Source organism: Solanum dulcamara, chromosome 7 (assembly GCF_947179165.1).
Source record: "Solanum dulcamara chromosome 7, daSolDulc1.2, whole genome shotgun sequence".
Taxonomy (NCBI): Eukaryota; Viridiplantae; Streptophyta; class Magnoliopsida; order Solanales; family Solanaceae; genus Solanum; species Solanum dulcamara.
The window spans coordinates 10,846,649-10,990,827 of NC_077243.1; the positions used below are offsets into that span (position 1 = coordinate 10,846,649).

Genomic DNA, 144,179 nt, shown 5'->3' on the forward strand with positions numbered 1-144,179 from the left:
CTTTTCAATTCAAGTTATATGTCTGTTTAACTTTGTTTTCTGAGGTTCAAAGGAAGCATGAATTGCTCGTTAGGTCTATGAGATTTTCTTCTATAACTTACATATGCACCATAACCCTATCTTATAAAGTGAAACACAATATTTAGAGTTGATGCAGCTAATGTTGATCCTGCATCAACCATTGTATATAATGTACCTGTTCTAGCTAGCTAGCACATCTACGACTCTATGTATAATAATGTTAATAAAGCTACAAACACTACCATTGTTAAAATGACTAAAGTTTAGGGCTCCAGCCATGGACTCAATTGGATGAAAATCCATCATTTTTTTAGTGTGCCTCATGGACAACTGTGTTCATACACAACTCTAATTTTCGATTATTAATTTCAACTTGAATACAAATATTTATTTTTTCTTTTTCAAATTTCACAATTTTATATCCAAACGCCACATATAAAATTTGTGCATGTGTATTAAGCATGCCATAGAGAGATAATCATATATAATCCTACAAATATTGACTCAATTTATATTATATTCAGACACAACTATAATTTTTGAATATCATTTTCAATCGAAAAAAAATACAATTTTTTTCTATTTCAAATTTCACAATTTTATGTTCAAACACCACTGATAAAAGTCTTGCAAGTATAATGGACGTGCCACATAGAGATTATCGTAATCCTAAGAATATTGACTCAATTTATATTATATTCATAAAAAAACTCTAATTTTCAAATATCATTTTAAACTTGAAAACAAATACTAATTTTTTTCTTTTACAAATTTCATATTTTTTTATGTTCAAACACCATCGATAGAAGTCGCGCACGTGTAATGGATAATCCTAAGAATATTGACTCAATTTATATTATATCCATTCAAAACTCTAATTTTTGAACATCATTTCCAACTTGAAAACAAATACTAATTTTTTCTTTTTTCAAATTTCAATATTTTTATGTCTAAACGCCACTAACAAAAGTTGTGCACGTATATTGGGGATGCCACATAGAGAGTATTGTAATCCTACGAATATTGTCTCAAATTATATTATGTCCATATAAAACTCTAATTTTCGAATATCATATTCAACTTAAAAATAGATATAATTTTTTTCTCTGTCTAACTTCACAGTTTTATTTCCTAACGCCACTAATAAAAGTTGTGCATGTGTATTAGATTGTCAAATAGAGATTACAATTCTACTGATATTGAGTCAATATATATTATATTCCTACACAATTCTATTTTTCAAGTATAATTTTCAACTTAAATACAAACACTTCTTTTTTCTTTTTAAAATTTCACAATTTTTATTTCCAAAGGTCATTAATAAAAGTTGTGCACGTGTATTGGGTGTACCATATAGAGAAAATCGTGATCATACTAATATTAACTCAATTTATATTATGTTTATACACAACTCTTTTGCTTGTTCTCACTATGTTGTTTCTATGTTTTCACATTTCACCTTTTTTATGCAACACTTGCTAATAAAATTGGTGAAAGTGTATCACATGTAGAATTTCACAATTTTATGTTCAAACGCACTGATAGAAGTTGTGCAAGTATATAGGGTGTGCCATATAGAGATTATCGTAATCCTACTAATATTGACTCTATTAATATTATGTTCATAGAAAATCACTACATCGAAAATGATTTTCAGCGGCAATTAATTAATGGCAATAACTTAATTGCCATTAAAAATGTCTTTTTAGAGGCAATTAATATTCTTTGTAAATGTCGCTAAAGCCTATAGCGACATTGGATCTAATGACAATTAACTAATGCCGGTAAAGGTTTTAACACTCTTTGTTAATGTGTACATTTATTGCCGCTAAAAGTTGTTTTTGTTGTAGTGAACTGTAATTTTCAAATATCATTTTCAACTTGAAAACAAATACTATTTTTTTTCTTTTAAAATTTTCACAATTTTTATGTCCAAACGCCACTAATAAAAGTTGTACAGATATATTGGGTGGGCCACATATAGATTATCAAGTCCTATCAATTTTGACTCAATTTATATTATGTTCACACACAACTCAAATTTTCAATTGTCATTTTTAACTTGAAAACACATACTTTTTTTTTCTTTTTTCAAATTCCGCAATTTTTATGTCCAAACATCACTATAAAAGTGGTGCACGTGTATTAGGTGTGCCATATAGACGGTATCATAATCCTACTAATATTGACTCAATATATATTATATTCATACACAACTTTAATTTTTGAATATCATTTTCAATTTTAAAACAAATACAATTTTTTATCTTTTTCAAATTTCATAATTTTTATGTCCTACCGCCATTAATAAAATTAAAGTTGTGCACTTGTATTGGATATGCGACATAGAGAGAATCACGATCATACTAATATTGACTCAATTTTATATTATGTTCATACCCAACTCTGATTTTTTAATATCATTTTTAACCTAAAAATAATTAATAGTTTTTTAAATTTCTTTTCCAAATTTCACGTGTTTTATGTGCAAACACCACTAGAAAAAGTTGTGCACGTGTATAGAATGTGCCACATAGAGTATCGTAATCCTACTAATATTGACTCAATTTTGTCATGTTCATACACAACTCTTTTGATTTCTCTCACTCTGTTGTTTCCAATGTTTTCAAATTTCACATTTCTTATGCAACACTTGCTAATGAAATTGGTGCACATGTATCTTATGTAGAGATTACTATAATCCTACTGATATTGACTCACCATAAATGCCTATATATAGACAAATAAAAAGAGCAAAAAGTATGTTTTGTTGGATAGTGTAACGGAGAAAGCTTTGCTATTTAACCAAAGTGGAAAACTGAGAGTTTTGCTTGTTCTCACTCTACTCTTTCCTCTATTTTCAGACGGTACTAATTTTTCTTCTCCTTTATTTTTTCAATTTCGATCCTCGTCATGTGTGTATCAGACTAGAAATCTGTGTGTTTTGCTCGTTGTTTAGGCGTTTTCAAATGGTATTAATTTGGACTTCTATCTCTGTATCTTTTCTATGATTTTAAGTTGCTCTAAACTGTTAATAGCCAGGATTTGCAAAAAAAAGAAGAAGGGTTATGTAGAAAACATAATGATTTGAGTGATGAAAAATGGAAGGATCATGGTTGCATCAACACATCGATTCGATCAACAACATTTATTGTATCTGCTTTGATTTTTAATGTAGCTCATGTGTGATAGCATGTGATTTTTAAATAACTAAAGAAAGGAGAACTACACTAATTTTTCTTTTTCAAAATGATGGGAGATTTATTTATTTTTGGCACAAGTCATAGTGATTGCATTAGAAGCAGTTTACAAACGAATAATACAGGAATTATATTGAGAGTTAAACCACATGATATTAGAGTATTTTCTTAAAATGTTATTAATTATAAATAGTTTTATGTGTCCATGAGTGCATACATAACATAAATATACATACATGTGTGTATAAAAAGTTGTGGTGAGTTCCTAAATTTATTTTCTATATATGTTATAGAAAAATCAGATTGCATTTAATAAGTGCATTTGTTGATGTGCCATTATTTTTCTATTAGTCAGTGTTGTTGGTGTGCCTCAATTATTGCAGTGTTTGTTGGAAGTTGGATTACTGCATCTAAATTCAAGGCAGAAAATAAAAGTTGGCTGAATGAATTGCTATATTTTAGTTGTTTTTTTTTTCTAGTTTGTTTAAAAGTCTATTAGCTATTTTTAAGATTAGTTCCTTATTTTCAGCAAATAATAGTTTCAGTTAGCATTTGTTTGGGAGTACTTTGCTCCATCTTTAGTTAACGTGCGATGTATATATTCTGAAGATCAATAAAATCTCTCTCTTTCACTTTTTCTTCTTTAATGAGCCTTTGTTCTCCTCTGTTAACAACAACATTGGTGAGCCCTTTAGTTCTTAAGGGACTTGTGAGATTTTGTGAGTTATATTAATTGAGTGAAACCCAAACACTAAACTAGACCATTCCATAAAATCAGATCGCAGAATTATGGAAGGTGAAAGTAGTTTATCATCAATTTCTCTAACATTTTTTGATGGAAAAAACTATCAGGTTTGGGCTGTTAGGATGGAAGCCTAAATGGATGCATGTGATCTCTAGGAGGCAGTAGAGGAGGACTATGAAGTTCCTCCTTTACCGGACAATCCTATGATGGCTCAGATAAAAACTCACAAAGAGAAGAAGGCCAGGAAGTCAAAGTTGAAGGCTTGTCTCTATGCTGCAGTATCTCCTAATATTTTTCTAGAATCATGACTCTCAGCTCGGCTAAGGCAATATGAGACTTTTTGAAAAAAGAATATCATGGAGACGAAAGAATTAGGGGCATGGAGGTCTTAAACCTGGTGAGAAAATTTGAAATGCAAAAACTGAAGGAATCTGAGACAATTAAAGAATACTCAGATAAACTTATCAGTTTGGCCAATAAGATAAAGTTGCTTGGCGGAGAACTTTCTGATACAAGAATTGTGCAGAAAATCCTTGTTACTTTAGCTGAAAAGTTTGAAGAAACAATTGCTTCACTAGAAAATATGAAAGATCTGTCAAATATTACTTTGGCAGAACTTTTGAACTCCTTGCAAGCATAGGAACAAAGAAGAATGATGAGGCATGAGGTAGCTGTTGAAGGAGCGTCGCAAACAAGGCAACAATTCAATTTTGGAGGCAAAGGAAAGAAGCAAAAGTTCAAGAAGGGTTATGCTACGTCAACAGAAGGTGTTGCAACTAATAGCATTTCCAGTAGCGACAATAAAGGCAAAAAATTTCCACCTTGTCAGCATTTTAGGAAAAGAAATCATCCTCATTTCAAATGTTGGAGAAAACCTGATATAAAATGCAGAAAGTATCATAAACTCGGCCACACTGAGATTATTTGCAAGGAGAAAGGACCATAACAATTAAATGAAGCACAATTTGCAGACCAACAAGAAGAAGAGGAATTGTTTGTGGCTACTTGTTTTGCAAGTAAAAGTTCAAGTGAAAGTTGGTTAACTGACAATGGTTGTACGAATCACATGACTCATGATGAGGACATTTTTAGAGAGTTAGACAGATCTACAGTCTCTAAAGTCAAAATCGGTAATGGTTATTATCTCCCTGCAAAAGGAAAAGGCACAGTTGCTATTGAAAGCTACTCGGGTACAAAGTTAATTTCAGATGTACTTTTTTTCCTAAACTTGGTAGAAATTTGTTGCGCGTGGAGCAGCTTTTGGAGAATGGTTTCAAGTTTAATTTTGGGGACAAGAAGTGTGTCATATTTGATCCAAAGGGAGAAATCTGTCAAGTTAGAATGAGAGGAAAAAGTTTTTCCTTTGATCCAATGGAGGGAAAGTGTGTTGCCTATCTAAGCCAAGAGGTGACAACAAATGTATGGCACAAGAAACTTGGACATTTCCATCACAGGGTACTCTTTTATACGCTGAAGAACAATATGGTTCAAGTACTACCATTTATGGAGGACGAACACGCAAGCTGCAACACATGTCAATTAGGAAAGCAAAGCAGGATGCCTTTTGCCAAGGCAACCTAGAGAGCATCGGAGAAGCTTCAATTGGTTCATACTGATTTATGCAGACCACATAAGACAGCTTCTCTTAGTGGAAGTAAATATTTTATAGCATTCATTGATGATATGACAAGAATGTGTTGGATTTATTTTCTCAGGTTCAAATGTGAAGTACTTGAAGTGTTCTGGAAGTTCAAATCTTTGGTAGAAAATCAAAGTGGTTGCAGGATGAAATGCTTAGATCAGATAATGGTACTAAGTACACATTTGATCGATTTTAAAAGTTTGTGAAAATGTAGGGATTGAGCATCAACTCACTGCCCCATATACTCCGCAACAGAATGGTGTCAGCGAAAGGAAGAATAGGACGATAATGGAGATATCGAGGTGCTTGTTGTATGATAAGGGCCTACCAAAGAAGTTATGGGCAGAAGCAGCTAACACTGTTGTTTGTTTTGCTAAACAGGCTGCCTACCAAAGCAGTGGAAGGAAAGACACCTTTTGAGGCATGGAACGGGTATAAGCCGTCCTTAAAACAATTGAAAATCTTCAGTTTTTTGTGTTTCTCTCATATTCTACAGGTTAAGAGGGACAAGTTAGACAAGAGAGTTGAACCTAGAGTCTATATTGGTTACAGTACAATCTCTAAAGCTTATCGAATTTTTCAGCCTCATGCTGGAAAAAATTATGGTAAGTAGAGATGTATGTTTTAAGGAGAACGAGGAATGGGACTGGAAGGATGTTAACCAGAAATAAACTACAAGCAATCTACCAGATCTTGATGAGAACATTGATGATCAACCTGTGAGAGGAACAAGATTTCTCTCTGACATATATTAGAGATGCAATGTGGCCATTTTAGAACCTTCTGGATTTGAAGAAGCTATTTTAGATCCCAAGTGGCAAGCTGCAATGGAAGAGGAGCTTGAAATGATCGAGAAGAACAAGACGTGGCAGCTTGTGGATTTGCCTCAAGATAGAAAGATCATTGGTGTTAAGTGGATTTACCGCACAAATTTGACATTGATGGTTTTGTTATCAAATTCAAGGCACTACTGGTTGTAAAAGGTTATTCACAAATTTTTGGAGTTGATTATTCAGAAACATTTGCTCCAGTTGCTCGACTTGACACTATAAGACTATTGCTAGGGGCTGCTTCTGAAAAAGGTTGGAAAATCTTTCAGTTAGATGTCAAGTCAGCTTTTTTAAATGGTTATTTGCAGGAGCAAATTTACGTGGAGTAACCTCAAGTCTTTTCTGTAAAGGACAAGAAAATAAAGTCTATCTATTAAAGAAAGCCCTTTATGGTTAAAAACAGGCTCCAAGGTTGTTGAGGCGACTTATAGAAGTATGATTGGGTGTCTCATGTATCTCACTGCTACAAGATCCGACATTTTGCAAGCAGTAAGTGTCTTGTCCAGATTTCTAAATTGTACGAGTGAAATGCACATGAAAGCTGCCAAAAGAGTGATCAGGTATGTCAAAAGAACTTTGGACTATGGTGTTAAGTTCGGTAAAAGTCAGAATTTCAAGTTACAAGGTTATTCTGACAGTAATTGGGAAGGGTCGGGTGATGACATGAAAAACACTTCAAGTTATTGTTTTAGCCTTGGTGCAGGGTGTTGGGAAAAATGCGAACTAACATCAAAATATATATGGTCCAAATAATGAAAGAAAATGGGAAAATAACGACACCAAGAATTTTATGTGAAAACCCTTTTAAATAAGGGATAAAACCACGGGCCAAGAGGAGCAACTGATATCACTATAGTAACGAATTTATACAGGGTAGTACCAAGTACAATACTAAAAAAGAACTATCATACAATCAAAAGGAATAATACTCTTTTGGTGTCCCACTTTACTAAACATATAGCTTACACTCTATTTTTTTCACAGACTATTTTTCTCATATATAGTCTATGAAAACCTCACAGCTCAAATATTTTTCTCTCTGTCTGTGAATTTGATGTAAAATGAGGAACTGAAGAGCTCATTTTATAAGAACTCTTCTCAGCAACCTCACCCACTTTGTTGACAAAACAAAAATGGGCAGCTGCACTTTGTTGACAGAATTGCAATTTGCAATTTGAAAACATTTGTAGCCATTTTTGACTCATAAAAAGGCAACCTTTTATGACTTTTTAATGGGGACTAGACCCCATAAAATTTCCCCCTCCAGTCCCATTCACTAGAATGAGGTATCTTCATATTCTTGGATAGAGCTCATTCCAACAAGTTCTTTGCACAATTCGAACTTGTCCCTTGTAACCACTTTGGTCAACATATCTGCAGGATTCTTATTTGTAGAAATCTTTTTAACCTGCATAAATTCGTTTTTTATCTTTTCTCGAATCCAGTGATATCTCACGTCTATGTGTTTTATCCTTGCATGGTACATAGAGTTCTTGCTTAAGTTTATTGCACTTTGGCTGTCACAATAGACGACATACTCATTCTGATGCAAGCCGAGCTCTTGTAGAAATTGTTTTAGCCATATCATATCCTTGCCAACTTCATTAGCTGCAATATACTCAACTTCAGTTGACAGTGCAACACACTTCTGCAACTTTGACTGCCATATATCCAGTAGTGGATTTTCTGTTATCAAGGTCACCTTTCATATCAGCATCTGTATAGCCCTTCAAGATTGGATTTGATCCTCCAAAACACAAACATTTATTTGAGCTTCCTATTAGATACTTGAGTATCCACTTTACACCTTTCCAATGTTGTTTTCTTGGATTGTCGAGAAACCTACTGACAACACTAACCACGTGAGCAATATCAGGTCTAGTACATACCATTTCATATATTAAACTTCTGATAACGGAGGAATATGGAACTTTGGCCATGCTCTTTTTTTCCTCCTTAGTTGTAGGATGCATTTTTTTACTCAACTTCATATGACTAGAATGAGGTGTGCTAATAGGCTTAGTATTCTTCATGTTGAAGCGTTCCAGTACACGTTCAATGTACTTCTCTTGTGACAGATAAATCTTTCTTTCATCCCTGAGATGAGTAATTCTCATGCTGAAAATTTGCTTGGCATAAACCAAGTCGTTCATAGAAAAAGACTTATACAACTCTTTCTTCAGCTCGTCAATCTTGGAAGTATTCCTGTCCACAATCAACATATCACCCACATATAGAAAGAGGATGATAAAGTCATTGTCAGAATTTTTTTATACAAATACATAATGATCTGAAAAAGTCTTCTTGTAGTCTTGCTCCCCCATAACAGATTCAAACTTCTTATACCACTGTCTAGGAGCTTGCTTTAGCCCGTAGAGACTCTTTTTGAGTTTTCACACAAAATTTTCTTTATCATTTACTTTGAAGCTCTCTGGTTGTTTCATATAAATCTCCTCTTCTAAGTCACCGTAAAGAAAATTCGTCTTCACATTCATCTGCTCAATCTTAGCCAAACCAAGAACTGTACGAATGGAGGACATTTTCACGATAGGAGAAAATGTTTTGTCAAATTCAATACCCTTCATTTGACGAAATCATTTAACAACCAATCTAGCTTTGTACCTGGGTTTCAAGCTGTGTTCTTCAACTTTAACTTTGAATACACACTTGTTCTTCAAAGTTCTCATGCCCTTAGGCAATTTCACCAACTCATAAGTGTAGTTCTCATGCAAAGATTTCATCTCATCTTGCATGGCTTCAATCCATTTATCCTTATGCTCTTCTTTCATGGCCTCTTAATAACACCCAGGTTCAGCCCCATCAGAGTAGCACACAATCATTAGGTGAATAACAAGATGAGGGATTTCGTTGTCTTATGGACCTCCTAAGAGGAATATTTGCTTCTTCCACAACTTCATGAGCAGGAGCATCATCAATAACTATATCATTGTTATTATCAATATCAACATGTTGATCTAGGATATGATTCTAGGCATCACCATGATCATCATGCCTATCAACTCATGCACACTTGTATGAGGAACTTGATCAAGATGGACTACGCCATTAGAACTTGAAGATTTAAGCTTCTCTGCTTTGCCAATATCTTCAATGGTTTGATTTTACAAGAAGACGACATCGCATCTTCTCATAAGCTTCTTCTCAATTGGATCATATAGCCTATAACCAAATTTATCAAGGCCATATCCAACAAAGATGCACTGCCTTGTCTTGGCATCTAACTTTGACCTCTCATCTTTCGGCACATGTACAAAGGCTTTACAACCAAATACTTTCAAATGGTCATAGAAAATATCTTTTCCATACCAAACTCTATTTGGAACATCACTTTGCAAAGAAATAGCAGGAGATAAGTTAATAACATGTGTAGCGGTCAATAAGGCTTCACCCCAAAAAGGAGTTCGTCAACTTTGCTTCAGAAAGCAAACATCTAACTCTATCCATCAAGATCTTGTTCATCCTCTCAGCCAACCCATTAAGCTGAGGAGTCTTAGGAGGAGTCTTCTGGTATCTAATACCTTGATGCTTGCAGTATTCGTCAAATGGACAAAATATTCACTACCATTACCAGTACGAATACATTTCAATTTCCTTCCAGTTTCTCTTTCAACTGAAACCTGAAACTGCTTAAAGACATCTAACACTTGGTCTTTAGTCTTCAAGACATAGACCCAAAGCTTTCTTGAGAAGTCATCAATGAAAGTGAAAAAGTAGAGTGCACCACCCAGAGTCCTTGTCTTCATTGGACCGCATAAATCAGAGTGTACCAACTCAAGCAACTCTATCTTTCTTGAAGAAGGGTTAGACTTAAAGGAAACTCTATTTTATTTTTCAGCCAAGCAGTGCTTATACTTTTCTAATTTAGCACTTTGAAAATCTGAAAATAATTTTTTCTTGGCTAGAACATTAAGCCCTTTCTCATTGATGTGGCTCAGCCTTTCTCAATGGCATTCACCATATTGGAACAAGTCTAAGCCATAGTCCAGTATAGACCACAACGTTTGTTACCATGAGCCATGATCAAAGAACCCTTAATAAGTTTTCATTTTCCTCCACTATTGGTACTAACATATCCTTCATCATCGAGAACACCAAGAGAAATTAGGTGCAAACGAACATCAGGTGCATGTTTTACATTGTTTAGAACTAGTTTAGTTTCAATACTAGTTTCCAAACAGATTGTACTAACACCAACCACCCTGGATACAGTCTCATTACCCATACTCAAGGTTCCAAAGTCACCAAGAGAATAGGAAGAGAAAAATTCCTTCCTTAATGTCACATGAGATGCGGCACCAGTGTCCACAACCCAGCTTGACTCATCACAAGCAATATTTATCAGATCTACATCAAGGACTATAACAAGATCTTTGGTGGAGACTCTGGCTAGGCAATTTTCATTGCCATCTTCTTTATTTTCCTCTTTATTTTTGTTCTCCCTCTTCAATTTTTGGCAGAACTTCTTTGTGTGCCCTTTCGTGCCACAATGATAGCACTCAATATCCCTAAGTATGCCTTTGGATTTGCTGCTGCTATGTTCTCTATTTTGAGAACCACGATTTTTATTTCTCCCCTTGGAGCCAGTTACCAGGACATTCGATGAAGAAGAAGAACCTTGAGATTTTTTTCTCATATTTTTGTTCAAGACACTACTCTTGGCGGAATCCATAGAGATCACACCATCCGGAGCAGAATTTGACAATGACGTTCTAAATATTTCCCAATAGTTTGGTAGGGAACCAAGTAGAAGCAAACCTTCAATTTCTTCGTCAAATTTAATGCCCATAGCAGATAACTGATTCATAATTCCCTAAAAATTATTCAGGTGATATGTCATCGGAGAACCATCATGATATTTTAAGTTTAACATTTACTTTATTAAGAATATTTTGTTGTTCCAGTCATCTGAGCATACAAGCTTTCAAGATGCTCTCATAGGGTACGAGCATGTGTCTCCCTGAAAATATGGTTCAACACATTATCGTCAATCCATTGCCTAATAAATCCACATACCTGTCTATGCAACAAATTCCACTCTTCATCTGTTTTATTATCAGGCTTTACAGTGGTAAAGACTGATTGATAAAAATTTTGACATAAAGCAAGTTTTTTATTTTCCCCTTCCAAATGACATAATTAACACCATTCAAAGTAACAATTCTACTAGTATTGGCTTCCATCATTTTTCCCTAAAAAATATAACTATACAAATCAAAGTAAATATTTTATGATGTGGAAGTTCAGATTGTGCTACAACCACAGAGCATAGTCAGATAAAATATTATTCTGATACAAGTTTGTTGGAAAAAATGCGGACTATCACAAAAATATATATGATCCAAATAATGAAATAAAATAAAAAAATAATGACAACAAGATTTTACGTGGAAACCCTTTTAAATAAGGAAAAAATCACGGGCCAAGAAGAACAACTGGTATCACCATAGTAAGGAATTTTACATAGGGTAGTACCAAGTACAATACTCAAAAATGACCACCACACACTCAAAAGCAATAACACTCTTTTGATCTCCCACCTTACTAAAAATATCGCTCACACTCTATTTTTCTTCACAGACTATTTTTCTCATATATAGTCTATAGAAATCTCACAGCTCAAATATTTTTCTCTTTGTCTTTGAATTTGATGTTAAATGAGGAGCTGAAGAGCTCCTTTTCTAGGAAATCTTCTCAGCAACCTCGCCCACTTTGTTGACAAAACAAAAATGGGCAGCTACACTTTGTTGACAGAATTGCAATTTGCAATTTGAAAATATTTGCAGCCATTTCTGACTCATAAAAGACAAGTTGTTATGACTTTGTAGTAGGGACTGGACCCCACACAAGGTGTTTTTCATGGTACTCAAAGAAGCAAGATGTCTTGGCATAGTCAACGGCAGAAGTTGGATTTATAGCTGCAACAACAGCAGTAAACAAGCTCTTTGGCTAAGGAAGATCCTGATAGATCTTGATTTAGAACAACAAGAAAGCACAGAAGTGTTTGTCGATAATCAAGCAGCCATAGCCATTTCGCATAATCTTGTTTTTCACGCAAGAACCAAGCATTTAAATATCAAATTATACTTTCTTAGGGAAGTGCAAGAAGCAGGAGAGGTGAAACTAGTGTATTGTAGGTCAGAAGATCAAGTTGCTGATCTGTTTATGAAGTCGTTTCATGTTAAAGGATTTGAGTTTCTCAGAAGGAAACTCGGAGTCTGTAATTCTTGAAGCAGGAGGAGTGTTGTTGTGCCTCAATTAGTGCAGTGTTTGTTGGAAGTTGGATTACTGCACCTAAATTCAAGTCAGAAAATAATAGTTGGCTGAATAAATTACTATATTTTAGTTGTTTCCCTTTTCTAGTTTGTTTAAAAGTCTATTAGCTATTTTTAAGATTAGTTCCTTATTTTTAGCAAGCAGTAATTTCAGTTAGCATTTGTTTAGAGTACTTTGGTGCATCTTTAGTTAACATGCGATGTATATATTCAGTCTCTGAAGATCAATAAAATATCTCTCTTTCACTTTTTCTTCTTCAATGAGCCTTTGTTCTCCTCTGTTAACAACAACAAGTGTACTTGCATGATATATAAAATCATTGGTGTTATATGTCTCTATTCTTATTAAAAATTTCTATATTTGTCATTAATTTTTATTGTTAATCTTGAATTTAAGTAATTTTTCTGACAAGGCTTACTTTTGTGCCATAAATAATTAATGTCTACTTCTTAATATTGTCTAGCTAATAAGAAATAGAAAATCATGTGAAATAGTTATTCCATTTAGAATCAATGACACAAGCAAATATAATTCCTTTTAAGACATCTATTGTTATTCCATATGAGTTGTGGAAAAATAAAATCTTATTTGATATTTATTAAACTCTTCGATTTGTGCCGCTTTTGTTCATAATATTTTCCCCCGCATTAAAAATTGGGTCCAAGGGGAAGGACATGTATCTTTCTATGATACTTTGTGCGGTTCAAGGTGTTATGTTCTCAAGATGCTATTTTAGATTGTGACTCTATAATGTAGTTTGTGTTTGATAGAATGTGATTACGTTATCGACTAGTGAAACAAATAGAATGGATCTTGGTAGAATGGTGTGTGCTCGGTTGATTGTTTCCTTCAAGTACTTATTTATTTTTATCTTTTTTGATATTTATATAAGTTTATACTACATATAATGATTCAAGCTATTATTGTGTAGAATTTTGATTGTTTTCCCCTTTGTTAGCTGCTTCTGTATTTAAAGTTCTATTTGTTGTTTAATGTTGTGTGTATAGTATAAGGTTCAGTTTGGGCCTATGACACTAGACGACATGGGTTTATTCTTGAAAATACAAAAGTAGTAGAAATATTTGCAAAAGGGAGATGGACAATCAAGTTGATTTTAATAAGTTGCCTTGATATTGTTACATCGTTTATTTTTGACATCTTAATATGCTTTGGTCCACCATTTCATTAGTTGTTTTTATTAGTATTATTCTTCTTAACTTAAATTTTTGACTGATATTTTCATATACTTTGTAGGATTGCCGGAGGAAGCAAACTCTGTATAGGGAGAAGATGGAAGCATGCTATGATGAGTGCAAGAAGGACTGCTTGTTGATTAATGGAAAGAGGGTTCTTTCTTTTTTTAAAGTAATAATTGAAGAAGGTTTCTTAGAAGTTCTGGTAAAGTGTGATTCTTTTCTTTGTGTGCCTCTTGTTTTCTCTACTTATTTTAAAGTGCTCGTTTTAAGTATATAGTTGGTTTTGATAACCATATGCGTAATTAGTTATTATTGTAGTTAATTGTCAAATTGTTAATGTGAACTTTTGAGCATACCCACTAGGGTCAAGATCCTACTTCTACCATTTTCCACCAGAATCTGAAGACATCTGAGGAACTCAATCCAAAGTTTTAAGTCTTTCCAATGAAGAAACTAGGCTACAACACCTAAGCTTAGAGAAAACAATCCTTTTCTCCCATAGAAAACCTTTCAAACACCGGATTCAAAGCAACGCCATGCATAGAAGACAATTATGGTATTAAAACTCATCCTTGCTTTTTAGCTCCGTAAAACCAGTGAATTCAGAAAATTACAGATTTCTTCTCAGTTGGGATAACCAACTCTGAGGAAATAGAAATACATCAACATACTTGAAAGAAGAAGGATTTTCTTCAATTTAATGAGAAGAGAGTTCCTGGAGTCAATAGCACTTTTAAATGGCCAAGTGTGCAGGAATATATGTTTAATTGAGGTGAACCTACATTGAGGTTAGGGAGTCACCCGTTAACCTTGGAAAAATTCTTAATTACATGTGTATATACCTTAAATAAGGTCTATATGGTATCCTGGGAACCCTGATGTACAAATGTTGTCTGGGGGATCACGAACTACAACTTCTGAAATAAACAAATAAATACACAACTCTTAACGAAGTAAATGTTTGGCAAGTGTCATCTTGTTCTTCATGTCCCAAATAATCACACTATCTTTAATTTCTTTTAAACTTATGATCCCTACAAGCCTCATGATCACTAATCCAATTTTGAAAGGCCACTTTCCAATTTTCAAAGAGGTTCACACAAAGATGAAATGCTTCATGCTCGTGAAATTTAAAAAGAAAAAACTATTTATGGAAATTTATTATAAACACTAGTACCATCCAGAACCCAAAAGTTCCAAGGATATGATCGTAAACTTGTTGCTTTAGCTTAGCATTTGAGTTTTGTATCAATATGTGGTATTTCTTAGTTTTAATGTCATTATTTTTTTTTCAGTGTTTTCCTCCAAAGTTTGCTCGATCAGTTCAACACCTGACTGACCGGGAGACTTATTTGGAGGACTCATGTGGACAGCGATGGAAGGCAACAGTGTGTAACCGTAATGGTTCACTTGCTATCAGACAGGGATGGGCAAAATTTTCATCTGAACATGAAGTGAAAGTGCGCGACTTCTTGGTTTTCCACTACATTCTGGATGATCAGCACTTCATTGTTCAAATATTTAGAACAAGCGGTTGTGAAAAGATCAACTTCTGCACTGACATTGGCAAAGGAAAACAAAAGGCAAGGACTTATCAGGATGCAACCACCCCCCTGCTTCAAATAACATCTGGTGCACATTTAGATGTTGAGATCGACTCAGAAGCACCGTTGCCAAAGTTCATGGCTGGAACTGATATGGTTAGTAAACTAGCAGAGGATCCACTGCTGGGTCCAAAAGATGAGAAATCCAAAGAAGCATCTCAGTTTGGTAAGCTTTCTGTTCACAGCAACTAGTTAGGATTCTTTTGTTTTTGTTGTGTTGTGTTGTCTTGTCTTGAATATAAATATTAAAGCTACGTAGTTGAGGCAATGATGGCTTGACTTTGTGCCTTCGAAGCAGGACATGTCAACTATGGTATCTAGATGTCAACTTAAATTTCTGACTGATATTTTTATATACTTTATAGGATTTCGAAGTTGCCGGGGGAAGAAAACTCTGTATAGGGAGAAGATGAAAGCATGCTATGATGAGTGCAAGAAGAACTGCTTGTTGATTAATGGAAAGAGGGTTCATTCTTTCTTTAAAGTAATGATTGAAGAAGGTTTCTCAGAAGTTCTGGTAAAGTACTGTGATTCTTTGTGTACGCTTGTTTTCTCTACTTAGTTTAAAGTACTTGTTTTACATGTATAGTTGGTTTTTGATAACCATATGCGTAATTAGTTATTATTGTAGTTATTAGGCTACTTGTTAATGTGAACTTTTGAGCATACGCACTAGGTTCAGGATCCTACTTCTACCATTTTCCACCAGAATCTGACGACATCTGATAAACTCAATCCAAAGTCTCAAGTCTTTTCCAATGAAGAAACTTGGCTACAACACCTAAGCTTAGAGAAATCATTCTCTTTTTTTCCCATAGAAAACCTTTCAAACACTGTATTTAAAGCAACCCCATGTACAAAAGACAATTATGATATTAAAACTTATCCTTACTTGCCTTTTTAGCTCCATAAAACCAGTGAACTCAGAAAATTACAGGCTCAGCTAGGATAACCAACTCTGAGGAAATAGAAATACATCGTCATGTTTAAAAGAAGAAGGATTTTCTTCAAGTTAACGAGATGAGAGTTCCTAGAGTCAATAGCACTTTTATATGGCCAAGTGTGCAGGAATATATTTTTTAATAGAGGTGGACCTACATTCGGGTTAGGGGGTCACCCGTTAACCTTGTACATAGCTGACCGCACCATGGGCTAGCCCATACACCCACTGCACGAGTGGAATACTACTTAGTCAAGTAGAAAGGTCAACCTGAGAGCGAGGCAAGCCGGGAAGGGGCTATTACATGTGTATATACCTCAAATAAGGTCTATATGGTATCCTAGGAAACCTGATGTACGAATGTTGTGTGGGGGCACATGAATTACAACTTCTGAAATAAATAAGTACACTACTCTTAACGAAGTAACATTTGGCAAGTGCCATCTTTCTGTTCTTGTCCCAAACAATCATGCTATCTTTAATTTCATTTACTTTTATGATCCCTTTAGGCCTTATGATCACTAATCCTGTTTTAAAAGGCCACTTTCCAGTTTTCAAAGAGGTTCACATAAAGATGAAATTTTTCATGCTCGTAGAATTTAGAAAGAAAAAATTGTTTATGGAATTTGTATTATAAACAATTGTACCATCCAGAACCCAAAAGACTTCCAAGGATATGGTCATAAGCTTGTTGCTTTAGCTTAGTATTTGAGTTATGTATCAATATGTGGTATTTCTTGGTTCTAATTTCATTAATTTCTTTTCAGGTTTTTCCTCCAAAGTTTGATGGATCAGTTCCACACCTGACTGATCTGGAGACGTATTTGGAGGACTCGTGTGGACGGCAATGGAGGGCAACAGTGTGTAGCCATAATGGTTCACTTGCTATCCGGCAGGGATGGTCTAAATTTTCATCTGAACATGATCTGAAAGTGGTCGACTTCTTGGTTTTCCACTATGTTCTTGATGATCAATACTTCATTGTTCAAATATTTGGGACAAGTGGTTGTGAAAAGATCAACTTCTGCAAGACTTATCAGGAAGCAACTACCCCCCTGCTTCAAATAACATCTGGTGCACATTTAGATGTTGAAATTGACTCTGATGCACCGTTGCCAAAGTTCATGACTGGAACTGATATGGTTAGTAATCTAGCAGAGGATCCAATGTTGGCTCCAAAAGATGAGAAATCCAAAGAAGCATCTCAGTTTGGTAAGGTTTCGTTCACGACAAATTGTTAGGATTCTTTTGTTTTTGTTGTGTTGTTTTGGGTTGTCTTGAATATACATATAAGGGCTATGTAGTTGAGGCGGTGATGGCTTGGTTTTGCTGAGTCTATGTTGAGCTTGACATCAGTCTTGAGCTGGTTAAAATGCAGTCTCCGATCAACAACATACCTATTGTAACCCCACAAGTGGGGTGTTGGGTGGGTAGTGTGTACAAATACCTTAACCCTACCTTGAAAGTTAGAGAGATTGTTTCTATAGACCCTCGACTAAAGGAAAAAGCAGGTCGGAAAAAAATAAAAATAACGGGAGTGAAGAAGTGTTTGTTTTCTAAAAGAGGGTGGAGCTAGCAACAAAAAATATTATAAGTCTCCAAATAGCCAACTTAAAACAAAAATCTACATAATTTAAAGTTAAGAAAAATAAAATATCACCGAGGCTTTGCATGAGATTAGAATCAACTCATAGAAATATGCTAGTTGGTACTGTGCTCTGAGCGCCTTTGAGATCTTACTGTTTTTTTTATTTATTATTGTTGTTATTTTTGTGAGCCTGCAGACTCAGGAGATGCACTGTTCCTTAATGCAGTCAACTTTTCTTGTTTGGTGGATGTCAGTGGTCGAGATTGTTTGGTAATTGGCTGAGATTCTCTCTGTTTCCCAGTTTGTGTATTCCTTTTTTCTCTCATTAAATCTAGACCTCCTTTATGCCTATGCAGGAATTACCAGAATCCTGGAGGAAAAATTTACTGAAAAGGAACAAGCTGGGAAAGTGGATTATTTATCTTAGAGGACCAGATAAAAGAATCTGGCCTACCTTTTATCATAGCAGATCAGGTGTTGATGCTTTGACATGTGGATGGAAACAAGTTTCTGCAGCTTGTGGCCTGAATGCTGAAGATGGTTGTCTTTTTCAACTTGTAGATCCGCAGAAACGTCTATTTGATGTACGTAAAATCTGAAAGTCCAGAAGTAATTAAGATGCCAAAAGAACTACTTGGAGTCGATAACCTTAAACAGTTACAAGGGGAATGAAGAAAAAGGAGCTATGCTAGTTTATCATTAATGATTTTTGAAAATCATTTAATTGTTGCCTTGTTGGGTCATATATTTTGTACTATCGTTTTGAAGCTGCACTTTTTGTGCAACTATTATGCTAATACTTTTCACAAATTGTCATTTCATCATAGACAAACTTGAAATTTGCAATCTCAATTAAGTTTGGTTCACGATCATGGAAACCTATTCAAAAGTTTTCACAACTCAATCATAGACGTCTGCAATAGTTTGATACTAAATCTTTTTGTGTCTAGTTACATATTTGTTTAACTTTGTTTTCTGAGGTCCAATTTCAAGGAAGCATGAATTGCAACTATTGTTCATGTCCGGCCACCTCTGTAGGATTCTACAAATGTAGTTATAGGTGAAACTCCAAGAGTTGATGCAACTATTGTTAACCCTGCATCAACCGTATATGAAGTATATTCTCCTTCTTCATTCACAAATATCACTTAACACATCTATGTATAAGAATGTTAATACACACACTTTACCAGTGTTCAAGTGACTAATATTTATGGCGCTAGCCGTGGACTCAATTTTATGAAAATTCATAATTTTTTTGAGTGTGCCGCATAGAGATTATCGTAATCCTACTGATATTGACTCAATTAAATTATGTTCATACATAACTCTAATTTTTGACTGTCATTTTCAACTTAAAAACAAATACAATTTTTTTTCTTTTTAGAATTTCACAATTTGAAAGCTTTCGACAACACATTTTAATTCCAAAATCATTTATAAATCATGCAGGTTATGAAAACACAAATTGCAATAAAATTTCAATAATTAAACTACCTAATTACACAAACATTCCTACCATATTTATTAATTCTCCCAATAGTTTGAAATAATTACATATTGTCTCACTAATTAATAATTTCATACAAGATTTTCAAGTCAGATACATCTCTCTCTCTCTCTCTCTCTCTCTCTCTCTCTCTATATATATATATATATATATATATATATATATATATATATATATATATATATATATATATATATACTTTTGATACCAAATACACTTTATATAGGGAGAGAGGCTAGCAAGATAGGAGGGAGGCGCGAGAGAGGGTCAGTATATTCCTGATATATGTGAATCACATTAGATACATGTATATGGGATACCAGATACATAGCGAGAGAAGAGAGAGGCGAGCGAGAGAGTCATTATATCCTAGATACATATGAATTCACTTGGCTACAGTGTATCTAGAACAAATTACATCTAATTTTGACCCTATGTATCCAAGATATATGTAACTAGACGCTCAAATACATGTTTTTGGGGACCAAAATTGACATGAATAATAATTTTAAAAACTCAAAAAAGACACGTAATTAGATTCTAAACTAATAAAATTTGTGTTGTTTATCCATAAAATTACTACTCACGTTACTCATGTCAAAATACCAAACTCAACAATTGAAGCAGCCTGAACGACTTTTTTTTTGGGAAAAGAACACTTACACCCAAAAAGTAAAATATTTACCAATACCGAAAAATAAAATATTTACCCTTAAATGCCCCAATTACTTTCATACCCCTTTTTATTTTAAATTTATGTGCTGACATCAACAACTTTTTTTTTCCTTTCTGACGTCATCATAATATATTGTTGTATATGAATATACTCTAATGATATCAAAGATAACTGAACAATGTCTTCATTGAAGGACTGCTTCTTCCTCATTGACACCATCAAAGTATAACATACTTTGCTGGTATCAAAGAGTAATTGAGTAATGTTTTCATTGAGGTTTGCTTAAGTCTTTTGATAAGATTACTCAATCATCCATGATACCATTACGGTATATCTACATACTGTCATAGTATTATTGATGTTTGTTTCAATTCTTCAATATTTTAATTTAAACAACTTTAAAAAGAGTCATACTTTAGATACAATATTTTAAAAATTGCAAAAAGAGAAAAAAATTAGAAAAATATATTTTCTATTAATTTAGAGTTTAATAAATAATATTGTGACATTCATAATTTTCTCTTAATTGTTTTTTATTTATTTCTTAAAAAAAAAGTTCAATCCTATATGATATCGATAGGATATTAATATACTGACGAAGTATCACAGAGGAATAAGCTCAGTCCTATATGATATCGATATGGTATCAATATACCGACAGAGTATCGCAAATGATTAATTCATAGTTGTGATGCTGACATCATGCACGAAATAAGAAAGAGAAAGTGGGGTAGGCGCGTAAATAGTTTGGATCATGAATCCATTAAGAATAAATAGTTTGGAAAATTACGCGAATAGGCAAACACATACAAGTTAATTAGCTAACATAACTATAGTTTGAATTAATTACGGCTTGCCACTAACATCTAGCTATAATTACAGTTTGAGTTTTGTATATTTCGCACGATTATACAAATATTGTGTGTGATTATACAAATGATGTGAATTGTATAGAGAAATATACAAACGCTATACAGAAACTGCGAATTGTATAGCGAATTATACAAACACTGCTATAGCTAAGTACGAAATGTAATTACACAAACTATAGCTCTGGAGCATAATTAAGGTATTTTTGAGTGGTTATATGCAAAAATTCCTCTAAATAATTTGGGTTGGATCCAATTTGAATAAATAGTTTCATTAATGGATCGAATTTATGTAATTTTTCATATTTTTTTTCCTTGGCTGATGGGCTTCATCCGACTTTCTTTCTCTTTCCTTTTTTTCTTTCTTTTTGTTAATTACTTAAATACTCTTTATTTAATGTGATAAAATCATGTTATTTAATATTGTCTCTGCTGCATAAAAATAGTCTACAAGTTTGTGAGTTGTTTATAACAATGCCAGTGTTGATGGAATATTTGATGAATACTGTTATTTTTCGCTTTTTTTTTCATGTTCTTTTTAGTCGATCTCTATCTGGGATAATTGTTCGAACGCTTCCATGGAAAAATTTCTACTTCGGTGCAAAAACTGAAGCAGAGCCCATTGAGTTGCCAAAAAAATAATAATAGTAATTGTACGTGAATAGGGAAGAACTGCAGCCCAAGTGTTTGACGATATTCCTAAAACAACTGAGTAATTTTGTCTTCTTTTTCCAGCAATCCCAGAGATAATCTAGATTGAACAATATATTATGCATTGTACATCATTTTGTTAAAGAGCAAGGACTTACCCGGAAGAAACTACCCCCGTTGAGCTGCTCCAAACAACTCATATAAATTCAGTCAACATACAAGCCAAATATTACCAACTTTGCTACATACATTGATGTTGACACTGGGAAGGGACAATAAACTATATATGTGGATGAAGCATTTTGTATGATTGATAGAGATGTTCAATATGATCAGGAAGACGGCAGGTTATGCTTGAATCTTTCAAGTTTTGAAATGCCAGCAAGCAAACTCCTTGCAAAAGGAACTAGCAGTCTTGGCAATGGAAATGATAATCATGCTCAAAACAATTTAGATGTCGAGATCGACAACTTAAATTCAGATATGGTTAGTAGGCCAGCAGAGGATATCCCACTGCTGGGTCCAAAAGATGAGAAATCCAAAGAAGCATCTCAGTTTGGTAAGCTTTCTGTTCACAACAAATTGTTAGGATTCTTTTTTTTTTGTTGTGTTGTCTTGAATATACATATTAGGGCTATGTAGTTGAGGCAGTGATGACTCAGCTGAAGTTTGGTTTTGCTGACGCTATGTTGAGCTTGACCTCAGTCTTGTGCTTGCCCAAATGCAGTCTCAGGTCGCGCTTAAATTCTGTAAAGCTCAACTTTGTAGGTTTGTGAGCACAGTGAAGCCTTTTGTTCTTTTTTGTTGATTAATTGTATACCAAATTGCATTACTGTCTTTAGTGTATGTGTTGGAAGACCCTAAATTTTGTTCTTCAGTCATCAGCTTCAAAAACTAATTTCCTCTCTTTTCCCAGTACTTATCAGTATAACCTCTTCTTTGATTTTCATCTCTTTGTCCTATCCATCTGACGTCTCATGTTTTGTCTCAGTTTCTATGATTCTCTCAAGTTCCCTCTGGTGAAAATGTTGTTTCTACCTTCCATATTTGACTCAAAGATTTGGCTTTAACACTATGTTCAACAGTATCTATTAATTGTTTCCTCCAAAGCAACTGGGGGTGTTCTGTAATTCTAGTTATTGTTGAAGTTGTAAATTTGTTTTTTCTTGATCATAGGGAGAATGATTAAGCATATTGTGTACAAAATCCTTAATGATGTCTCAGCAATCTGGAATTCCTGAAGAAACTTACCTTACATATGGAGCTCTCTTATATATTGACATCCTATTTCATTGAAAGTTTTCTCTTTACTTGGTAACAGAGTCTCCATGATTTTGGTTGAGACTTAAGTTGCTTCCACCTACCTGTGTCTCACACTGTCCGTTCTGCCAATGTTTTCTTCTTTTCAGTTTTACTAGTTTGACCTCTTTTTGGTGACGTTCCTGCTGCAGAACTCTTTCTAATGACTGTTTCAGTAACATCAGCTTTTTTTTGTTATCGTTCAAGAGACACTGTGTTTCTTCTTGGTAATTGTTCTAACATACCCTTTCTTTTTTGCCATTCCGGTTGGCTCCACCTCTATTCGGTCTATTCTTATAGCAACTTTTCCTGTCATTTGTCCAACAATTGTTTTGGTTTCTCTTCAACTGTCAATTAAATCAAAGTCGATGATGTTCCATAGATTTTCATCCCTGTACCTCTTTTGGTGTAAGTAGAACTTGTTGATTTTTGCCTGTGCAATCACGGATGATTTTCATGGGGAAAGACTTGCACCACCCTTTTCTTTTGCTGATTTTGTTCGCTATTCAAATGAATTTTGAGCTATGTTGCTCGGATTCTTCAAAAATATTGTCGGCTACGTGTTGGATCCTTCAAAAATAGTGTATTTTTTAAGGATCTGACACGAGTGCGGTAACACTTTTGGAGAATCCAAGCAACATAGCTTTTGAGGGTATCTTGTTTTCAAAGTAAGCTGTAATCAAACCCACTTTGAGTTTGGGTGGTCCTGTTGAAAGGTAAAAGAATCACAAGAATATTGTGTTGAATATTCTTAATGATTATGTCGTGTCACGACCCAAGTATGCACCCTAGGTCTTACCGGCACTTAAGAGTCACAAGTGACCCCAAGCGAACCCTTGCTACTGGCATGATACTAAATCATAAGCTGCACATTCTATATAAAGCAAGCCGAAGCTGAAAATGACTAACTGAGCAAGTACTTAATGTATATCAGAGTGGAACACTAAAAATTCCATGGAAAACTGGACAACTAATGTTCGGATAAAAGCCTCTACTAACTGGAATGAAAAAAACTAATTTTGGAAGTTAGTTTTTATTTATAATGTAGCTGGCAGTGCGTATCTATTTTATGGATGATGTGAAAGGCTAGTAAAACAACAACAACATACCTAGTGTAAGCCCACAAGTGGGGATGTGAAAGGCTAGTAATAAGTATATTTTTTAATTCAGTACTATGGAGTGAAGGTGATGTATTATCTAAAACCTAGTTTGATTTTAACGAATTTATAACTAGGTGAATAATGTTAATTCTATTCTAGATGTTGTTGTTAGCGTGGATTTACTAAATTCGAGATCCGAGTCCGGTGTCCATGAGACACATGAGACACAATGGGGATGAGTTGGAGTGTTAAGTTGCTAGTTGAAACTAAGTTGAGGTGTCTAAATATGCACTCTCAAAGTTGGAGTGCTTACTTGCCAATTGAGGCCAAGTTTGAATTTTTTTTATATTTTATGTCTTTGATTAATGCATATTATGTTTCTAGGTAAAACAAAGTGATTTTTTAATTACTTTAAAGAATTTATATACAATCTTAAACAAATTTTAAAAAGTTGTGCACGTGTATTAAGTTTGCCACGATTTATAACACAGAGATTGTCAGAATCCTACTAATATTGACTCATGATAGACAATGCGCCTGTGTATGGACAAATAAAAGGAATAAAAGGCTGTATTTTGGACAGTGCAACGGAAAGCTTTGCTACTTGATTGAAAGTGAGAAACGGTGGTTGCGACTCTCCCATTTAAGGGTTTTGCTTGCTCTCGTCCTGGTGTTTCCTCTGTTCCAGAAGGTAGTAATTTTTTCTTCTCCGTTGTTTTCGATTTCTAGTAATGCATTTTTTTTCTTTGATTTTTAGCTACTCTCAATCGTTAATAACCATGAATTGCAAAAATGGGGGTATGTCGAAAAATGGTAATAGCTAATTTGAGTGATGAGCTACCTTAAAATGGAAGGATCATGGCTGCATTAACACCTTGATCGGCAACGTTTATTGTTTCACTTTGATTGTTCGAATTACTAGACCCCATAACATGAATGTAGCCGATTTAAGAGAGGCGCAACCTGAGAATTTGAAGGGTCATGGTTATGTTACCTTTCTCAGCAAAACAGTACTTCATTAATTATTACTCCCTTGTTCAAATCCCAGCGAAGACAAAAACCCTTGCTGATTCTTTTGATTTGTCCTAGCCTTGCTAGACCGAGTTACCTGATACTAGTGGCGGAGCCACCTATTGGTTAGGGGGTTCGGAGGAACCCCCTTCGCCAGAAAATTATACTATTTATACATGGTTTAAATATTTTTTTATGTATATATAGTAGATGTCGAACCTCCTTTGACTAGTTCGTGTGTCTACTTCTTCAGATTTTGAACCTTATTAATCAAAATTCTAGCTCCGCCACTGCCTGGTACATTTACTGGTGTGAGGTGACAGGTATCCCGTGGAATTAGTCGAGCTGCACAAAAGCTGGTGCGGACACCACGGTCATCAAAAAAAATATTACTCCCCTCTTTTCAATTTGTTTGTCCTAATTTCCTTTTTAAACCATTTTAAAAAAGAATGTCTCTTTCCTTTTTTAGTAACTCTTTAATTCAAATTTTCCACATAACATGTTTAAGGTCACAAGATTAAAGGGCATTTTGATATATTTGACATATCCTTAATTTAAGACCACAAGATTCAAAAGTTTTTCTTAATTACTTAAACTCCATGTGGAGTCAAAATAGGACAAACAAATTGAAACAGAGGAAGTAGTACTTATTTTTATCTTTTTTAAGCTTTATACATATCAAGATTCAAGCTATTATCTGTGTGGAATTTTGATACCCCCCCCCCCCCCCCGCGGGTTAGCTGCTTCTGCGTTCACTAATTCAATTTGTTGTTTAATGAGGCATATTTCCATTTGAGCCTACGACACTAGACTAGGTTTGTCTATTCTCGAAAATACAAAGGTAGTCAAAAGAAGCTGCAAAAGGGCTATGGACCATCAAGTTGAACCTTAATAAGTTGCCTAGATAGGAGTTACATCGTTTATTTTTGACATCTTAATATGCCTTGGTCCACCATTTCATCTGTTGTTTTTATTAATATTTTTTTTCTAAATTTAAACTTCTAGTTGATATTTTCATGAGTTTCATATACCATGTAGGATTTAGAAGTTGTTGGGGAAGCATACTCTGCATAGGGAGGAGATGGAATGGGTGAATGAAACATGTGATGAGTGCAAGAAAGACTGTCTGTTGATTCATGGAAAGAGGGTTCCTTCTTTCTCGAAAGCAATGACTGACAAAAGTTGCTTACAAGTTCTGGTAAAGTGTGATTCTTTGTGTACACTTGTTTTCGCGACTTAGTTTAAAGTACTCGTTGTAAATATATATACTTGGTTTTGATCACCATATGTGCAATTAGTTGTTCTTGTTGTTAATTGTCTACTTGTTGATGACATCATTTTCTTAATATTTTGAAGACTAACCTTTAATTTTTACTCTAGTTTTTTTCCTCATCAATGTAGTGAAAATTTGTGGAAAAGATTCAAAGAACCAGTTACATTTCGGGGATGTGAACTATTGAGCATACCCACTAGGTTCAAGATCGTACTTCTAAGATATCTAAGGGACTCAACCCTATGTCTTTACCAAGGAAGATATAACACCTAAGCTAACCAGCAGGCTTAAAGAAAACACTCTTTTTCTCCATAGAAAACCTTTCGAACACTCCTAAAAAATAAATATAGGACCATATCACAGTATTTAAAGCAACCCCACACACAAAAGACTGTTATAGTATTAAAATTCGTCCCGTAAAATTAGATTATTACTTGAGTCTAAAGAGAACTAGCAGATTCCTGTGAACCCAGAAAGTCAAAGCTCAAGAATATCTCTTGGATCTAAACTTGGAATGAGGCGATAATAAGCTCCAAAAAGTTTGAACTTTGACATAGTTACAAAACTTACCGGTCTATTTAGACCATTAAACACCAGAAAAGTAGTTAACTTATGTTAATGAAAACATGGTCTTGCTTATGTACAGAACTTTCTGACAAAATTTCATTTGAGATAAGATTCAATTTGGACCTTTCCCATTTGAAATTAACTGACTAATAAATTACAACTCATCAGTGATAAATTTCAAGCGAACGCTTTGCTGAAAGTGAGACTGGTATTCACTTGATGAAAACTTTAAGACGATAATGAATCAGCAATCCAAACTTTGACTATCAAATTGAAGAAGAAATCGATCAGGAGGCATGACAAGTGTAATGATTTTGAGAGAAGATGCCTCACGAGGTGCAGGATTTGTACCTATTAAGGAGGGACGGTCAAAGTAATAATGATGTGAGCTCTAAGTTTTCCACATTAAAAAGTTTGAGACAAAGCAAAATATATACCAACTCAAGGGTCCATAACATCACAAGTGTTTTGCTAAAATTCCTAAAGAGATCTTACCAACTAAAGGATGGATTGCTGTAGTAATAATAATGTGACCTATAATTCCTCAACATTAATATACCCAAAATATGGTAAATTGACTAGTGGAACTCTTGAAACACAATATTCGGAATTGTAATATAACTAACAAAACTCAGGAAAAAAAAACAGAAACAAGCTCTAACACCCGAGATGTTCAAAGGATGACGTGGCATAAATGAACCATAACTTGCATTAGAGTTTCAAGTTTCTTCTTATCTAGGATAAACAACTTTGAGGAAATAGAGCTATATCATATTTGAAAGGAGGATTTTCTACAAGTAAACGAGATGAGAGTTCCCGGAGTCAATAGCACTTTTAAATGGCAAAGTGTGCAGGAATAAATAGCTTATCAAAATAAATATGTGAATAGAGGTGGACCTACATTGGGGATAGGGGATCACCGCACCCGCACTTGGAACAATTCCTATTTCCATGTGTATATACCTTAAATAAGGTCTATATAGTTTTCTGAACCTTGATGTACAATTTTGTCTGGGGACACTGGTCTAGGCGCCTGCTCTTATGCTTTGTTATACCTGGGTTTGAATCCTCACACCTACACGCTACGTTTTTGAGTTGAACAAATTCTATGGTTAAAATGTCCTAAGCAAACAGAAGTCCTAAAAATTGTGGCAGGCTGGGTCGAATCCAAACCTTTTGGTGAAATACTTAGCCCTTCACCTGTAGCACTTAGGGCCTTTTAATTAAACTGGGTGTCACTTTAGTTTATTTTTACGATTTCTTCTATACATACACACTGTTCTGGTCTAAGTATGTGGGTATCGTTGCACCCCCTCGCTCCTTAATAGATCCGTTGGACTTGCACGCCAAACGTTTTAGCTAGTAATTGACATGACAATGTCAAAATAGTGGCGCCCCGCCTTCTTCAAATTTGGGTCAATCTTAAGAGGTATGGTACAAGACTTCCATGCCAATCAAGAGGACAGAGAGAAGTTCTGATGCAACATATATGACTCTAATTCCTAGTAAGCAGGCGCTTCTGAATTGAAGGACTTTAGACCCATAAGTCTCATCACTGGGTTCGAAAGGGGATGAGGTCATGTGCAAATTAGACATTGAAAAGACATATGACCATGTAAACTGAAAGCTCTTCTTGAATATCCTCAAAACAAATGGGCTTTGGTCAGAGATGGTTGGGTTGGATTGCATTTTGCATCAGTGTGTTAGATTCTTTGTCCTTGTGAATAGGGAACCAACGTTTTTCTTTTCCTTATGAGAGGGCACTTAGGCAGTGATCTCCAGCGCCCCCCCCCCCCCCCCCCCGGTCCGGTCTCTTCATTTTTGCAATGGAAGTTTTTGACAGCCTGATGAGGATAGCAATTAAAAACAGGTGGATCAAAGGTTTCCAAATAGGTGGCAACATGAGACAAGTTAAGGAAATTTGTCATCTGCTTTGTGCAAATGACACTGTTATTTTTTGTTAGCCTCAGGTGGAGCAGATAAGATTCATCAGAATGATATTGCTGATTTTTTGAAGCCACTTCAGGTTTGAAAGTGAATTGGGGAAAAAGCAATTTGTTACCAATTAAGGAGGTGGCCAATATTCTGTTTCTGGCTAATATACTAGGTTGTAAAGTGGAAAACATGCCCACAGTCTATTTGGGCATGTTACTTGGCAACAAACACAAGGATGCAGAAATATGGGATGACATTGTGGAGAATACAAAAAGGAGATTAGCAAGATGGAAGGCTCAATATTTGTCACTAGAAGGCAAACCCACTCTCATCAACTCAATCTTAGATTCTCTTCCTACTTATGTTATGTTGTTATTACCTCTACATTATAAGATTTTGAAGAAACTGGACAAGCTTGGAAAGACTTCATCTGGAATGGTTTCAAAGAGATTAGAGGCTACAACTTGGTTAAATGGGAAACAACACAAATCAACATAAATATGAAGGGGGTTTGGGCATCACAGACCTGAGGAAGCAGAATAATAGTCTATTACTGAAATGGCTATAGAGATACAATGAAGAGGCGCAAGCTCTATGGAAGGATGTTATCAAATGCAAATATGGTGAGTACAACCCTTGATGCAGCAAGGTCAGCTCTGGTATTTATGGGGTTGGTGTGTGGAGAACCACCTGAGATTTATGGCCAACGTTGGAGGTGAATATGTATATAACTGTGAGAGATGGCAGGAGCTTGAATTTGGAAAATGCACAGAAAAGGGACATTTTCTGTGAAGTCTTGTTACTGGAGCTTGAATTCTAATCAGACAAATGGAAACGGAATGGCCTTGGAAACTAATTTGGAAGATCAAGATTGCTCACAAGGTCTCTGGTTTCACTTGGTTGGCTATTAGGAAAGCATGTTTAACCCCTAAAGTGTTACAAATAAAAGGTATATAGATTTGCTCAAGGTATTACATGTGTTGGAAAGAGGCAGAAGTTAACAGTCACTTATTCTTACACTGCAGAACAGCTTTAAATCTGTGGGACATCTTCTTATGTATACTTGGGGTTAACTGGGTAATGCCCAGGACTACTTTAGACATACTGAGACAGTGAGAAAGAGTGGGCAGAAGAGGAAGAATTCAGAGAGGACTGGTGGAAATGTATCCCAGCTTGTGTTGGTTTTTTTAAAAGATGGTTCAGCAAAAAAAAACCATGTCTTTCAATTGCTTTCAATCATTTTATTAAACATAAGGGGCTTTAAATAGCCAACATAAAACACATAATCTACATAATTTGAAATTTAAAACTAACTAAAATATCTCAACAAACTAATCTATCTGATAAAAAATTTAAAATTCAAATTATCCTAAATTTAAGCAACTTATTAGACTAAAAATTACTGCAGTAACTAAAGTAAATTTCAACACTCCTCCTTTGCTTTAGTTACTGCAATTTATAAAATTTCTCCTCCTCAATTTCTGCTTTAATTGTTGATGATTCTTTTGATTGTTTTTGAACTTGCAAAATTTCTTCTTCTTTCTTTTTCTTCTTTTGATTTTGTGCTTAAAAAATACCATCAATGATCTTCTCTTATTTGAAAGTGCTTTCATTTGGAAATTGATCGGAGTTACAGAGAGTTGTTGTGATGATTTTTCTTCCATCACAATATCACATAAAAGATATGTTTCAAAATACGATTTTATTTTTACTGACCAATTCTGATAGTTTTTGTCAGTGAAACCTTTTTGGGCATTCAAAGAGAGACTGTTGCTTGACATCTATATTCGTTGAAAATAGCCCTATGCTTTGAAAATAAGCATGGGTTGAAAATGGTAGCTCTGACGGGTTAAAAAGGTAGCCCTTTCGGGTCAAAAATTGTATGGTAGTTTTTTGAAAGAACTCAAGATCCCATCATATCAATGAAGCTCTGATACCATTGTTGGTTTTTTTAAAAGATGGGGCAGGAAAAAAAAGAGTTAAAATTCTCTTTGGATTGAAATATCTTTCAGTTGCTTTCAATCATTCTATTAAACATTGAGGGGCTTTAAATAGCCAACATAAAGCACATAATCTGCATAATTTGAAATTTAAAACTAACTAAAATATATCAACAAACTAATCTATCTAATAAAAAATTTAAAATTCAAATTATCCTAAACTTAAGCAACTTATTAGACTAAAAATTATTGCAGTAACTAAAGTAAATTTCAACAGCCTGCATCTGGTGGACATTGTGGAAGGAAAGAAATGAAAGATCCCATGATGGGAAATTCAGCAGCATTGAGAAAATCAAGATGAATAGCTTGAGGCTACTGTATTTTTGGTGTAACGGAATTTGGTGGGGGAGGTAGAAAGTTTAGTGGACATTATAGCTCAACTGTAAAGTTTTTGCCCAGATTTTGGCTTTTGAAATTACCCCCTGGGGGCTGTAAATCCCACCACATCAGTCTTTTGCTGATGAGCCTTTTGATGTGAATATAAAGTTACCTTTATCAAAAAAGAAGAAGATTTTGACCTACTTAGTTCTTGAAAATATCAAAACAGATATCGTTCAATTAATGGTCTTAGGTCCTCCATACAGTAGAGTAATTTTTAAAATTTTTTGCATAACATAAGACATTTGTCCCATTTAGATTCTCATGGTTCTTAATCCTTAAGAGATAAACACAGCTATTAAAGAGGATGCTAAATAAATGCCACTAGTAACATAATTCAGACATCTAGCATTTTTCCATTTTGGGCCCCCAATATATTCATCCTATTGCACTTTTTGCACCCAATGTTTTGCCCTTTTACAATTCACTCCCTACTTCTGCCCACTATAGAGGAAATCAGGAAACCTTGCAGAATGCAAATGTAACCTATGAGAAGTGAGCTAGTCCAACCAATCATATATTGATTGGATACATATGTAAGCTTGATTACTTTTTCAGTTATGGTAGAGATGGGTGTTTTATCCACCTATTCAATCGACTAAACTGAGTGCAATACGATCTGTCTGATCTTCCTTTCGACCATCTGCGCGTTTGTGTATAAAATTCAAGAAACTTTCAAGCCACTTGAATTTCCTAATATAAGTTATCTTTCAGGTATGTGTCTATGCACTTGATGACGATCATGATATATGTTGGTCAATTTTTGCAGTAGAGACCAAATGACCTGTTTAAGTTTTAGAACTCATGCCAAACACCTATGAGTTCCGAAACACCTTGTTTTCAAAAGACTACCTGCTCTAAAAAAAAAAGATCTTAAGTATCTCCTAACTCCCCCAAGGAAAAAAATGTGTTATATTACTTTAAAATCACTCTGCTTGAAGGATTTAAAAGGCCACTTTCCAATTTTCAAAGAGCTTAAACACAAAAATGAAATGCTACATGCTCATAAATTTTAAAAAGAAAAAAACTACTTATGAGCAACTTTAGATATTTGGACCTACCATAGGTGTTTCCATGGACTTTCTTCTTCTCAAATGGTCCTTACACTTTGCAGAGCATTAAGTCAAACCGTTTCACTCACTCATCATGTGATTCTGTATCTTCTTTTAGTTACTTGAAATCATGTAAATCTATTTAAGTCAACATTATTTATGGAATGATCATTCAGATCTTACTTGAGTACCTTTCAATTTTTTACTGTGTAGATCATAAATCATTTAATTAACTTTGAAGATTCTTAAAGGAAAATACTTAACAGTTGTATTCAGGCATTTGCATATTTGTGAAGCTTAATTTGTAGTCTCTGGCATTTTTTATGCTTTATTTTCTATAGAAAATATCTTGCATAAATGCATCAGTTACTCTAACCTTCTCTTTGCCATATAATGTATTTTATATCGATCAAATGAAAAGGATGCATTGCTATCAAAATGCTTCGGCATTAGTATTATAAATAATTGTACCATCCAGAACTCAAAAGACTTCCAAGGCTATGGTCATAAACCTGTTTCTTTTGCTTAGCATTTGAGTTATGTATCGATATGTGTTATTTCTTAGTTTTAATTTCTGCAATTTCTTTTCAGATTTTCCCCCCGAAGTTTGCTCAATCAGTTTCCCACCTGACTGATCAGGAAACTTATCTGGAGGATTCAAGTGGGCTGCGATGGAGGGTAACAGTGTGTAACCATAATGGTTCACTTGCTATCCGACAGGGATGGCCTGAATTTTCATCAGAACATGGTCTGGATGTGGATGACCTCTTGGTTTTCCACTATACTCCAGGTCAGCACTTCATTGTTCAAATATTTGGTACAAACGGTTGTGAAAAGATCATGTTCTGCTGTGACATTGACAAGGGGAAAAAAAGAGCAAGGACTTACCTGGAAGAAACCACCCAAGTTGAGCTGCTTCAAACAACTAGTGTAAATCCAGTCAAGAAAAAGAGTAAAACATCTGCTGCATCAGAGTCTGAAAAGGTAATATACAAGCCAAATATTACCAACTTTGCAACAGACGTTGATGCTGACACTGGAAAGAGACAATTAACTATATATGTGGATGAATTATTGGGTATGATTGATAGAGATTCTCAACATGATCACGAAGAGGGCAGGTTGTGCTTGCATCTGTCATGTTTTGAATTGCCAGCAAGCAAACCTCTTCCAGAAGGAACTAGCAGTCGTGACAATGGAAATGATAATCATGTTGAAACCAATTTAACAGAACCACATTTAGATGTTGAGATTGAAAACTTAAATTCAGAAGCACAGTTGCCAAAGTTTGAGGCTGGAATCAGGGCAACTGATATGGTTAGTAAACCAGCAGAAGATATTCCACTGCTGGGTCCAAAAGATGATAAATCTAAAGAAGCATCTCAGTTTGGTAAGCTTTCTCTTCACAACAAATTGTTAGGATTCTTTTGGTGTTTGTTGTGTTGTCTTGAATATACATATTAGGGCTATGTAGTTGAGGTAGTGATGACTCAGCTGAAGCTTGGTTTTGCTGACGCTATGTTGAGCTTGACCTCAGTCTTGAGCTGGCCCAAATGCAGTCTAAGGTTGCACTATGATTCTATAAAGCTCAACTTTGTAGGCTAGTGAGCACAGTGAAGCCTTTTATTCTTTTTGTTGATTAATTGTATACCAAATTGTATTACTTTCCTTAGTGTATGTGTTGGAGGACCCTAAATTTTGTTCTTCAGTCATCAGCTTCAAACACTAATTTCTTCTCTTCTCCCAGTACTCATCAGTATAACCTTCCTTTGATTTTCATCTCTGTCCTATCCATCTAATTTCTCATATTTTTTCTCAGTTTCTATGATTTTCTCAAGTTCCCTCTGGTGAAAATGTCGTTCTACCTTCCATATTAGACTCAAAGATTTGTCTTCAACACTACGTTCAGCAGTGTCTATTTCATAATTAATTGCTTCCCTCAAAGCAACTGAGGGGTATTTTGTAATTCTAATTATTTTTGAAGTTGTCAATTGTGTTTCTTGATCATTGGGCAAATGATTAAGAATATTATGTACAATATCCTTAATGATGATGTCATAGAAATTTGGAATTCCTTAAGAAACCTGCCTTACATATGGAGCTCTCTTATATATTGACATCCCATTTCATTGAAAGTTCTCTTTACTTGGTAACAGAGGCTATGATCTTGGTTGAGACTTAAGTTGCTTCCACCTACCAGCGTCTCACACTGTCGATTCTGCCAAGTTTTCTTTCTTTTCAGTTTTACTATTTTGACCTCTTTTTGGTGATGTTCCTGCTGCACAACTCCTCCTTCCAATGACTCTTTCAGTAGCATCAGGTTTTTTTTGTTATCGTTCAAGAGGCACTGTGTTTCTTCTGGATAATTGTTCTAACAACGCCTAACTTCTTTTTGGTCCATTCCAGTCAGCTCCACCTCTATTCGGTCTATTCTTATATCAACTTTTCCGGTCATTAGTCCAACAATTTTTCGGTTATCCTTCAACTGTCAATTAAATCTAAGTTGATGATATTTCATAGATTTTCATCCCAGTACCTCCTTTTGGTGTAAGAAGCACTTGTTATTTTTTACCTGTGCAATCACGGATGATTTTCATGGGGGAAAGACTTTCACCATCCTTTTTGTTCTGCCGATTTTGTTCACTATTCAAATGACTTTTGAGCTATGTTGCTCGGATTCTTCAAAAAAGTCTTTGGGTGCGTGTTGGAACCTCCAAAAGTAGTGCCTTTTTAAGGATTCGACACGGGTACGGTAACATTTTTGGAGAGTTCGAGCCACATAGCTTTTGAGTATATCTTGTTTTCAGACTAAGCAGTAATCAAACCCACTTTGAGTTTGGGTGGTCGTGTTGAAAGTCAATGGAATCATAAGAATATTGTGTAGAATATTCTTAATGATTATGTCCTAAGATTTGAATCTCAAGAATTAGGAAACTCTCTTATTTTGTGTAATTCAAAACTGTAGAGGTCTTTTGAATGGTGTTAACAACCATCTGTAAATCTTCTCCAATTTGAAATTATCATTGAAATTCATCTGAGGACTGGATTTCTTGTTTATTTTGGAAATATTAAGTGCCCGTTTGGCCATGGATATTCTTTCACCTTTTCGGAATATTATTCGGCAAAAATGTTTGAACTTCAAAAAACTCCAAAAAGCTATTTTCATTACAAATCACACACAAATTCAAAAACAACACCAATTTGTGTTCATGTCCAAACACAACTATAGTTGTCAAAGATCATTTTCAACTTTTTTTCAAATTTCACAATTTTTATGTCCGAACGTCCACTAAGACTAATTATTCTATTTGAAAATTTTGGATTTTACTACTTAAGAGTTCCCAATATATGAACTAACTTGTGATTTGATTCCTACTTTATTGATTGACTAATACTAATCATGTCCTCCGTATAGGACATTGGCCTTTGAATGGCCCCTATTCCTGCCATCCCATTTGCCCTTTACAAGCCCCTGTGGCTTCACCTCTCCCCCTCACCAGCTTACATCCGCCTTCTTTCAGCCCTTCGTGACCATCTTGTTGCGCTTCCAAAATAGAAGTAAAACCTTTTCCCCATATAGAATCCAATCACATATCCAAAGTGCATCTTTTGTGTCACCCTTTTTGTCCTGGTACTAAGGTGGTTTCTAAAAGTTTCACTTTCTCTTGTTGTTAATCTCTTTTGGAGAAGAAAGGGGTGTTTTCTTCAGTAGCACCCCTGAACGTAGTCACTAAGGCTTTGCATGAGCCTAGAATCAACTCAATACTAGCTCCAGTGCAGTAGGGATAAGTTTAAGACCAGTACCAAGAGGAAGCAATTACTACTGGGTATAAAAAGGGAATCACAATTTCAATCATTCAGTTGGGAGATAGATGTGACTTACTCCCCCCTAAACAATCATGCTCTCCTTTCCTTGCTGGGTTGCTTAAATTGCGAAGTAGGAATTAAAGTTTTTGACATGAAATCGCTGGTCTTAATTTAGGCCTGATCAAACTTCTCAAGCTTGAGCTTCGCTTGATCAGCTAGTAGACATCCTTATCTTGTGAACTTATTTAATCTGGCCATTTGCATGTTGGTGTTGTGCTTTGAACTGCCTTTGAGCATCTTCTTGTTGTTATTTTTTTGTTATGTACAAGATTCAGGAAAGGAGTATGCAAATGGTAATGAAAAAATCATCAAAAGTAAGTCTGTTGGTTTAGGAGACACACCATCTTTTCCTGCAATCAACTATGCATGTTTGGTGCCGGTCAATGGTCGAGATTATCTGGTAACACCTTGTTTAAATATCATTCCTTCTGTCATTCTTTTGGATTGCTATATTCTTACTATTTGATGTATTCTTTATAAGAATCGGGATACTTGAAAGAGAAACAAGAAAATAATGTGGAATCGGAAAATACGAAGATTAAAGACTAGAAAAATTAGATAGGAAAAATTCGAGAAATAAATCCCCAAATCTCAAAAGTAATTAAGAACCCTAATTGATTGTGATAGACATAATTAGCTGATTAGGGCTAATCATACTTACTTGCAGATTCAATTAAAGAACTTAGATGAATGTGATGTAGACCCCTGATTGAATAACTACAACGTGTCCAGTGTAATCCCACAAGTGGAGTTTGGGGAGGGTAGGGAGGTTGTTTTTGATAGAGCCTCAGCTGAAAAGAAATGTTATTGACGCCGGATTGCAAGAAGAATAATAACAAGAACATACACAGGGTAAGCTCATAAGTGGGGTGGGGTCTGGGGAGGATAATGTGTGTGCAACATTAATAATATGATAACAAAATAGTAAGATATAAAGCAAATGAGGCAACAATAGTAGTACACATTAAAGAATAAGAGACTACACGACTACTAAATAACCCCTACCTCTTCCACATAAAATGCGACAATACTCGGCTACCTACTAGTCCTCTATCCTAATCCTCGGCCTCCAAATCTTCCTATTTAGGGTCATATTCTCATTAAGTTAAAGTTGTGCTATGTCAAGTCTAATCATGTCCCCACAATTCTTTTTCGGCATACCTCTGACTCTCCTAATCCCTGTTACCACTTCTCGCTAACCTCTCATATTTATTTACTAATGCATCCGCGCACCTCATCTTCACATGTCCGAATCATCTCAGTCTCGCTTATCTCTTCTGAAGCCACTCCCACCTTGCCCTGTAAAATCATAGATATCAAGCGAAAAAATTAATCTTGCCTCTTAAAAGAATTGTTCTTGTAAGGTTATAAAATAAATCTCAAGTAGTGAAAAGAATCTCTTAATAATATTGTGTCCAAAAAACAAAAAGAACTTACAAATAGGGGCAAAACATGCATCCCTCTCCTAGACATTATGGGATTCAAATTCTACTTTTATGAAAATTATAAGTAGTAAAACCTAACTAGGAAAACATGTAAATTAAAGTCACACTTCTTCCAAAACTACTTAACAAAATAAGGAAAGAAGTGGCAATTATTGGACCAAAAAATACACACCAATTCCAGCTCTTTTGGTTGTGAATTTCTAACCCCTTTGGGCATGTAATTCACCCCCACTTGGGCTTGCTTTTCATCTCTTTTCAGGCTCCCTATTGGACCCATTCTTCCTCCTCTCGAGCTTGGACTTGGACCATGAAATACGTGTAGCGCTTAGCCCACTCTTAGTCACAATTCTTAGGCTTTGTTTCCACGATGAGCATCTTCTTGATTTTGTATTGAAGCCCAACAACATTGTCTTGCATCTCTTTAGCTTCCATAATTTCATTTAGTCCTTTAATGGAGGTATGCCACCGTGAATGCTATCAGTTTTCTATGAATATTTATAATACTGGCATGTACACAGCTTGATTTTATGAGTCTTGAGTTCACCTCTGAAGATGCATGCATTTTAACATTCTTTTCGTCAAACTTTTGCGTTTAATAGGATGTTATAGGGAGAATAATGTCTTTGTCAGGACATCTTTGGGCTTAAAATACTATAAAATGTTTTTGAAAATTCATGAAGATCGAAGTGAACTGCTGATTACTTTGTAACTAGGATGTTAAAAAGAAAAGTACATGTTGGATAAAAATGATGATTGCAAGGTCATACACCAGACTTTGGTAAAAACTTGTTGGTTTTGAGGCTCTAATTTGCTTAAAATAAGCATCCCGAAATCACACTGGACGCACAATAACGTGATCAAATGTAACTATGTTTGAGTTTAGCGCCTGTGAGGCAGGACATGCCAATGATGGCACAGTTTCTTTAAAGCTTAAGTTAATGAGTAAGTTTTCTTATGGCGGATGTCCTTGAATAACTGTGAAGTGTGATTTTCTGAGTATGTTTTCTTATTGCGGATGTCCTCGAATAATTGTGTAAGTATGATTTTTTCAACATAGATGAATCAACTGGTTAGTAAGACCTCTCTTTGTTATACTTCTTTTCATCGAAGCAACTGGTTGATTTCCATCAACTCTTGTGTGTGCAGACATTCTGTTAGGTTTCTCTTTGCGAATAAGACATTATTGTTATTGAGTTCCATTTTTTAAATCATCTGACCACCATGGTCGTTTTTTTCTAGTGTAATTTCAGGCATATTGCTTAGTCTTTGGAGAATCTAGTATGCTCTATGTTGCAATTAATTGCTTGTAATAGCTGAGATTCTCTTTGTTTCCCAGTTTGTGTATCCCTTTTTTCTCTCGTTGAATCTAGACCTCCTTTATGCCTGTGCAGGAATTACCAGAATCCTGGGCAGATTTACTGCAAAAGCCAACACGGGGAAGGTGGATTATTTTTCTTCGAGGACTGGACAAAAGAATTTGGCCCGTCTTTTATCATAGCAGATCAGGTGTTAATGTTTTGACATGTGGATGGGAGAAAGTTGCTGCAGCTTATGGCATCAATGCGGAAGATGATTGTCTTTTTCAACTTGCAGATAAGCAGAAACATATATTTGATATATGCAAAATCTGAAAGTCCTGAAGTAAGATGCCAAAAGAACTACTTGGGGTCGATCACCTTATACAACAATAACAAGGGGAATGAAAAGGAAGCTATGTCTGTTTCTCATTAATGGTTTTTTGAACAACATTTAACTGTTGTTTTGTTGGGTCATATATTTTGTACTATCATTTTGAAGTTGCGCGCTATGTTTTGATACTAAATCTTTAACTTTGTTTTCTGTGGTCCAATTTCAAGAAAGTATGAATTGCTCATTAGGGTTTATGTTTTTTTTTCTTCTTTAACTCACATATGCACGGAAACTCTATCCTGTAAAGTGAAATAACATAAACATAGTATTTAGATATTTCTTAATGATAAGAAAAAAAGCAACATTATATTTATATCTAAATACCACAGTCCAAAAATGCACAAGCGCCCTTGAAAGGTCCATTTCTCACACCTTCCCTATCACGGTGGCTTGTGCATCTACTGTCACTACATGAAATTTCAACTAAAAACTACTTCCAACCCAAATGAACTAAGCATTGATGAATGATGAAAACATTAAACAACTTCAACGCTCTGATCTGCAGTAGCTGACACCTGATTTTGCTCTTTCACCACCATTTTTTTCATTCTCATCAACCACTTCACCCAACAAACCATGCTATCATACAAACTTAGTGCAATATACACCCCAATTCCCCCAATAATACCATTGGCAATTGAGTATGTCAAAGGCATTAACACCATGGTCACAAATGCAGGCACTGCATGCTTAATATTATTCCAATCAATATCCTTGACAACTTTCATCATCAACACTCCAACCATAACCAAAGATGGACCTATAGCCCATGGTGGCACACTAGCAATCAAAGGTGTGAAGAACAAAGACAACAGAAAATAAAACCCGACGACAATCGCCGTTATTCCCGTCCGTCCACCTTCTCTGATCCCTGCTGATGATTCTACAAATGTAGCTACAGGTGACACTCCTAGAGTTGATGCAACTATTGTTGATCCTGCATCAACCATATATGCTGTATATTCACCTTCAAATTCTCCAACTTCATTCACAAATCCCCCAATTTCAGCCATTGTATATAATGTACCTGTTGTAGCTAACACATCTATGTATAACAATGTTAATAAAGCTACCCACACTTCACCATTGTTGAAATGCCTAAAATCTAGGGCTCCAGCTGTTGACTCAATTTTATGAAAATCCACTACTTTTTTGAAGTACTCATAGCTTGAATTACCAGATGGAGTATTAGGAAAAATCGTAACAGCAGTATTCCTAATCCATGAAATTAACGTCACAAAGAGAATACCGTATATCATACTCCCTTTAATCTTCTTCATTAATCCATAACACATTATTATGAACCCAACTGAACCTAACCAGAAAGTCGGGCTCTGCATCTTCCCGCCGGTGCATTCTCCGGTCACCGGATTTGTATTGGAGCAAGCAGTAAGGGTGACCAAGGTGGATGAATCTGGACCAACTAAGCCCATACCTTGATGGGCTTGTAAGCCAACAAATGCAATGAAAAGCCCAATACCAGCCGCACAAGCTAACCTTACGGGCTGAGGAATAAACCGGGCTATCCTCCCACGAAGCCCAAAAACAGCTATAACGAGAAAGGCACAACCTTCAACTAAGAAAATTGCCATAACAGTCTGATAAGACATATTTCCAGACCCATGAAAGCCCACTAAATTATAAGCTAAATACGCATTTGGGCCCATACCTGGAGCTAAGCCCAAAGGAAGATTCGCCAATAAGCCCATAGCAAATGACCCAATCATAGAAGCTAAAGCAGTGCCCACAATAACATCACTCCTCATTTTCGAAACACACTTTTCGTAACCTTCGTTATTCAGCACGCAATCTGGAGTTGCATGCGTTTGGTTCTCCGGAAAAGTGCAGTCGGAGACGGAGCAAGTTCCACCGGAATCCGATAGAACGCTAGCGTTGACGGTGATTATATAAGCCATAGTAAGAAACGTCGCCGTTCCAGCTCGAAACTCTTTAGTGAAAGTGCTTTTTCTAGATTCCAATTTGAAGTATTTGCCGATTCTGCTCTTTGAAATTGCTTCATTTACTTTCATCTCCATTTTTTTCAAAGATTTTGCCATTTTAGTGAAAGAACCAGTTGTACAGAGCTCTCCCCCCATATTTTTTTTTTTAGCTTTTCTCCTTTTCTCTGTTTTGTTGCTTTGAATGTAAACAGGGGAAAAGGAATATATTTATAAGATAAGGGATGAGAAAAGAGGAAAAGAATTTAATTCGGTGTGAGCTTATAGTAATATGAGGAATGGATTAGTGTGTGTGTTATATAGTAATGTATGATTTCATGCTGGGCTGGCAGACTGATTTTATTACTATATTTTTATTTCGAGAGTGAAACTTCTTTCTTTAAAATAAAAATTGTTTTACAAGTCACCAAAATTAATGATTTAAAAAATATATAAATAAATTGCAATAAAAAAGTTTTATTTAATTTTTAAAATTCAAACTATATAATATAAATTGAGATTAGGGGCGGATCTATGTTCTAATTATGTATATTTATATATATATATATATATATATAAAAGGGCAGTCCGGTGCACTAAAGCTCCCGCTATGCGCGGGGTCCGGGGAAGGGTCTGACCACAAGGGTCTATTGTACGCAGCCTTGCCTTGCATTTCTGCCAGAGGCTGTTTCCAAGGCTTGAACCCGTGACCTCCTGGTCACATGGCAGCAACTTTACCAGTTACTCCAAGGCTCCCCTTCATATATATATATATATATATATATATAAGAAAAATATAAATATTAAATGTGGCAGCCTTAAAAATAATGAGTTTTGTGGTGCCAGTTGTTAAAGCTCAGGTTTACCACCGTAGAGATACAAGTTCAAGCACCGTTGTTTGGTTTATTTTCTTAAAAAAAAATTTAGCATGCAAGACATTGTTAGCTAATTTATTGTAAAAAAAAATTGTGAATAAGTAGGTTAGAATCTTAGACCTCTTATAAGTAAAATCTTAACTAAACCAACAAAACAAATCTAAAATTTAATTTGTATGCATATTTGTCAATAAATATTAAGTATTATCTTATTCTACGTTAAAGTTTTTAATATAATTTATTGTTTAAAATAGTATGACACACGAAAAAAATTTGAAATCTTAAATCCGCCTCAAATGCAAAAGAAGTGTAATTGTTATGTGGTCATTATAGAACAAAAAACTAATAAAACTCATGTCTTTTAAGATAACTGGGTTGTTTTTAGTGGGTTAGTATGATTGTTATGGTACATAACCCACCAACCCACCAGACACACGCACCATTCTTTTAATCCAACGCATATACATCGACAGAGGCGAATGCAGTGTTGGAGACCTATGATATCGAATTTATCTGAGTTCAATATTTTCTATACAAAGTCGTAAAGATTAAATTTATATGTAAAACTCAATTAAAATTTAAATATGTCTATATATATAGCAGGTTTGCATTCATAATTTTCAAAAATACAATGGATTCAATAATAAGCATATTAAATGTTAATTCATAAAAACTAAATACTAGATATGTCTCTTTAATATGAGAAAGTAAGGCATTGTACATTATCGGTATATTTTGAACTATTGTATATCTCGTAATTTACTTGTTTCATTTTCAGTTTATTGCTAATTTCACTTGTTAGGAATAATTACATGTAATTATCGTTTAAATGACTTGTAAAAGTTCTTTTACCCTATGGTTTATAGAAGTTAAACTTTCTCTTTCTTTCCTTTTTAATAAAAAAGGACAGTTAATCTTCCACGATAATACCTTGGAAATGAAGGTATTAGACTATTGGGCATGTATAGTTTTGTTGATTTCTTATTCTGTTACTCTCTCCATTTCATATTACTTGGTTCATGTTAAATTGACATATTTTTAAAAAAAAAATTAATTCAAGATATATTTTACTAAATTAATTTTATATTAATGATGTTTTAGAACTATAAATTGAACTGCTACTAATTTATGTAGTTATTTAACACTAAGGGTAAGAGAAGTAAAAATATAATAAAATTTTATAATTTCATAAATTGGACTAATATATATGAGGGTCATATCAGATCGGAGTAGATTATGCACAAATACAATATCAATTTGTAGTGTTGTTGACTGACTGTTGTCTTGGTAGTTTACAGGATTCTTATAGAGAAATTGCTAGTAATTATGGAATCTGACACACTGAATTCAAACCCAAGAAAGATCTTTGACTAGCTAGTTTGTGAATATCACAATTAATGCTGTATAATGAGAAAGGTATAATGATTTTCCATATATGTCTTAAAAAAACATTAATCTTTCAATTACTAAATTGATCTGAGGATCTTTCTATTTGCCTCAATGAGGTTGGAATAAAATTTGCATATATTTTATTATTTTCAGATCCTACTTATAAAATTACACTAAATATACTGTGTCATTGTTATTGTTGCTATTATGTATTGAGAATAGGCTAGTATGATGAAACCAAGAATATTGATGAGATCATATAGTTAGGCAAATGAGTTTGGTATCACATCATGGACTAATGGACTTTTATTGAGGCCAAAAAGGACAGACAAAATAGTCAAAATATATATATATATAATGGACCAACTCATTATATGAATTCTCAGGTTCATATTTCTCCACCAAAAATGGTGTATGACCTTTTGTTTCTAAGCCAAACATACAATATGTGTACTACTTCATACTATGTCCCAGAAGATTTTTAATTGATGACTACATTACATAAATCTTCATTCAAAGATTTCATTCCATTCAAAATAATTATGGAAAATCTCTATCCAATCTTTGAACAATCTAAAATTCATATTTTTGTCCTCTCAATATCCGCAGAATACTCAAGAATCATGAGGGTAGGTAATTTTTTTTTTTTTGAATTTATACCACTATACACAATGTATCTAGCGGCTTTTTATTTATATGATAAAGAAAATCCTCAACAAAAATAAGTACAAAGGCTAAACTTATTTTAAATTCTAATGTGATCGAAAGCATAAACTTATTTTAATTTCTCTCTATTGGTTAAAATGATACTCTCAACCGGACCTTTTGTTAAAAAGGGGAAAAAAAAGGTTTTAGCTCTATGCCCAAAAAATATTTGGACAATCAAATTGCTTATAAGATAATTATAAATATAATTACTTTTATGATAAGGGTAATGCTAAAATGGTAATTAACAGATGTGTTATAAAAGTTCACTTTTATCTTTTTTGGTACACTGAAAATGTTCAAGAAATCAATTAAAGCCTTTCATAAGTTACATGACTTAAATCTCTGAGGAACAAAACTTCATATCCTTAATTGCAATCATCCTAAACCAGTGACTCTTCTTAATATTTATATTATATTACTTCACTGGTAATATATATAATATTTTTATTGTTAGTATATATAATCTTAATCTAAAAAAGAAAAAAGAAAAAAAGGGAAAGACAACGACATAGCATATAATTTGTCTCCATTACTTATTAATTAAGGAGTTTCTTATAAGTGGAAATTGGACTGTCATTTAATAGTCTAAACTCTGCAGGAAGTTAGTAGAAGTAAAAAGATATAAAGGGAAAAAAAAAGTGGCCTTTAAACAGCACTAGGAAAAGTAAATTCCTAAAAAAAATTATTTTATAAATGAATAAACTTTTTAACTTCATTAATTACTTGGTAAGGGCATTTCACTTGTTAATGATAAAGGTAAAAGAAATAAAGGTGTGGAAAGACATCTAAAAGCTTTTCATTACTTGCATTCTTCCAAATTTGTCTTGACATCTAAAAGATTGGCTATGATAAGACATGCACAAATTCTTAACTAGTTCAATGCATCTTTTCTATTTTTTATTTTATTTTTTCGGGTAACTTGAACATAATAGATCGATTTTGTGCTATAAAACTTTTTTCTCGTCTTTTTTTTTTTTTTTGCTGGGGGCAAGGGGATATAAAGGGATTCAAATTTCTATCACTAGGATGAAGCTGTGGGCAGCGACTCTACAACTACGTTACACTCCACATGTTCTTTCTACGCCTAATATATTCAAAATTATCGAATTTATAGGCAAAAAGTTATAGCTCCATCCCTATCTGTATCATCTCAAATATTAAATCTCTTTCATAAAAAAATTATATTGTATTGTACTATTATAAACGGGGCAATAATTTTTCTTGGTTAAAGTTTAATTATTGAAGTGGCAAAGGAGTTCAATAATTGTTTTAGATTATCTGTTTCAAATTTCATTTACGAACTTGTGTTTTATGTCAATAAAAACTACGTATAAGCTAATATTGTTAACAAGATTTATTCCAAATATGAAATCCAGTCTTAATAATACAATAGTTCCACTTATTTTTATTACCCAAGATGGCATTTTATTGTAACATTGAATTTTGGGCGCTTAACTTTAAATCCCACTAATAAAATGTAAAAGGCAATTTAGACAGTGGCAGACAGGTTATGAGGATTAATTTGGACTTGTTTGACGTTTTAAACCTAATACAAGGTCAAAAGTGCCTATCACAAAAGGTAAATAGGTTTGGACTTTAACAACCTTTTTTTTTATTTTGGATTTTATTTCATGAGAAAATGTACAATTACACCATCATATTCTCAAAGATTATTAGGTACAAGTCCACGTTCGAAGCCCTCCCTATTCACCAAGTTGCTACTTAATAATAGAGTGGGTTCTATGATCATGGATCGGATTGGTTTAGATTTTTTATAAATCAAATTAAATTATTTATGTTGAATTATTAAATCTATAAACCAAATCAAACAAAAAAAAATCAGATTTTTCGATATCAATTTTTCTAGGGTTTCTCGGGTTTTTCATAGTATCTAATAAAAAGCATAGAGCAGTGCTTCTTAAAAAGAGTTCTAGTACAAAATATCAACATATAAGATGGAGGCAGAACACTGTTTGAAGTTTTAACTTTATAATATAACATGAGTTTTTTTGGTATATTATTTAGATGAACTTCTAAGTTCAAATCTAAATGTAAGAAAGAAAACAAAAATTATAAAAAAATTTAAAAATATATTTATAAATTACATTTTAATAAATATTTTTATGTATAACATAACTTAAAAGTAGTATATCTATAATCGAGTTGGTATGGGTTTGGTTTGACTTTTTTAGTTAAAATCAAACCAACTCTATAATGGTCGGATTTTTTTTCCAAACACCAAACCAAGTCAAACCAAACCACTAGTCGGATTTTTTTCGGTTTGGTTCGTTTTGTCGATTTGATGCGGTTTATCGATTTGCCCTGTACAACCCTAATTCTACGGGATGAAAATATTTTATTAAAAAATAATTAATTTTTTAGTGTTTAGCAAGTAATTTAAAAATATTACTTCAGCGTCATTTATATGTAATATAGCAAAATATTATGGGGTGGGGAGTGGAGGCTCGGGGTGATAGGAATAGCAGGAGACATTCAACTTGAATTGCCAATTATGAAGCTTATTTTTTCTACTTCCGATTAAAGATGTAATAGTTTTTGTCATTTTTGAGAAATTTATTTTCTTATGAAAAATGTTTTTCAAAAACATTAATTTCAAACATGGGAAAATTGTCATACTAATTAAGCAACACCCATGATGATTGTTAATGAATATTGGATTGAAGAGAAAACTAGTTTACTATTTATGATACTCCAGGCAAAACCAAAACTAAAGCTATTATGATTAAAATTGGATGGTAATCGACTTTTATGCCATCATATCATGTATTTTTAATTATCTTATTTAAGGTCAATGATGAATTATTATGTTAATATCAATATCAAACGAATTATGATGATGTTCATTAAAGTGGTCGGATTTAATTAGTTCCGGTTATGGAATTTTTTTTAATTTCAAAGGAATAGGAAAAAGTGATGATGATCTTTTGAGAAAATGTTTTTGGAAACATTGCATAGTTTGTTTGTTTTTTTTTAATTCAAAATCTAACTTTTGTTGTTCTTTATTTTCGTAAAAACATTTAATTTGATTCTTACAAAACAATTTTTATTTTTATTTTGAATTTCAACATCGTTGCTTTTTTCTGTCTCATTTTAAGTCTCTTTATTCCTAAGACATATTTCGTAATAATTATCACTTTAAAAATTAAGATAGGATTGACTTTTCTTTTTTCAATTTACCATTGATATTAATAAAGGGTTAGAAAGTGATTAGTAGTACTCAATTTCAATAAAAAAACATTTCTCACTAAGAAACAAATAAAGAGAACTTGATAAATTACATTGTGTAAATATTTTTGAATGAATGTGTTAAAATACCAAACGATCCTAAATGGGTATATAATTAGGCGGAATCAGAATTTTTAACTTAAAATTTTTGCGTAACATATTTTTTTATTTATTACATTTTAAATAATTGGTAAAGTTGGAGACTTAGAGTAACTGGTAAAGTTGTTGTACATGACTAGCAGATCACGAGTTCAAGCCTTGAAAACAGCCTCTGGCGGAAATGCAAGATAAGACTGCGTACAATAGACCCTTATGGTCGGGCCCTTCCCCGAACCCTACGCATAACGAAAGTCTATCGAACTGCTCTTTTTTATATTTTAAATAAATTATTTATACATATTAAATAATTTTGTTAATAAAAATTTAACGAACTCGTAACTATTACGGTGGGTCCGTTCCTATATATGAAGAGTACAAACCCCACGATTCATAATAATTGAAGTCAGTCATTCCTCACTATGTCCAAAAAATATTTCTATATTCTCTCGTAATTTGTGAAATTCAGTAGTAGTAATTATGAGGAGGCTTTTTCCACTTTTTAGGCATAAATAAATAAATAGCATAAAATAAAAGTATCGAATATTGGCAAGGCGTGCTTATTCCTGGATTAAAAATCTTTATGGGGGCATATGCAGTTATAATGCTTAGCTTGCTAAAGCTTGGACATTATTAGTAGTACATACATTGCTTCTTGGACAGGAATATTAAGTTTAAAATTATTTACAATAATATTATATAATAGAATACAATAAAGTAATATTAATATATGATTGATGGGTCCCAAATTAGCACAAAGGTTGTAATTTGTAATATAGGTGAGACAAATATAAATAATTTATTGACTAAAGTGGGGGGAAATTTAGTAAAATACAAATATGTGATTATGGCATGCGCAATTCTTAATTAATTAGTTGAAAAGTGATTAAAAATGAAACAATTCAAGAATAATAAAAAAACAAATACAAAGGTGAAGATGGATCCATCTTTTGAGAGACTGCTGGGATTTGCAAGAGTCTATATTAGGTGAGTATAGATTTAATCAATCGAGTTGTGATGGAGTGGTTGAAATCTCTTGATTCTTGATTAAAGATATCGGGTTTGAGCTTTTGAGAATAGAAAAAAAATCTATTAAGGCATCACCTCTAAAAATGATATTTATAATGATATTTGAATTTACTTGAATCTCAATACAAGTACTAAACACTCGATTAAAAATAAATCAAAAAAAAATAGAATAAATTCAACTTGTGATCCTATACCGATTAGATATTCATTTGCATGGGATGTTTATATCAAGCCAATTTAATTTACAATGATTAAATGATTTTATAAAGTAAAAAATATAAATTAATTAACAATAAGTAGTGATGAAAATCGATTTACAGATGTATATCATGTCTTTATTAATTTGATATAAACAATTACACACCAATAAAGTTTTGGTTAATGCAACTGTGGAAAATGTACCAAAATTCAAACAAGATTATAGGGAGCTAGCTAATCAATAATCATTTTAATGTAACCAAATTTTATCCAGTAATGTCAAAAAGTCAAGGATAATTACTTTTATGATTCACCCAATCAACTACGTATAGCTCAATCAAAATTAGTTGAAGTTACATATGAATTTATAGCAATTCCACTATATCCAGGTTCATGTCATTCCTGATCCATCACTTAAAAATAAATAAATTGGAAGGTAACTATTAAAAGTGGATTTAAGATTTGAAGTTTATGATTTTTACCATATCTTCAAGTTAATATACAACAATAACTAAGTTTACCATCAAATATTCACTATCAATACAACAACAACAATCCAGTGAAATCCTACAATGTGGGGTCTGGAGAGGGTAAAGTGTACGCAGACCTTACTCCTGGACGGCTGTTTCCGAAAGACCCTCGGCTCAAATATTCACTATCAATATTTAGTAAATATTTTAAAATGCTTATACATTATGAGCAAAAATTGTTGAATTTTCATAAATCCATAGCTAGCACATTGAAAAATTCATATATGTTACTTGCAATCCACTTGATTATATCAGCATATAACAGAGGTCTAAGTAAAATAGGACCAAATTTAACCTCTTGTTTTACTATTTTGTGTGCTACTTAGCAATCTACTCGATCATTTCTAATCTTGTATGATTTTGCGTCCTTCTTTAACATTCATATTTTTCCAACATCCTCTCCCTCCTATTCTTTTAAATTTGAAGATTTTTCTAATTAATGCTATGAATGAAACGACTTACAAACTAGTTATATCTTATATCTCATAAACCTGTGAATTTAGGAACCAATTGTTACACGTCATAATGTAAAGTGTAAGCATAAGACATAACCCTAATTTCAGATACAATTTTTTAAAAGTTTTTCATAAAATCAAATTCATTAATCATGTATTGCCTTTACAAAAGAAACAGGATAATCAAATCATGCAATATAACGAAAGCAAAATTCAGAGTTAATTGAAGGCAGAGACCGCCCACCATCAAAGGTGTGGAGTACGTAAAGTTGTTAGAGTACGACTAACCTCTAAATTTAAAATCACTACTCATATACTCAATATTCTCCATAATTCACAAGAACATTTTATACCTACGTTCTTTTTCAATATATTTTTTTTAATTATTGTTTTAAGTTTCATTCATGTTTGTCAAATAGGCCACTCCAAAACCTTTGTTGAATATCCTTACAATTACATCTTATCATATTCGTATCCAAGCAACTTGCTAGCCATATCAAAACTGCCAAAGGCGAAAATATATATAATAGCAATCACTAGACAAGCCGAAGTTGGTCTATAGTTTATATTCTGGCAGGAAAATCGGCTGCTTGACTTAATACATATTGGCTTTCACATCTGTTGGCTAACAGAACAAGAAGACATTTCCTGCAGCCCTGTTTCGGAGAAAAAATCTACACTGTCATTTCAACGCCTTTACCAGATTAGGAGAAGGTCCCGACTACTTGGATGCTACATTCTTGTTTTTCTTGTTTCCTCTCTTCTTTGCACTACTCTTTTCAGGTCCCTCTGCCTCTTCTGCCTTCTGCTCCGCCTCTAGAATGGCCAACTGCAGTTTGTCCCCATAGGAGGTCATGTCAAACATTGATCATTTATGGTATATATCAGCATATAACAGAATAAATGTTTAGTTTTCAAGCGTACCTCATCAAGGATAGGTTTGAGCTCCTTGAACCGACATTCAGCAAGATCAAAACCATCCTTACGCAGCTCCTACAGTGACAAGACAACAAAGACTAGAGCTCACACAGATAAATAAATCAATTTACACAAAGGTGAAAATATTAATTGCATAAAAATTACATGGATATAAACATAAACATAAAGAGAACATAAGCAATCTGGAAAGCCTATCAATTCAACATATTCTCAAGGTCAGCCACCATACTGCCTTCTCATTCTGGGCAGCATATTTGGTCCCTTTCATGTATAATCTCCTCCAGTTGACCTCCTACGCTCTCTAAATTCTTATTCAGTTATCAACATCTCTCCTATCTCTTTCCACGTTATCACCAATTCACCATCACAATCTCCAGCAACCCAACTCATGTAGGGTCATCTAGTATCTACCTGTGTCATTCCACTCGATCATATATAAAAATAAAGCAATGCCACCTATCTGACCCTTCCTTCTCCATTTCAGGAATGTTGACTATGTTGAATTCCCTCCCGATTTAATATATTTCAAATGAATCTCTATGCAATTTAAAATGAACGTAACCATCTCATATAAAGTAATTTTTCCTGTAAATAGATTTGGACAACTACTCCTTTTCTCTATTACGAGGGAAAAGGATCAAATGTGTTCAGCATTTTCCCCAAATAATTAAGATTAAGTAAAACTGACCTTTCCCGTATGTTGTGTGTGTTCATATGCTGCCATTTGCCAGTACATATTTGTTCTTTTGTAGAAATCCTTCAGAGACTCCCCCGGCTTCACACATAAAAAAAAAGGGCAGTAAATTTGGAGTAGGAAAAATATCCGATCTAAATGTAGTGTATAAATCAATAACTAGCCATTCAAATTAAGCTTATCTAAAAATGACCAAATTTGTTGCTCAACCAGAACCAGATTTAGATGAATTGAGTACCACTGGTGTTCTTTGAGCATCAGAGAGACCAAGACTGGCTCTGATTTGCTCAATTCTGGCTCGCTTCTCTTTCCTTCTCAGTGTTTTCCCTTCACCTCTGATTATGGCAACAGCATCTCCAGTTTCAAGTGATGTTGATGCACCATTTCTAGCCTTTAAATAGATGATATTACAAGTTTACAACACATTATATTCCAATCAATTATTTGGGAAAATGACATAGGATATTTGATGAAAATCTAGCCTGCTTAATGCACTAAGTTAAGAAAGAGACCTCAGCATCATCTTCTTCATCAGTGTCGTCGTCGCTATTATCACCACTCTCACATTCTTCATTTTCACTGTCATCTTCATCTTCATCCTCATCATCTTCATTATCTGACACTTCAACCCACTCAGACTCGGATGCCTGGCAGAAAATCTAAAGATAAGACCATGGTACACAGAAAAAGGAAGACAAGTCTGCAATATGATAGCATTTTCAATATCTTTTACAAGTCCAAGTGACGATTTTACTTCCAATCTATGTTGCTCGGACTCTTCAAAAGTGTCGACGGGTGCGTGTCAGATTCTCCAAAAGTAGTGTATTTTCGGAGAATCCGACATGGGTGCAGCAACATTTTTGGGGAGTTAGAGCAAAATAGATTCCAATTAAAACAATTTGGAAAAGATCACATCAAATGGTCGGCAATAGAATTAGCTGCACAAGGGCTTTTGGCATCAACCAAATAGTTCATTGGTTTTGGCAGTGAAAACTAGGAGCAGGGAGATGGAGGCAAGATAGATTTATGAATTACATAAGCTAAACAGAAAGACGGTAGACAACAACAAAATACTAACTAACCGGGATAATGCATTTCCATTCATCAAGTTTACTGAGATTAAGAACATATAAGTCATCCAGAGTAAGTTCTTGATCTCTAATTTCCATCATGCCACCATAGATATACAAAGTATCTTTTGCCACAGTCATGCATGAATTGATACGTCCACAGGGCTTTACTACCTGAAAGATGAACAGCATCATAGGGTGACAAGCAAATGAAAATATACGATTGAGATATTGTGTTATTCAGTACAACTGACATCTGCTGAAGCTGAATGTTGCACGGCTGAAGATTTAGAGCTAGTCTCAGAGATAGAAGCTTCATATCCATCATCAATAGTCACATTCCTTTTCATGTTCAAAGACATTTTTTTTATATTGCTTTTTGTGCTGGCATCTTCTTCATAATCAAGGTCCTCATCTTCATCGTTTGCATCAACTTCCATTGGACTTGTCTTACTATCAAGATCCATGCTGTCAGTTTGCTCATCTAAAACTTGCTTTTGCTGCGAGCAGATCCAACAAAACACTCTATTTATCAATCAAATTCCATTTCTAGAGATACAATAACATATATGCTTTAGAATACACAAAGAGAAAGAGAAACACAGTTTGTCCAGAAAGGCAAAAGATGAGAATGACTCTAAAGGTGAGAATTTTCATATTTGCATTTTTAGATGGCAGCTCGAGGCCTGCTTGAGCTCAACTGAGCCTCAAATTCCGGAGCTCAAGCTTAGCTGGAACCTCATCCCATAGGACTCAGGTTTGCTACAATGTCAAGCACAACGGTATGCTCCAAAAAGTCAAATACAGTCTGAATCACGGCTTCGGCTCAGAATGAAAAACGGATGCCAAAAACAATGTCAATGAACTAAAAATGGAGAGCCTATATTTAGGGTGTAGAATCTGAGAAGAAATTAAGGTGGACAAAATGAAAACCAAACCATACCCAAATGGCCAAACCCCAATGAAACAGAACAGCTAGAACACAAAAAACATTATAGAAAATCACGAAATTGCTCCTTCTGCCCAAAAACAACTGTTCCTTTAATTGATACTTGAAAAATCACCATGAAAAACTTGATCACTCTACAACAACAACATACCTAGTGTAATCCTACAAGTGAGGTATGCAAACCTATGTTGCTCGGACTCTTCAAAAATGTCGATGGATGCGTGTCGGATACTCCAAAAGTAGTGCATTTTTGGAGAATCTAACACGGATGCGGCAACATTTATGGAGAGTCCGAGCAGCATAGACACAGACTTTACCCCTACCTTGGGAGATAGAGAGGTGGTTCCCGATAGACCTTTGGCTCAAGTAAAAGCATTACAAAGTAACGGGAATGGAAATCCATGACTAACAACCAGTTTGGATAAGCTTTTTTTAAGCTACTTATAAGCTGAAAACCTGTTTATTTTAAGCTAAAAAAAAACTGGGGTAACCCAACTTATTTTTTGGCTTAAAAGTTGTTTTTAGCTTATAAGTTGTTTTATATAAGCTAAGTCAAACAAACCCAATTATTTATTGGGGGCTTATTTTAAGCACAAAATGACTTTAAGTTGGTCAGCCAAACACTCAAAAAAACTGAAAACAGCTTATAAGCTAATCCAAACGGGCTCTAAAACGCTAAAGAAAGCATGTCAAACCATTCTTATAGAGGAACAATAACTATGACAAAATAATGTGATAATCAAGTACAAGAAACATAAAATAGTAACAGAGATCAAATAACAAGAAACTACCTGAGTAATACTACGACTATTAGTAATTTAGTAGGAAGGATAAGCGAGACAACACTGAACTACCTAAATAACCTTCTACCTTAATAAATTTAAAATAAATTAACCTTGCAAAATACTCTTCTTTATCTTCAAATAAAAGATATTTGATCCAGCACTTGCAAACATAAAGCTTGGCATGTGTGCTTTGCATGGAAAAACTGAGAAGTAGCTTTGAAACATTGAAACAGATGCTGCTGCATAGAGTTGTAAAAGGAAGAGATTTCAATATCAGTGACATAAATGAAAAAGGATGAATGCTTGGATGGCAGAGGCTGCCAGAGAAGCACCTCAAGAAAAAAGGCATGAGTTTACAGCTTTGGCTAATGAGAGAGAAAAAAAGGTGAAAGTAGAGAGGTGGCTATGCTTAGGATTTAGTGGTACTTAAGATTGAATTACGGAAATTTTGGGCAGGTTCGGTTTGGCTAGCAAGCCTAACAAGTCAGGCATCTAAAAGTTCAGACTTGAGCCAATTGCTAGTTGGCTCAGTCAAACTTGAAAGTGAAGAATAAGGCACGAGAGGCTTGCAAGCTAGCCCAGCTAAGCTACACCCCAGTTCTCACAAAGGCCGTCTCTGAGCAGGTAGAGCACATTCGACATGGGAAGATATTACTCAAGAGATCTGCAGATTGAGCAACAGCAGCAAAGATGGGCCTCGTAGAACTAGAGTAAGCTGGCCTGTCCCAAAGCCCAACCTACCCAAATATCGTATGGCCTGCTTTCTTTACTTGGTTCAAATCTAGGTTGGACACAAAATAAGATGAGGAATTATGCAATATGATTTTTCAAATATTACTCATGCAATATGATATGATCTAGTGCTTTTTAAAGACTCATTCCAACTTCACTTAAACCCTAAAGCTAGGTGCAGCACTGCTGGACACTTCCATGGTTTCAGTGCAAGCACTAAGACGCCAAGGCATGCTCCTCAATTATCTGTCAATGAAATTGTGGTAAGTATCTGGTTACTAAAAAATGTTCACATACAACAGGCCCAAGGCAAATTTATGTCCCATACAAGAACAGGCCGATTATGCATCATCTGCCATGCATATACCTTTGGACTTTGGGTTTCTTTTTGGCTCAGTATTCTTCATTTAGATCAGTTCCACAGTACAAGGCACTACTTTGTTTTCTACAATTTTCTCCGAGATAGAGGAGCTTCACAACCCTCTTAGGATTGTAAGAATGTAAAAGTTTCTAAGCTAGGCTCTGTCCAAAAGTTGTTTGAATTGCAGTTTTTATTAGCACTTCCAACTGTCCTCCCTAATTTCTTTGATGATCACGAAATTATTGGACCCAAAGAACAAAAGGAAATGAAATTTGTGGGAGGTGAACATTAATTTTATATTGTAATGGAAAAAAAGGTTGCTCAGCATATGTATAACAACGCTTTGATAGGCAACGCATGAGGAGTATGGTGACCCTGAACAGTAGATTAAGCAGGCAGCGGCTACAAATTTAAAAGCTAATAATGCTAGTACCTTAGGTTTTGTAGATTTCTCCTTCCGCAGCTCCAATGGATACCTGTATGCAGCATAAATATTAACCTCCAGAAGAAAATAGCATTGCACTTTACTGTCCAAGGCAGAAAGATTGTGCAGAAAGAATGTGAAATATAGGCATGTCATGTGTGCAACCTATATAAGTAAAGCATTTCTCAAGAAAAATACGAAGTAGTTGAATAGGCATTTACCAGCGATGAGTGTCTAATTGGAAGCCATAAAGTTCATTCAGAAACAAGCTCATCATAACATCACCTGGATAAGACATGGAGTCAGACATTTGTTTGCATTTCTTTGATATCTATATTGCATTATTCTATTTCAAAAAAAAAAGAAGATATCTATATTGCATTATTTAATTTTATTTCTAAAAGTTGTCCTTTTAAAAGTTAAAAGAGCAAATGAATGTGAAAAGAAGCAGAAAAGGCTGCAAGATATGCTTATACAAAGATAATCTACCTTCCATTTCCATATCCACGACACCTCCAAATAGTATAGCCCGCTTTTTATGGATGCACATAGAGAAGCCAGCACGAGGACCGGGAGGCATGCCACTTTTTTTTACCTTACATGCAGCAAAAGAAATTTAATAAAAGGCCAAGTTCTGAAGATGGAAAAATTGCTTACAATAATAGAACTCTTTCAACTCATCAGTAAAATAAATAAAGCAACAGTAACAAACATAAACTAAACTCAAATTTTCAGAGAATCTTTCAGATGTTGCTCTAGTTTGTAAAAGAAGCAAGGCATTATCCCACTCCCATCAATATTTAGGTGGAGACATGAATACAACAGCCATTTCATAGTGTTCCTAGTGTGCAGCAACAATGCTCGTCTTTTTTCTTTTTCCTTTTTTTGTCTTTCTTTTTTATGGGGGGTGGGGAAGAGGGAAATGTTATTCTGCAGGAGAATTCTGGTAAAAAGTTTGTACTCAAATTAGTATCTTGCTCAGAAAATAAGTAAAGGAATCATTGGTATCTTTCAAAAAATAAACGTATTTAATTTCTGGTGACAAAGGCAGCAATTAGGGTAGAAGGTAGTTGAGTGTTATCTCACTCTCTTGAGGGGTAGGCTTGGTGGGTAGATAGTATTGCATTATTCTCATAGTTTATTGTTCTTCAATTATTGCTACTTCTTGTTCATTGTGCTTCATTTATCACATTATTTTGCTCTGAATGGTATGGTATGCTCTCTCTGTTATTTGCTATGCTTTGTTTGAACTCTGTATTGCCTTTTTCAAACTGTCGTGTTATGTGTTACTTTAGCCGAGGGTCTTTCGGAAACAACCTCTCTATCTCCACGAGGTAGGGGTAAGGTACCCTCCCCAGATCCCACCTGTGGAAATACACTGGGTATGTTATTGTTGTTGATGTTGTTAAAGGCAGCAAACTATGAAGTCTGGACATCTGCAATCATTGTTGTCATTGGCTAGGGGAAGTAGATTTTGACGCAATACATGTCAATCTAAGCTCGATACTGTGATAATCTTATATGTGCTTTAATTCCATTTTCTGCCAATGATTGGAACTGAAGTGTGCTCTTAGTATTTAGTTTTGCATATACTAGTCTAGAGAGGTGAGGGCATCTTTAGCACACTTACGTTTATTATTGTCAAATATAATTATGCAGTCAGATGGTTCAATCCCATCTACTACATAGAGAGCTACAGTAACAAATTTGAAGGGGAAGCTAAAGGGGGAAAGAGGTGAAAGTACATTACTCTTTTTTCCACTATAAGAGATGGTGAATACAAGGGAGAGGAGGAGAAAACAGTAAGATATAAACCTTGTTCCATTCCCACGTCTTAGGATCAAGGGACCACATGTCTGAGTGAACAATTCCCTTCTCTGAGCCACTTTTATCAGATGAAACTTCTTTGGAATAACCACCATATAGATATATCTGAAATTTGTAAAAGATGAACTTAGGAACCAATTAATGTGATAACCACCAAAGAAGTATATAATATGAGAGACTAACTTTAGTACTGAAAAGCTTTCTATACAACGCTAAGGAAAACAGATCATATAATGCAAAAGATAAGTCATGCAACTAAAAGAACATAATCCCAAAACTGAATGAACATGTAACAAATTAACAAATTAAAGAAAATAGAGAAGTCAATGGTTATTCCTAAGAAGAAGTTCAAAGATACATGAGGTTTACCCGGTTTATTTAATTACCTATTCTGGGCCAAGGATGTAAGCAGCTCCACCTCAGTGGTATAGGGAAAGAAAGAAAGGAACAAATCTGCTGAACATGGAGGATGGCAAACTAAAAGAATGGAAATTGTGACTTCATTTCCCACCTGAAGCGCTCTCCTTGTTTAATAGAAGGAACCAAAAAGGAACAGAAGAGATAAAAATATCTTAACAGACTATAGATGTATACAGATATTTTGATCAAATAAACCAAATGTTGGCAATAATAGAGCACCTTCTTTTTATTTATTTTTGTAGCGTTTGTGCCACATGCAAAAACTAGTAATTCTGCCAACCTTCCTTTTATCCTTACTTCTTCAAATAACATAAAGGTCAAAGAAAATATTTCAGCATATTAATTACTCACTCTTGAGGATCTTATCTGATTCAATTCCGATGAGTTGTGGCAAGTAGACCGAAAATATCCTTAGGCTTCCTTTTTTTCATTTTCTACAGTTTGGGTTGTATAGAAGTACAGGTTAACCACCAACACAGAAGAAAATACTACAAACAACAAGAAATTTGAGGACTTAAATTTGAGTTAACAGATAGCCAACGAACCTAATGGTATGTTCTATAATACCTACAACCTTGAATAACAGTAAGCAGTACTCGTTCAAAGCCAATATCTAAGTCTTAAAGCAGGGGATGGGGGGGAGGTGGAAGCCTGGAAGGTAGGAGCTCAACAGATTGCAGCAGAATTTGAACAGTATTAAAACCCACTAGCTAGTAATCATAGTGGCAGCATATTGAACATTCATCCCAGACACCTCAAATAGTCAAACAAAGATGATAGAGGTAGGGCAATTTGTACTGAAGCAGGAATTACTCCAGCTGATCATTCACCTCATCTTGATAGACAAAAAACTGGAAACCACTTCGAGCACTTGGCCACATGCATCCAGGTGTAGGTTTTATCTCTTGCCACTGCAGCGCGAATATCAACGTGATTAGCAATTAGAACTTGTTAAACAAAAAAACCAGAAAAAAAATGCAGAAATGTCGGTCCATTATATCATGTACTCACCTTATACTGATCAAGATCAAATACATGCAGATCATTGTAATACCTGTCATAAGTAGAGGTTTTTTGCAAATTTTAGAAATCAGGCCAAAAGATCACTTTATGTCCAGACAACTAGGTTAGAGCCTCATTGGGATGCATTTATTCTTATATTTATTATAATCAAAAGAGAATATTGGTTTATTGATCATTGAAAGCTTCTCATATTAATTTCAGTAACATGCAACTCTTTAACAAAGGCAAAAATAACCACCTGACTTCCCTAAGAGTGTCATAGAAGCCTCCAAATACTATTATCTTGTGCTTGTACAAAATCTGCAAAAAGCCAAGAAAGAAACCAAAATCAGGTATTGCATCCAATCAATCTTTGAACAATATCATGAGTCACTAATACATGTGTTGGAGTCCCACATCAGTGGGACAAGGGATATTTGGTCACTTTATATGATATTGGGCAATCCTCTGCTAATGAGCTAGCTTTTGGAGTTAAGTTAGGTCCAAGATCCATTTTTTATTATGGTATCAGAGTCAGGTTCATCTCAACTCATTGTTTTCGATGTTGGGCCCCCCGTTTTACAAATGCTTTATGCTGTTTGCTTGTGTAACACCTTCATCGTGACAGGTTGAAGTGCACGAAGTAAATTGGGTAAACTGTTTGTTTGTGCATCAACTCCCTTGAGTAGAATATTTCATAAGTTCAAACAGAATAAACAACTGTGACATCCTCTTATTGTCTGTTTGACGAAAGACATCCTCATTTTTTCTTTTCACGTTATATGAAAAATACAGCATTGTAAGCAAGAAAGAGATGTTTTTCACCACCGAAGCTTGTGGTGCAGTGCTAGTACTCCTTCATCCTTAACTAGAGGTCTCAATTTTGTGACTTGGGAATGGAGTCACCTTTCGTGAGGAGTGTTTTACCCCCCTAAAGTGGGACTTTCCGAAATGAATCTGGTTTAGCCAGGCCCCAAAGCGGATAGAGAACACCAAATGGGAACCAAAACAACAACAACAACAACATACCCAGTGAAATCCCACAAGTGGGGTCTAGGGAAGGTAGAGTATACGCAGACCTTACCACTATCTCATGGAGATAGAGAGGATGTTTTCGAAAGACCCTCGGCTCAAAGTAACAGTCCCAAAAAAGGGAGAATCACAGTATAATATATATATATATATATATATATATATATATATATATATATATATATATATATCATAACAACTGAAACAAAAGGCGATGCAAATTCTATAAGACAAGCACAATACCAATATCAAGATAATGGGATAATCAAGGGCAATAACAACATAACTATAATGGCACGCCTAGACCTAAGACCAATCCTAAACCATCACAGGGCAAGACAAACATTCTACCCCTACTAGCCTTCTACCCTTACTAGCCTTCTACCCTAATACGAAGTTTCGCCATATCCTGTCTAATCACCTCTGCCCAATACTTTTTCGATCTACCCCTACCCCTCCGCATAGCCCCCAAATCCAACCGCTTGCACCTCCTAACTAGGGCGTCGACACACCTCCTATACACATGCCCAAATCATCTCAATCTCGCTTCTCTCATCCTGTCTGCCACAGAGGTCACTCTCGCCTTCTCCTGAATAACCTCATTCGTAATTTTATCACTCCTAGTATGTCTATACATCCATCTCAATATCCTCATCTCCGCAACATGCATCTTCTGAACATGAGAGCTTTTGATTGGCCAACACTCCACACCATATAGTAACGATCGCCTAACCACCATTTTGTAGAACTTAACTTTAAGTTTGGGCGGTATCTTCTTATCACACAGGGCTCCAGAGGCAAGCCTCCATTTCATCCATGCTACCCCAATACGATGCGTGACATTATCATCAATGTCCCTACTACTCTGGATGACGAATCCAAGATACTTAGAGCTTTCTCTCTTCGGGATAGGTTGAATGGCAAGCCTCACTTCCATGCCCTCTTCATCCATCGCAATACTGAATTTGCACTCCAAGTATTCTGTCTTGGTCCTGCTTAATTTGAACCCTTTAGACTCCAGAATTTGTCTCCAAACCTCCAACCTATCATTAACTCTGTTCCGAGTCTCATTAATGAAAACTATGACATCTGCAAATAGCATATACCATGGAACCTCCTCTTGAATAGACCGTGTCAGCTCATCCATCACCAAGGCAAAAAGAAAAGGACTCAGCACAGATCCTTGATGTAGTCCCATCTCAATAGGAAAGTGCTCTGAGTCACCTCACACCGTCCTAACCTGAGTATTGGCTCCGGCATACATATCCTTTATCGCCCTAATATACACCATTGGAACACCTTTGGCCTCCAGAAACCTCCAAAGAACATCCCTCGGGACTTTGTCATAAGCCTTTTCAAGATCGATGAATACCATATGAAGATCCCTCTTTCTTTCCCTAAATTTCTTCACCAGTCTCCGCATAAGATGGATTGCTTTAGCAGTCGACCGCCCCAGCATGAATCCAAACTGATTCTCTGAAATTGACACTCCTCTCCACCACCCTCTCCCATATCTTCATAGTGTGGCTTAACAATTTAATACCCTTGTAATTATTACAGTTTTGAATATCGCCCTTGTTCTTGTACAATGGGACCATAGTACTCCACCTCTATTCATTGGGCATTTTAGCTGTCTTCAAAATAACATTAAACAACCTAGTCAACCATTCCAAACCTACCTTATCAATGCTCTCCCAAAAGTTCACCGAAATCTCATCAGGTCCGATCGCTCTCCCCTTCCTCATCCTACTAATAGCACGTCTAACCTCCTCAACCTTAAAACACCTGCAGTACCCAAAATCCCGAAGGCTATGAGAGTGTTCCAAATCACCCAAAACAATATTTCAGTCCCCTTTTTCATTTAAGAGTTTGTGGAAATAAGCTTGCCACCTTTGCTTAATAAAGGTCTTATCCACTAACAGTTCACCTTCCTCATTCTTGATGCACTTTACTTGATCCAAATTGCGAGCTTTTCTCTCTCGCGCTTTGACGAGCCTATACAATCTCTTATCCCCACCTTTTTCCCCTAACTCGACATACAAGCGTTCAAAAATTGTCGTCTTAACACTCATGACCGCCGACTTTGCTTTCGTCTTCACCATCTTATAGATAACTTTAAGCCTACACTTCTCAACCTCATTCACGCACTCCAACCACTCCGTATAGGCAACCTTCTTAGCTTTCCCTTTGCCTTGAACTTCTCCATTCCACCACCAATCTCCTTGACGACCACCAAAGATTCCTCTCGATACCCCTAATACCTCGATAGTTGCTTTCCTAATGCAACCAGCAGTCGCGTCCCACATGTTGTTCATATCCCCGCTGCTACTCCAGGCCCTCATACCATTCAACTTCTCCCCCATCTCCCGAGAAATGGCAGGGGTCAGGCAGTGCACCAGGCTGCCTCCCGAATGGGAACCAAAAACAACTGTTTATCAAGAATTCAATTAGTTCAACGAAAGATAAACGTACCATGCGATGACCTGAACGTGGACTGGGACACCCTTTATAATTTAGTTGCTCCCATTGGTTTGTTTTCAAGTCCAACACCCAAAAGTCCTGCAATAAAAATTACAAAAGGATGTACAATACATTATAAATATTGGGATCAAAGACAGAAACCGTAACATTCCAGGAATAAATAATTAATTCTACCTTGTAATGATGGAATCGCTCCTGATTAGGAGATGTAAATTCACCACCTAATTACATAACAACAATTATCACAATAACCACTGTGGAAGAGTAATAGGATATGAACTCAAATGCATATATTAAGATGCACAAAGTTGTGTATGCTAAAAAGCATACTCATTATACAAACTTTGGATTTTTTACCAAAAATATAAAGATAATTTTTCCAAGCAACTGCTTGGTGTGCACTGCGAGGAGGCGGACTGTTAGGGCTTGAAATCAACTTCCACTCTTGCTTTTCCACATCATACCGGTAGAGATCACCATATACAAACGTCTGCATTTAGCCAGTTCCATAAAATTCCAACTCATTCAGTTCAAAAATATAGCACAGCACTAGTCCATCAAAACAATCATGGAATAAAGGGAACTTAATGCTAAGCATTAATAAATTACTCCCTTCTCCCTAAACTAGTTGTCCCTTTTGGCTTTGCCAGAGTCAAACAAAATGATATTTCAAAAAGACTGTTTTCTTTTATCACTCTAATATGAACAACCTGCAGTCTATAGTACTTCTCATTTAATTTTGTAAAGGACTGAACTTTTTTTTCCTTAAGGAATTCGTATACTCAATACAGCTCTGAAAATCAGTTAAACTGACCCTTGAGATGCAAATGGGCAAACAAACTGACACATAGAGAGTATTATTTAGTGCACCACATTTTTTATGAATAAGTAGTTCAAAATCAATATTATTGATCACTGCAAAGCTAGCTGAAGAAAGTTCCTTGAACTTGCAGCATTAAGTAGACAAACACAGACGAAGATAAAAAACTGGAAAATGTATTCCAAAAACTCACGAAGGAAACATAACAAATCATGCAACTACATATCATAGAATTACTCTCACATTACTAATTTCCACTAGACAGAAAATTACCAACACCTTACCTTGCTGCCATTGTAAAATTCACCACCGTAGAGAACTAATTCAGTCTCCTTCAATGGATTAATGTTCAACTGCAAACACCATTACGAAATGTAGCCACATAAAAAAGATCATAGTACACTAAATTCAGTAAAAAAAATCCGGTGTACTAAAGCTCCCGCTATGATCCGGGAAGGGCCCGACCACAAGGGTCTATTGTACGCAGCCTTACCTTGCATTTCTAGCGCTGTTTCCAGGCTTGAACCGTGACCTCCTAGTCACAGTCACATGGAGGCAACTTTACCAGCTGCCCTTAAGTACACTAAATTCAGTATATAATTAAAATCAAAGTTTCAATGGTTTATTTTACCGAACAGTTGGATCGAGGAGAAGGAGCAGGGACATTCTCCTCAATGTGAATTTCCTTCTTCTTAGCTTCCTCTTTTTGTATGCTCAGCTGTTAATGTAATACAATTTTCTTTCAAAATACACAGTGCAATTTTCATAACTCAAACTCTATATTTGTGTTAAAACAATTCATTTAATATGTACGAATAAATTGTGATTCAAAATTCATAAACTAAAAATTCTGACTCGGCCTGGCAAGAAATGGATACCATACCAGTATAGCATCGATGTCGTCTTCAGGAGAGAGTTTTTTGGATTCTCTACGGGCTCTTTTTTCTTCTGCTTTAGCTGTTTTCTTCTCTGTTTTCTCTTTACCTTTCCCTGGTTTCTTTGTTTTCTTTCCCATTTTCTCACTATCTCCCACTGCTGCTGCTGCTCTCTTCCGGCGGCTCACTCTTCGCACCCTTTGTCGAAATTATTGAGCGTTTTATTTATAGCCTAGCCTGCCCGGGTCTTTTTAAGAAGAAAAAAATATGGGTTATTTAACAAATTAATAATAAATCATTTGTTATGTGTGATAAAAAAATATATATATGAAGGAATGATTATAAATGAATTACAATTAGGTATTTCTTCCTTAAAATAGTTTTAATTGTTGCTTTGCTAAATATGACGTATCATTATTTTATATTTTATCAAATATATAATAATACTTATATATTTTATCATGTATTATTTAATATTATCAATTAAATGTGGTATTAGTTATGTAGCAATATTTTTCTTATGTGGCAAACCAAATAGTTGGGGGGAAATTAGAAATGAAGGAAACAAGGTGGTGTTGTAAGATCAACAAGGTAATATGGCAAAACCTTATGATGTCAATTTTTGCAACAATTTTTCTCTATGTATGAAAATTTAATACGAATCATGAAATAAATAAGTGATTTTGTTTATCAATATTATGAATATAATTTTGTGTATTTTCTTGATTTTTCTTTTTTATATTTTCTCCACGATTTGAAGATAGTTAGTAGCATAACTCCTTGTGATATATTGATCGCGTGGATAAATTTTTTAAAAATTAATATTTAATAGTCAGTTGCTTAATAGAGACAAAAATAAAAAAAATATGATACTAATGAACAATAAATATTTTGATAGAATACATGGAATGTTGGTGTTGAATATGAGTAATTTCATGAATAAGAAGAGTTAAGAGCTTATGCAAGAAGTGTGATCATCAAATTCAATTAAGAAAAAAATATTCGGTAATGAATAAATATGACCGAAAATTTTGAACAAAATAAGAAGATAATGAGATGTTGGTGATGAATCATATATAATATAATACAATGTTTAGCATCACTATTGTTTACCGTTGTTCCATTCATTTTTTCAATTTTGAAAAAGTGCAACTCAATTCAAACAAAAATAATTTAATTCGATTCGATTTTTTTCTTTCCAGTTCGAATATTATGTTATGTCTAATAAGATAATCAACACAATCAGATAATTATATTTGCATGACAAAATAGAGTGAAAGTTTACACAAGAAGTACTAATGTTCAATCGATTAAATATATTTCAGACAAAATAGATCAGACCCCCCTAAACTTGTCGACTTTTATTTGGTGTACACTTAAATTTTATGTTGACTTAATTACCCCCTCAACTTGGTAATTTGATAGTCGCGGTCCCTTTAAATGCTGATGTGACAGAGAACGTAAATGCACAATCAATGTTAAAGTATGTTTTGATATGTGTCAAAATATAAAATTGAATCACAATCACTGTTTATATATTTAATATGATTTCTTGATTTTTTATTTTTATTTCTAAATTCTAAATCAAACCAAAAAATTAATAAAAAATTAATCCATATTAAAATGTAATTTGACTTGATTCGTTTTTATCAAATAATGCACACCCTTGCTATTGTCACATTTCATGTGTTGACTTAGGAAATAAGTGTAACATAGGTGATACAATCGGGAAATGTTGGTGGAGTGGAATTTTATAACAAAAGTATAAAGTATAAAAAAATAAATATGTAAAGAAGTAAAATTAATTCAGCATTTAATTTAATATTTATTTCAAAATTATTATATCTTACGGCTCCCCTCCTAATTTCATAATTAAGCCGGCAGATTAGCCCCACCGCTGCAACACTCTCAAGAGAGTGACATAATTTCGGAAGCCTCACTTTTTTTCCCTCTTTTCTTTTTCGAAACCCCCGTACTGGCTACGACGCCCCACAAAAAGCGGCCAAAAAACCAAAGTAGAAGGTAATTCCGATTGCTCTTTCGCTCCCTCTCGCAGATCCATAACTTCTGCAGTTTACTTTTGATACTGCCTAGTGTGAAAGAAACTAGGGAAAAAGTTGGAAGGAAAATGCCGAGAGAAATTATCACACTGCAAGTGGGACAATGCGGGAACCAGATTGGGATGGAGTTCTGGAAACAGCTGTGCCTCGAACACGGTATCAGTAAAGAAGGCATTCTTGAAGATTTTGCTACTCAGGTTTATAACTTATTGGCTTTGTTATGTTCAATGTGCGTGTATGCATCAGCTAAAGCAGTATACCAAGTATTAGGTTTTGACTTACGTGTTATGCTTTACTTTAGATTGTCCTTTTTCAGTGTTTGGTTTGGTATACAAATCGGTACAAACATATTTGCAGGAGGAGAAATAGATATATAGGATAGTGTTCTTGGAGAAATTTTTAAAAATTGAATGTTGATAATAGTGTAGAACTGTTGGTTGAATGAAGTGATATGAATTAAGAGTTTTTTTGTAACACCTTGTTTGGATGGTTGTTACTTATTGTATTGTATTGTTAGTTTAAATACAATTTTTGTTTTGATTGTTACTTAAATTCTATTGTATTGTATCGGTTAAATCCATCGATAGGTAACGACAAAAAGATCCATTTTATGTAACGAACGATTTGGTGTGTTCGCGTCGTTACCTTAATATTTTCTTCTCATTTTGTCTTTATTTATTATTTAATAATTATATTTCATCTTTTACCCTACCTTTTCATAGTAACTCTACCCCGTACCATACTTTTCTGGTAAGTTTTATCATTCAAATCATAGATGTGTGACATTATGTAACGGCGGAGAATGATACAATCTATACAAACACTGTATTCATTAAAATAATACAATACAATACAATACGATACATTATGAAACAATACATAACAACCATCCAAACAAAGTGTAAAAGAAAATGACTTCCGCACATAAGTCAGTGATCAAAGCCATTTTCACTATTTCGTGAAAAGTAATTCTTGAACAAAACGGTTTCTATAATTCAACTAACCGGACACATAATTTTAAAACATTTTCCTGGAATTAAACACGCACTTATAGTGTTCTTCTGTTCAAGTTCCGTTTTCTTCTGATTTTACCTGTTAAGGAATACGCTCATGTGAACCGTACCTTTTTTCATCACATTTTGGAAGGAAAAAACATAGGTAGCATTTAAGTAGGGGTTTTGTAGGTTCAGCGACTCTTTTTTAATTTTTGTTTATTTTGAAATTAAAGCTTTTTATGACAGTTGATTTATTGGTTTAAATTGGGACAGTCTTTTGTAGTTTATTTATTTCGGAAGGATATTGATTTCTTAATTTTTTTCGCTGTGGTGGAAATTGAAATGCAAATCTAAGAGAAAAAGGGCTAACATTAATGTACCATTTTAAATGCAGAGGTACTTAGGTTTGTCTCTTTTGTGTTCAGCATAAAATGCAAGTGGTGATAGATACAAGTGACAACTCAGAAAAGGATTATTGGTTAGATAATGTAGTAATTAGTGAGGCAGTTTAGTCAAGTTATTATATGACAGTTAACTTTAGTGACTTTGAAATCTACATGTGAAGCTAAACATCTCTCCGAATTTCATACCAATGAAGCATCTTATTGTTTAAGTTAAACATCTAACTGTTACCCCGATGAGCCTTTTTTATCCAAATTATGGGCCTTGTTATTTACACCACAGCACTACATGGCTTACTTTTGAAAAATTATGTGGTTTTGCTTGGGATTTGTTGTGCTGGACTTATCAACAGTTGATAGATATGTTTTCTAAGAAATTAATTTGAGGGAGCTTGAAACTGGATTTGTCTGCAAATTATAGATTTGATTCTTTCATTTTCTGATCTGATTTATGCTGCCTAGTGGCCATGGATGCTTATACATGTACGTACATACAACACTGTCATTGAGCCACATGCATGTGAATGGTGGATCTACAGGTCCTCATTCACTTAGGCAAAAGGTTCTTATTTGTTTTACACACTTGCTTGTGTGTGTTTAAAGTGCTTGTATTTTTATCTTAAGACCACTCTTTTATACAACATGAATAACCTACATTACTTTATAGTGATGAGTATGCAATGCTGCAGGGAGGTGATAGAAAAGATGTATTTTTCTATCAGGCAGATGACCAACACTACATACCTCGAGCATTATTGATGGATCTGGAGCCCAGAGTGATTAATGGTATACAAAATGGTGAATATAGGAATCTCTACAATCATGAGAATGTGTTCATTGCAGATCATGGAGGAGGTGCTGGAAATAATTGGGCAAGCGGATATCATCAGGTCTATTTGTGTTCTTTTAAATCTTTGTATCAGTTTGGTACTTCTGTAAAGCTGAGTACTTTTCTAATCAATACATGTAGGTATTAATAAAAAAAGATCAATCATGTGTAGGAACAAACCAATACCATTGCATAAATATAAACATCCTCAACTAGTTTCTGGACTATCATTTATTAAGATTTCCATATTCCAAAAGATGCTCCATCAATGTTACAAGCTATACTTGCATTCTCAGTGTCAATTTAGTGGGCTGGATGTCAAGTTGGACGAATGAGCCAAGCTCATAATAACTACGACTTATCCTGGCTTCTGAAAGAATATATCCACTCTTTGACCGCCGTTACAGTTTTGATTGGAGAGATATTGATTGAGTTGAGAAAACCAGTAGATGTCATCAACCTCATCTATTCACTTCCAATATTGTTCTGTATGCTATTTCTGTGGACTGTGATGTTAACTGTACTTGCACCTTTGTAGAGTCTTTATTCAGCAAATAATCTTGAAGGGCTTCATGACCCTTTCATTATGTTGTCCCGAGAGCTTGGATTGGTAGTTTCTGAATAATTTGGTAAAACCATTGTTTTAATCAGGGTAAGCAATATGAGGAGGATCTAATGGACATGATTGACAGGGAAGCAGATGGAAGTGATAGTCTTGAGGGTTTTGTTCTATGCCATTCGATTGCCGGTGGAACTGGCTCAGGTTGACTCCTTTTATTAAGTTAGTTCAGATTGTGATAACTTGAGTAGATTGAGTGTCTCAGAATTCAGTGTGGACATTTATTATGTTGCTAATCACTGTCTTTAGTGCAGGTATGGGTTCATATCTGTTGGAGACTCTGAATGATCGCTACAGCAAAAAACTTGTCCAAACCTACAGTGTCTTTCCTAACCAAAATGAGACAAGTGATGTGGTTGTACAACCTTACAATTCCCTATTAACACTCAAGCGCCTGACATTGAATGCGGATTGTGTAGTTGTACTTGATAATACTGCACTCAATAGAATTGCTGTAGAACGCCTGCATATTACGACTCCCACCTTTACTCAAACAAATTCATTAGTGTCTACTGTAATGTCAGCCAGTACAACTACATTACGCTACCCAGGATACATGAACAATGACTTGGTTGGCCTCCTTGCTTCTTTGATACCTACACCAAGATGCCATTTCCTTATGACTGGATATACACCACTCACTGTGGAACGTCAAGTAAGATATCCATTCTTATCTGTCAGTGTTTTTTTAAAATGTTCTACATATAACTGCATTGGCGATTGCTGATTATTATCCTTTTAATTCTGCATTCTCATAGTAGCTCAATTGTCTATTTTTTTCCTTAGAATGAAGTAGAATTCAAATGTGGTCTTAAGTAGCCCTTGTTCATGTCTTCCACTGATAAATTGTACAGACCAGTTTCATTCCAGTGGTTTTACGAAAAACGTCACTTAAATTTATTTATTTATTTATTTAAATTTTTTGTGATTCTGATAGTTGGGTACTCAGGGTTTCAATTGTCAATTCTATCTGCTTCCCTGTTGAAAAGTATGGGTTGCCCACAGGCTTTTGTTAAAACGTGTCTCATAGACATTATTTAACTTGCCTGAGATGTTTGGTCATGCACTGTGTAAACCTCCAAATGCCTCGATCCATGGGTGTGAAACTATAGATGATTGAAGGTGCATCAAGGGTGTGGCCTAATGGTCAATGAAGTAGGTGAAAACCTTGAAGACCAGAGTGCAAATTTCATCATAGATGAACAATACTAGGTTATTCTTCCCATCTGTCTAAGCCTCGATGGGAAGAGTTGCCAGGTAGTTGTACTTGTGGGAGGTAGCAGATATTTGGTGATATATTTGAAGTGCGTTTAAGCTGGATGAGATACCACAGTTATCCAAAAAAAAATGAAAAATTAAAAGGAGCATGAGGTAGAACTAAAACCATGCAGATTTTGGGTCTAATGTGGCCTATGCCAAGATCAACTGCAAATCTGCTCCTCTGCTGGTTCAATGGTCTACCTAAAGGAAGGAAATAGATCTGGAACACCATTCTGGCTTTTGTTTGGTGGTGCATATGGAAAGAGAGAAACAAAAGATGTTCTGAAGGATACAACAACTCCATACTGAAGATACAGTCGGACTGCATACTTTTGTTTTCTTTTTGGGTGTAAATTGGAGTGGGTGGATGAGGTTGTGAGCCCCTATTACACTTCTTAGAAACTTTTGTATATCCTAGATTGGGAGTTCCTCCGCCTCTTTTTATTTTTCTTTCCTCTCTCTCTTCTCTTCTTTGGATGTAGTCATCACCTTTTTTATTGTTGTTCTGTCTTCAATTATACTTACCACTTTAAGAAAAGAACTAAAATCATGTTGGACAAAATTCTCTCAAAAACTGTCGATAGTAGTTATCCATGAAACTTAGCAAATAGAAAAGATTCATATTAGACGATACATCCGGTGTTTGCTTGGTGTATTTTTAGTTTGTCGAGAGATTTGTATTTTTACTTGAAAATGTAGAGATTTTCAATTTTAGTTCTTTTTATCTCCCCAAGTAGTTTTAAAAGATAAAATATTGAATATGAAAATGAAACGGATCTAAATGAAACAAAATAGATGTTGAGGATTCATATACTCGAGCCTAACTTTGTTTGAGATTTAGATGTAGTTGTTTGATAACGTGAAAACTAAATCTTCTTATTTAACATCCGGGGAATCCCCGTATACAAGTAGTATACCAAAAAGGAGAGAAACCTAGACCAAAACATGGTTCTATACAACAGAAACCCAATTATTTATACGAACAAAGTGCACTAAAAAGAAACTAGAGATACGAGGTTGCTCCTAACACGTACAAAATCATTATCGACCCCTTCAAAGTCTCTCCTATTCCTCTCTGTCCACACCACCCACATAAGAGCCCATGGGGCTGTATCCTATCCTTTGATATTCTCTTTCTTCTTTTGAAAGGACAACTATGAATGCATCCTTTACTATTCTCGGCATAGTCCACTGTATCCTAAACCAATTCTGAACGTTCCCATATAGTACTAGCTGACATGTGCAATTCTTCTCTTTCTCAAATCCTCAGCTGTCAATATTGCTCCCTGAGATTGTGGCGTAGTTGTTGTTATTTGCTTCAGTGGGACCCGATATTAAGAGTAATATCACTCTCTTTTATTGTTTTTTCTGATTTAAATTCCTTGTTATGGTCCTTGAAATCTTGTATTTTGAACCATCTAAATTGTGATATCAAGATACTGAAGCACTAAGCGTTTGACTTACTGGGGAATGGGAAAAGAAAACATTGCCTGATTCATGTGTTTCCCATGATAAAAACAGATAAAATATGTAATTTAAATTAATGGAGAGCAATTTATGTTGGTGTGACTGATCTTGTGAAGTCACTTTCTTTTCCACTATCATGCCCTTCTAACTTACCTGCTATCAAGAAAAAGAGAAGATGATAAATTGGTGATATATTGGCCATCTCACAAATAGGTAGTTCTTTCTTTTTAATTCCACTGCCTCACTCTCTATTTGTCTATCCTTTTCTCTTTTCTGTTTATTAATAAAATTGTATCATGCAGCTTGTGTGTGGGGAATTCAGTAGTGACAACTGAAGCATATTGCTAATAATCCTGTTTTTGCAGGCTAATGTGATTCGGAAAACAACTGTACTTGATGTGATGAGAAGGCTCCTTCAGGTCTGAAAACCTGTCCTCTATATTGTACTGTTGAATGTTTTTGCAGATATACTCAAGGACTTTCACTATGCAGACCAAGAATATCATGGTTTCCTCCTATGCTCGAACAAAGGAAGCCAGTCAGGCTAAGTACATATCCATTTTAAACATCATCCAAGGAGAAGTTGATCCCACTCAGGTATTCATGATTATTTTTAAAAACTTTTATTGTGTAATTCCTTCTCTTTCTTCTCTCATCCTATATAAGGTTTAATTGTTTGAAGTGCTCCCCACCCCCACCCACCGAAACCAAAAAAAAAAACCAAGGCATTTAGGTTTATAATAATTGAGTGGTCCATTTGAGTGAAATTTCTTTCAAGCTGGAATGCTTCTAAGCAGATTCTGATTCTGGCTGTTTGAAAAAGGCACACCACATGAGTCATGTTTTTGAAATTTAAACACAAACTTGGTTTTGTGTTGTTATTATCTGATCTTTAACTTGCACTATTGCCCTTAAGGAGTTTCAAGATTATTTCAGTTGCAACTAAGACATAGCTTTATCACCCAACCACCCATAGTGACATTGTTTTTTCCATTTTATACATCAAAACTTCTTTTGTATTCATGAATCTTGTGGATCTAGAATTATATTATATTGCTCATCTGTTAGCCATTTCCCAGCTTTGTAAGCTTGGAGCATATATCAACACAACATATGCACACACATAACTTTACTGCTCTTACTCATATGATGTTTGGGGAATCAGGTCCATGAAAGTCTGCAGAGGATAAGGGAGAGAAAGCTTGTTAATTTTATTGAGTGGGGCCCTGCAAGCATTCAGGCAGGTCTTTTGGCCATAATAAATCTGGAAATTTAGCTTTTTTAATCCTACTTCTTGACTTTGCATTGCCTTCCTTTGCAGGTTGCTTTATCTAGAAAGTCTCCTTATGTCCAAACTGCTCATAGGGTACGATAAACTTCTCTGTCTACTTGTTCAATCTTTTGTGCTGAAGGCTGTTAATCTGAGTTGTACAGCTTATGAACTGCTTAAATGACTTTCTTAGAAACGAAGGATGTTCAGTAATGTAAAAGTCAGAGCTTATTGTTCAGTAATTCAGCTTACCATCAAATCAACATAGTAAAATATTGTTCAGTAAATTGTTCAGTAATTGTTCATTTTGTGTTTTGAAACTGATGCTTGATCCACTAGACATTGTTGCTGAATCCGAAGGTCCCACATAGTTTATAGTTTGAACTTTAAATAACAGACCTACAGCGTAAGTTCTTAAAGTTGAAAACATAACAAATATTGGTAACTTATGTTTGATAAACACATTTCTTGTAATGGGCAAATGAAGTCTCTATTTCAGTTGCTGACATGATAATCAGCTGAGGCAAGCCAGATTAGTTTGACTATCTGGTCTTCACATTCTGTTGTAAATCCGCTTTCCTGAATTTTGTATGGACCTTGTAAAACTGTTTGTTTCCTTAAAGATGTGTAATATTGCTGTATGTTTTTCAATGTATCAGGTTAGTGGTCTCATGCTAGCCAGCCATACAGGTATCCGCCACTTATTCAGCAAGTGTTTGACCCAGTATGATAAATTGAGAAAGAGACAAGCCTTCCTTGACAATTATAGGAATCATCCAACGTTTGCCGTAAGTTCTGTTTCAACTCTGTCTTTCTGATATAATCTACTAAGAATAAGAGGCGGCACAGTGTATAGTTTAGTTATTGGTAAGCCAGTCCTTATTCCGGTCTGGGATTTGGTTTTGTGTCTAGCTTTTCTGCTTGCATGGCTGAGAAACTGATTAGTAAAACAGAGCAGACATTTGTTGTGCTCTGTGGTTTCTGCAAAACTGAACCTGAATCTGAAATCTTTTCAAGTGAAAGCTGTCAATTTCTGTAGGAAACTATGACATGTTTTCTTCTTCACTATTGTATTTCATTTCCAAACCTGCTTCAAATTGTTTTACATGACCTGAGGGTCTTCCAGCAACAACCTCTTTTCCTTCACAAGGTAGGGGTAAGGTCTGCATACACACCACCCTCCCAAGACCCCACTTTTGGGATTACACTGTGTATGTTGTTGTTGTATTGCTGTTACTATACACCAACATCTATGTCTATAACTGACGTCCACATATTAAGTAAGATTAATTGATGAATATCTGCAGCTGATATCCTATATCTAACCAATTACATAATAAAATAATATTGTTTTTCATTGTAAGAATATACTGTCTTTAGAAAAGAAAAGAGTTGGAGTTGTGAAATGCATTTGATGACGCTTACTAACAGACAGGTCATTGAAAAAGTTGGATTGACACATTTTTGCTAATTATCTTAGATTCACTTTGTCATTAGGTAATTTTCCTCCAGTAATAAGTAGAGTTGTATATGTTACAGAGAAACAATTAGCTAAATTCGAAAAGTAATACTCCCTCCGCGCCAATTTTATGACACTTTTTTCTTTTTAGTAAAAAGTGACATCTTTATATATTTAGTAACAATTCCAACTTCAAACGTCCCATTTTACTTTTAATGAAATGATTTATAGCCATGGTTTATTCTAGACCACAAGTTTCAAAAGTCTTTATTTTTTTCTGAACTCTGTCAAATTGGGATGAAGTATGAAGGTTTTCTGAAGTACAATTCTCAAAATCAGATCTTGAGAATAGAACAGTGTCCTTTGTGATATTTTGACTTGTGGGCATGAGAAGTATGAAGGTTTTCTGAAGTACAAGTCTCAAAATCAAATCTTGAGAATAGAACAGTGTCCTTTGTGATGTTTTGACTTGTGGGCATGAGAAATAAAATTGAACTTCGAAAACTATGCTTCTGTGAGGAGTTAAAACCCTTCTCTCTCCCTATATATGCTCAACAATTTGAAGAAAAGCTTTCATCAGTATGTCAATATCACATGTGGATGTTTGTCCTATGTCCCGTTTGGGCGTTTTAGCTCCCAGCTGAGCTCCTTGCTTTTTTCTTGTTCAATAAGGAATGATTTGTCAAAGGGGGAGTCGAAGAACCTTAGTGTTAATCTGCATGCAGGGGCGGAACCAGCTTATGCTTCAACGAAAAATGATACTATGTATACATGGTTGAAATTATATTTTTATGTATATATTAGACGTTGAACCCCTTCGGTTGGTTCATGTGTTTATTTTTTTTTGAATCCCCTTAGTAAAAATCTTGGCTCTGCCCCAACATTGCATGTACTTTCTTGTAAAAGCATTTTTTGGTTTAATTTATTAGTGGGGTTTGCTATAAGCTTTTTCCTCTTTAATTTTTACGCATAATGGGCAGGACAATGATCTATCTGAGTTTGACGAATCTAGAGATGTGATAGAAAGTCTTGTTGACGAGTACAAGGCTTGCGAGTCCCCAGATTACATCAAATGGGGAATGGAGGTAAGTGCTACTGTGTCATTACTAGTATACTAGCTAGTCTCGTTGCCTGTTATTTCATGTGTTGCATCACAAACGAGCTAATATATTTGTGCAGGATCCCGACCATGTTCTAACAGGTGAAGGAAACGCTAGTGGAACGGTTGATCCAAAATTAGCTTAATGAGCAAGCCAACCATTCCCTGTTTCAACTCTGCAGGGAAAAAAATCAAGGAGACTTTGTTCTATGTAATTATCTCTATAATTTAACCCTTATTAGTCTTCTGTACTTCGTGAGAAGGAGGAAAATTAAATTTGGGAGTCATTTGGTCTTGTTAACATTAGCAAATTTATGGTAAGATGTGAAATTGTTCTAGAGAATCTCCGGCAATGAAGTACTGTTTCATATAAATTTTGAGCATAACAATCTTATGAACCCTTGTAACTAAATTCCCTCCTTCACAAGAAATCTTTTACATATCCAAATCTTTTTCAAAGTATATCTAATACACACCATTTTATCCATCTGGCCAGCGCATATTCTACCAATGAATTGAGCACTTGATTAGGTAAAATACTTGTTTTGGGAGTCTTATTTAAGTTCCACATGTTAAAATTCTATCTCAATTTTTAATTTAATTTAGTGTTTGAAAAAATATATTATCTTCTTTCTTTTTTATGAATCTGCAGTAACATCTCAACGGAATCTTACTAATGTAACATGTAGGAATAATAGGTCCTATCTTCTCTTCTTTGTTCATATTCCAAAAAGATATCGAAACTGTCAAATCCAACGTTGGATTTATTGGCGGTTAACTATTGAGGTAGAGAGCTCAAGGAAGAGAGATAAATTTGTCATTATTGCAATTACCTACAGTGAAACTTATTTCTATCTCTAAACTTTTGATGTATTGAATGGGATTATTTTCCATTATCCAATGTTATTTAGTATTTGTATTCAGTTGGTGTGTATTTATTTTCACTCGTATAAATCATATGGTTTTGGCCATTTTTTCTTTTCCAAATTTCTGCTTTATCGAATAGGGATTAGGGAGCGTAAGAATAATGTGCTAAAATATTAGATCACTAGTGACAAGAATCCCGTGCATTAGCCCAATATGGTATTAATACAGAGAATTTGTTAGATAATGAAATCTTAGATAGAGCTTATGGTAATTTGAAGGTAGAATTAGAAGATGATAGAATTAGAATACTTATTTAAATGATGCACCAACTAGTCTAGTTACGGAAGCTCCAATTCAGACTTGATTTTAGTTTGGAGCTAACCATCCACCTATACTAGACCAAGGTACAACGTCCTAGAATATCAACGGTATGGAATTGTTTTTTATATCAATAATGCTAAAACTGTTGCTATTTGTAAGAAATGTTAAAAAGGATTTGCACATATATCTGGTAAAAAATCATTGCTTGAAGAGAAGCCGGTCTTGGCCCCAATACCAACCTAAAAATTAAAAACCCTTTCAAATACAAAACCCTCATTCAATCTTAAATTATAAGAGAACTTTTACAATTTTTTATATTTGAATATTGTATTCTGAAAAATGACTAATGTATATTATAAAAAGAAAAAAGGCTCAAATATGCTATTGAACTTTCAGAAAAGGCTCATTTATGCCATTCGTTAAAAAATTGGCTCATTTATATCATTGCCGATTGAAAAAAGGTTCTTTTATGTCATTATTTTTTAACTCCGATTTTTCAAAACTACCAAACAATTTTTAACACTTTTCAATTGAAGTTTTGGATCAAATGTACTATTTTTGCTCGTTCTTCTTCAAAACCACCAATAACTCATGAAGAACACCAAAAACTACAAATTTTCAACTTTTTCAATTTTTCATGAAATCACCTCAAATTTCAAGAGTATTGTCCTTCCGAGCTAAATACCAAAATCCAATATCTTTTGAACTTGAATTCAACCTAATTCATTGAGACACACTTAAAAAAAATTCAAAGTTTCAAAACTTTAACCTTTTTTAATGATAGAATTTTTTCCACAACTCTAAATCACTTGAAATTTTGAATATAGACTCAAAAAATCTAGGGAACAAGGATCGAATGTCAAAAACAACAACAAAAATATGAATCAAAATAGATTTTTGAAATTTTGAGTCTATCATTAAAAGATGTTGAAGTTTTGAAAATTTGAAAAAAATTAAGCGTGTCTTGTTGTGTTAGGTTGGATTCAAGTTCAAAAGATATTGGATTTTGGTATTTAGCTCGGAAGGACGATACTCTTGAAATTTGAGGTGATTTCATGAAAAATTTAAAAAGTTGAGAATTTGTAGTTCTTGGTGTTCTTCATGTGTTTTTGGTGGTCTTGAAGAAGAATGAGCAAAAATAGTACATTTGATCCAAAATTTCAAGTGAAAAGTGTTAAAAATTATTTTTGATGGTTTTGCAAAATCGGAGTTAAAAAATAATGACATAAATGAATTTTTTCTTAAACGGGCAATAGTATAATGAGCCAAACTTTTAACAGATACATAAATGAGTATTTTTAAAAAATTCAATGACATATTTAAACCTTTTCGCTTCTAAAAATAATCACGGTCAATCCTTTCCTTAAAAAATTTAAAAAATAAAGGTAAAAGTAGAAGGAGAAGACAAAATTAGGCTGGTAACAATTTCACATTTCAAGAAAAGGCAACAGAAAAGAATAAAATGAAGTACTCCGTAAAGAACTCGTTTGGATTGACTTATAAGTTGCTTATAAATTGTTTTCAGTTTTTTTTGAGTGTTTGATTGGCCAATTTAAAGTCATTTTATGCTTAAAATAAGTCTCAATAAATAATTGAGTTTATTTGAATAAACTTATTTTAAGCAGTTTATAAATTAAAAACATCTTATAAGTCAAAAAATAAAATTGCTTATGCCTAATTTTTTTTTTACTTATAAACAATTTTCAAGTCATAAGCTAATTTAGAGCCCGTTTGGATTGGCTTTAAGTTGGTCAAAACCAACTTAAAGCCCCTTTTCAGTTTTTGGACGTGTTTGCCTAATGCTAACTTTAAGCCAGAAAGTTCTTAAATTCAGTCAAAAATGAAAAGTTAGGATTCCTAACTTTTTTTTTCTAAGTGCTTAAAGTCATTTTCTTTGACCATGGAAATTACTTTTATATTCCTTATATTTTAACTAAATTCCCAAACTACCCTTTTCATTCTTTTAACACTAAAATTCACATAATTTTTCTCATTTAAGCACTTTTATCCAAACATTTAACTGCTTATTTATAAAAATAACTTTCAGCACTTTAAAGTTCTAAAAGTACTTCATACATAAAAGTGTAGTCAAGTCTCGTCTCGTCTCACCAAAAGGAAGAAAGGGAGGAAGAAGAACATATGTAGGAAGAAATGGAGGCTCTGCGTCAAATACGAGCAAAGAATTCATATATTTTTCTTATTTCTCTTCTATTGATCACTCTCCTCTCTTCATCCATATCTGCAACTTCACCTCTTTCTCAATCAGATCAGGTTTTTTTCACCTTTTCAGCTATAGATATCTTTGTGTTCAACGAACAATTTGTTTCTCTACATGATTAGTGTTCTGCCCTAGATCGAAAGGGACTAATTTCTCTTCCTGATTTTTTTGGTACTCCCATTTATGTTAGTTTAAAATGCATAATTTACCGAATTGGGGTTTATGTATGTTTTTGTTACCGTTTATCTTGTAATTCTTGAACTGAATTAACCTTGCGATAGCCGTGATTTTGGTTTCGTATTTAGCAGAGTATAAGTAATGCTTGATTTGAATTACTTGTAATCATCAGTGATGACCCATTTTATTTGTTTTGTTTTGAATCTGTTTGCGTTTGGAAATCACTTCTTGGAGCTGGTGTTTTTCCTGGCTGACCACATTCAATTTTTTTGTGCATAGGGTACAGAGAAGCATGCAACAAGGTAAGGTTTTGTTTTGGTTTATAGTTGTAGATGTTATTGATTCCTATTCCAAAATTATACCTTGAAAGTAAAAGAAAAAAGCCTATTAACAATACATTTAAAGATATTTTCCTGAGGCAATAAGTTGTATCATAGTTCTCTATCAGAAAATAAAGAAGAAAAGTTGTATCATGGTTAAATATTCTTGTTTTTCAGGCCTACTATTCCTTTTTAGCAAGATACTGCATGAGATAAATTCTAGATTTCAACTGTATTACTAAAACATGTTTGAAAGCAATCCATTTTAGATGTGCCATTTCCTTGAAGTTATCACTTATCTAAATTATTTTTTTTGATGATCTGAAGTCCTGAACAAGACAAATCCCATGTTCACGAAGTTCATTGCTCCAGAGAGAGAAGCCGGGCTGCCTGGAACGTTATTGAGGAGGTATCTGCAAAAGTACTTCGTTTGGCTCAACTTAAGCTCTGCTGCAAATACGGGACTGAAAATTGCTTTTTTACTCTTTCTGTGTTGTGCAGTACTTAATGCCCTTTGTAGAAAGAGAGAAGTATGAGCTTCCTAGGCAGTGTAGACTTCATCCAAGTAATGATATTTTCAGAGATCAGGAGGAACATAAAATTCATCTTGATGTGAATGAATGGCGTTGTGGATACTGCAGAAAAAGCTTTCGGGCTGAAAAATTTCTTGATCAGCATTTTGACAACAGGCATTCCAATCTTCTAGACGTTGTAAGCATCGGATGTTTTTGTTCATGCCAAATTTTAATTCATATTTCATATAATTTCTGAATAAAGAAATAAATATTCTTGACATTGGAGTGAGAAAACCAGCCTTGATGCACTCTTCTGTAGTATAGCTATTCGTGTAGAATAGTTCATAATGTGTTAGTATTGTCTATATATTCATCTCTCCCACTTTCTTTTCTATCTATTTCAAATGATTTTTTTTTAATTCAATAAATACAAATATCATTAATTATATATAATTTCTTTTAAGAATCCTTAGTCATCTGAAATGGCCACTAAGTTTATGTATTCATTCAGTAAGGAGAGTGCTTATTTTGGCAATTGGAGAAACATAGCATAGTAAATTTCTAGGTATCTAAGTTGACCAGTGATATTTCTAGTGAGAAATGCACTTACATCTGTTTCGGTCCAAATATATGTTACAGTTTGATCATAAGTTAAAAGTAGATGTTTCTCACTCTGAATTCTTAAAGGATATGTTTTTTCAATTGTTCACGAAGATGAGCTCCTACTTTGTAGTTAACCTTGCTTTTCCAGAGGCATCCAACTACCGATGGACATTAGTAGTAGTTAAATATGTAGATTGTAGATTATCGTATTAAGCGATGGAGCTCACACTATTTTTCATGGTATCAGTTATGTGTGAGTGCTGAATTTCTAGGTTCATTCTAATTGAGTTATATGAATACAACAACAAAATACCCAATGTAATCCACAAGTGGGGTCTGGGGAAGGTGGAGTGTACACAACCTTACCCCTACCTTGTGGAGGTTGAGAGACTGTTTTCGATAGGCCCTCGACTCAAGTAAGCATATCAAATCTTACCCCTACCTTGTGGAGGTTGAGAGACTGTTTTCGCTAGGCCCTCGACTCAAGTAAGCATATCAAATCAGGTATGGAAAGGGAATACAGTAGAGAAAAGTCATGAGTTATACGAATAAGATTATCAAATTTCAAGGATAGGGGATCTCTGGCTTCCTGCTCTTTATATTGCACACGATGTTGGGAGTCTGTGAGCTGCTGATTGGTTGCCTCATCTTGTCTGTATTATAAACTGTGTAGGGCTAAGGGGATGGAGATGAATTTCAAGAATAAGGTGACAAACTACAGTCCGCAGACGATTGTTTTTATTAAGCGCTATATGGGGCTTTCTCAAAAGAGCTCTTTGGGGATTTAGGGAATCTATTTTGCGATCCTTCCTTTTCTCAGAAAAGCACTGACAACCCAAACCTGGTTTTCCTAAAAAACTTGTCCAAACAAGTAGAAATAGAACTTAAGTTCTACTGAGCTTATCCCCCCCCCCCCCTTTTATTTTCCCGCACCTTCGATTTGAGGGTCAATTCTAATTTCAGGGAGAATCCAGAGTTGAATCCTTCTCTTCTTTCACCATCCTTTCTCATACCTGTTCTCTCTGGACTCAGTAGCATATCATAATTTTTGAGTAAATTTCTATTATTTTTTTTGAGTAAAATTAGCTTATCATAATTTACCACCATCTAAGTCTTGTTCAATGGAAATGATTGCAAAGTATAAATTAATGAGGTTTATAAATACCTCAAAAAATGAAGGGGGAAAAAGTAAAGTACCATACGATGTCACAGACATTTGGTAGCGTGTGATCTATCGTAGAACTAAAATTATTTTGATTTTTTGAAATTGAAAAAGTTAAAATTTTATGCTGAATGTTGCATTCTATATTCAGAGATGAGCAAAATTATCTATTGTTCCTGGAGGGTTCAATGGACCATTCCAATATATTTTGTCCCTATTTCATATAGGGAAAAGGTTCAAAAATGCCCTTAACGTATTAAAAATGGTTCAGAAATGCCCTCCTCCCACCTATTGGATCAAATTTGCCCTTTCTTCCACCTATTTGGTCAAAAATGCCTTTAACATATTTGAAATGGTTCAAAAATGTCCTTCCACTTATTGGATCAAAAATGCCCCTAACCTATTAGAAATGGTTCAAATTTGCCTTTCCCTCTAACTATTAGATAAAGAATTCCCTAAACATATTAGAAATGACTCAAAAATTTACTAATTCTAATTATATCTGTCAATAATTTTTCCAACATTACTTTGACAATTATTTGTTTTTTTTTGAATTTTTTTTGCTTGTTTGTCTTACCTAATAGAAGTATTTGCTTTAAATAAAATATATGAACTAACATGTGAATTAACCCGAATGTATGTTGTATAAAAACATTATCTTTGTCACGAAGAAGAGGAATTTCATTATGTATGCCCATAAAAAGATAATTTTTGTTGATTTTTTTTCTTAGTGTAAATACAGTATCAGTTAACATAATTTATACAAAAATTTTAGTAGTTTTAAAAGACTAAAATTGTTGGAAAATGGAAAAAATATATAACTAAGATGCTAATAGAGTAAAATGAATTAAAAAGTTGAGTTTTAATTTATTCAAATTTGAAGGCTAAAAAGAATTTTAAATAATATTTTGATGTTATAAAAATATTATATTTATTGATAAAATATATTAAGATCGCACGAAAGATGGGCATATTAAATAGTTGATAAACATACTTTTAGGTAGAAGGAGGGCAAATTTGAACCATTTCTAATTGGTTAATGGCATTTTTGATCCAATAGGTGGGAGGAGGACATTTTTGAACCATTTCTATACCTTAAGGGCATTTTTTATTCAATATGTAGAAGGAGGGCATTTTGAACCATTTCTAATACATTAAGGGCATTTTTGAACCTTTTCCGTTTCATATACCCCAAACAGTGGTTCAAAGGTTGGATGAAATCAGGAGAATTTTTTTTCAGAAATTATCCTGGAGGGTTCAGTGGACCACTCCAATATACTTTGAACTTATCTATTACAGAAATTGATTTCATCATAGTATTCAAAAACCAAATGTAAGTAGGCTGATCACGTTATTCTTTTTGGTAATTTAATTTCACAAGATTCATAATCTTGGTCCAGGTCGTTCCACTGACGAGTGTGTCAGGTAGTTAAGAGTATTCTATTACTTACCATGCTTTGATTTTTGAATTGGAATAATGTTTTATAAGGGATGAAGTAATCTTAGCATATGATCTCAATGTCTCAGGGTCACAGCAAATGCCTGGCAGATGTATGTGGAGCTTTGCATTGTGACCTTGTGATGGAAATCAAATCCAAGAAGACCAAGTGTAATCCTGCGGCAGCAGCACGAAATCGTCATTTATGTGAGGTTACCTTCTGAACATAAGCCTATATGTTGGATTAACTTGCCAATTCTACTGATTTCTCTTTGATATCATGTCCATTGTCCCCCCCCCCCCCTGTAGGGTCTTGCAGACAATTGTTTTCCTGCTAATCAGAGTCCATCATCAACTCGTCTTCATGGTATGATTTCTCCATAGTGTTAGAATCTGAAGTAATTAAATAGTTGCTTCCACTTGTGATGATCCTTGGTTGGTTTGATGTCAGAACTATTCTTACGCCAATTCTGTGATGCTCACACTTGCTCGGGGGGGAGAAAACCATTTTCTAGAGGAGGAAAGGTATGTTTGATTACTGACATACCTTAATTATGTGCCTTCTGTTAAATCAAAATAAAAGTTGTTCGGACGGATTAGGGACTTTTGACCTATCTTGAGTATAACTTCATACGATACTCTACTGAGATGTAAATTTTGTCCGGTAATTTTGGCTATAGTTGTTCAAGTGGAGATTTTATCTAACGTTTTGTAATCTTTTCTACTTTTATGCATGTGACATTATATTTGCAGAAGCATACAAATCGGTTCTACTTGGCAGCTTCAGTATTGACGTTGATGCTGCTCCCTCTATTTTACCTTATTGTCTATTTGTACCAAAGGTACTTCCTCCAAAGTTTGCATCAGCTAGTCTCCCTCAAAATTTGCGTTAAAATAATTACTTCTTCATCTGCAGAGAAATAAAAAGGGGAACTCAAGAACTTAAGCGCATAGCAAAAGTTGGAAAAAAAGCAAAACCTTCTTAGCTGTATACTGTGGTGATACACTTTTTGGGTGAGGATATTTATCTATCTTATTACCTCATGTTAGAAAGAAATGGTTCCTTTGTCGTAACGCATGCTACACAAGTTTATGTATGTATTTCATAGTTAGCTGAAACATTTGCATCATGAAGGGATGGTAACTGATTAGCGTTGTTCATCTTGTTGTCTGCTGTAGGAATCTCTTGGTGATGAATCATTTACCATTGCTGGATGATCAGAGATCTGATGCAGAAGTCAATACATTTCCTCCGTCAGCATGGTACAATGCATCTGGGCATTAAACTCTTGTCAGCCTGGATCAACCGATGTCATTGAAGCAGCAGCTAAATTCTTACTCTCTGTTGTATCAATTCTCTGAGACCCAGAGAACAGTTTTTTTTAGAAGACAATCACTATCTCTTTTCTCTTTATGAATTGTACATTTGGGAGAACATGAAATCTTCGTGTTGTATGTTTCTTTGGGTAATCTGAAGTTCAATTTTTGGGGTGTGTTGACCTTGCATTGTTATGACTGGTAAGTGGTAAGCTCGAAAAAGTGTTAGCAAATGGAAAGGCATGGTGCGGTCAATGGCCGCATTCCTTTTAATACTTTTCTTGTATTCTCGTTGTCCAACCTATAATTGGTGTTACCTGGAGGAAATAGGAGATGAATTCTAAATAATGATATAGAAAACATTATAAGCATTTGCTATGTCATTTGTTTTTGGTGCAAGGAGAGAATTTCATGTGTATTAATAGTAGGACAAGCTTAATAGACAACTGTGGATGACCGATTTGAGTCGTACATATTTTTGGACACCAAGTCCGTATTTATGAAGAAATCTTGACTCGTAAAAAAGGATTTTGAATAAACAGTTGGGGTCAAACAACCAAGTTACATTTGCCAGCCTTGACTAAATATGCTTTGCTAGAGAAACCTTCCGTGCGCTCCCCATAAGGCCATAATTATATGTTCTACTCAGCAGTATGTTTCATACACATTCGCCTTTGCTCTATCGAGGTTCCACCAGTTCACATGTCGATAAATCTTACATCAACCAACTGATGACATCCAAGTATTGGGAGTCTCTCCTGCATTTCACTGCCAGCATTGCTAACAGAGCAGCTCAGAGAAGTCTCTTCTTAACCATCGAGGCTGAAACTTATGGAGCTAACACATTGAACGCGAGGCATATTAACTCATTAGACAATAAGAAACCATCAGGGTCACTAAGCCTGATATATGACAACACCTCATTGATCTTGTACCCTTCAGATAACAAAGAGCTGAATTCTTCTGAGGTGATTTCCCTCCTCTGCTCATCCAAGCAGACAACATGCCCACTCTCAATATGAGGCTTATAGACTTCACAAAGGGAGAGAATAGTCGAACTGCCAAAAGCATTGGCAAATGACTTCAAATCCAACCCTCTAGCAGTTCTCAACGACAGCATAACAACATCCATTGCTACGTCTTGGGCGTCTACTTTACTGTCCTGGAAACAATTCACTAGTCCATTCTCCAAATTTTGCACATAACCCATGTAATCTTTCAGCTTCCTTGGCCTTGAAAACCTTAGTCCATTAAGATAACTGGCTGACCCCAGTCCAAAAGCATAAAAAGGTTTGTTTATCCAGTATGTGTAATTGTGCTTACATTGATAACCACTTTTGCAGTAGCTACTTATCTCATAGTGCTCATAACCAGCATCTCTTAGCATTTTAGAGCCCATTCTGTAAAAATCAGCAGATTGATTTTCAGAAGGCAGAGGGAATTCCCCTGCTGTATACCTGTGGATACAACAATATCAGTTCAACAGTTGAATGTGTAAGTGTACTCAGTACGAATGTGCTCTTTTTGATACTAGTGAAAAATGTAGGATATTCTTCTCTATACTTGTACAATATCGAAGTTTCATGTTTACAGCTGAAATACCTATTGCAGTAGAAGTTATGGAGAAACTCTCAACAAAAACGCATATGATATCGCACCATTGAAAATTAGCGGATAAAAGATGCCTCAATAACAACAACAACAAATCCATGTAATCCCACAAGTGGAGTCGTGGGAGCTAGAGTGTAAGGAGACCTTACCCCCTACCTTGAGACGGTAGAGAGTGTTTCCAATAGACCTTCGGCTCAAAGAAAGATGTGAAAGAAAGCAGTAGCAACAAGCAGAAACAACAACAAGATAGTAGGATAATCCAGCGGACTCTCTTTTGTCTTGCAAACCCCTTATTCTGTACTCCCCTATTCTTGAAAAGACGAGGTTAAAGAAACAACAAACAATAATAAAAATCTAAGAATACGAAAATACAAGAATAAAACAAACACTCTGGGATAAAAGATGCCTCAATCCCAAATCAATTTGAAAAGTAGCTTAAAAGAGACTTGGAAAAAAAATGATAGCAAAGGAAAATCCCAATTTTCGCAAGTGAAGGTTCAAGGTTGTGTTACTCACAAAGATGCAAACTTTGTATCTTGCTCAACTTGTAAATCGTAAACTGACACATGCGTCGGATTTGCTTGAATAGTGAGGCTCAAACTTTGTTCCCACATATGTGGTTTCTGATGAGGAAGCGAAGATATAAGGTCCACACTCCAATTCTCAACACCACATGATCCAACAATGTCAATAGCCTCATGAATTTCCTGTACACCGTGCGCTCTTCCACAACTCTTAAGCAACTCCTCCTGGAATGCCTGAACCCCCAGAGACACTCTATTAATACCCAACTTCATCAAATCTTTCAATTTTTTAGCATCAAATGTACCAGGATCCATCTCTATTGAAATTTCAGCATTAGAACACACCCCAAATTTAGCGTCCAACGTCTCCAGGACTAGAGATACTAATCTTGGTGGCACAAGTGAAGGTGTCCCTCCGCCAAAAAATACGGTTTCAAGAGGTGACTTGAGGTCTGAAGGTATTGAAGTAGCTTTAATTTCTCTGCATAGGAAATCAACGTAGTTAATTATTCGCGGGTCGTCATCACCATGAGGTGAAGATAACCCCAATGCGACGATGGGGAAGTCGCAGTAGTGGCAGCGCTTTCGACAGAACGGGAGGTGAACGTAAGCTGAGGTTGGGGTATGCTGTTGTAGCAACATATTTTCCATTGAAGCATTTTGTCGAACAGGTTGTGGGGGATTTGTTATTGCAGTGATAATTTTGTTTGAGTAGTTGTGGGGATTTTTGGCCTTAGAGGGAAAAGCCGTTAATATGGGAGTGAACGTTGATCTCAGCATTTTTTTTTTGGGAAGTATACTGAGTAATTCGAACTAGGGGAAAACTTTATGTGCATAATTTTCCTATTTAATATTTGATGAGTGGGTTATTAAGGGCGACTGTGTTGGTGGAGCAGGAGGTATTTAATAAGGGATGCTAGTGAATAATTTCCTTAGCCAACATTTTCTCAATCGAGCATGTCACACAAGACTAGCGTAATGTGGTCACATCTCCTGTTGGTCTGTGAGATATTATATAAAAGTAGATTTATATAGTGTTTACACAAATGGCAACACTGGATTATTTTGAAAAAAAATTAAAATTGATGAGAAAAATAAGAAAATTGCATGATTCTTTTTGGGTGGCCCCTAAATATTATAAATATTCTGTGGATCGTGTCGAGCCTAGACGTATTTCTCTTTCAGGTATTTACGGAGGGTCTCGTAAAGGTTTTAGAAAAAAATTGACCGAAAATCATATCACAAAAATATTCATAAGCTAACACATAAAAAAATTTAAAAAAATCATGTATTTTCACTTAAATAGCCCCTAAATGCTATAAATATGTCATTGATCGTGCCAAGATTACATGTATTGCTCCCACGGGTACTTAAGGAGGATCCCATACGGGTTTTGCAAAGAAATCAACATATCACCAAAATATTCATATGCTAAGACAAACGAAAAACGAGAAAATCGCATAATTCCACTTTAATGGCCCCTAAATGCTATAAATATGTCGCGGATTGTGCCAAGGTTACACATACTACTCCCACGGATACTTACAGAGGGTCCCGTAAAGATTTCGAAAAAAATTAACCGAAAATTATTTCACCAAATTATTCGTGGGACAACACAAACGAAAAATAAGAAAATCACTTAATTCCGCTTGAGTGACCCCTAAATGCTATAAATACGACGTGGATCGTGTCGATGCTACACGAATTGCTTCCACGGATAATTACGGAGGGTCCCGTAAAGATTTGGCAAAAAAATTGATCGAAATTCATATCACCAAAATATCGATGGACTAAGACACAAGAAAAATGAGAAAATCGTCTAATTCTACTTGAGTGACCCCTAAATGTTATAAATATCCCGCGGCTCATGTCGAGGCTATATGTACTGCTCTCACGGGTACTTACGGAGAGTCCCGTAAAGGTTTTAGAAAAAAATTTGACATATCACCAAAATATTCATGGGCTAATACATACGAAAAATGAAAAAAATCACCTAATTCCGCTTGAGGGCCCCTAAATGCTATAAATATGCGGCGGATCGTGCCGAGACTACACGTACTGCTCCCTCGGACACTTAAGAATAATCTCGTAAAAAATTTGAAAAAAATTAATCGAAATCATATTATCAAAATATTCATGAGCTAAATTATAACAACTTATTTTTTAAAATATTTTTAAACTGCGATTAATAAATAATGTTGTAAAAAACATATAATATTATTATAAATAGGTGGATGTCCATGAGGTCTACCTTTACTGTAGGAGTCTATCTTCTCCAAGTAATATTGGTACTCTTTAATACCTATAAAAGGCTCTGAAAATGATAATGGAAACACACCCACATATAATAGAAATACTGCTGTACTTTTTTCTTTTTTTGTCATATTATTTCTCTATCTTTCTTTTTCTTTATTATACTTTCTTTTCCTTTGTTATTTATATATTATTATTATTATTATTATTTTATAATAAATATCACATTATAAAAAGATAATAAGAGAGTGTAGTGGCATTGGATAGCAATTCACATTATTCTACTTGAAGAGAACATTTTATAAAGGAAATAAAAATCGCAAAAAAGAAAAATGAATAAAATTAAGAATTTTTTTTTCTAGAAGAACTTTTATACACTTATAAAAAAGAAATATATAGAATATTGGTCACTTGAAAAACAAATTATAGATAGGGAAATTAACATGTTTAGTCCCTCAAATATCAATGGATGTTTATTTTGATCAAGTCAGTCCAATTTTGGCGCGAAACCGTTCCTGCTACAATTTCGCTCAATCTCTGTTTTTGACGGCGAAAAAAATCCCTTCGTTTTCGCGTCTACTGTAAGATTCCTCTCAAAATCCATGAATTCGAGAGAGCTGACTCTGGTATCAGCTGCAGCAGTGATTGGTGCCTTTGCTTCTGCTGTGACCATTCGCTTATTCTTAAATCCCAAAAGACGTTCTGTTACTGATCCAGATTCGGCACTCAACGGTTTCCACCAAAGGAAGTCGTCGTCTCCTCAGAATCCATTTGATCCTTCAAAACGAAAAGGGTTTGTGGATATTAACTTTTATCATCGATTTTTCAGTTCCATAGTTATGTATTTTACTATGGTTTTTGTGATTGTAGGTATTTGTCGTGGGATGATTACTTTATGGCGATTGCATTTCTATCTGCTGAACGATCCAAGGATCCAAACAGGCAGGTACTACTCTAATTTGTGAACCTATTTTAAGCGTTTTTATGAATATGATGTTATTCGGATCTAGTGGATGATTGAACTTATACGCCAACTTTTTGTTGAATTGTTGCATCTTTCGTGCTGAGGTGTTGTAATTACAATTGTCGGCAGCCTTTCACTGTTGAAACCTTTGATTTAGATTGGTAGGATTCTGTCTAATTTCTTAAAGCTAATATATACCTCATTGTGTATGAAAATATCGAATATGAAAGTATTTACACCAAATAGAAAGTACCAAGTAGTCTTCAGATGATACACAAACTAAAGTTTCCCATACGTGAAGAAAAGCTACTGATTACTATTTCTTGTTTATTCTGCCTTTAAGCTGAAATCAAAGTAGTTATCTGTGGCTGTTGCCCTTTTAACCTCACGATAAAAAGGGTTTTCTAATAATGAGTGATGATTGGATTGTTTCTAACTGAATGAATGAAGCTGTTTGTTTATAGACAGTTGCATGATAAACTGTACTTGTCGAAATGACTCTTGTTTGTGGTGCTCTAGTTAAATGCTCTGATCTCTCTTGTATGTTATTTCCTCTTTTTATTGCTCTAATGCTACTTTGAGGTTGAGTTTCTTGATTCAGGTTTCAGAAGCTCCCTTGGGACTAACCCTTTTCTGGCTGTTTGGCAGGTTGGAGCATGTTTGGTGAGTCAAAATTACGTAATACTAGGTAAGATGTATTTGATGGAATCAGCTCTCATAGCTGAAAAATGTTTTATATCATTAAGTTTTATTGTGCAAATTGTATATGATTAGGAAGAACTGCATAAAATCATCTGATTATCTTTGCTGGAGTGGCTCAAAGATAGATGAGCTAGTTGATTCACTTAGGTGGATCAAGGGTATGTGTTCACATTCACTCAGGACCTCAATACTTGGTTATATTGACTTAAGATAGTGTTCTTAATCATTTCTTGATTTGAGAACTCAGATGGTCCTATGACTTGGCCTTTCTATTGACTGAGTCATCTAATTTTCGTATTGGTTTAAATGAACAGAAAAGATTAAACAGAGATGGTTACTTCTGAAATAGTAGGGAGGTTCAAAAAGCTACATTCACCACTTATGAAATGCTTTCCTAGAAACTGCAAACATTTACAAGGCGCAAGCCTTCAGTTGCCCATCTTAAGTTGCTTTAGTCTTTGCACAGTAGTTAGTATTATTTAATGTATCCTCTATCTCAATTGTATCATTTGACATAGAATAGATATGGCCACATTGTAATACTTGGGAGTATTTTGATGTTGGAAGTCTATCTTTGACTCTCTGATTTGTTGTCTTTTTCGTATGGGTATTTATTATTTGATTTGTTTTTCCGTACTACATGAATGTTTGATTAGGCTAATCGCATGATTTCTAGAGTACACATATTTGGGCAACATATTTACTGCCAATAGGTTATTGGATTCCATCTAATTGATGCTCTAATTTTAGCCAGGCATTGGATACAATGGGTTCCCGCGTGGCTGTTCTGATGACAAGCTTCCTTGGGCAAAGGTTGTTAGTGTTCAAAGAGCATATATCTTTATTATTGTCACTGTTATTCTAACTAATTCCCAAAATTTCAGAAATCTAAAAATGGGAATCCATTGGAAACAAAGTATCCGTAAGTAATAAGCTTCTCTGAGACATTTTTATATGCAATTTATGTTCGTAGACTACATAATGTTGTTTTATAAGTTTGTTATTACCATACCAGTCGTACTATCCATAGACTACAATCTACATTTGATGACTCTTGCCTCATCTTAAGCTTACCAATTCTCTTGCAGTTATGTTTGTCATGCTGAAGTTAATGCCATCTTGAACACAAATCATGCATCTGCTGCCGGACAGGTTAGCTTGGGTCTTGATCCGTGCAATATCGACCCAATGTCCTGTCACTCCTACTGCCAATCCCCCTTCTTTCTCTCTAGAAAGCCTCTTTTCTTATCAAGTCTATTGGAAATTATTTTATCCGCCCTGCGTTTTGCACAGTATCTCACAGAATACGTCCTACCCCTATTATGCAGAGGCTCTACGTGACAATGTTTCCTTGCAATGAATGCGCAAAGATTATCATTCAAGTAAGTCTGATCCTGTATGACCTAAACATATCGATAGCGTTCTCAACAACATTTTCTACTATGTTGTTAATATGGAAGATCGCTCTGTTTGGGAGCTTAAGCTTTTATTGGATGTTTCATTTTCCATTTTCCAGTGAGACATGCTCTGGCAGAAATTATGTGAAGATAACAAATTGTTCGATTTCCATTAATGAAAAGCTATTGAACAGTTTGCAAAAGAATTTACTAGTCACTTTATAGCGGAAAAACTTGGATCAGGATTTTGTGCTCATAATCCCTAACAAATTGAGATAAATACAGATATAAGTAGGCACGTTTGTTGCTTTTTTAAGATATAAAGTTTAATGCGACTAGAACTAGGTTTGTAATTAACTTTGCATCTCTGCATCTTCCACCATCTCCCTTTGGTTTCCATTAATTTATATTTCACAAATATCTGTATTTGCAGTCTGGTGTTTCAGAGGTCATTTATTTTGTGGAGAAGAGATTGGATGGTTCTGACATAGCATATGTTGCTTCCCACAAACTTCTGTCGTTGGCTGGCATAAAAGTAAGTATTTTTAGTGTCAACTCCTCCAAGAAATGGTACCTTCCTTGTCAGAGACACATCTTACCGATGGAAAAAAAAAAGATTTCTTCCCCGTACCTATAATCCTTGGTGAAAAAGTGAGCAACTCAGTTATTTTGATTTGTGAACTTATTTAAATCCTGGTTGTAGGTAAGGAGGCATCAACCGCAGATGAAAGAGATTTCAATTAAGTTTGAAGAACTATAGACACTCCTAGATGATGTGCTCTTCTCTAGGCCTTAATGTGTCTTGTGCATCTCTCTTGAGAAAAGGATCGAATTGATGCATCTTAGTAATGCTGCTAAGAGGGTTGAGGGGGCTCAGTTTTACCATGTAGGGTGTTCAACTCTTTGACATGTGTACTAATGTTTGTAATTTTTCACTTTAAGACATGAAACTGAAATTTCTCGTTATTCCCTAAAGCGCCTTCCTATTAAGCAACGTTAACAGGTGTTTTAGTTCCAGAGTGAATTGATTTTTTGTAGACAAAAGTTGGTAATACGTTGATATGTATCCATTTCATTAGAAGTTTGAAACAGAAACATGCTTATGTGGGATTTAATTTGTAATCAGATTCTCTGATGGCTATGAATTGAGACAATTCATCCCTTAAGCCCGCCTGTAGCAATAGAGAATTAGCCTGCATTAACTTGGAATCCGTTGGCACGTTATAGTTTAATTCAATTAACAAAAGATGGATCATAGAAAGAATACTGAAATGTTGGTTAGGATGTATTCATTAATTTAACACCTTCACAGATCCAAATTGCTAGAAACAAGATGGGGACAATATTTGATTAACCTTTTAGTTATACAACATGAACCCAATCTCTGTAAGTTGTTGCAATATAGTCTAGGCCATTGTCTTTTACATGCCTTCAATCCCGCATGCTGGAATAGGAACACCATCTCACTGTCTATTCATTCAGACAAAATAAGTACTTAAAAGCATTAAAAATGCCTCCAAAATCCCAAATGTATCAAGCTCACTCCAGCAAGCTTAATTTTTCTCCGAAGCAAGGAAATTTTACACAAACATCATGCAACTTCGAGCAAGTTTTACTTTTCTCTACAGCAAGAGTTTCTCCTTCTGTATTTCAGTAATCTAATCAGCATTAAGGGCCTCAAGTTGCCTTCTTAGCTCTTCAAGGTCATCTGCAGGACCAACTGTCTCTGTGACAGTTGGTTTTGGGTATTCATCAGCTACTGGCAGCTCATGAACAATACCTTCAGGAAGGACATCTACAAGAAAAAGAAACAATACATTCAGGTTAAAGTGTAGATATTATAAGTATGATATTTTCAAATGATTTCAACCATTAGTTCTTTTTCTTTCTCCTTTAAATTGTAACCTAAAATATGATCCATCACATAAAGTATAGTTGTAGGAAGTAACTGTCACAATGATATCTGGAATATTTTCTTTTTCTAGTAGTCTTAACACAATTCTATGCAACTAGTGATCTATTGTCTAATTATTTGTTACAATGCCACAAGTGACCACCTAGAAGTCATTCTATATTGTGTAGAGAATTGTTCTAAGTTTTAATTGCTCAGTAAAAGCCAGAGAAATAGACACATACAAACAGTGACTGTTTCACTTCCACCTGTATAAACTAGAAATCAATCCAAAAAGCTAAACACAAGAAAGAGAGAAACTGTCCTAGTATGACTTAGTGAACTCACATAAAAAGTTTGAAGGGCAATCTTTTCCTTCCAACTTCCATTCTCATGACTTCGTCCTTTTACCTTTTAACTCTCCAAACTTCGTGTAATTTCATTCTTTAGCTCACTGCTTCTCAGTTTTAGCATTTCAGATGTTTACATGGAAAACTATGGATATCACAAAGTAAGGGTTAGTCACAACATCCTGGACAAAAGAAACTTTTATATTGAGCAATATTCTCTTCATTTTAGAGTTATGAACTATGATCCATCCAAGAATTTTAAGTTAGCAGATCAACTGTTTTTTTTTTTTGAGAAATAGCTAGCGGATAACTTGAGGCTACAAAAGCAAAATGTCTATCAGAGTTGACAAATACCTGAATTTTTCACGACAGAACCATCCACCTCTTCGTCATCAACAACGCTGAAAGATCACAAGGCAACAATGAAATCAATTAGTTGAACAACAACAAGATGAATAACAGTTATTAAGACAATAACTTAAACTAGAAACTCAAGAAAGCTGAAAAGTGTTCTTTTTTTTTTACCAATATGACTATATGAGGCATGCGAGAAAGTAGTTGTCTCTAGGCTTACCTCGTGTTTTTTGTTTTTAATTTGGGTAAGTTATGAAGCTTACCTTATGTTCCATTCATTATCTGCATGAACAGGGTTTTCTGCAGGTGATAATGCTTCTGTGTCTGCCTTTGCTTTAGCAGCAGCATCCCTGGTAGGCTTTGCAAGAATGTATTCCTTCTGCAAAGTAGAGGTCACCATAAAATGTCAGAACTTCAATTGAATATCAAATAAAGATGACCTCACTTGTAGGACCACGGCCACTATACCTGTCGTTCCAAACAAGCAGTGTTTGAACATTGTGAGTTTGGCTTCATCTCCATTGTTGGAAAATAATCTTTGAGGGCATTGTACCCCTACAACAAGTAACAAGAAAGAAACTATAAACATCAAAATTCAAACTGTTGAGCTACACTTAATTTCTCTATTCACCTTGTCCTCCTTTTATAGGAGGCAAGTTCACTTCTCTACTTGATCATTTATTTGTTAAGGATGAATAGACAGTAAGAGGGAGTGATTAAGAAAGTCTTCCATACTTCAAAGGCTTGAAGGAAAAAAAGTCCAAGAAAGAACTTAAGTGCGATAAACATTCTCTCACACTCTCACATTTATCCTGCAGCCTTAGTGGGGGAGAAAAAGAGGGGGGGGGGGGGGGAGGGGAGAGAAAGAAAAAGAGATTGCAAGCTTTACCAGATATCGTGACACCTGTCCGAACTTCAACAAGTATTTCAATGTGTTTTGAACTAAAAGTCCAGCAACAACTCCCTATTAAAGACAGTTCGAATGTTAATTTACCAAATCAAATAACGAATTTGTAATACAGCCTCAATCAAATCATAAACAAGATTCTAGCAGTTTTGCTGGAAAAAATTTCATATTATTCTTCAAAATCAAGTGGGAGCATAAACATGAGAAAATCCACCAAATTAGCAGCAAATGAGGCTATAAAGAGAGAATAATTTTAAAGATGAGAAGAACCAAATTTCAACCACAACTTCCAGTGTTTCTTTATATAATTGCCTATCGTTTTAAAGTCTTTCACATGGTGATCTTCAGGCAGAGAACTTAGAACTTGGCGTGCATAAAATTAATAAACAGAAAGGGAACAGATAAATAATCGAAGACTTAAGGTTTTCATACCATTGTAGTAGGTAGAGATGCAGCACAAACCCCTTCACGCTTTAGGGTCCGTTCATCAATTCCAGATGCTACAACCTAAAAACACAAGTATTCCATTACAGTGAATTATTTAGTTTACTTGAAAGCAAGCTTAGTTGGAGTTTATAGAGAAAACTGAAATTTGGCATACGATCGTTACAGAAATCAAGAACCCACTTCAAGTAAAGATTGGTGATACTTGGTTGAAGCCATTAAGGAAAATTTCAATAACAAAACATACCAGGGGAGGCACACATGCAAAGCAGGCAGTTTCACCAGGAATTAGCAATTGTATGTGACCTGACACAGCATCTTCAGATACACCTACCAGATTCCATCAATGTCTGGTTTAATTCAGAGGTTCCTGACGCACATGAAAGACAAAAAAATAACATGAAATTCAGCCATTTACCAGATTCCATCCATGTCTGGTTTAATTCGTTGCAGGCCTGCATTGCGATGAATTACTTAGTGGGTTAATTTACCAAACAAACGAATAACCTAAAACCTAATATCAAGTAAACTTGTTTTTATACCAATTAAAGAAGTACTAGCGAAAAGAACAAGTTTGGAGATACTTTTACACAGAGGAATTAGGGGACACGAAAACACACTGGCCATTAACTGAAATTTTAGGTAGCAGATATTTGCTCACCTGATTTACCACCATCCTTGCTTCATAATTATCTACACAGCTCAATACGAGGTCTACCCCACTACCACTCTTAGTTGGCTGGAATGATTTATTTGTAAGACTTGACATAAATGTGCCAAAACCTTCCACGGTTGTTATATTCAACGTGTAGCTCTACAAAGACAACCCAGTTAAATGAGAATAAGAGGAAGATGGAGAAAACCCTCAGAAATTAAAGGATGCAGGAAAACAGTCATATTATTGAAAAAGTGTAAAACATTATTAGCAAAGAAATGTCACAAGTAACCCACACTACCATAGTAATGTTAAGTTCAAATCGGACAAAATTCCAATGAATCTTTTGGCATGGGCATACACATTCATGCAGTATGTAAAAGCAGAAACAATGCCCAAGTCTTCAATTGCAACACATGCACTGAACATGGTCCAGAGAAAGAGATGGCACTTTAAAGAACAAATTATTAGCTTCTTTCATGCTTCAAGTTCTAGATGCAGGAAGGGGTTATATTTTAATCCATAAATGGTCTGAATCAAGTTTTCTAGGACAATCCATGCAAGAAAAGACTATATACATCCAGACTCCAGGGACCAGTTAAGAAACTAGAAGATGTCAATGCCACACTCACGACCTAGTGAAGTCATCATACTCGTACCCTATCTATACAGTGAGGATACCAACAAGAGGCATTATTGTCAACTGACATAAACCAGAATTGATGCTCAAGCTAATAGATAAATAGGATGAAGGATATTGAAAGAGAAAAGTTCTCTTTGTTAATACGAAACAAAATTCTAAGTGTTATAGTTTCATAGGACCTCACCTCCAATTAAAGAAAAACTAGTTCAAAATAAGGCAAAACATTTAAGAAAAATTAACAGTTGATTTTACAAGGACATGATATTTTTGTCATCCAACTGTATCTTCAGGAATGGAATGGAAAGAAGAAACAATTACTTTAATTTTGTTTATACCCTTAGCTTGGTGAAGAAGGGCCCCAAACAACTTTCCTTTAAAACAAAGCCCTAAGTGGCAAACTGCAAACAATCCTACCTCAAGCACAACATCAGGATTTATCTCTGAAAGAGTTTGTACCGCAGCATCTGTCTTTGTCATACCGACCTGGAAGTGACATTAGAATTGTATGGTAAAATGCCGAAGTGATAGTTCTTTATAGCTGAAACAAAGGATACTAATTTATCATGTTAGGAAAATATAAAAAATTATTGGCTCAACAAAACAAACTATCAATATTGAAACGTAATCACTCACTAGCTACTAAATATGTGCACAAGGAGATATGGAGATAAGAATATTTTCTAGAAAAACCTGCTCTGGGCGAAAAAATAGCCTATTCATATTAGCTAACTCCACTTTGTCATAATCATACAACAAAAGACGACCAATGCCACACCTTGTCAGCATCTCAGCAGCAACACTGCCAACACCACCTATGCCCTGTCATGAAGAAATTACAAAATCATGAGCATTTAAATATAGAAGACAAGCAGAGGCATTCTACACGAGTCTAAAGTAAAATATAGAGGACTCACATACATGTTTAAAAGAGTGTGAAGTCTAAATAATTATTCTGACAGCTTGATGGACGTACTAAAGATTTTGCTTTACCTAGGCCTTAATCAAGGCTCTAAGCCCTTTTAGGCACCAATATACGGCCTGGTAAAATAAATCCCACAGATACCTTTAGAAAGTCCAGGAGCTTAACACTCAGATTGGCAGTCAGTATAGCAGATGTATGATGGAAATAAAGGACGGTTTCCTTTTTGTTGATAAGTCAAAATAAAAGACAATATCTCAAGTGTAAAGCACAAAAATCATGACATTAATTTACACGCATCTAAGACCTTGACAGAAAATACTAAATTATATGAATCTCAAGTTCATAGCATTATTGGAAGTCATGACACATGTAAAACAATATTGGAGAGTAAAAATCTTGTACTATAACACTACAAATACAGAATTTAACACAAGGAGGGAGATAAAATACATACAACTATGGCAACTGAGAACTCTCTTATTCTTTCATAATTATTCACAATACCCATCCTCTGGAGTGCCATAAGCCTGCTATATGGATTGCTATCAACAACTTCAGCACTCATGTCCTGACACCATCACAATCAAGTAATTATTTGCTAAAGTTCTTAGTTAATTCCAATGACAATATGGCATTACGGACTATATACACTAACCTTGACTTTTGAACGGCGAGTAGTTCCTGACTTCTCAAGTGTAGCGATGTTTTCAGCATGCAAATGCATCTAGAAATACGACCAAAGAGAAGAATATATCAAAATCTCATGACCAGACATGCAAAAAAAAAAGATTGAAGGTTAATGGCATTTGAAAGATATGGTGATATTTTTAACAAACACAGTAGTGATTTTTTTTTAAAAAAAAATTCATTGAAGATGTTTCTCCTCCTTTTAAATATAATTACATGCAGGTTTAGACGTATAGTAAAGACAAAGTGGATGTGAAAGATCAAAATCCTGCCCAATTATGTTTCTACTTTGAAGTAAGCATGTTAAATTTTAAGGGATATCAAAAGGCAAATATATCCATTTCACATTAAACATACGAAGTAAACCTGAAGAACTTCTACATAGTAAAAGACATAAACCAAAGCCTATTTAGCCTAAGACATTATGCAGAATATGAATTTGAATATATTTAATAAATGCTTTTGAAACAAGGTGTGGTTCTGGATTACCGCCGGGAGGATGAACCTAATATGCTCTCAAACAACAACTATGCCGAAAAATCTTGGGTCATCTAGATGAATCTTCACCGACCATAATTCTCCATTTAAATTCATCTTAGGCCACAAAAAAAGTACTCTATTAGAAATCCTATTTTTTTTCCCTATGAAACTGCAATGCTTAAATTTATGACAAATCTAAAACACTCCAATTGCAGGTGAGTCTGATAAACTGCACATTCATTGCATCAAAAGTATGACTGATTGAATCGTCGTTGACCTAGGCAAACATGGTACCTAAATTGTGAGCATAATCAGCGTTCAATCAATTGACGCCATAATGAATTCACTATAACAGATCCAGTAGAATTAGACCTAACATTGGCGTTTAAGGATTAGGAGATGGAAGAATTCGCAACACCATTTTACTTACCTTTTCGATTAGAGCAAGATGGGAAGGATCTGAGATTGATTTCTTGAGAGAATGAAGATCATTCAGCATTTCTTTGAGCTCCACCTCCATGTTTTTAACGATTTGACGACTTCTCTGCTATGAATTTTGCTTTTGTATGCTGGGTTTAAACGCAAATTTATCAAATTTCATTAGTAACTGGTGCAATAGCTTTTGTCAGTCCTTAAAGTTTTGGAATCCTCATGTCATCGTCCCAATTCAAAATATGGAATTTCCTTTTTATTTTTGGGAAAGGAATTCCTTTCTTTTCTTCTTTCCTCTTCTTGACTTTTTTCTTAAAGAAAAGAAGAAATTACACATTCCTCCCTATAAGTTCTGACTTATTAGACAAATTTCAGTCCTAGTTCGTAATAGTAGTTTTTCTTATACAAATGAATGATATTTTTTTTTTTTCAAATTCATATCAATTGTGTTTGTTATCATGATTTTTCATGAAACATGTTCATTATCTTAATATATTTTCAATAATTTTTAAAACTTATAATTTCTTCCAAAATCTATGACCAAATGCACGGTGAAACTTCACGTAATACTTATCAAAAGAATTTGAAAAACTATGGCCAAACGATAGCTAAGGAGTTTGATAGATGTATATTATTGGCCTAAACTCTTTTTTCCCCATGTTTTACGTGCAATAAACATGGAGCTTGAAACTACTGGCGGTGATAGAAGCGAAACAGCACAATCTTATCGCTTAGCCTCGTACAAATAAAAGGATGAATATTAACATGTGGATAAAACAACGAAAAGTTGAAACATTGCAGTTGCAGGTAATAAGCAGGAAGCAAGAACTTCCAATACGGTCAGAACAGCAGATGCATAAACAACTGAATTCAATTTTGTGAAACTGAAAATCCAATATTACAAACATGGAAATAATGAAAAGGAGGAAAAGCTACAACATCAGGGAGCCAAGTCAAGGTTGGGCAGCCTCCAAGAGTTTCTCGTATACTTGTCTAGCTGTCAAATCCTCCACCTGATGCAGTCAAAGAAAAATAGTCAGTGAAAGAGTCGAACCTAGAAATAACTAATATGCAGTGTTTAACAAGGATACTTCTCTAAAACCAAAATGTATGTTGTGTAGTAATGGGAGGATTTAATAATATTTGTAAGCGTTTTCAAAGTGCACCTATTGTGAATGAAAAGCTTTTCACTGATGACATTGGTAGAAATCCTTGACAGGACTACACCACTAAGCAACTGAATTTATTAATGCCTATCGGCTTTAATGTTTCAATTTGTCCCCTCAAAATTGAAATTTACTAGATGTAAGGCCAAGTTGATGCAACTGGTAGCTGCAGGTATACTCCTCTGCACGTGCCTACAGCTTCTTGTCATGCAGCTTATTATTCAAAGACAATATAATCAGACAAAGTGGTTTCTTGGCAAAGCTTAGAATAGAGAGCACTTTCTTAGATTTGGAAACAGGTCATCTCCCCACGCATTGATACACAATCACTAAAGTTTATTTAGGACAATTAGCCTAGGTCATATTTCCAACTGTGGAGTTTCCTCTTGGCTCTTCCTGCTTTTAGACCAAAATGTAGACGAATACCTTCTCGGGTATCCAGCATCACTGAACTTTGATCCTACAAATATTCTTCTGTGGAGCTTCTATTGAATTTGATATTCATGTCACACCAAGCCCCAGAACTTGACACTACAGCCATAATATATATGCAGAAGATAACAGGGAAGACTTATGCTCAGTGTCTCACAAGATATATAAAGGTTAGAATTATGGTTTTATTTCTCAAGGAACTAGAGAATATTTACAGTTTATTTTTTAAAAATGGTAAGTACTATTGATGTTGAAACTGGCACTAGAGAATATCTACAGTTTGATCCAGCCAAAGAGGAAATTGACAAAAAAATATTAATAGACAAAATAGAAGTGTGTATGGGGCAACCACACTGCTAGATAAGAATTGTACAATTTGGACTTACTACAAGAAGCTTTGATTTGCTATTCCATCCTCTTTGGAGAGTCATCTGAGATAGTTTCAGACCCAGTACCTGCAACAACAGAAAATACTAGTAGTTCAGCGAATCAACCAACAAAGTATCTGAATTATGTGCTCAAACTTGATAGTTTTGCCAAGACGCAAAGCAAAATGTTCAGCATACTCGGCCCATGAATTCCAGAAGTTCATTGTTAGCTTCCCCACGAGCTGCAGGTGCGGTTACAGTGACCCGAACATCATCTGCATTCACTCCTACAACAGTATAAATGTCAAATAAGGTTCTCCTGAAGATTTTAGAAGGGTCACTTCTTCTGTTCTTCTACGTAAGTTGATTAATGTTAGCGCATTTTTAAGACATGAAGTGCAAATCTCTGGTCGTTTGGTGTAAGGGATAAACATAAATAGTTATGGGATAAAAAAATAGTCCAGGGATAAAATTTTGGTTGGCAAGTTTGGTTGGCAAGTTTGGGATAACTTATCCCACCATTTATGCCATAGTGATGGGATAAGTTATCCCATATACATGGTGCGATAAGTTATCCCACCTTATCCCAGGATAATTAATCCTGGGATAACTTGTTCCCAACCAAACGACCTCAAGTCACATCTAAAGAGAGTCTTTCCTCCATGTTCAAGAGCATATCATTGTAACAGAAAGCTAAGGTATGTTTTTATTATATAACCATTTTTCTTTTTCACCAAAAGACTATTTTAAAATAAAGTTGTCCCAAAACAAAAACGTTCTAGCCTTCCACCACCGAGGCAGGTCCATATGCAAGTTCTGAGTTTGGTCACCCGCAACATCAACATCGAGGCCAAAAAAGATAATTTAACAGTACAACCACTAAATTCAACTTTTAAAACTAGCAGAAGAGTAGGAATCACTATTAAGTGTACTTAATCAACTGCAGAATTGTTCAGTTGACAAATTATTTCCCAGCTCTAAAGAAATTGAAGCAAATAAGAGTGTCTAACTACCAAAAATCATTGAAAGATTATTTACTTGTAATTGCTGACCGTTGGGCACGGTCCTCAACTTCTATCGCCACTTGCACAAGGCCACCTTCTAACTGTGAGATGCAGGGTGGTACAGGAGCATCCTACATCAACAAGAAAATAATAATTCCTAAAGGTATATCTGTATCTGGAAGAACATGTGTATAAGTTGACACATAAGACACCCTTCCACAAAGGAAAACAAGGAGCATTCTGTGATAGAATAAAGCTTGAGAATTTTACATGATCTTACAAACAAGCAAGGGACATAGAATACAGAAAGATTACACAAGCTAATGCAGAAAAGATGTTTCAGAAACCAGACAACAATCAGTTTTATGGCTTGCTGCAAATCCAGAGAATATGTAGGCATAACTATGCAATGCGACCAGGAAGTGAATAACAGCAAAAACAATAAAGATATAATACCTGTGGATTTGTCTCAGCCGCAATAGTACTAAGTGCCCCATCAACTACATATATAAAGGAGGCAGTCTCCAGATCTTCTTCTGCCCGATAGCAGACAAACAGGCCACAACCCTTACAGGACATCCGAAACTGCTTCTCCATTTTCCCTTCACCACTTTAAAGCAAAAACAGAAGGTTTCAAAAGAATTTTCCATATTAAACTGTTACTCATATCAGTCATCAATAACAAAATTCTTTTCCAGTGAAGCAAGAGGCATAAGCTAAAGATCTCTAAGTTAATAATGGATAGACACCACATAAACGAGCAGCAGTGAAAGGCCAACCGACAAAGTACATCGGAAAGAAAGAAAGTAATTTACTCCAGGTCAAGTTCAGTTTTTCTTACTGACATTTGACTGTATTTTACTCACCATCTTTGTGGTTCCCCAAAGGTAATAATATTTTGGTCTGCATGTTCTCCATGTTCATTCTATTTATGTATTCCAGTAATAACTCTGAAAGACCTATTTACAACACTTCTGATGATGTCATTCCACTAAGGTCAAGTTCATTACTGCTGGATTATATCAGCTTCTTTTTAACTCTCCGCATCTAGCAGCACTTCCCTTTCAAACAGAGCAAGGTATTCCATTTTAAACTGAAAACATCTTGTAATTTTGACACGTAATTTTCCTACATTTCTTCTATACAGCTGATTGCATATACTGGTAAAGTAAGTAACAACAATAGACTAAAGTTAACAGGAACAGAAAGATTACCGTTTTAGAAGAACTTTCCCTGCATCATCTACACTCAGTCTTGCGAGATACTTTTTTTTATCCAATACATATGCTTTGTCGGTTTTCCTTTTTGGCATTTTCTGCAATTGATTGTCTACAACCATACTTTAGCAAGGAGAATGCCCTGTAATTGGCAGTAACGCCATAATATAGTAACGACAACAACACTGGAGTCTAAGGAGGGTAAGATTTACATAGTACTGTAAATTAAAAATTCAACGAATTTAAAAATAATTATCCGAATTAACGCTGATTCTTTTAGGGGCAGTGCGAGTAAATTGGTTTACAGAATAGAGAAAAAGAGGGGAGAGTACGAACCGGAGATGAGGACGTGCGAACTGCAGTGCTTACAGTAATAGACGAAGAGATCGGAGTTGGGACCGTCGGGAACTGCGTCCTCGCTAGAATATGTGTGCGTCGTCCTCTTCGGCATTTTCCCCCAAAACCTCTCGCTAGTGCACAGCCGGAGAAGATGAAGATTTTCTTCTATTTTCTTCTTCTCTGTTTTTCGTTTTTCTTTCAGCTCCTTGGATATTCCAAATACATTGTACTTTTGCCCTTGTCTTTTTCCTATTTGGACAGTTTGCCTCTCCAAGTTCATGGTAAAAACAATGAAGCCGAAGCCGAAAGGGTATAATTTTTTTGTAAAAATTTCAAAACGGTAAGTAATTTTATTTTGATACCGAAAGAAAAAAATTTCCAGCCCTCTTGCAAATTACCTTTTTCCATCTAACGGCTTTAAGGCAGTGCAAATTGTAAGTCGCATGCAGCCCTGCGAATTGTAATTCGCATGCGGCCTTGTGAATTCTAGGTTCACAACAACAACAACAATATACATTCTAGGTTCTTTGCTGTCATGACCCCGACCCAAATGGAATCATGCTTTCCCAAAGTCTTGGGAAGTTTCACCACAAAATTCATGACTATTCTCTCCCACTTTCATGCAGGAATGGACATCCTTTGAAGCAAATCTGCAGGTCTTTGGTGCTCATATTTACTTGTTGGCATTTCTGACATTTGGCTACATATTCAACTATGTCTTTCCTCATACCAGGCCACCAATATAACCGCTTCAAGTCTTGATACATCTTAGTCACTCCCGGGTGAATAGAGTATCGTGAATCATAAGATTCAGACAGAATCTTCTGAATTAGTCCATTTACCCGGAGAACACAAATCCTTCTCTTAAAGTGAAGCACCCCACCTGCATCATGTGTTGAGTCTTGAGCCTTGCCCATCAACACTTTTTCTCTAATTTCATTTAAGTTCACATCCTCAAACTATTTGGTCTTAATCTTTTCTATAAAAGTGGGCTTTAGATCAACTCCGGCCATTATCCCACCTTTTTCGAGATGCCCAGCCTCATGAACTTGGCCTCCAAGGCCTGAATCTCTCTAGCCAGGGGCCACTTAAGAGTCCCCAAACAAGTTAAACTGGCCATGCTCACCGGTTTTCAGCTCAACGTGTCTGCTACCACATTAGCCTTACCTGGATGGTACTGGATAGTGACATCATAGTCTTTAAGCAACTCCATCTACCTTCGCTTTCTCAAATTCAAGTCCTTCTAGGTGAACACATGTTGTAAGCTTCGGTGATCAGTAAACACGTCACACTTGACACCATACAAATAATGTCTCCAGATTTTCAGTGCAAACACTACTACTACCAACTCCAAGTCATGAGTCGGGTAGTTCCTCTTATGCACCTTCAATTATCGCGAAGCATATGCTATAATATTCTTATCCTACATCAACACAGCACCCAAACCAGAATGTGAAGCATTACAATAAACAATGAAGTCTTTACCTTCGACCGACAGGGTCAGAATTAGTGTTGTGGTCAGAAGAGTCTTGAGCTTTTGGAAGCTCTCTTCACACTTGTCAGTCCACTCGAATGACACTTCCTTTTTAGTCAACCTAGTCCAGTGAGTAGCAATAGAAGCAAAAATTTTCACGAACCTGCGATAGTAACTGGCCAACCCCATAAAACTTCTTACCTCGGTCACGGAACTGGGCCTAAACCAATTCTTAATTTCCTCAATCTTTTGTGGTTCCACCATCACCTCTTATTTTGAAGTAACATGAACTAAAAAGGCAACTGAAGGCAGCCAAAATTTACACTTAGACAATTTTTCATACAACCTTTGTCTTTCCAAAATACCCAATACAATTCGAAGATGGTCTTCATGTTCCTGTTCACTCTTTGAATACACCAATATATCATCTATAAACACTATCACAAATGAATTCGGAATGGTTTGAACACCCATTCATCAAACTCATGGAGGATGCAGGTGTATTAGTCAACCCAAAGGACATCACTAATAATTCATAGTGCCCAAACCTGGTCCTAAAAGTTGTTTTGCGCACATCCTTATACCTAATTTTCAGTTGATGATACCCAGACTTGAAATCAATCTTTGAAAAGACTGAAGCACCTTGCAACTGGTCAAAAAGGTCATCAATATGAGGTAAAGGGTATTTATTTTTGATGGTGACCTTATTCAGTTGTCGGTAGTCAATGCACATTCTCATACTACCATTCTTTTTCTTGACAAACAACACCGGAGCACACCAAGGGAAAATACTAGGACGAATGAACCTTTTGTCAAGAAACTCCTGAATTCAAGCCTTAAGATCTTTCAATTCTGCCGGAGGCATACGTTAGGGAGGGATGGAAATTGGATGAGTACCCGACTCTAAGTTAATGCAGAAATCCATATCTCGGTCAGGATGCAATCCAAGTAAGTCTGACGGGAAAACTTTCGAAAATTCACATACCACTGGATAGACTCAATAGTAGGAGACTCTATATCCACATCTCGAATATGGGCCAAATATGCCAAACAACCTTTTCCTATCATTTTTCTAGCCTGGAGAAAACACATGACCTTAGCTAGCTTAGTCTTGTACACCCCTTTCCACTTTAACCTTTCTCTCTCCGGGATCTCAAGAGACACAGTTTCTGCATTACAATTAAGTACAACAAAGTTGGGGGATAACCAAGTCATGTCTAAGATCATATCAAAATCTGTCATGTCTAAAATCATTAGGTCAACCCAAGTCTGGTATCCCATAAACATAACAAAACAAGCACGATACACATGGGTGACTATGACTGACTCTTTAACAGGGGTAGAAACATAAAAAGGGGATTCCAATATATCACACCGTGCATCAAAACCCAAGGCATATCTCACAAACACATAAGAATAAGTGGAATCCGAATCAAACAAAACAGTAGTCATCCGGTCACAAATAAGAATAGTACTTGTAATAACTGCGTCAGACGTCTCTGCCTCGGTCTTACCTAAAAATACATAGAACTGATCCCGATCATCTCGACGGGCTACCTCCCTGCCTGGCTGGACTACTCCTCGACCTACACTACCATTACCTCGCCCCCCACGGCCTCTCAAATTGCCTCCTCGCCCAACTTGTAGACGTCCTCTACCATTGCTCCCTCCAGCTGATGGGACCACTACTCTAGCCTACTGAGCCCACTCTCCATATAAGTCCTGGCTCTTAATAATTAAAACAATCGCGATCAAAGAACGGGCGGCTACCTAGAATGATACTCTTTGACTCTCCTGGGCTGGATGCTGCTGTAGAGTACCTGAAAAGCTGTCAGTAGAAGCGAGTAGTGCTGACTGAATTGGCCAAGCTACAATCACCGGCCTGCCTGACCCTCTAGAATATGATCCCTAAAAATTACTTGTACTCTTATGTTTCTTAGCCAAAGCTTTGGCTTGCCCATCTTTCCTCAGACCTTCAACCTTCTTAACAAAGTCTGTGACTTCATTGAAATTCCTGCCAGACAAAGTCATATGGATGGAAAGTACCTGCAACTTAGGGTTTAACCCTTTCACGAACAACCTGATCATCTCCTCCTCAGTAGTGACTAGCTGAGTGGTATACCTGGACAGTGCATGAAACTTTACCTCATAAGTAGCCACTGATAACCCTTCCTGCTCAAGGGTCATAAACTCATCCTTCTTTCTGTCCCTCAAAGTACGGGGCACATACTTCTCTAGAAACATAGCATAGAATTGAACCCAAATGAGTGGAGGCAACAAGGATGAACGACACTCCACATGAGCCCTCTACCACTGCTTGGCCTCACCCTGCAGCTGAAAAGTCACAAACTCCACTCCATATTGATGCACTATACTCAGCTTGTGCAACCTATCATAGCAATCAAGAATGAATTCATAGGCATCTTCATTTTCAATACCATAAAAGACTAGAGGATTGAGCTTAAGGAACTTGGTGAGCATGTCATGCTCTGTAGCAGTCATCACAGGACTCATTAGTGGCCTAAAAAATGCATCTGTACCTACCACTTCATCTGTTGGCTGAGCTGCAATAGGAAACGAATAAGTAACAGGAACAGGTGCTGCAGGCATGGTGGGGGATGGCGCCAGTGCCAGCCAGCCCATTCAAAAAGGCCCTAATATGCTGAGCTAGTATGGGATCTAGAGGGGGAATATCAACAACCCCAATTTGGGCGTCCTCCTCTAGTCCAATCTGCTCTTGTTCTTCTCCAGCTTCCACCTCTCCATCGAACTCATTCTGGGGAGCTGGAGGGGCCTCGCCTACTGACACCTCCTCAATGGGAACTTCCATACTGGTAGGTATTGCTCTACCTCTGTCCCTGCCTCGCCTCCCTCTCCTACCTCTTCATCGGCCATGCCTCTTAATGGTTGGCTCTTCTTTTAGTTCTACTAGAGCTACGGTCCTAACACCGTTGTAGCGAGTGTTTACCATCTGCAGACAAGAGAGTGAAAGAGTTTAGATACCAATTTGGATCTCCAGATACCAATTGAAATCAAGTCATAGCACGAAGGAAAGAAACAATGAAACTTTTCCTAAAATTCTATAGCCTCTCAAAAAAAGTATAGACGTCTCCATACTGTTCCACAAGACTCTAGTAGACTCATTTTGGTACTACGAGATCAACAAACCTAGGCTATAATACCAACTTTTTCATGACCCCGTTCCACCGTAACTGGCAGTCACTCTAACTCTCCTATGGGAGAAATATTCTAAACAGCCCGACAACAACAGTTGGAAGTATACACAACTTAAAGATGAAGAAGCAGGTTTAAACTAGTATATACCCTGATTTTTTTCTTATTATATAACCAATTCACCAGTACCATGGAGTTCACTTCAATTTCAATCTGTTAATATCATTTTCCACACACCAAAAGAGGCCTATATGTAAATTTGTTCATGCATAAATACATATAACCTAAATTCACGAATTATATATGTGTAGTTGAGTAAAATGCTGAAAATAATGACTTGTTGTGGATAAAAAGTACGTACGTACATACATACAACTGTCAAATAAACATAGTTAGTTATGTGATAGTGGCATTATTGCAATATTAAAAATAATGAAATAAAGAATGAAAGTTAAAGAGAAAACATTTGTAATATCAAATAAATATTAAGCAAAAACATAACTATACAAATTTACAAAAAAATAAATTAATATAAGGGGTGGGCTAGAGGAGGGTGGGGCAACAGGAGTGCGTGGGGGGTGGGGGTGGGCCCGTTAAAGCAATTGTAATTCGCAAGGTTGCATACGAATTACAATTCGTAAGGCAGCATGCTAATTGTACTAACACTGCCTTAACGCCGTTAGATGGAAAAAAATAATTCGCAAGAAGGCTTGCGAATTTGCCCTTTCAGTATCAAAATAAAACTACTTACCGTTTTGAAATTTTTGTAAAAAATTATGTTCTTTCGATTCCGGACTCAAATAAGAATGCTCTCATTGTCTTTTTTATTTTACTTGGCTCCTATTCTTAAAATTAAGTTTTTTATTTTACTTGTCTATTTTGACAAATTAAAATTATTTATTATTTTTCTCAAATACTACGTAAATAATTATATAAAATAATAATAATAATAAAATTTTAGTTTTCAAATATCATTAATAACGTTTGTTTAATGAAATACATCCTTAATAAAAAATTTATTTAGTATTATGTTAAATCAACATGAGTCTGAGTAATATAAAACAGAGGGAGTAGTAAATTATTTGATTGGCATTTAGTTTCATGTCATAATATGAACACAAATCTTTACGCTCTAGGGATCATTTTCCTTTCTTTGTAAGTATAAGAAAGTAATATAGGTGTGAAATTCTACATTATTAACACACTGTTTCGATTTTTACAAAAAAAGAAAAATCTAGATTACTTGTACAACTTTCTCTTTACAATTTCCTTCTCATATATTTTATGCCGGACAAAATGTGAGAGAAAAGATGATGTTACTAAAATTTGAACGCTTAAAATTATATAAAGAAAAAATCCAGAGTTAACAAGATAGGGGAGGGGGTGTGGAAGCATGTTGATTGTTGAATATTTCACTTTCACACCTTTAGATAGAAATTCCTTGTATGAACCACCGTTCAATTATCTCGTAATTTGTATAATTAGATTCAATATTTTGCTATTATTTTCCCTTTGTTTTCATGCGTTTAGTCCTAGCTACGTCAATTTCGCAAAAGATTTTCATTTGATTTTGAGTATTGAGATTCTGGAACTTGATGCAAATGTGATAACATTATTTATAATATCCATAGTAACATCAAATGATTTTGAGATGTTTTAAAATGATTGACACTATTCAATTAACAACATCAATAGATTCTTTTTATAACTTTCAAATGTAATGATGGTGAACGATACAATCTATTCAAATGTTATACTAATTAAAACGATACAATACGATACAACGAGTAACAACTATCCTTTTAGATCAGGAAAAACAATGAAATCCTCTCTTTTTTGATAACTCAATCAGCTGAAACTAAACAGTGTAAATGACAACTTTTAGAATTAAATCCCGTACTAGTGAATAATGGCAAACATGGCAACAACATATCCAGTGTGTTATAAAACACATGTGAAGACTGAAGAGGGTCAGATATACACAAATCTTACCCTATGTAGAGAGATGGTTTTCAATAGATCTTTGGATCAAAAAGAAGGGTATCTGATGTATGATTGAAGAATGAAATAGCAAGATACAAAATAAATGCAGCAACAGATAGTAATACACATTGAAGAAAAAGAAACTAGGCGTTACTTAATAATACTACTAAAACGAACAATTGCAAACATGGCAAAAACCCCAATTATCCCAAAGGAAGCTCGTGTCTTTGAAGAGAAATGCTATTCCAAATTACTCGTTCAAATAGCAATTAAGGTGAAGCAGGGTCATGTCAGGATCGGATCAGAATGGAACGAGGATCAGCTCCCTAATAGAGAGCTTCAGCTATCAGGTAATCATAAATGAAAAAAAAAAAAAAAGCAAGATGCACTAAACCATTTTTTAAGCAGCAAGATACACTAGAGCTTTCCCAATGATTCTTTATTCCCTACAGCCAATGATTATTGACAACTCAAATAAAAGAGGAAGCTAGAGTCCACACATCAATATTACTAGAAGATGATTGCATGTGGAACCAAACTATTAGTGCCCCACCCACCTCATCTCCTTCCTCAATAATCAGAAAAGAAGCACAAAACACAAAAATCGTGACTCTCGTGAACCTCATTTCTAGATCCCTCCTAGAGTAAGAAAGGGCAAAAAATCGACTCAGAAAAATCCAGTAGACAGCGTGCATAATGCAGAAGATCTCTAACATTCCTATTTCCTCCGGAATAAAGACCTACTCCCGACCTCATACCCTGGACATGGAACATGCAAATAATCTGGGCTTGCCACTGAAGGATTAGGGCTGCCATTACACCCTCCCTTTTTGATTCTGAAGTACTTCCAAGCAGATACAAACCATGAACATAAAATAGAAAGCATAAAAAGACTACCCCTCATAACAAGCACATAATTGCTTCACATGACAATTATTTTTTAGAACTTCAAATATAATTTACTAGCAGCATTGAAATACATCTACAGTTGAAATTCTCAGAGAATGTGATTGCACTAATGTCTATGCAAGCTTAGGTTGGAAAAAAAAGTGGACTGTGTGTCATGATCATGCAAGATACATAATTCTTCTGCTGTAGAATGGTGAATGGTCTATCATGTAAGTTATTACATCATCGGTGAAATTTGATTCTGATCTCAGTTTCAGGGAGAGAAAAAAAGTGGTGATTGCAGTGCAAGCTAAGAAGACTGAATACCAGCTAGAGCTGAGAACTCAAGGTTGACCAAGTCCCAACAGAAGTCACACTAAAGCAAAATCCTAGTTATTACTACCTCCGTCTCATATTAGATGGGCATCTTACTAAAAATGTGTGTCCCATATTACTTGATCACTTACTAAATCAAGAAAGAATTAATTAATTTTTTCCTATTTTACCCCTACAATAATATGACCTTTTGAATATAAACAATTCTCAATACTAGCTACTTCTATACTCTATGTATATTGCATTGATATAAACAAAGGCAAAATGGTAAAGTCTTTCAATATATTAATGATTTCTTAATCACCATGTAAAGTTGAAAGTGCCCATCTAATATGGGACAGAGGTAGTACTCATCAAAGGAAAGGAAAGGAAAAGATATCATTAGATGTCAAAGTGCAAGAAGTCTCAAAGAATACTTAAGTCTTTCTTTGTAACTTCTGAATCTTTTTGATGCCATCAAAGAAATCTACTTGCTTCATCAATAATAACTTCATCCCTTGAAACACACAAAACCTTTCCTTTGGAGGTAGATTGATATTATGAACACGGTCATTAAAGGCATTCCACACTATCCAATGTCATTAATTTCCATTCCATCAGAAGTGAAGGAACAATAAATTCCGGAATGATTTCTTTCCGGGAAGGAAGCAACAAAAAGATAAGATGGACTACAGTGATAAACAATAAAAGAGATGATGACATGGGGAAGGAAACAACGAAAAAGAAGAAAAATTCTTTGATGCTACAGTGATTGGTTACAAAATGGCTGGGTGTATTATCCTTCAGAAGGAATTGTGAAGATTGACAATATGACAGAACTTCAAAAAAAGATCAAATTTCGGTTAAGATTATGCAGAGGGGCCAGATTCAATGAACTCAAGGTATCAGAAAGATGGAGAGCACTCTGTAAAATCTGGCTATAACTTGTTAGCCAAATAACACATCCATTACAGTGGCCTTTGTTGAATTATCTGGAGAAATGCAGGCCTTTCCCCCCTCCCCCGCGCCCCACCCCCTCAAAAAAAAAAAGGAAAGTAAGAGGCTGGTTTTTTATTGGGTTGCTGCAAATGAGGTCTGCTCAACAAACTAATTTCGAAAAAGGTGCATGGTAATTTGCACTGGTATTTCATGCTGTATGCAGGTTGCGAAGAGATGAATTATCTACTTTTACACTGTCAGCTGTAGAAGAAGAATTCTTCTGTTTGAATGTCTTGACTCTTGAGCTAGGTGATACAAGAGAGAGTCAAGGAACTGCTTTGAAGCTGGGCACGAAGAAGAACGGCAAAGAAGACAATAGACTTAAGAGTACACAATTCCAACTTGCCTTTTTAGAATAATCTGATTCGAGAGAAAGCAGAGGTAATTTGAGGCAACAGATCCAAGACAAACTTTTTGATAAGGTATAAATCCTTGTCCACAAGTCAACAACAGCTCTTCCCCCTGGATGTATATTATTTAAACTCATTACTTTATATCCTCAGCTCCCCGGATGTTTAATGGTAATGGGTACACGACTTTTTGCTGTGTGGACTCATAAAACCTTGTTGGCGCTTTCAGTTGGAATGAAGTTCCTTCTGTTTTATCAAAAGGGAGAAAAAAGCTGCTGACATGAGGTGAAGAGGTTTTATTATTCCCTCCATCCCAATTTAATTTATGTGGCACTGTTTGACTTGGCACAAAGTTTAAAAAACAAAGAAAGACTTTTGGAATTTATGGACTCAAAACAAACCTTAGACATTTATGTGGCTTTAAATCATTTCATTAAGGGTAAATGGAGAATTTTAAAGTTAAATTCTTTCTAATTATAGAAAGGTGGCATTTTTTTGGGGGACGGACTAAAAAAGAAAATGTTCCACGTAAATTGGGGCAGAGGAAGTATTATAGAGTGGATGTAGAGCATTTTTTTAGAAACATGGGAGTCCGAGCCAACTTGCAGGCACTTCGACTAGTTCCACAGATACCCGCTACCTCCCACCAACACAGGTATTATGTAACTATATCCACCAAGACTTGGTGGATATCACCTAGTGCTTTTCCTCTATTTGGATTTGAACCCAAAACCTCATGATTGTAAACCCACTTCATTAACCACTAGAGTGTAGAACATAGAGCTTCACAATAGAAGTTGGTAATTTAAAGGGAACCAAGGATATAATTATGATAAAGATGGCTTGTAGAAGAGAGACACACAGTGATTACTCCAATTGGGTGGCACCGGCATGAAAACAAATTAGAAACCTCTGGGAAGAATTTCAAGATGAAATTAGGACTGAAGGGTGGCAACGGGAAGATAAGAATGTGGGCAGATTGAAGTTGGAAATGGGCAGAAGATTAGAATGTAAGCAGATTAAAGATCAGCAAAGGAAAAAAGATTAGTATGTGGGTATCTATATATGGTTAGAAGATGTTGCATTGGAAGAGGATGTCTAGAAAACCTGGTTGTTGATTCAGTATGTACTATTGCAGATTGCATTTCGGAAACTTTTCAAAATATATGGAATCTACAGTTTCAAAGGAACTATAATGATTGAGAAAATAGAAGTGAGAATCTTTTGGTTTAGAAACTGGAGAAAGTAATACCAGAGGAAAAATTGAATGAATCCATACAATAGATTGGCAGAAAAGATGGGAAGATCCTCAGTTAAATTATGCTATCAGACTACACTTATGCAAGAGGGGATGAAGTGGAAAATTGGCCATGAAAAATCATTTGGAAGACAAGGACACCACCAAAAGAAGCTTCTTTTGATGAGTCCACCAAATCAGTCAATCATCTCCTTTTTCATTGCAGACAAGCAAAACAAGTATGGACTATGTTACTGAATTTCAGTGGATGATGCCAGGACATATGAAGCAAGAGACTCCTTCATTGGCAAAGAAGAAGCTAGGAAAGAGACATAAAAAACTGGGAAGTCCTTACTGCGATCTCTCTCTCTCTTAGTTGGATGTGAAACCAGAAGATTATGAAATTTCAAATTACGATTCATATTTAGTGCTGAACATGATGAAGTCAAGTGCACTTGGAGCTTCAGTTAATTTGAGAAGTTCACCGCAACAAGAGAAAACAAATAACCTGGCAAGTTAAAGAGCAATCACTTCGTCAAACAAGGTTTGAATGTTCATGAAATGGAGACCAGGGTTCAAATCAATAAAAAAAATTAGGTCATTCCTTCTCATTTGCGCCTTGGTGCGCAGAGTTTCAAGTACCTGTGCTGGTAGGAGGTACCAGGTACACAGTGGAAGGACACCATTGTTGTCATAAAAATTGGCAACATAGCTGTGTAACAAACATTTGCGTACCCTAAGATATCTTAGTCACCACTAGGAATTCTTGATTTGCTATCTGTCAAAGCCTACTTTGGCAGGCTTGCAGTTACAAATTTACAATTGCCTTCTGTTACTTATCCTAATAAAACAGAAGTAAAGAATAACTCATAGCAGGGAAGATCCAAGATTCTGAATTTTGTAACCTCCTAGGGTATCTGCTTAGTTGACAGCCAGATGATTCATTTGGAAAGAGAAAGGAGAGAAATATTAGGAAAAAATAACAGAGCTGCAAATTCAAGAGCAAATGAAGTAATGTATTATCATGTGCCAAACTGAGTTACAGCGAAAAGCCTTTTGATATCCCCGTGTCCCAGTCACATACTAATACTGGATAATATAGGCACTACCCACAACTAATAACTTCAAACAGGATTATACATCGAAACACCACTTATAATTAGATAAGAAAGAGTGTAAAGATAAGAAAGTATGTGTATAGTACACACACACCATGCAACAAAAAGAACAGATATACACACATCCTAAAACACTGAATCTGCTTCAATTGGGATAAAACGAAAGCAGCAAGGGATGAGTATTGTTTTCTGTATTTTCCTTCTAAACAAAAACACAAAATAACATCTCCTGACACAGAGACATTTTGCATCGTCAGCATACAACAAGTCAGCAGTAAATTGCAAACCATAACCAGGACAAGGAAACTACAGTGATTAACTTACCAAGTATCCTATCCATATGATGAAACTATGATCTGAGGAGCTCAAAGGATAGACCATTGTATCAAGAGATCTCACATATAATACATATACATCTCACAGAGTTATTACAGTATGTGAACAAGAGTATAGCTAGTCTCATCGAAATTGCTTTTAACACATTGAGATCAACAAAGAAACAGAACATGCCCAGCCTATACTCTAGACACGCTAGTCCTTAGAAAGGAGGCATACCTGTCTCCAAAGACCTGCACCTTACGTGCCTTTTCTTCTCACATGGTGCAAAACAAGAGGTGTTCCTTCAAATAGATCCAACAAATAACCCTCTAAGTCTTCTAGAGTATACTTTATGTACTTCCCAGCATTTCTTCCACTCTCTAAATGACCCCCGAATCTTCCCAGAAATGAGCGATATGCAGGAAGCACCTTTTCAGAAATAGAAATCCTCAGTTCTTCGCGCAGTTGAGCATCTGGGACCTTCCAACCAGTCTGGATTCTGTAAATTTCTTCAAAACATGCATTGAAGTTCTTAAACCTCTCCTTGAGGGCTACCTTTGAAGCATTGCTAGAGCTTCCACTAAGTCCTTCGTCCTTCAAACAAGATAAAACCTTGCTCCATGAAGCTCTAAGATAGCTTGTAGCATGTTGTCGAATTTGACCCCTCCGCTTTCTGACCCATTGATCACCTAAAAGTTTTTGAAGCTCGGAATCTTTCACTTTCTGAACGATGTAATGTACATTATTCATCAAAAATATATACTGCATTCCAAAATCTTCATACATTCTCGACTTCCCCTCCAGATTACCTTCCAAAGACTTTATCAGTAACATCAACCGCCTCGCTAGTGGTGCAACATTCTCCAACTCCAAGTTATCACCATTATCAGTTCGGGAAGAGTCAGGTTTCATGCCACTTTCTAACTTCTCTAAAAGTCCATTCAATGTATCACTATAATCAACCAGCAATTTCACATAATTCATAACATAACGAGTCAATGGGTGGATTTCACCGCCTTGAGTTGGTTTCTTAGAAACCTCCCGCTGAACTGCATTTTCAAACTCCACAAATGTCCCAATAGCTGCTTCTCCTAGGCCATCTAACACCCCCTTTGCCTCACCAAACACCATTTCACCAGCTTCATCACTAAAAAGCCGCTGTATGTCAGACAAAACATCTGCCAGGGCATCATACATATCCAGAATCCTAAATAACTTCTCGGACGACCTTCGCCCTATTGCCACAGCTTCTCCAAAATTCAAGAGCTGCATTACACAGCCCTTTGCACTTTCCATAAAACACACTTCTTTAATCAAGTCCGAGCCCACAAAAACACGTTCACATAAGCTCTTTTCAGCAGATAAAAGGATTCTCACCAGAACTTTTACAGCATAAATCCATTTTTTCATTTTCTCATCCAGCGACTGCCAATCAATCCTATGGACCTCCTCAATGCTCAGCTTCTCAATACCAAGAATTGCTAAACACTCGTCAAGCACCTCTCTGCGAACACTAGAGTACACTTGGCAACATTCCTTTTCATATCCAGCATGAATCATACGGTTAGCAATCTCTCTCAGCTCCATCATAGCATCCGGGTATACCAAATCAAGGGAGAAATCATCCCCTCCAAGGCTCTTCCCTTTGACATGATTGTACCTTCCACTGCTAACGTTCTCCTGATCATCGGCTAAAGTAGCTGTTTCAAAATCAGGAATTTCAACAGCAGATGAAGAGATGGAACAGCGGCGAATAAAAGAGGACTCATGGAGGCGGCCAGCATCGAAGGGAACAGTATTGCTAATGAGAATATGACGAAACTCATCCTCCAGATGAGCCATAGCATGTTGAAGAGCAGCCTCAGCTCGGTCCATAACGGAATCATTTTCCGGCTTAAGATTCAGATCCTCGGTCTTCTTAATAATCTCGTCAACAGCGGAGAGATAATCTAAGGTGGAATCAGGATCGACGTTGGGAGAAGAGCTCCAATTAAGCACCATCCGCTCAGCCGATTCAAAACTAGGAGAACCATCAGCTCCGTCGCCGTCTACGGCAGCTTTAGCGGATGTAGGAGTAGAGGAAGATGAAGAAGTCATCAAATTAGAGAGCTTAGACAAACGATTATCGAAACTAGATAAGATCATAAGCATATCATCAGTATCGACATTCGTTGAAGTGTTTAGACTCTTGACGATCTGTTGAGCTGCAGCTAGAACCCTATCTTGTCCTTCAATAGTCGCCGCCATGAAACCTTCTCTCCTTTCTCTCTCTATATCTATATCTATATCATCATAAGCATATCATATGTGTGTGTATATATATATATGTGTATGTTTATAGAGATTGGAGTGGGGGTTTAAAATTAGGGTTTGGAGAGAAGGGGAGAAGGGAAACAAGGAAGAAAGAGTAATTTGGGAAAATTCAATTCAAACGCTGAATGCTGCGTTCCATTTCTGCTGCGTGCGGGGCGGGGCGGGGCGATGGGGTGTTTCGTTAGACGAGTTGGGCTATTGCCTTCGTCCTTCCAAGTTCCATGATGATAAGAAAAAAAAAGAGAATACGGTATACGTTACGTCAGGATGGGTTGTACATTATGTGTCATGCTATATACATGCCAGCTTGAGTACTAGTACCAAAGATTTTATGGTGTGTTTGACATAGATTCAATTTTTTGTTGTTTATGATAACAATAATATATTTAATGAAATTTTATAAATGAGATCTGAATAAAATAAAATATATGCAGACTTTATTTCTATCTCGTAAAAACAAAGAGATTGTTTTCAAAAAACCTCAGTTCGAGAAACACATCAACTCAGTTGACAAGAAAAATACAAAAGTAAAGAGATTATATCAAATAATAAGGGAAGCATAGGATGATACTTGAAAACAAGGACGATAACAACATATCCAGTGGAATTCCATAAGTGGAGTCCGGAGAGGGTAGGATGTACGCAGACCTTACTACTACCTCATGGAGATAGTGAGGTTGTTTTCGAAAGAACCTCGACTCGAAAGTCACAGTTCCAAGCACAAGAGAAAAAACAATATATATAACATAAAGAAAAAAAAATTAAAAAATTATTAAAAATAAAATAAAATAAAAAAATAAAAAATAAAAATAAAAATAAAAATAAAAATAAAATGCAATGCAAAATTTACAAGACAAGAACAATAATTATAACAAAGTACTGCAGTAGTCAAAGGCAATAGCTATACAACTATAAAGGCACGCTTAGACCTACGACCACCCTAAACCGACTCACGGTAAGACACCAGTCTATCCCTACTAGCCTTCTACCCTAATTCGCGACCTTCACTCTTTTCTATCTAAAGTCATATCCTCGGTGATATTGAAAATAAGGAACAATGACAATAACCAAATAATGCAATCGAAGCACAGAGAATAACGAGTGGTAACATAAATCGTAAGATAGGCAACTACGAGAAAAATGTCCTACTATTACTGGTATGAACGGAAAAATGAGTACAGTGCACCAAATCAACATCAAGCCTATTTTGTCAGGAAGCGAGACAATGTTTAACTACCTACTAAATATTGATTAAAATATTTTTATATCTTTTAAGGAAAAATATTTTTATTTTTTTAAAAAAAAAATAAATTTAATTGTTGAAATAAGAAAAACAAGTTTTATAAATTGAATTATAAGTTTGATTGCCTCTTCCATATGTCCACCGCTCCCCCACTGTTGACCCTCCAACCCCACTCATCCCAAATCTCATAGTTTTTGTTATATTATTGTATATGAATGCTTTTAAAATTATATTATTTTACTTGTTCGAATATCACAACAACAAAAAAATACTTATGTTGCAAAAAATATTTTTTTTCATACCAAACACGCTCTTATTTTAAGGAGATACATATTTTTTTCACTCATTAAAGATATTCTTAAGTTGTAAAAGTTTGATAATAAAAATGTAACAGATATTTAAAGAGTAATATTCAATTATTTCGTCTTTATTATTCTATCCAATCAAGTGGAAATTATAGTTGAGGAGTCAATTAGGAAGCCTCTTATGAGATTTTCTAATCGAGGAAATGTAGTTTAAGCAGTCCAATAATATATTAAGTATACTTATGTCCCTTCAATGATCAATCAAAAGTAGATATGATTAACCTGCTAAACAATTTAGATATATTTCTTGTATTATCTTAAACTTTGGCATAATTATGCCAAAGTATTAGTGGTCTAAAATAATTCTGCATAATTTGGTTAATTTATAATGAGATTAGTTTAGTGGATCCCAATTAGTGGTCGATTGACATATGCGGAATTTTATTCTCTAATTAAGATTCCCATTTGTCCAATACCAATAAAGGTAATTAAAATATAAATTAATTATCTCATAATCTAGTTGTATTTATTTAATGATCCTAATCAGTTTCGTCCACCAAACCGTGTACATATCCATTTTGAGGTCAAATGATTTTTGGCTGTCCTATACTTTTCTTGGCTTATTTTATTTTCAGGATTGATATGAGAAAGTATACTATTTGTGTGAATAGTATTAAAGTTATTAATTAATTGTGTCTTCATTTCAAATTAAATGGATTTACTAATTAATTGTGTGAACTGTGAAGATATACTAATATCACATTTGTTTGCACTTAATAATTACTTAGTACATTTTAGTAATTAAAACTTCAAATATTATATGTTTTTTTTTAATTTCGTGATACTAATAAATTTGAACGATTGACTTATAATAAAATATATCTCATCACTACTCTATCCACTATTATCACTACTCATTAAGTCATTATCACGAATACCATTATAAACCACCATTATCAACTATTACCACGTATTACACACAACTACCATCCTCAACAACAAAAACCATTATTGCGGTGGTCGATTATCATCATCACTAGCCACCATTGACATTTATCACCCTCAGCTATAAGCCTATAACCATCACCGCCGCCAATTAACATAATCAATTATCACTACTCACTCATCATCATTTACAATTAACATCACTAATCACCATTTACAATCATAACAAGGTAAATCATAACAAAAACAAGTGTAGAAACCTAATAATCATGAAGTTTAGCTCAAAGCAGAACTTGACTGATTTTTATTCACAGATTAAGGATCTTTAAAATCTAACATTAAAAGACAAAATAAAAGTAGAAAAAAAAGGCTTTGCATTTCTTTCCATTTCAACACTAACAAGAAGTGTCTTTGTCTACACAAGAGAGGAATCAATTTGTAAGAAACAACCCAAAATTACAAGAAACTCACCCTGCAAGAAAACAACCTAAAATTTAAACAAGACTCCATACATGTTAAACTTATTTAGTTCATTAGGGAAGTAAAGGATCAGCATAAAGTTCTTAAAGTTGTTAGGACTTAAACCCTACTATTTGCTGGCAATGGCAGCACACCATCAAAGAAATCACCAAAGTAACCACGCGGTTCGTGTACTAGCTTTGAGATTATGTCTCTGAGTGTGATTACCCCCTCGAGATTTCCCATGTCATCGACAACGTAGATCCTGTGGATCTTCTTCGAGTCGAGCTTCATGATAACTTCTTTAAGGCTGTTACCTCTTCTGCAAGTAACCATGTCGCTTAAGAACGGGGAGTTCTTTTCGTGCTCCCCCTGATACCTTCGAACAGATGTCAGGAAGTTCTTTGCTGTTATAGATCTGCAGAGTGATGATAACCAGTTAGTAAATGGGGATGATTTTCTGCACTCATGATACTTTTATGACAGAAATGAAATGATACACTTGTCTGTTCTTCACATTATGTGTGATCTGATGGAAGTCATAAGACGGGATGTGCTCGTGAAATGTGAATTACAAAGAAATCAATTTCACACAATTGATTCAGATTCAATAAAAAGAAAGAACAAAGACAAAAAGGAGGGCTTAAAACAGATTGGAGGCTTAAGACGAAATAGCGTTTAAGCTGTGTCTAGAGAAGTATGTAGTACTGCTGCCTTTTCATATGATATTAGCTATATGTTTTTATTAAGTTGTGAAACATGTAATACTATGAAGGTTGAAGCAAACCTGTAGTCCTTGTAGATTTCGGGAGCAATCAGGAGGAACTGAATGTCTCTGATGCTTATATTACCAATAGCTTTCCTTCCACCACTTTCAACCACGGGGACTCCTCCAACACCATTCTGTCTCATCAGCTTGAATGCCTGCAGCACTGGTTCATCCTCAGCCACCTGAAAACAGAACAAAAATAGAGCTAGGAGGTTTTAAAAAGCACAACGTAAATGTGTTAAGGAAAAACTTGGCTGTAGAGTTGATGTGGTTTTGAATAAAAAGAAAGCAACAATAATAAGCATCAAAACGTGGCATCTCGTACTAGTTACTGGTTAGTTGCTAAGGACATGGATGTTCATTGCATGCTAAAGTAACTCTCTCAGACAATATCAAAATCTCTTGGTTCATGGAAGACGAGAGGGCTACAATAAGCAAAAACAATGAGATATACAAAGTTGGAAGTGGAAACAAACTATTTGCTTGCTGTCAAGCTTATCCAACAAGATGACATAGAGTTTCATCCTTTACGGGCTATTGTTAAAGACTGTAGATACCTACTCAAAGTCAACAAGGAGAATATTGTCTACATTTGGAGAGAAGCAAACCAGTGTGCAGACTGTTACGGCAAATGAAGGTCACAACTCACAGGCATGAAACAGATTTGCTTGTATGGGAAAATGCAATCAAGGAAATATAGGTTTTACTCCTGGCAGATTTAAGCAAGTTTACTCCTGTCAAGCTGATTTGCTGGATCATAAATCATAATGTACAAAAAACAAATATCTACTCGAAGCAGAATCAGCTACTCACCACCTGATTGTTAGTGGATCATCAGCGATGCAGCCAAAGTAGGGGGCACAGAAAGGAAGAAAATAAAACGAAACAAAATGGAGAAAACTTATAAAAGCACAAAGAAAACACATAAATCAGTCCATCAGGTAACCATTTACAGCAAAAATGCACAAGGGGTAAGCATTGTAATTTTTTTGGCATACTAACTTCAAGCACTTAGTTTCGTGTAACCAAACACATAATGAAGAAAGAGAAACACAAGGAATTTTAAAATTAAACATCTTTCAGCAAAATTTGCAATCTGATGAACCCGATAGAAAATAGGTCAACAAAATAGTATATGTTCATAGATTGTTGAACAGTTACTCCTTTATTTGCAAAGAACAAAACAAGCACATGCTCAATAGCAGAGGCATAAAACTCTAGAGCTCATACCTGAATGATGCTACTTGGCTTCATTAAAGGAAGACCAAGTTCATATAATTTCTTAGAACCCCAGCTCTCGAACCAATGGAGACCAGCACATTCTTCTAGCATGTGTATAACAGCAGGTTGAGTTATGATGTTATCAATCTTATATTCCCCTAAATCAACTACAGGAATACTCTTCATCTTGTACTTAGATAACAAGAGAAGCATTGTCAGAAAGGAGTTTGATTTCTGCAAAGCCAGAAATGGAGCCCAGCGGAAGGAACCCGAAATGTCCCGAACCTAAGTATTCACGTGTTAGTCAGCACAATTTCCCCAAGTCTTGTAAAAGGAAAATTAGTAGATATGGAAAATAACTAGTTGAGTATAGAGAATAACCTTCGTGTTCTTGTAGAGATCCGACGAAGTTAATGTCTCAAAGAAGTTACCGGAAGTTGCTGTTGGAGATTCAGGATGCAGACTTCTGAATCTTGGAGAAGAGACTCCATTAACAGCTGCAGCCAAAGCAGGGCTGAGTGTAGCATCTGCTGCATTGATTACCGAATCAAAAGCAGAGGTGCTCTCCATCTTTTCCGACTGTAAAATATGTGACAAATTGTTTTGAGCATCTTCATAGGAAAAGCATGTAAAACGAGAATATCACCTCATTGAAAGTGTTGATTTCTCAGATATGGACACTCAACCAATAGTTATTATATCAGAAATTCACTCTCTTTGAAGAAAATTGGAATAAAAAGAAATGTGACTTTCTGAGATAATAACTATTTGTTGAGACCATCTAAGAAGTCAACCTGTCTTTGTAACAATTTATTAAACCTTGATCCATTTGAAAACTTGCTTTCACCTTTCCTCAACTTTTAAAGGCAACACATGTTCATCAATTTCATAGTTGTGAATGCGATAGAATACATGAGATTGTCGGAGAACTGAGGAAAAAACCAACCAACTTGTTCCAGAAAGAAGACACGTGTTTAATTATGACTATGTATAGGTGTATACCTGATGGAGGATCCATACCACAATGCCGGCAAATTCCACTATGCCAATATATCTATCAATCCAACTAGCATCTTCAGGGGCATCAACATCCACAACAGGTGCACTTAGTATTTTGTGCTTTGATAGTAACTTAACAGCTTCGGCCAAAGTTGCATCAGATTTTATCTCAATAACTGCAGAGAAGAATAACAATCATTGACATCAAACGGACAATGGTAGTACCAGAAGAACAATAAACCATAAACACTCTACAAAAAGAATGACGGCTAAATCAACTTTTACTGGCAGAAAAGTAAGCACCCAAATGAAAAGCCATGGGTCGGTAAGGTTCCCAACTTAAGGTTGCTTACAAAAAATTTCAGTGTGCAGAAACTTTCTCTAGTTTTTATTCTACTCAAAATAAACAATGCTTAACCAACCAAAATGATCTACCAAACCACCTTACAACTATTTTTTTTGGATAGCCGAACCATGGTGTTCGGACCAGCTTGCAGACTAATTCTATTGAGTACCTGTTATCTTTATCTCCCACCAGCATAAGGTACGGAGTAACTTTGTCCACCAAGGATTGGAACAGATGGGTGAACCTCCCCCTCACCCCACACATGAACATACAAGGGAACAACACAAATCACGATTCTTGATTCTGATCAGATCTCCGGCTAGCATCATTCTGATGATTCAATTAGTAAAACATCCAACAATCATCTTCTTTTAATTAGAGCTGATTAAGCTAAACAAGCCACAAATCATATACGTTCCTACAACTAAGACTAAAACAAAAACAAGCCCTTGACACCCTTCATCCCTTTTATTGAATCATCCAAAAAATCAGTGCAAAACAAGAACTCATTATACAGAGTAGAGAAAAACAACGTAAAGATCATTTCTTTGTGTATTATAAATCACACAAATCAAAATTGCTTGACACCCTTTATTTGAATGATCAAGAAAATCTTTCAAATACACCAAATCAAGAATCTCCTATATGCAGAATACCCAAAAAAAAACACATAAAGATCATATCTTTATGTGTAATTAATCACACCCGCTAGTTACAAATCAAAATTATTAACCTCTAATTAAACATAATTAATGTTTTTTTAACCTTGATTAGAAGGAGCAGGAGGGAAATCAGAAACAGGAATGTTCTCAAAACAAGCGTTTAGCTTCTCAGTAGGACTAAGCTGTGGTTCTTGTATGTCCCATAGATCTTCCACTTGCATACCCACTTTTGCTTCTGGGCTTCTTGGTGTTTGACATCCTTCTTCCATCACCATCTTCTTCTTTTTTTCCTCTTACAAAATTCACTCTTTTCTCTCTGGTTATTACAAAGTGATTGACAAATAATAAATCAATAATTCGATGCTAGTTTGTTGCTTTTTAAGAAAGTGATGCAAATTATTACAGCAAAATATTTGTCAATTATTCCGGTATTAGTACTACCAATAAGAATTTCAGTAATTAAATAATTACTTGAAAAGAATATCCACGTAGATAATTATAGCTTATTGGATAATTCTGAGCAGTATGTCCACCTGTTAATCTACTGACACTGTACATAAATACTCTCTTTATCTTTATTTGATGAGTGATGACAATGTTTGATTAAGAATAAAGATTAAAATAAGTGAAAGACCTTTGAATTAAAAAGTTTATAATTTTTATAATTATAAAAGTGTTTCATTAAGTATAAAATAAGACATGCTTTAAATTTAAAAATTCTAAATATAAAAAATATCAATTTTTAGATAATAAAATTTCATTAAATATATTATTACAAGAGATGAAAAGTAGCGCGGTGAAAGTGGGATGATTGGGGTGTACGTCTAATTCTTATCCATTGTTTGTTTGTTTGGAGTTGAGAAAAAACATTAAATAAAGGAAGCTATTATGAAGGCTAAGACTTATCCGGTTTTGCAGAAGGGCCACTTCCAAGCAAAATAATCTGGGGGCTGCTGCATTACGTGGACAATGCCGGCTTTCACGACTGATTATGACATGTCACACGTGGCCTTTTAATAGACGGATAAAAATATACCTAAAGTATTTTCGAATTTCATATTTAAATTATCATTAAATATTTATCAAAATATACTTTAACTATTCATTATTCACTTTTAATATTTAAAATATCATCATCATTTAAATAGTAAAAATAAATAATTGATAATTGAGTTGTGTTTTAATCAATATTTTGTAACACCCCCTAAACTGTTGTACGTGGTGTTTCAATTCTCGACTAAAATGATACTGCTTCTGTATTTTGGGCATAACTTTTCATAGAATAATTCAAATTAGGTGATTCAAATTTCTGAATAACCCCAACGGCATTACCTACAACTTTTATGAGACCACATCTTAAAGATTCGGAGGATATATAGGTCAAATAAATTAATTTTTGCAAGACATGGTATTGTGATGAAATAGAGTGTTTGTAGAAGAAAAATCACATCTCACGGTAGGATGCTCCAAATCGGTTGATTCTTGAACGACATGAAAGTATACTTCTAGATATACAATTCATATATAGACACCAAATCCTAATTAGGAAGTTATCTTGTTCAAACGCAGCTCCAAAAAAAGGTATTCCGTTAAATATAGATTCATTTAACATCACCCATGACATCAATAGTCCTCCATTTAACATTATCCATGAGATCACAATCCTCCATTGAATTTTCAAGATCATCCTTTGTAATTATTTTTATTTATTGTTAGATCCCTCCTCCACACCTATAAATACACATCTTATTTTCTCATTTTATTCATCAAGCTTTCTCAAGCAACTCTTCTCTCTATACACTTCTTTACTCATTCTCAAATATAGTTTTAGATTTTAGTAGTGTAGAAATACTATTCCGATGATTCTTATACTCCGGACAGTACACAAAACGCTCCGGCGAAGAGAAAAGGCTAGGGGTTCAAGAGTGGTTATTGAGTTTTTCAATTCGGAGTAAAGCTTCGAATTTCAGGTATGTAAGGCTATTCATAGCATTGGATAGAGTCCTTCCATGTGCTCAGTAAATTAAATTCATCATAATTGAGTTATAGTTGAATTTTACCCTAATTCTTGAATTCTAAATGAGCTAATTCCTCTTCTATTGAGTTGGATATATTTATGCATTGAGATTATTATTATTTTTATATCTCATATTATTGAAATTATTGTTCGTGGCTACTTTTCCATGAACCCTAATTGATTTAATGTTCATGAATATTTTTACACATATTTTAAGTAAAGATGTTGACTTTTAATATTTATTGACAAAAAAATGATTTGAATTAATACTATATATGTATTTTATTGAGTTTTGAAAGAGCAAAAGAATTGAGTTTAAATGAATTTGAGCAAATGATGTTTTGAGCAAGATGTTTTGATGAGATGTAAATAATATGTTGAAGTGTAATGATTGATGACGGGGTAATAAGATGGGTTTGATGTTTTTCCAATAAGACTAAATGATGATGTTAATATGAGCACATATTTTGGGAATAGTATTGAGCACCGAGTTAGGTAAGAGTTTAATTGACTCAAACTCCAGAACTACGTAGTCAGCGTAGGACAGAGGCTATAGCTCTTAAGTCCCCAAAAGAGGACTTTGATGATTGGATTCAAGATGATGATGTCCTTTACCCTAGCAAGGTATTGGATGGATGTGGCAACGACATCGCTTCGTTGTATCATCACTAGCTCATAAGTGATGGTTGTCGGTTAGAGAAACTCTCAACTGAGTAAGCATTGCTTATTATTATTATTTTTAAACTTACATTACATATTGTTTTTAAGATGATGTTGAGTTCTGAGCCGAGTCTTCTTGAGAAGAGTTTTTTGATATCTGTCCTTACTTTTCTGTCATTTTACATACTCGTACATTTAATGTTCTGACGTCATTCAACCTGCATCGTTTTATGATACAGATACAGGTGTTAGAGATCCTCAACAGGCGCATCGTTGAAGATCATTACTTTCCAGCTATTTGGTGAGTCTTTCTTGTATTCGGAGGAACTCTTTATCCTTTTATTATTGTTGAGTATTATGTTTCTTTTAAGGTAGCCATAGACATGTCATTGGCACCGTCTGATAGTGTTAGAGGCTTCATAGACAGAGTTTGATGATGTAATTGGAGTAGGTCTCCTTTGAAACTACTTCTTCTAAGGATTATTTCTTTCATTTGATGTTGATGATGGCGTGCCCACATAAGTATTCATATTTTCACTTAAGTCTTCCGCTGATGAACGAATAAGTGATGAGACCAAGTGGTTCTCTCGGAGGCTAGAGATGGTTTCTGAATGCCGGTCACGCCTAGGGTACCCTTCGGGGTGTGACATATTTGTTAATAAATCAATTAGAAAAATCTCACACCCCTTAATCGTTCAAGTATGAAACTCAAGAAAAATTAAATATTTTAAGTATACTTTTAACACTTCACTCTTCTTTAAAGTTTTGCATTGGTTTAACTAACTTTGTGTTGGGTGTCTCCCTAATTTTTTTTTAGTATAATTGAGTTTACTTTTTTCCAAAAAGAAAACTCAAAGTTTTCATATTTGGCTATTCATTTTTCTTGTAGGAAAAAGTTTATGACTCTATAAATAGAGGTTCATTCCTTCTAACATAATAACATTTATAGAGGCTTTGAGAATTTTGTTTAGGGAGAGAATTTGTGAGACACGGGTACTATTATGTTAACACTTGTATAAACCTCTTTTTATTCTGAATGAATTAAGTGAGGTTATTTCTTTCGATATTATGTAATCTCTTTTATATAGTGTATTGCTCATGACCTCCTCTTGTGGATGTAGGTTAGTTGAGCGAATCACATTAAATATTTGTTTTTTTTTTATATTTCTCGTTTATCTTTTTAGTCATGATCTTTCGAGATTTGTTTTACTAACTTACGTATGAAACTTAATTATTTTGATCCTAACACTTTAAATGTAATTCCATCTCAGCTTCTTTCCTTAAAAAAAGAAGAGGTGATTAGGGAAATTAAATTCTCACTAACAAAATGAAATTTCAATACTTTATATTATAAGTTATACACATAAAAATTGTAACTTATTTGAAGATAGGCACGCGACATGGTTGGATCAACTCAAGTGTACCTATCCATGGGGTTGGGTCCATATTTATATATCTTCATTCTTTAGACCCTACAAAACTATGCTTAGTCACAAAAGCAATTACTCCGTTTGGCATTTTTATTAATATTTTTCAATGTTAATAGATGGTAGGGAACAAATAGCTGGAGAAAAAAGTAATCGAGCATAAAATAACAAATATGTTCAATATGAAAAAAATTTGATATATATAAAAATATATAATTTTAAAAATATTATATATAATTTAAATAAATATTATTGAAAATAGAAAAGCAGGAGTAAGAGCGGGGTGCGTGTGGATAGGGGGAGATAGGAGTAGGGGCTAATAGGTGAAACCGTGGAAATGAAAATAAAATATGTTAAGAGAATAAAAAAGACATGATCAATGTAAAATGTCAATTTGATACTTATTTTTTTATTATTATTTTTATTTAAATCATTTTCTCTTATGTTCAGAAGATGCATGTTGCGGAGATAAAAATGCTGAGATGAATGTGTGGATATATTAGAAGTTAGGTTATTTGGGAGAAGGTGAGAGTGACATCTATGGTCGACAAGATGAGAGAAGCGAGACTGAGATGGTTTGGACATGTGCAGAGGAGGGGTGTCGACGCCCAGTTAGGAGGTGCGAGCGGTTGGATTTGGGGGCTATGCGGAGGGGTAAGGGTAGATCGAAAAAGTATTAGAGAGAGGTGATTCGATAAGATATGTCGCTACTTCATATCACCGAGGACATGACCTTAGATAGAAAAGAGTAGAGGTCGCGGATTAGGGTAGAAGGTTAGTAGGGATAGAATGGTGTTTTGCCGTGTGTCGGTTTAGGGTGGTCGTAGGTTTGGGCGTGCCTGTATAGTTGTGTTGCTATTGCCTTTGATTATTGCAGTACTTTGCTATAATTATTGTTCTTGTCTTATAAATTTTCCATTATATTTTATTTATTTATTTATTTATTATTATTATTATCATTATGCTATATATTATTTTTTCTCTCGTACTTGGAACTGTAATTTTTGAGCTGAGATTCTTTTGAAAACAACTTCTTTATCTTCATGAGATAGTAATAAAATTTGCGTATATTCTACTCTCTCCAAATTTTATTTATAAAATTTTACTAGTATATTGCGGTTAGTTTCTCATACATATTTTTTTTTTACTAAAAGAACGTAGAGAATTGAAAAATATTTTTGTCGATATCGAACATACCCTTAATTAAGACATCTAACCACTGAATTGTGTGTGCCAATGATGTGCTTCCGCAACAACAGCTCCTTCACTCAAAACACTGCCGTCTGAAATTGAAATTCTAAGCATTTGGGATATTTCTAGTGGGCAGTTCACTTTAGGACCGCAAAAATCGAATCGATTAATAAATTAAATTAAAAAAAATATTATTAAATTATTGTTATTAGATTATTGATTTAATGGATTTTTAATAATTTTATATAAAATTTTATTGTATTATTAATTCGATATTAATATTTAATAAAGTTAACTATTTAAATAATATATTATATAGTATTAATTATGAATTTTAATACATATTTCATCTTTAAAAAAAATGATAATACTCTTCATATTCGAAATAAAAAAATATATCTTTCTCTTTCTTCCTCTCTCTCTCCGTCTTATTTTTTTTCTTCCATTTTTTCCTTTTCTTTTTCTCTCTCTCCTTTTTCTCCATTTTTTTGTCCCTTTTTTCTCCTTTTTTCCTGTCCATTTTTTTCTTTCTTTCTTTCTCTTTCTCACTCTTTTAAAAATAATAATTAATTATTCTAATTTAAATTTAATCTGAATTAAATATTACAAAAATAATATTTTTACTATTTTTTAAATTATATAAATTATTTTATGTAAATACATATATAATACATTTCTAACATAATAAAAGAAATAAATATAAACGATAAATGTAATACATTTTGAATTCAATATATTATACATATTATAGGGATGTTTCGATGCACGTGGAGAATATATAACTAAAATATTTTTAATACAAATATATTATAAGTATTATGTTGATTTTGAAATATTCTAGTACTATTCAAATTAATTTAAGTTGTTAGAAATATATTATATTTGTTGAAATAACAACAATTGAATTCATAACAATGTATAATATTGAATTCTAATTATAATACATTTTGAATTCAATATATTATATATATTATAGAGATGTTTCAATGCACATGGTGAATATATAACTAAAATATTTTTAATACAATAATATATTCCATTAATAAGAGAAAAAATTAAAAAATAATTATAATAGATTTTGAATTCAATATATTATAGGCATGTTTCAATGCACGTGGTGAATATATAACTAAAATATTTTTAATATAATAATATATTTCAGCACCGTTAAAGAGAAAAAACAAATAATAATTTTAACACATTTTGAAATCAATTTATGATAAATAGCCACTGCAAATGAAGAAAAGTAACAAGTTTGGGGGATAAAATTGGGGAACAAATTTTGGTGGAGAGAAAAAGTGGAGATGGACATCCACTTGTACAACACTCCCCCCTTGGATGTCCACGTGTAATGTGCCTCATTAAAAAATCTACATGAAACAATATACATAGCTATTCTGAACACCCATAGATGTTGTGCCTCGTTAAAACCTTACTAGAAAAAATTCAGTAGGAAAAAGCCTAGTGAAGGAAAGAGAGTGCACACATCTAGTAATACGCCTTGATTGCTGCCTCATTAAAAACCTTACCAGGAAAACCCAATAGGACAAAACCTTAATTAAGGGAAAAAGAATACAACGCATATTTTACCCCCCTTGATGAAAACTTCATTTAATATTTTGGAGACGACGCATTTCAATCTTATATCTTAGTTTCTCAAAAGTTGATGTTGGTAATGTCTTTGTGAATAAATATGCAAGATTATTACTCGAACGAACTTGTTGTACATCAATATCACCATTCTTCTGGAGATCATGTGTGAAGAATAATTTTGGTGAAATATGTTTCGTTCTGTCTCTTTTTATGAAGCCACATTTCAATTGAGTTATGCACGCGTCATTCTCTTCGAATATAACTATGGGTACATTGACATTAATTTTCAGGCCGCATATTTCTTTGATTAACTGTGTCATCGATCTCAACCACATACATTCTCTACTTGCTTCATGAATTGCTATTATTTCAGTATGATTTGAAGAAATAGCAATAATAGACTGCTTTGTAGATCGTCATGATATAATTTGAAGTAAAATTAGTCGTTTTGTACTTGAGATAAGAATAATAATTTTAAAATTAAAATTAAAAATAATTTATTTCTTATATAATTTGAAGTAAAATTAATCGTTTTGTACTTGAAATAAGAATAACAATTTTAAAATTAAAATTAATAATAGTTTTATTTCTTATATTATTTGAAGTATTAGTTGATTTTGATAAAATTACCATTGCATATAAAAAATAAATAAAATAATTCCATCAAATATCTAGCATATAGAGGCCTCTAGATATTTCTAATTACTAGTTTAGTGTACTCGCTTTGCGCGTGTATTTATGTTAGAGTTTATAATTTTTTTAAAAGAACATGATCAACAATTCAACTATTTAATGGTTTAATTATTGTGAATAAATTATATGATCTAGCATATAAGATTCTTTCTATTTTTCTTTATTTGATATTCTTGTTACCTATTAGGATTCATTATATGTTTAGAATTTTGTTAACAATTAGTTTTTATTACCGTAAAATAATAAAGTAAAATTTTAATTGGTTATGAAGTTCTAAAATTCTACATTAGTAGGTTATTCAAATAAGGGAAGACGTTAATAAAGTTCTAAAATTTAGGACTTCCTTCATAGTTTATTCAAATAAGTAAAGACTTTACTAGTAAATATTTAATTGATTTTAAAATTTTAAATATTAAGAAAATAGTGAAAAGACAATTTTGTCTAAAACGAAAACTTTTAATGAAGGGAAAAAGTTCAATCAATTTTTTTAAGGACCTTCATTCTTTTAATATAGCATAGATCTATGAAAATATAATTACACCTTAAAAATAATAAGAAAAATATATTTAGACCGAGACATAATATCTCTCTCTCTTCAAGAAGATTTAAGCTTAGAACGGTAAAACATTTAATGGTCCATATTCGAAATCAATTTTTTTGAAATAAAATTTCTATATTTGTAATCTACGTAAAAAGTACTATAAGTCACAATAATTAACAATTCAAAATATTTAAAAATATATGAACAATTTACGATAAAGAATAAACTTATTTGAATAAGAGTAACAGTTTTTTAGATCATGAAAAATAATGGATCAAAGTAACTGTTTCGTATTATTATGTTAGTATTAAAATGTACTCTAACATATGTTAACCCATCCCTGGATGCACATGTTACCATTAAAATTATATTATGCCTATCAATCGTTTAACTACTATAGTCTATTACTCCTACTACTCATACCATTTTGCATATAGAAATTTTCAAATATACAAACAAATATGAAGGCTGAATAATGTAAGACTTCTTTTTTAATAGGTTAGGGCACGTAATTGGATAATACAAGACTTTTAAGAGATAAAAATAGGGAAAGTTACGGGTATATATAGACGACCAACTAATTTATCGACATGCAGAAAATATACACAACCTATATAGTATCAGTGTATAAGTTATAATAGATATGTATATTAAATGTATATACACATTTATATATTTTATATATATTTATAAATTAGTTGGCTAAATGTAGCGACCCATTTGGTCGTTTTGAGTATTAGAAATTTTTAATACATAAAAGACTCATTCCATAAATTTTTAATTGGATATTTTGTACTTTTAATTGCCTATTCGTGTTTCTACTCCTGTTGGTGAGTCTGTGCTAGTTGAGAAAGTGTATAGGTCTTGCCTTGTGACTTTTGTGGGGAGCAGAACTTATGTAGATTTGATTATTTTAGAGATGGTTGACTTTGATGTAATCTTGGGTATGACTTAGCTCTCTCCAAATTATGCTATCTTAGATTGCAATGCTAAGACTGTGACATTAGCCAAGCCTGGGATGAATCAGTTGGTGTGGGAGGGTGACTATCTTCCCACCCTAGTTCAGATTATCTCCTTTCTTCGTGCTAAGAGATTGGTGAGTAAGGGTTGTTTAGCCTTCCTAGCACATCTTAGGGATGATAATTTCGAAGTGCCGTCGATTGAGTCTATCTTGATAGTGCGTGAGTTTATGGATGTTTTTCCCGCAGACTTACCTGGTATGCCACCTGATAGGGATATAGATTTTTATATCGACCTGGAGCCTGGCACTCGCCCTATTTCCATTCCACCTTATAGAATGGTCCCGACTGAGTTGAGGGAGTTGAAGGCCCAACTTCAAAAGTTGTTGGGTAAAGGTTTTATTAGACCGAGTGCCTCTTCATGGGGTGCTCCAGTTTTATTTATGAAGAAAAAGGATGGTAGCCTTCGTATGTGCATAGACTACAGGCAGCTGAACAAGGTGACTATTAAAAATAGGTATCCCCTTCCTCGCATTGATGACTTATTCGATCAGTTGGAGGGTGCTTGTGTTTTCTCAAAAATTGATTTGAGGTCTGGTTATCATCAACTGAAAATACGGGCAGCAGATGTACCAAAGACTGCTTTTCGAACCAGGTATGAACACTATGAATTCTTGGTTATGTCTTTTGAGCTTACAAATGCACCTGCTGCTTTCATGAGTCTGATGAATGAAATATTTAAGCCATATTTGGATCTCTTTGTTATTGTATTTATTGATGATATATTTATTTACTCAAAGAGTAGAAAAGAACACGAAGAGCATCTGAGAATTGTTCTGGAATTGTTAAGGGAGAAAAGGCTATATGCCAAATTCTCCAAGTGTGAGTTTTGGCTTGATTCAGTATCTTTTTTAGAGAACGTGGTTTCTAAGGAGGGAGTGATGGTGGATCCCCAGAAGATTGAAGCAGTGAAGAGTTGGGCAAGGCCCACTAATGTCTCAAAGGTAAGGAGCTTTATTGGTTTGGCTAGATACTACCGCCGGTTCGTCAAGGGATTTGCTTTCATTGCTTCCCAACTGACCAACCTGACCAAGCAGAATATTCTATTTATGTGGTCGGACGGGTGTGAAGAGAGCTTTCTGAAACTCAAGACCTTATTAACTATTGCACCGATTCTAGCCCTGCCAATAGAAGGTAAGAATTTCATTGTTTATTGTGATGCATCATATTTTGGTTTAGGCGCAGTGCTAATGCAGGAGAAGAATGTAATTGCATATGCTTCAAGGCAATTGAAGGTGCATGAACGTAATTACCCCACTCATAATTTGGAATTAGCTGTGGTTGTATTTGCATTGAAGCAGTGGAGACATTATCTATATGGGGTAAAGTGTGAAATGTATACAGATCATCACAACTTACAACATGTGTTCACTCAGAAAGACTTGAATTTGAGGCAGAGGAGGTAGATGGAATTGTTAAAGGACTATGATATCACTATTCTTTATCACCCGGAAAAAGCTAATGTAGTGGCCGATGCCTAGAGCAGAAAAGTAGAGAGCATGGGAAGTTTAGCTCATTTGCAGGTTTCCAGACATCCATTGGCTAGAGAGGTTCAAACTCTGGCTAATGACTTTATGAGGCTTGAGTAAATGAAAAAGGAGAATTCTTGGCCTATGTGGAGGCAAGATCTTCTTTCCTCGACAAGATTAAAGAAAAACAGTTTGATGATGAGAAGCTGAGCCGGATTCGTGATATGGTCTTGCAAGGAGAGGCCAAAGAGGCTGTGATCGATGAGGAAGACGTCTTGAGGATTAAGGGGTGGGTATGTGTGCTCCATATTGATAATTTAATTCAGACTATTCTTGCAGAGGCTCACAGTTCGAGGTACTCTATACATCCTGGTGCAACCAAGATGTATCGCGATCTGAGACAACATTATTGGTGGAGCAGAATGAAGCATGACATTGTTGCCCATTCTAAATTGTCAGCAGGTAAAATATGATCACCAAAGGCGTGGAGGGACACTTCAAAGAATGCCCATTCCTAAATGGAAGTGGGAAAGGATTGCAATGGATTTTGTGGTCGGCCTTCCAAAGACCTTGGGTAAGTTTGATTCGATATGGGTGACTGTTGATAGGTTAACTAAGTCTGCTCACTTTATTCCAATCAAGGTGACTTATGATGTTGAGAAGTTAGCCAAACTCTATATCCGCGAGGTTGTTCGATTACATGGAGTTCCGATTTCTATCATATCAGATAGAGGTATGCAATTTACTTCTAACTTCTGGAGGACCTTGCATGCTGAGTTAGGTACTAGATAAAATCTTAGTACTGCATTTCACCCTCAGACCGATGGACAGTCTGAGAAGATAATTCAAGTGCTGGAGGATATGCTTCGTGCATGCGTGATAGATTTTAACGGTAATTAGGATCAGTTTCTATCCTTGGCAGAGTTTTCGTATAATAATAATTATCATTCAAGTATTGATATGGCTCCATTCGAGGCATTGTATGGGAGGAGATGTAGGTCTCCTATTGGTTGGTTTGATGCGTTTGAGGTGAGACCTTGGGGAACTGATCTTTTGAGGGAATCATTAGAGAAGGTGAAATTTATTCAGGAGAAGCTTCTAGCAGCTCAAAGCAGGCAGAAGGAGTATGCAGACCGAAAGGTCAGAGACATGGAGTTTATGGAGGAAGAGCAAGTGTTGTTGAAGGTTTCACCAATAAAGGATTTGCTGAGATTCGGTAAGCGAGGTAAGCTCAATTCGAGGTATATTGGACCGTTTGAAGTCCTTAAGCGTGTTGGAGAGGTGGCCTATGAATTGGCCTTACCTCCAGATTTGTCTGGAGTGCACCCAGTGTTTCATGTGTCTATGCTAAAGAAATATCATGGGAATGGAAACTATATTATTCGCTGGGATTCGGGCTTGCTTGATGAGAATTTATCTTACGAAGAGGAGCTTGTAGCTATTATTGATAGGGAGGTCCGCAAGTTGAGGTCAAGGGAGATTGCGTCTGTGAATATCCAGTGGAGGAATCGCCCTGTTGAGGAGTCCACATGGGAGATTGAGATTGATATGCGTGAAAGATATCCACATTTGTTCGTCGAGCCAGGTACCCTTTTCAACCCTCGCTCTTCTTTTGACGGTTTGGGAACGAACGATGGGTAAATTGGTATCTATTGTAACGACCCATTTGGTCGTTTTGAGTATTAGGAATTTTTAGTGCATAATAGACTCATTCTGTAAATTTTTAATTGGATATTTTGTACTTTTCCATAACTATGGTTATTTAATTGAGGGATGAATTTAGATAACCTATTTAGTTAATGGGCTAAAGTGATAATATATTTAAACTCTATACCAATTATTAAAATAAAATGATAGGATTTAAGAATTGTATTACATAAAAGAAAATAATTATTTTTAAATTAGAAGTGGGTTATATTCACTACTTCCTTAAAGTCCATATATGTAGGTTAGAAAAATAAAAATAAAAGAAAGAAAAGAAGAGAGAACGATTACCTGCTGCTAGCCGCGTGGAACAGGATTTGCTTCAGGTAAGCATTCCATAGTTGTATATTAACTATTTTAATGATAGGAAGTCCCTTTAATATAATTGAAAACTTGTCTTTTTTTGTTGAAAGATTCCAACTAGTAGGGGAGATGATGCAATCATCACATGGTATTGGTTAATGTTCATTGGGCCAAAAAGAAAAACAAAAGGAAAGAAAACAAAGTGTTACTTCCTGTTGCATATTTTGTCTTTGCAAACCTGCAACTGATCAGGTTTATGCTGTCCGTTAATATTTCTTTCTGTAACCGTAGGGGAAAAACATAAGGTTCGCTTATAATATGCTCGTTAGTTTCTTAGAAGTCCGTGAGTGTTTCATAGTTAATTTGGTTTTGACATGCTGGTATATATTGAAATAGTAGGGATATTGTATTATATGAATACCATTAAATTTATGTTATTTGGGAAAATCAAGACTTAACCCTTGTTTAAGATTTAAGAATATGAGACTTGAGATATTAGTTGGTATCAAAATTTAGAAAATTAATTATAGATTCGAGTAAGTTTTCGGATCTAGGCTAGACATATAGTAATATGGGTGTTGATAGAATCGTTTACTTACGAATATCATATACTTGATAGATTGGGAACGCGAGGCATCGAAGAAAGAAAAATCACCGGTGAATTAACTTGCTTTACTTCGGTTCTTCGGTTGAGATAAGTTATGGTTTTATTCTATATCATAGATAGACTCTTAATAGTGATTGATATTCATTGAGTAATGTGTGAAGTTTACTATGCATCTAATTGTTGTGGTTTGGATGGTTGATTGTTGTTGTGATTGGTCTGAAATCTCGAGGCCATGAAATCCATAATCTTGAACTTGCCCTATCAAAAATGGTGCCTTGAATAAAGAAGGCTTGATGGAATATTTTTAATGAAGTGGAATGTAATCATGAAGAATGATAAATTAATTATATTTGAATCGGGTGTCACATTTTGACACGATATATTTGAATCGGATGTCATGTTCCGACATGGTATATTTGGATCGGGTGTCACGTTCCGGCATGGTAATATTAAGGAAAAACAAATCAAAATGACTTAATATTACCCAATCTCCAAAACTCATTTTTCAAAAGAATGTGATGTGGAGGCTTGAGTCCTCATGTGTGATCTTGATGTTGTTGACTGGTTCTGAAATTGTTCATTGTGTTATCACTTGATCTTGTTGGCTGCCACCTGTTTAGTGCTATGGTTGATTTTCCGCTACTACTTTATGCATATTGATTTCTATTTTGAGTCAGCCGATGATATCTACTCAGTGCATGTTGTCCTGTATTGTCCCCTACTTATATCTTTCTTTGTTTTATTTTGTGGAGTGGAGCGAGTCTTCCATCGGCTTCGACTCGACCTCAGCTCTAGTCTGTCTCAAGTTCATCGGATTTAAGGGTGAGCTATCCTTCTAGCTCGTGATGGATTCTCTTAGTCATGACATGATGTCCTTAGTGTTCGGACATGAACTATGTCACTTATTTTATTTTAGTGTTTGACATTCTAGACTTAGTATTTTAGAATTATATGTCCTTGATGTGATGACTTTCAGATTTTGGGGAACGTTATGTAGTAAACTCTTGTGGATTGTTATTTCTTACTTTATAAGTTTGAGCTTCCGTGTAATTATTATACTTTATAAGTTGGGGTTTGTATTGTTGGTTCTCCCACCTAGGAGTTTAAGTGTGGGTGCCACTCATGACCCATTTTGAATCGTGACACTAAAGTATTTAGACCCATAATTATTCATAAAAAAATATCGGACAATTCATTAAGAAATTCAACTTCTTGACGAAACGGGCCCGCATTAGCTCCCATAGACGAAAAATTGCTCCAGTAAATGGTCAAGTTATATATTGGAAAAATTGTGCGACTACGCAAATTATATACTAGTGTATTATTTAATACATGTATGGTTTTACATAATTACAAATTATATCTGCTGTTTTAACGAGATTTGCTATTAAGATCAGGACCCACCAAGTTGATTTGTATCACAAATTTAAATTCATTTTCGTCTGATTGTATTTTCTTGTATACAAATCACAATTTCTCTCTCATATTTCCACTCATTGATTTTTCTCTTAAAATCTTTCAACCATATCAATTTCTGAATTTTGAATGCTATCTTTCTCTTTCCTAAACGTGGTTTCTCAATTGCAGGTAACTGCATAAACGTGTTTCAACCAACTAACGTTTTATTTTTTATTTTCGTTTGTTTATAGGTTTGTTCATACATTCATAAACTTTCATCTTCTATCTTTAATTTTTCAGTTAAATCGGTAGTTATGCACAAATTATGGATGAACAAACTCCACAAAAAAGGATCACTCGAGATATATAATTACATACTAAATAAATTATTCATGAGTCAAAGAGAAAAGGTATGAAGATCCTGATATATATAAAACTCTGAGTCCTATTTTTTTATTTTCATTTTGTTCTGTATATTATCACCCACAATATGTTTAACGACTTATTTGTATATAATTTCAACATGTATATACATTTACTGGTTTGTATATCTTAATAGTTTGTATACGTATACAAACTATTGTATAGAATATGTTCTTTGTATATTATAATTTGTATATATTTCGGGAATTTGTATATATATTAATAAATTCGATATTATCTTGTATATATTTCAGTGGACCCGTTTGTATAAAACTTTTCTTTCTGTTTTCTTGTCATGATTTTTTGATTTTCATTTGTATAGTTTTTTCTGTATATCATCACCCACAACATCTTCTACGAATTATTTGTATATTTTCAATATTTATATATATTTACTTATTTATATTCTTAATAGTTTCTATACATATATAAATGCATGAAAGAAAAACTTAATTAAATTGATTATGAATATTAGAAACAACGAATCGAATTTGTTGTATCGTTTACCTGAGGTTGTATGATGAACAAAGAAATTAAAATTGAGTTTTTTTGTATTAATGAAGTTTTGTCAATCTCATGAACCCAGTGAGTATGGTGTTCTTTGTGCTGAAGACGTCATTTTAGGCAAGATATTCTAGTCAGATACAATAACTCTGATTTATGAGATTGTTTTTCATTTTTTTAAACACAAATTGCCGCTCATTTCATTAATTAAGTTGAAAGACCTTTTTGTATAAATTATTTAATTGCAGTGAGATGTACAAACAAAAATAAGAATAGCAACTGAAACAATAGCTACTGAACGTAATTAGGCAAATAATAGCTACAGAGGTTTATTATGTTTCATCTCTTAGCTATTTATAAAAATTTCTCATATATATACACGTATGTATTTGTATAAAGTATGTATATTTATGTATACTACATATTAAAAAATATATATTCATCGACAATTATTTTGATATGCGAACATAAAGTTTAAAAATACCTTTAAGAAACTTTTTCTTTCTGCCTCGTGATCTTTCTGAAACAATTTTCAATTCCATTTATCTCCCATCAAAATCTTTTTACACATCCATCTCCTCAATTTACAAAAATAAAATAAAATAAATTAAAAAGACAATTTATTGTTAACATTGCTTTATTAGTATGCTTATATTTAAAAGTGTCATATAATTTGTGGTTTCTTTCCTTAAAGCTTCTTAGAATTCTTTTTGTTTCTAAGCTTATGGCATTCCTTTTACACGTTATTTTTGATGCATTATGATTTTATGTGTATTTGAATTGGATGTAATATGAAATTATATCATATTTATGGATAAATATCAAGCTCAGAACAAAGTTATTCGGAATAAGGTAAGTGTGATTTTTGTTCTGGACAAAATGAGGGAGGTGAGATTGAAATAGTTCAAACACATAAAGAGAAGATGTGCATATACTCCAGTGATGAGGAGTTCTAAGAGGTTGACTATATATAGTGGATGTAAGAAGAGGTAGATGTAGACCAAGCAACTCGTGGAAAGATGTAATTAGATAAGGCATGACTCACCTACAACTTACGTAGGACATGACCCTAGATAAGATTATATGGAGGTTGAAAATTATGATAAAAGATTAGGAGATTGAGCATTGACTAGTTTTGTTTTAATATCGTGATTATTAATTCTCTTAGGGGTTGTTTGATTTGGATACAAGTTATGTTGGGATAAGTTATGCTGAGAGTAGTTTTTATTCTTTGTTTGGTTGGTCATATTCAAAGTTATATTCATTGCATAATTTCTAAGAATAAGTTGTTTGTTTACGAAAATACCCTCCATCTTATTTAATTATTTTTTTACGTTTTCTTTGCAAGCTGTAGTTATTCATTCCTAAAAATAAAAAATTTATCTTATTTAACTTACATATTTTTATTTATGCATTTTCATGATTGTGCCACGTATTTTTAAAATTAAACTTTCATCTTATTTAACTTTAAAATAAAACATTAATCTTATTTAGCTTTAAATAAATTTTTCATCTTATTTAACTTAAATATAAAACTTTCCTCTTATTTAGCTTAAAAATAAAACTTCCATCTTGTTTAGCTTAAAAATAAAATTTTCATTTTAAGTTTATTAAAGTAAAAGAAATTTTGTTATTAAAATTATCTACATTTTAAAGATATCTACACTTTAATTGATATATAAAATATAGTTTTTAAGTTAGTAATAAAATATTTAATTAAAAATATGCAATTTAGTAGTGGAGTGAACATTTTAATAGAAATTAAAATATAAATAAACATAAGAATTAGACAAATAAATTCAACTAATAATATATTTATAAATAGAAATTGTATTAATAAAATATAATATTTTAATAGAAAAATATATTATCATAAAAACAGTAGTTAATTAAAGCTATGAATGTTATTATAAATATATTTAAAAATTATATAAATATATATGAATGTAAAAGTGGTGTATAAAAGAGAGTTTAAGGGGGTATTTTTTTTATTTTACATTTTTATTCCAGGACAAGTTATCCTGGGTTTAGTATTCCATCCCAGGGAGGGATAACTTATCCCAGTACTAATTGTTAATCCTGGGATAAGTTATTCCAGGCTTTGCAACCAAACAAGGGATTAAAGACTACTTAAAAATTATCCCGGGATTAAGTCCTCTTATCCATCACACCAAATGACCCCTTACTATCTTATTCTTAGATATTTGTATTACATGTTGTTTCTTCTGCTTCTTTTATCATACTATTTGTTGTTGCGACAATTTTTTTCTCCATTAATTTTAATAAGATTTTTCATTATTGTATTTTCTTTTCTTACTGTTTTGGATATGAGTTCTTAAGCTAAAAAAATCTATTAAAAATAATTTCTCAAAGATTTTTGCGAAATCAGATTTAGGTGAAATTTAAATTGAAGTTTAAAAATATGTTTGGTCATAAATTTTGAAAACATATTTTACTTTTTTACAACAACAACAACAATAATAACAATAACAATAATAATAATAATAACAACAACAATAATAATAATAATAACAACAATAACAACAACAATAACAACAATAAGAACAACAATAACAACAATAGTAATAATAATAACAATAATAATAATAACAATAACATTAATAATAATAATAACAATAATAATAATAATAACAACAACAACAACAATAATAATAAAAATAACAATAACAATAAAATAACAATAACAATAACAATAATAACAATAATAACAATAACAATAACAATAACAATAACAATAATAACAATAATAATAACAATAATAATAATAACAACAATAATAATAATAATAACAACAACAACAACAACAACAACAATAATAATAATAATAATGATGATTTATACCTATAACAACTAGAACAACAACAACAACAACAACAATAATAATAATAATAATGATTTATACCTATAACATCTAAAAACTATTAAAAATATCCATAAATTTGGCACAAAACTATCATTCCTGTAATGAACTAGATGATAAATTAACCTAAAATCATAACACACTAATAGCACAATTACTAGCTACTATAGCTCGTCAAATTATTATTAGTAACGAAAATCAATCGGTGAAAATATATAAATTATAACAACTAGTTA

The 144,179-nt window shown here is 34.6% G+C and overlaps 12 protein-coding genes across 18 annotated transcripts; 5 read left to right on the forward strand and 7 right to left on the reverse strand.

Annotated features, from left to right (window-relative positions):
* The first annotated feature begins 2,697 nt into the window (after positions 1–2,697).
* Positions 2,698–18,925, forward strand: LOC129896395 (B3 domain-containing protein Os02g0598200-like). 3 transcript variants are annotated; one of them, XM_055972278.1, is made up of 7 exons: positions 2,698–2,888; positions 13,987–14,130; positions 15,224–15,698; positions 15,898–16,049; positions 17,240–17,684; positions 18,257–18,330; positions 18,417–18,925. In XM_055972278.1, exons 2-7 carry the CDS (start codon positions 14,023–14,025, stop codon positions 18,657–18,659), a joined length of 1,497 nt encoding a protein of 498 aa, XP_055828253.1. In that variant the 5' UTR covers positions 2,698–2,888; positions 13,987–14,022; the 3' UTR covers positions 18,660–18,925. The 3 variants fall into 3 exon arrangements, with proteins under 3 accessions (XP_055828253.1, XP_055828251.1, XP_055828252.1); XM_055972276.1 differs by lacking the exon at positions 2,698–2,888 and adding an exon at positions 3,901–6,927; XM_055972277.1 differs by lacking the exon at positions 2,698–2,888 and adding an exon at positions 3,903–6,998.
* A 2,570-nt stretch (positions 18,926–21,495) lies between these two features.
* Positions 21,496–39,528, forward strand: LOC129896035 (B3 domain-containing protein Os02g0598200-like). 4 transcript variants are annotated; one of them, XM_055971853.1, is made up of 6 exons: positions 21,496–22,325; positions 24,694–24,856; positions 26,215–26,374; positions 32,973–33,771; positions 36,524–36,648; positions 39,085–39,528. In XM_055971853.1, the coding sequence occupies exons 3-6, from the start codon at positions 26,258–26,260 to the stop codon at positions 39,322–39,324; spliced, it is 1,281 nt and encodes a 426-aa protein (XP_055827828.1). In that variant the 5' UTR covers positions 21,496–22,325; positions 24,694–24,856; positions 26,215–26,257; the 3' UTR covers positions 39,325–39,528. The 4 variants fall into 4 exon arrangements, with proteins under 4 accessions (XP_055827828.1, XP_055827826.1, XP_055827825.1 ...); XM_055971851.1 differs by having other exon boundaries at positions 21,498–22,325; positions 24,657–24,856; positions 36,518–36,648; positions 39,085–39,527; XM_055971850.1 differs by having other exon boundaries at positions 21,498–22,325; positions 36,518–36,648; positions 39,085–39,527.
* A 138-nt stretch (positions 39,529–39,666) lies between these two features.
* On the reverse strand, positions 39,667–41,685 carry LOC129896034 (adenine/guanine permease AZG2). The gene has a single exon (XM_055971848.1). It carries the CDS (start codon positions 41,476–41,478, stop codon positions 39,859–39,861), a length of 1,620 nt encoding a protein of 539 aa, XP_055827823.1. The 5' UTR covers positions 41,479–41,685; the 3' UTR covers positions 39,667–39,858.
* Positions 41,686–50,252: 8,567 nt separating this feature from the next.
* Positions 50,253–64,472, reverse strand: LOC129893972 (uncharacterized). The gene is made up of 20 exons (XM_055969434.1): positions 64,265–64,472; positions 64,013–64,099; positions 63,666–63,734; positions 62,919–63,051; positions 62,736–62,782; positions 62,553–62,639; positions 59,308–59,369; positions 59,058–59,100; positions 58,877–58,957; positions 57,615–57,731; positions 56,289–56,394; positions 56,021–56,084; positions 55,809–55,851; positions 52,803–53,048; positions 52,561–52,722; positions 51,991–52,125; positions 51,717–51,869; positions 51,473–51,559; positions 50,770–50,838; positions 50,253–50,674 (listed from the first exon to the last, which is right to left on the reverse strand). Exons 1-20 carry the CDS (start codon positions 64,394–64,396, stop codon positions 50,567–50,569), a joined length of 2,031 nt encoding a protein of 676 aa, XP_055825409.1. The 5' UTR covers positions 64,397–64,472; the 3' UTR covers positions 50,253–50,566.
* A 1,651-nt stretch (positions 64,473–66,123) lies between these two features.
* LOC129895420 (tubulin gamma-1 chain) lies at positions 66,124–76,163 on the forward strand. The gene is made up of 11 exons (XM_055971136.1): positions 66,124–66,513; positions 68,402–68,602; positions 69,193–69,304; positions 69,415–69,815; positions 72,253–72,306; positions 72,380–72,484; positions 73,053–73,127; positions 73,209–73,253; positions 73,817–73,945; positions 75,597–75,701; positions 75,796–76,163. Exons 1-11 carry the CDS (start codon positions 66,385–66,387, stop codon positions 75,859–75,861), a joined length of 1,422 nt encoding a protein of 473 aa, XP_055827111.1. The 5' UTR covers positions 66,124–66,384; the 3' UTR covers positions 75,862–76,163.
* A 2,819-nt stretch (positions 76,164–78,982) lies between these two features.
* LOC129894269 (uncharacterized) lies at positions 78,983–84,829 on the forward strand. Its single transcript, XM_055969878.1, has 10 exons — positions 78,983–79,174; positions 79,578–79,600; positions 79,946–80,027; positions 80,120–80,329; positions 83,426–83,548; positions 83,646–83,703; positions 83,788–83,861; positions 84,090–84,178; positions 84,253–84,350; positions 84,516–84,829. Exons 1-9 carry the CDS (start codon positions 79,055–79,057, stop codon positions 84,320–84,322), a joined length of 849 nt encoding a protein of 282 aa, XP_055825853.1. The 5' UTR covers positions 78,983–79,054; the 3' UTR covers positions 84,323–84,350; positions 84,516–84,829.
* A 334-nt stretch (positions 84,830–85,163) lies between these two features.
* LOC129894268 (uncharacterized) lies at positions 85,164–87,815 on the reverse strand. The gene is made up of 2 exons (XM_055969877.1): positions 86,781–87,815; positions 85,164–86,110 (listed from the first exon to the last, which is right to left on the reverse strand). The coding sequence occupies exons 1-2, from the start codon at positions 87,566–87,568 to the stop codon at positions 85,483–85,485; spliced, it is 1,416 nt and encodes a 471-aa protein (XP_055825852.1). The 5' UTR covers positions 87,569–87,815; the 3' UTR covers positions 85,164–85,482.
* A 1,451-nt stretch (positions 87,816–89,266) lies between these two features.
* Positions 89,267–93,070, forward strand: LOC129896746 (uncharacterized). The gene is made up of 9 exons (XM_055972711.1): positions 89,267–89,834; positions 89,912–89,987; positions 90,654–90,693; positions 91,462–91,520; positions 91,592–91,629; positions 91,796–91,859; positions 92,036–92,089; positions 92,538–92,639; positions 92,808–93,070. Exons 1-9 carry the CDS (start codon positions 89,644–89,646, stop codon positions 92,862–92,864), a joined length of 681 nt encoding a protein of 226 aa, XP_055828686.1. The 5' UTR covers positions 89,267–89,643; the 3' UTR covers positions 92,865–93,070.
* Positions 93,071–93,368: 298 nt separating this feature from the next.
* LOC129896744 (ubiquitin-like modifier-activating enzyme 5) lies at positions 93,369–100,182 on the reverse strand. The gene is made up of 14 exons (XM_055972708.1): positions 99,868–100,182; positions 98,926–98,994; positions 98,725–98,838; positions 98,039–98,167; positions 97,763–97,831; positions 96,712–96,864; positions 96,469–96,505; positions 96,298–96,380; positions 96,039–96,113; positions 95,589–95,663; positions 95,168–95,254; positions 94,963–95,078; positions 94,700–94,746; positions 93,369–93,899 (listed from the first exon to the last, which is right to left on the reverse strand). Exons 1-14 carry the CDS (start codon positions 99,955–99,957, stop codon positions 93,763–93,765), a joined length of 1,281 nt encoding a protein of 426 aa, XP_055828683.1. The 5' UTR covers positions 99,958–100,182; the 3' UTR covers positions 93,369–93,762.
* Positions 100,183–100,608: 426 nt separating this feature from the next.
* On the reverse strand, positions 100,609–104,592 carry LOC129896745 (UPF0235 protein At5g63440). 2 transcript variants are annotated; one of them, XM_055972709.1, is made up of 7 exons: positions 104,393–104,592; positions 104,054–104,168; positions 103,296–103,449; positions 102,874–102,970; positions 102,034–102,122; positions 101,854–101,922; positions 100,609–100,882 (listed from the first exon to the last, which is right to left on the reverse strand). In XM_055972709.1, the coding sequence occupies exons 1-7, from the start codon at positions 104,505–104,507 to the stop codon at positions 100,823–100,825; spliced, it is 699 nt and encodes a 232-aa protein (XP_055828684.1). In that variant the 5' UTR covers positions 104,508–104,592; the 3' UTR covers positions 100,609–100,822. The 2 variants fall into 2 exon arrangements, with proteins under 2 accessions (XP_055828684.1, XP_055828685.1); XM_055972710.1 differs by having other exon boundaries at positions 104,054–104,198; positions 104,393–104,564.
* Positions 104,593–116,313: 11,721 nt separating this feature from the next.
* On the reverse strand, positions 116,314–118,823 carry LOC129894093 (exocyst complex component EXO70B1). Its single transcript, XM_055969611.1, has one exon. The coding sequence runs from the start codon at positions 118,496–118,498 to the stop codon at positions 116,510–116,512; it is 1,989 nt and encodes a 662-aa protein (XP_055825586.1). The 5' UTR covers positions 118,499–118,823; the 3' UTR covers positions 116,314–116,509.
* A 2,591-nt stretch (positions 118,824–121,414) lies between these two features.
* On the reverse strand, positions 121,415–125,942 carry LOC129894480 (SNF1-related protein kinase regulatory subunit gamma-1). Its single transcript, XM_055970193.1, has 6 exons — positions 125,617–125,942; positions 124,509–124,681; positions 123,888–124,085; positions 123,516–123,791; positions 122,304–122,467; positions 121,415–121,934 (listed from the first exon to the last, which is right to left on the reverse strand). The coding sequence occupies exons 1-6, from the start codon at positions 125,786–125,788 to the stop codon at positions 121,637–121,639; spliced, it is 1,281 nt and encodes a 426-aa protein (XP_055826168.1). The 5' UTR covers positions 125,789–125,942; the 3' UTR covers positions 121,415–121,636.
* Positions 125,943–144,179: the final 18,237 nt, after the last annotated feature.

Coding starts and splice junctions, on each gene's coding strand:
- LOC129896745 (XM_055972709.1), bottom strand. CDS start 104,507: ATGCCGAAGAGGACGACGCACACATATTCTAGCGAGGACGCAGTTCCC. Junction 103,450..104,053: donor GGGAAAGTTCTTCTAAAACG/GTAATCTTTCTG, acceptor TTTGCTTTAAAG/TGGTGAAGGGAAAATGGAGA. Junction 101,923..102,033: donor TTCTGGAATTCATGGGCCGA/GTATGCTGAACA, acceptor CTGTTGTTGCAG/GTACTGGGTCTGAAACTATC.
- LOC129896395 (XM_055972276.1), top strand. CDS start 6,874: ATGATTGGGTGTCTCATGTATCTCACTGCTACAAGATCCGACATTTTG. Junction 6,928..13,986: donor GATCCGACATTTTGCAAGCA/GTAAGTGTCTTG, acceptor TATACTTTGTAG/GATTGCCGGAGGAAGCAAAC. Junction 18,331..18,416: donor TCAGTGGTCGAGATTGTTTG/GTAATTGGCTGA, acceptor ATGCCTATGCAG/GAATTACCAGAATCCTGGAG.
- LOC129896034 (XM_055971848.1), bottom strand. CDS start 41,478: ATGGGGGGAGAGCTCTGTACAACTGGTTCTTTCACTAAAATGGCAAAA.
- LOC129894093 (XM_055969611.1), bottom strand. CDS start 118,498: ATGGCGGCGACTATTGAAGGACAAGATAGGGTTCTAGCTGCAGCTCAA.
- LOC129894480 (XM_055970193.1), bottom strand. CDS start 125,788: ATGGTGATGGAAGAAGGATGTCAAACACCAAGAAGCCCAGAAGCAAAA. Junction 124,682..125,616: donor TCCTGCTCCTTCTAATCAAG/GTTAAAAAAACA, acceptor TCTTCTCTGCAG/TTATTGAGATAAAATCTGAT. Junction 122,468..123,515: donor AGCCAAGTAGCATCATTCAG/GTATGAGCTCTA, acceptor TTCTGTTTTCAG/GTGGCTGAGGATGAACCAGT.
- LOC129896744 (XM_055972708.1), bottom strand. CDS start 99,957: ATGGAGGTGGAGCTCAAAGAAATGCTGAATGATCTTCATTCTCTCAAG. Junction 98,839..98,925: donor CTCGCCGTTCAAAAGTCAAG/GTTAGTGTATAT, acceptor TGATGGTGTCAG/GACATGAGTGCTGAAGTTGT. Junction 97,832..98,038: donor TATTTTTTCGCCCAGAGCAG/GTTTTTCTAGAA, acceptor TGTCACTTCCAG/GTCGGTATGACAAAGACAGA.
- LOC129895420 (XM_055971136.1), top strand. CDS start 66,385: ATGCCGAGAGAAATTATCACACTGCAAGTGGGACAATGCGGGAACCAG. Junction 72,307..72,379: donor TGATGAGAAGGCTCCTTCAG/GTCTGAAAACCT, acceptor TTCACTATGCAG/ACCAAGAATATCATGGTTTC. Junction 73,128..73,208: donor GGGGCCCTGCAAGCATTCAG/GCAGGTCTTTTG, acceptor CTTCCTTTGCAG/GTTGCTTTATCTAGAAAGTC.
- LOC129896035 (XM_055971851.1), top strand. CDS start 26,258: ATGGAATGGGTGAATGAAACATGTGATGAGTGCAAGAAAGACTGTCTG. Junction 26,375..32,972: donor AAAGTTGCTTACAAGTTCTG/GTAAAGTGTGAT, acceptor ATTTCTTTTCAG/ATTTTCCCCCCGAAGTTTGC. Junction 36,649..39,084: donor TCAATGGTCGAGATTATCTG/GTAACACCTTGT, acceptor ATGCCTGTGCAG/GAATTACCAGAATCCTGGGC.
- LOC129894269 (XM_055969878.1), top strand. CDS start 79,055: ATGGAGGCTCTGCGTCAAATACGAGCAAAGAATTCATATATTTTTCTT. Junction 80,330..83,425: donor ATTCCAATCTTCTAGACGTT/GTAAGCATCGGA, acceptor TCAATGTCTCAG/GGTCACAGCAAATGCCTGGC. Junction 83,549..83,645: donor GAAATCGTCATTTATGTGAG/GTTACCTTCTGA, acceptor CCCCCCCTGTAG/GGTCTTGCAGACAATTGTTT.
- LOC129894268 (XM_055969877.1), bottom strand. CDS start 87,568: ATGCTGAGATCAACGTTCACTCCCATATTAACGGCTTTTCCCTCTAAG. Junction 86,111..86,780: donor GATACAAAGTTTGCATCTTT/GTGAGTAACACA, acceptor TTGTATCCACAG/GTATACAGCAGGGGAATTCC.
- LOC129893972 (XM_055969434.1), bottom strand. CDS start 64,396: ATGGGAAAGAAAACAAAGAAACCAGGGAAAGGTAAAGAGAAAACAGAG. Junction 58,958..59,057: donor TTGATCTTGATCAGTATAAG/GTGAGTACATGA, acceptor TTCGCGCTGCAG/TGGCAAGAGATAAAACCTAC. Junction 56,395..57,614: donor AGACGTGGGAATGGAACAAG/GTTTATATCTTA, acceptor GCTGCATGTAAG/GTAAAAAAAAGTGGCATGCC.
- LOC129896746 (XM_055972711.1), top strand. CDS start 89,644: ATGAATTCGAGAGAGCTGACTCTGGTATCAGCTGCAGCAGTGATTGGT. Junction 91,630..91,795: donor CCATTGGAAACAAAGTATCC/GTAAGTAATAAG, acceptor ATTCTCTTGCAG/TTATGTTTGTCATGCTGAAG. Junction 92,090..92,537: donor GCGCAAAGATTATCATTCAA/GTAAGTCTGATC, acceptor CTGTATTTGCAG/TCTGGTGTTTCAGAGGTCAT.